We start from the raw sequence: 144,179 nt of genomic DNA on the forward strand, positions 1-144,179 counted from the left end.
CAATCTCCTCTCAGCAGTGCCTACAGCCCACTTCCTCCACCACGCATATTCCTAATGCAAATGGTGAAGGGGATGGGGGCAACTATCCCAATCTATTGTACAGCTTAATACAATACAATTAAATGCTGAACTACATGTATTAGACTCTGAGTAGTCAATCAGCAGAGGGAAAAATCTATAGGGATTGGATTAAGTGGTCAGTGAAAATTTCTTGCAGGAGAACGACTTGGGTTGGACCTTGGAAGACAAATAGGATTTGGTCAATGAAGGGAAAGGGGCACAATAATTCGAGTAGGGAGACATGAAGAATTAAGGAGAACTAAAGTAAAATATCCCCTTAAAGAAATTTGTGAGCAAAAAAGACCTGCTAGTCACAGAGTAAGAACAAGGGATGGACAGCCTGCTCCCACCACAAGTAGTCTCTCAATATCAAGAGAACTCAAGAAAAGCTTCCAGAACACTGGGTGGGACTCTGGGGCAAATTTATGGGAGAACATGGACAAGGGTTACAGGGAATGGAATGGCATGGGTGGATCACAAGTATTTTGTTGGAAAAAACACTCACATTGATGAGATTACCGTTCCCTTTGAGTAGCTGACTAACTTGGGAGCCAAATGGAACATGGATTAAAGAGGGGCAGATATTAGAATCAGAGAAGCCAACAAAGAGACTACCCCTCTAATATGGGTATGAGATGATGTCACCCTGACAAGAGGTACTAAAAATGGCAAAGGAGAGGGAGGCAAGTCTTTGAGGTCAGGTCCCTTGCCCTAGAGAGGGGAGAGTGTGTGACTGCAGACAGAGAAAGCTAGAGTGTCCTGTGAAACTGTTGCATTCAAGCAAGTCCCTGACTAGAGCAAAATTCGACCAACTCCTGGGTTTAGCCTCATTTGACCAATTCAGGATGGGTCTCTTAGTAGAAGAATCTGGCTCCCTTTGTTTCTCCCTCAATATGCTCCTAACATCTGTTGGCCATTGGATTGCCAGGCTTTGTCTGGATAAAGTCAGCTTCCTGGTAGCAGTTAGCCTGATTTTCCCAAATCAGACAGAGGCAGAATGTGGGAATTAAATGGAATGTCTTCTTACCTTTTCTGTATGTATTTATATTAGCCAATAAACTACATAGGCAGATAAACTAAATGTGAAAATTTGTCTGCTTCTTGAAACCCTACAGACGACTAGTCCAGAGAAGTATAGATAAGCAAGACATTTTGAAGGAAAAGCTGACCAAAATTGGTGACTGATTGGACACAAGGGATGGAAGACAAGGGCATATAAAAGAGGAGGTTGAAGTTTTAATCTTCGGTGACTAGGAGAATGGGTGTCCTTGAAAAGAGATAAGGAATGGAGTATGCTAAAGCATAGGAGGTTCTTAATAAACACCCACTGGCTATAACGAAAGGGAATGAGTTTGTGGGGATAAGATAATGAACTTGTTTTACACACATTGGATTTGAATTTATGGCAAGATGTTAACATGAAAATATCTAGCAGAGTCTTACAAATGGCAGACTGGAATTTAGGGGAGAGGGCATAACTGAAGAGATAGATTTGGGAGTCAATGGAAGAGAGGTTATAGCTAAAGGCAGGAGAGTTGAGCACTGTCCCTAGAGAATAGAAAAATAGTAGAGTAGACAGTAGAAGACTGAACCTTGAAGAATGTTCACAGTAGGGGATGGCTTCACTGAAGCCAATAAAAGAAACTGAAAAGAAGCTTGTTTCTGGGTATTAGAAAAAATGTCAAACTCATCGAACTTGTTTTTTCCCCCTACAAATAAGTATCCATGTATTTTTCAAAATGGTCAGATCTGGTAAATCTGGTTGCTAGGAGAGACTGCTACTCTTTACAAAAAGAATGACTATTTTTGTACTAATCTTGGGTAGAATCAAACCTATGCTTTTGGTTGGGTTTCAGGTTCCTGCCATCATGACTGAAGTTGTTCCAGACTGGTCTCACTTCAAGCCAGCAACAATAATTCAGACTGGTTCAATCATTTAATGTTGGAAAATGTCCTCAAATATCCCTCCCAACCTCTCCTCCTCCCATCTTTGAACAGAGAAATGCTCAAGTTTCCCCAAACGTTCCAAGTTCACATTCTTGTGAACTTGAGGGGGAGGGGGTTCAGAAGTAAAGGCCCCTCCAGACTGAGGTTCTTCTCTGGATCTCAGTGGAGGACTCTCATTTGGAAGATCATGTCCCTCTCCTCCCCTCCCCCCCAATTAAATTATTTCAAATAAATACTTCATATCCCAGGGCTCATTTTCCATAAGAAAATAGATTCTGTCTTCAAGAACTCACAAAAAAAAGAAAAAGATAAAATACCCAGTTCTGTCAAAAGAAAAGGTGAATTCAGTGTCAACTTGTGCAAATGGAGGATTAGCCAGCACACTAATGAGGATAAATTGAAAGAACCGAGTAAGAGTGCAAAACAGAGGCATGATTAAAGGAAGAGAAAGACAAATTGTGGCCGTTAATCTCCTCTGTTTCCCTTTAGGACCCTTTCCAGGACACGGGATAGTCTCTTACTTGTATCCGTAGAAAATACTTCATTCTGCACTTTCTTTAACCTCAGGATCGTCTAATTCCTCATGGAAAGAAAATAGAATTCTGGGGAAAAAAAGTAGAAGACAGATCTGAAACCCAAGACAAGGTCGGATTTTTCCCTCTCTTGAACGTAGCCAAATAAAAATTGATTTAATGTACTTCAATAATAGCCAGTGTCTTCTTTATATATAAACAAAAGCCTGTTTGTTTCTGATCACTTTCCAGCCTGCCTTTCTAGGCCATCTAGCCCAGGCCTAGAGTTAGAGTTGGGGCAGATGAAATGATTTTTGTGACCAGTGTAGAAAAAAAAAACCCAAAGGATGATGACGGTGATTTTAGCTGAACAGCTAGGTTCCTGTCATTTAAATAATCTGACACTCAAAAATCATATTTTGTGGTAAATATACAGGTCCCTAAAGAATAGTCTTTGACTCAGGAACCAATATGTTACCCTTCTCCCCTCCCCACTCTGTTCACTCATACAAATGGAACCTGATTTTAGGCATAGTCACCATAAAGTTAGTTACTCAGCAAGGATAGATTTTTTTTTTTCCTGAATCTCATTCCTGCCTTTGAAGTCACAGTCATGGTTCTACTGGAGCCGTAGCAAAATGAAGTCATTCTTAGAGGAAGCTGGAAAACTCCTAAAATCCATCCATCTATCCATGAACAAGTATTTCTTGAGTGTCTGTTGTGTGCCAGGCACTGGGGATTTAAAGACAAAAATGAAGGAGCCTGCCCTCAAGCAGATTCTGTTCTATAGGAGATATAATGTATGCACATATAAGTGTCTAGGAAATAGAGGTATTAAGGACTAGATTTGTGATTTTATTGATATAGGGGCTCCCCAGTGAGGAAACTCCCTCTGACAATGGTCTTCAAGAATGGCCTAAAGCAGCAAGAAGTTAAGAGGTAGGTAGGTAGGTATCAAAATGGAGAGAATATTGGGCCTGGGGTCAAGAACACCTGAGTTCAAGTTCAGTCACAAATATGGCAATTGCTAACTGTTATTAGTTATGCTAATAGCTAGCCATATTCATCATAGCTAGCTATGGGTGACCATGGGCATTACTTAACCCTTGTCTGCCTCACTTTCCTCAGTGTAAAAAAAGATATCTCTTCCCTCCCAGGGTGGTTGTGAGGATCAAATGAGATAGATATAGATATAGTTACATTTATGTAGCCCTCTCTCTCTCTGTCTGTCTATCTATCTGTCTGTCTATCTGTCATCTATCTATCTGTCTATCTGTCTGTCTATTTGTCTGTCTATCTATTATCTATCTCTGTGTCTATCTGCCTGTCCATCCATACATCTCTCTAGCTGTCTGTCTGTCTTTCTAGTTATCTGTGTATCTATTCATCTGTCTGTATCTATATCTATCTATGTGTCTATTTATGTCTACATCTATAGGCATATCCCTATACACATATTACATGTATATATACATATATAAACTGAGGCATATGTATGTATATGTACACATACATGGGGAGAGACTGTATTTAGTAGAGAAAGGTTACTACCTTTAGATAGGAATCAGGAAAGGTTTTCTATAGGAGAGGGCATCATAGCTGAGCTTTGAAGGAAACTAGGGATTTGAAGATGCCGAGGTGTGGAGGGAGTACCTTCTGAGCATGGTGTGCAAATGGGTGACACTGTCTTTTGTTAAAAAGAGCAAGAAGGCCGGATTGCTTGAACCAGAGAATTCACAAAGGAGAGTGATGTGTAATAAGCCTGAAAAGGAAGGCTAGAGTCAAGTTTTGAAGGGCTTTAAATGTCAAATGGAGAAATTTATATCTGATTCTAAAAGTAATAGGGAGTTATTGGAGTTTGTTGAGTAAGTGAGTGATATGGTCAGACCTGTGTTTCAGGACTGTCTATTACTTCAGTATCTGTGTGGAAGATAGGCTAGAAGAGAGAAAAACTTGAGGAAAAGAGACCAATGAAGAGACTATTGTAATCATCTCAGTGAAAGGAGAGGAGGGTTAGCTATAGACTGGGGCTCGATAGGGTTAGAATTAGGATTACACAAAGGGAAGAAGGGGTCGGAAGAAAGCATTGTGGAGACAGAGTCAACAAAACTTGGCAGCTAATTAGATCCACAGAGTGAGAGAGAATGAGGATAATTTGAAAGTTGTGATCCTAGAAGATTGGGAGGATGGTGATGTCATCAATAGAAATGGAGCAAACATAAAGACAAATGATAATACTTTTAATATTATAAAACAATAAGGATAGTTTAATTAATTCATCCCCACGGAAGAAAACAATAACATAAAAGACCCAACAAAGGAAATCAAACCCACTAATCATAACAGCAGCACAACTCCTCCAAGTCATGTGAAATGGCTGTGATAAGTATGATGGAGCTCAAGGCAAACTTCCCACTGAGCTGCTCATGTGGGCAGCTGTGGGACAAAAATACCTCTGCCTTCTCGCATAGCTTCTCTTTGTTCATGCATAGCTGAAGACAAACAGGGCAGCTTGTTGGCAAAATTGTGAAGGAGGGGAAGTCTGTCTTCAGCATTCCCATACTCCCTCTTCTGTGCCTTCCTCTCCATGTCCCTCAGAGGTAACCTCTTCCCTTCTCCCTGTAGACATCCCACTTTCAAGCCTCTCCTCCTCTTAGAAAAGTATCAGGATGAAGCATCTTAGAACAGTCACCTCTCTTTTCCATTGTTCTTACCCTAGTAGAGCTGAAGGGTCTTATCCTCCGTAATATAAATACATGATGGGAGAGTTCCTGGCTGCCATTTTGTCTTCCCTCTTCTTCCTTCTGAGAAAGGCCAGAGAGAGGACTTTCCTGGCTCCCAAAATGACAACAGTTCTGGCTGTGGTAAAGTGTCTCGGAGTAACACATTGGAGCTTTACTTGCTCATCTATGTGACCTGAATGGGGAGGTCATTGGTAGTCTTATTTCTGAGCCCCTGCCTAGTAGGTGGGGGATTAGGGGGGAGGATGAGATTTTCTAGCTAACATGATACTGGAATCTAGTTCTCTAGCTAGAGACTGGAGATTGGGATAGGGCAATGCTTGCCTACAGAGCTATCTTATAGTTAATCTCAAGAGAGTGGGGATTCCTTTAGAGAAGTTCTTGGGTTACAAGCTTCTTGGATGGAGAAAATCACATATGTGGCCTCTGGGACTTAGAGGAACAGCAGCAAGGGGCCAAACCTATGAATGGAGGATTAAGATTTTGCTACCCTCATCCTCCCATTTTGATATTACGGTAAATTGTTTACCCAGTATAGGCTTGATGGAAAGAGGGTTGTTTGTCTAGCAACTTCAAAATATATTTTCCATCAGGAGTATGTAGGTAGGGATGTGTGTGTGTGTGTGTGTGTGTGTGTGCACGTGTGTGTGTGCATGTGAGAGAGAGAGAGAGAGAGAGAGAGAGAGAGAGAGAGAAAGAGACAGACAGACAGAGAGAGAGAGAGAGAGAGAGAGAGAGAGAGAGAGAGAGAGAGAGAGAATTATTGGAAAGTTGTACTGTTATCCTGATGGTAACCTTGAGTTCGGTTTTTTTCTGGAGGGAATCCAAACCAGAGTGGCACTTAGTCGGAAGGATTCTAGGACCTCAGTGGAAAAACAGAATTCAATGGAGAGGGAGGGAAGTTCTACAGATTCCTTGTGAATTATGCTGAGGTTTTTATATATATATATATTTTGGTATTTGTTTAAGAAGTCTGATGAATCATTGGTGACTTGAGTGTTTTCTGTGGGGTTAAATAAAGTTACCTGATATCTGAGGTATTCATTCATCACCTTGAGTACTTTTCTGGAGGGGCAGGGAGGGACTCCTATGGTCCTACCTTGGGAGAGAAAGCACAGAAGGCAAGTATCAGAGGCAAGAGACATCATTGTTTTCCACTGTTCTGCAAACTGTAGAATCAGAAAGAGTAGTTGCTAACTTTTTCTGGAGTTATGACACCTTGTTTCATTTCATAACAATCCCTCAAAATACTGCATGAAACCAACACTTTCAATGGAAGTGAATTAAAATTAATTTTGTGGTGTCACAAAACATCTGAGGACCATACATATATATGCATGGATATATGCAGCATGCATATGGTGAGTTTCTATCCATCTCAAGCAGTTCCTGTCCTCACAGAATTTCTGCTGAGGAACATGATATATACAGATAGCGCATGTTTTCCGGCATCAGCCCAGTGCCTGTTCTCTCTAAGTCTTCAGAACAAGAATGTCTCAGTATCAGCAATGTGCCGGAGCCAGCTTGTAATTGAGGAGAGTCGATTTTAACATGTTCAGCATGAGCATGTATACCTTGAAGCCTGACAAGTTAAAAATCAGGGCTTGATTTATTATTTTATTGATTGTCTAGACTTGAACTGATGAAGAAAATGTTAATAATGCTGATTAAACTGGAAAGTGCGTCATACTTTTTCAGAGAGCTAATTGTAACACTTATCAGCACATTATGATTTTCTCCTGTACTTAGGTGTAGTTGAGAGGAGTTTAGGTCATTATTTAATGGCATAGCTCACAAGCCCCCACTGGTGTGCTTCATTTTTGGAGCCATCGACACTGTCAGTGACCCTTTTCTCCTTGATATTCTTTTCTCTCCAGGCTTTTGTGACACCACACTGTCCTGGTTCTCCTGCCTATCTGACCTCTCCTTAGTCTCTTTTGCTGGTTTTTCATCCAAGTTATACCTATTAACCCTGGGTGTCCCATAGGACTCTCTCCTTGCTCCTCTCCTTTCCATATACTGTTTCATTTGGTGATCTTATCAGCTCCCATGGATTCAGCTGTCATCTCTGTGCTGATGACTCTCAAATGTACTTATCTCAACCTCTTAGCTGATCTCTAGTCTTTCATCTTGAATTGCTTGTCAGACCTCTCAAAATGGATACTCTATAGATATCTCAAGCTCAACACATCCTAAACTAAATTTGTTATCTCTTCTTCCAAATCTTCCCCTATTCCTAACTTCCCTATTACTATTGAGGATACTACCATCTTCCCAGTCACCCAGGTTCAAACCCTAGGTGTCATCCTGAACTCCATCCCTCATATTCGATCTGTTGCCAAGGCCTATAGAATTTACTACTGTAACATATTCACATAAGCCCCCTCCTTCCCTCTGACGCTGCTACTATCCTAGTACAGGTCCTCATACCTGCACTATTGCAACAGCCTTTTGGTGGGTCTGCCTGCCACAAGTCTCTCCCCACTCCAGTCAATCCCCAACTCAGCTATTAAAGTGATCTTCCTAAAGCCCAGGTCTGACTATGTTACTTCTCCTACTTAATTAATTCCAGTGACTTCCTATCATCTCTAGCATCAAATATAAAGTTATCTTTTTTGTGTTCAAAATTCTTCATAATCTCATCCCTTCCTACATCTTATACCTGCTCCCCCCATTACTCTTTGATCCAGTGATACTTGCTGCCTTGTTCCTCAAACAACTCTGAGCATTTTTACTGATTAAGTCCCTTGCCTGAAATGCTTTTTCTCCTTATCTCCTCCTAGCTTTCCTGGCTTGTTTCAAGTTCCAGCTAAACTCTGCCTTTTACAAGAAGCCTTTTCTGATCCCCTTTAATTCTAGTGCCTTTTCCTCTGTGGATTATTTCCAACTCACCCTGTACACAGTTTATTTGTGCATAATCATTTGTGTGTTGTCTTCCTCTTTAGACTGTGAATTTCTAGTTCAGACACTAACTTTTGCCCTTGTTTTTTTTTTTTTTTGTATCCCCAACACTTAGCACAATGCCTGGCATATAGTAGCTGTTCAATAAAAGTCTTTTGACTGCTTTCCACCATGATTGTTAGTTGATAATCAGTCATTCAGACTTAGCATTTAGAAAGGCTTTTTACAATTACAGTGTAGCTGGTATAGTTGGTACAAATATTCTTCCTAAAAAACAGTGGCAGCCTTTCCCACAAACACACACAGAATTCAGAAAAAAAATGGACTTGGGATTAGAGCATGTGTGGCAAAGCCACACATGGAAAAACAGCTCCTGGCTCCCAGAAATCCTCTTTCTAGAGGCTGCCTGATGTTTCCCTTAGGCATGGTGAAGCTTCTCTGCTGGACTCTCCCTAGATCTGGGAATCTGCATCTGGTCTTTCTTTGGCTCCCAAGGCTGACTCTCCTCTTGGCTGATCTAAGGCTGCTGATAAAATGGGGATTAGAAGATGACAAGACCCCTGTACTTTTGAAGTTCATGGAAACCTCCAGTCAAGCTTGGGGAGGGGGAGAAACTGAGCCTGAGCTTGAAGCTCTGGGCTCTGCTGCTACCTCAGCCCCCACAGAATTCTTCTCAGGGGCTAAGCTAGAACGCTCTCCACTTCACTTGCTTGAATTTATTGTCCTGAACTAACTCCCTGGTTTTCTAGTCTCCCATAGGCTGTTAACAAATATTCACAGTCAATCCCAACACACCTCCTGTGCAATGTCACTTCAGTTGATCAAGAATCCCTTCTTCTCCCATCCGCCCCCTACTCCCACATGCATACACACTCTGATGGATTGAGTGACTTAGACTGTTTTTACATGGTCAAGGTATCAGGATGTAGCATATTATCACTTATTTTAAATAGGGTGGAATGATTTGATTTACTCAATCAACCCCAACTCTTACGCACAGAAAAATAAATGTAAATTGTGTACATGTGTATACTATATACATAAACATACATACACACATAAACACACATATACATGTGTATTTGTATGTATATATGTAAACACACATATATATTACAAAGTAATTTCAATGGAGAGATGGTGACGGTGGAAGGAGAAAAACGCTAATAATTAGAGGGATCCCAAAACCTTTCCAAATGAGGCAGGCCTTGATCTGGGCCTTGGAGAGACCTCCAAGAGGTACAAGTGAGGAGGCCCAAGGAACAATTTCTGCAAAGGCAGAGGAGGGAGATAGAATGTCCAGTATGGGAAGGGCAAGAAGGTCACCTTGGCTAAAACTTAAAATACAAAGTAATGTTTAATCAGCCTTGAAAAATGCAAGTGGAAGCCACTGTGAAGGGCTTTGAATGCCAATAAAGGAATTTATGTTTTATTCTAGAGTTCAAGAGGCAGCTATAGAAGTTTCTTGAGCAGGGGAGTGACAAACTACAAAAAATGTTTTGGAATATAAAATAGTTTGTACATCCACTGAACTTTCAGTATGCTTTTATGTCTAGAATCTAGTCAGTTGCCTTTTAAATAGCAAACACTTACTGAATAGTTAATAAAAATGAAATGAATTATAAGGCAGGAAATAATATTTATTTTGATAGAAGCAGAGAGATGATTACTTATCAATTGCATATACAGTTGGTCGATCCAAATTTCAGTCTTTCTGAGGAACTTGAAACAAAGAATTGAGTCCTCTATGGCAGCAACCCCAGATTTTTTGTTAGGAAGAGCTACTTTTGATTTCTTCAAACCTTAAATTAAATGGATTATATGTTGAGGGCAAAGTCCCTGAGCCAGAGAGGATGGGATATTCTTGACTAATATCCTAGAATAGATGGAATTGGGGCTGTTCCCCCCAACCCCAAACTGTAAACTTCTTGAGGCTGGGATTGTCTCATTTTTGTCTGTATACATTTAGTGCCTATTAGCATGCCTGGCACCAAGTAAGCACTTAATAGATGCTTGTTGATTTGGGGAGGGGGGAGGCATGATTAGCAGCTTCTCTCTCCTTACTTCTAGAAATCCTGGCAAACACTCAAGTCCAAGAAGTTGGGAAAAGAGATGATATTGACAACCAGCCTAGAGATCTACCAAACAAAGTTTTTTCGATTGACTGGAAGATCCTGAACTGCTGATTGGAGGCCCCTACTTTAGGCAATTCAAGCAAAACCTTCCATTTTAGCCTCAGTTATCTGAATACTTCTAGTAAACAAATGTATGGCTTTCTCTTTTCTCCCACTTGGTGCCCCCTGGGGCAGGACATTATATAAAAGGTGTACTGGGTGGTATAACAAGGCCAAGAGGGCAATTATTACTAAGCAGTAGGCAGGAAATAAGACCAGGGGCAGAAGGCAAAAGCAGAGACAGGAGAAAGGACCAGAGACACAAGAGAGGACCAGAGAGAGGAGACAGGACCAGAGAGAGGAGGCAGGACCAGAGACAGGGGTGCATCCAAAGTCCAGACCCCAGAAGGGGTGATGAAGAACCATGGGTATCCAAAAGGTAGAATGTCAGAAATGATTAGGATCAGGAAGGGTTCAAGGAAGAAGGCATTCAAACAGTCTTGAGCTGATCCAAAAGGCAAACTTCCCCACTGACTTGCTCAGTGCCTCAGCTGTGCTGCTGCAGGCTTTCTCAGCCCCAGACTTTGGAACAAGTTGGGCCATCTTCCTTCTCTGTCTGGCCTCCAGCTAGCCACAGCTTCCTGCTCTCTGCTGTTAACGCTTCCAGTATTGAAAGCACCTGAGTTCATGGGGCTGTTGCCTGGCAGGGCTGGGTATGTGGTTGTGTTTTGGCCTTGTGTTACCTGGTGTAAGTCATCAGGACACAGGATAAAGGTTTGGCTGGGGGGCAGAGGAAAGCAGGAAGTGATAGCCTCAGGCTGACTGACTCACTAGATGCTGACTGACCAAGCTAGGGCCCTGGGGGCTATCACAGCTGTCCTCCTGCTTTATGGAACTAGTCTCAAATATGAGACAAGGCAGCCAAATACAGGACAATCCCAGAAATGGGGGATGTCTGGCAACCCTAAGATAATTGCTTTCAATCTCTGCTACACTTTGCCAGCTGGAGTTGATCCTAACAGTCAGTCATGGTAATAGGCTTTCCTGCTCTAGTCCATTGAATCACCCCATTCAAGTAGAAGTGGGGGGGTAGTACCACTGATGGAGGCTGAAGGAGGGAGGATCCTCTGTGCATATCATTATTTAAAGGGATAGATGCATCTACATATTTTGGAGAAAGATGTCAGAACCACAATGCTTGATTAGATCAATGGCACCCTAGCCCCTAAAGGTTTCAAAGATGGCATAGGGGATATGGTGTAGAGGAAGGATTGCTGAATTTGGAAACAGGGACCTGAATTTGAATCCTGCTTTTGACACTTGCTACTTGGTATCTGATTTTGAGAAATTGCTTCATCTCTGAGCCTCAGTTTCCACATCTATACAATGAGGGGTTTGAACTAGATGACTCCTAAGTTCCTTTTCACTCTAGAGCTTTGAGCCTATAACCATGTTCATTTAACCTCTCAAGCTTAAAAAGAAAATTATAGAATGCCTACTATGTGCCAGGCATCCTACTAAGTGCTTTACAAATAGTATCTCATTTGATTCTCATAACTATCCTTCGGATACTTCTTAGCTGTGCAATGATGAGGAAATCAGTGAACCTCTCTGAACATCAGCTCCTCTAAATGTCTGTAGCACCTAACTCTCAAGGCTGTTACAAGGATTAGAGGAGATAATGCATGTAAAATATTTTATTGTGAGTCATTTTTCAGTCTTATCCAACCCTTCATGACTCCATTTAGGATTTTCTTGGCCAAGATCCTGGAGTGGCTTGACATTTTCTTCTCCAATTCATTTTAATGATGAGGAAACTGAGGCAAACAGGATTAAGTGACTTGCCTAGGGTCCCACAGCTGTGAGTGTCTCAAGATGACAAGTCTGCCTGACTCCAGTTCCAGTGCTCTATCCACTACACCATCTAGCTACCCTAAAATTACTATTAATGATAATTAATAGGGCAAATCTGGGGAGGGAGCATGATATAGAAGAGAGTGTCAGAATCAGGGGACTTGATTTTGATGACTGTGTAACCACTTCCTGGCTGTGTGATGTGACCTTGGGCAAGTCTTAGCTTTCCTACCCCTCAGCCTCCTTTATCTGTCCAGTGAAAGAGCTGACCTAGATGCCCTCCAAACTCCCTTTCAATTGTCGAGCTCTGAGGTCAGCACAGCTCAGTGTCAACTGAATGCTTAAAAGGCACTCAGTTATTTTTGTAAAGCACTAAATAAACTCAACTTTATTCCTCTGAAAGTACCATCTCAGCAGTTGGAGTAAGAAATGTTTTAGCCATGTAAAACACGACCCAATTTTCATCATCCTGTCCATGCCGCTCATCCTGGTTGTAGCTGGCACATGTTTAAAGTGAGACTTAATCCTTGATGAGCCAGCTTTTCCTCCCCAGCCTCCTTTTGTATGGTCACAATGAGCTGCACATGAAGAGCTGTATTCATATCTAATTGCTCCCACAAGTGAGTAATTGCACCCAAAAGTGGTGAGTTGCACCCATGGCAGACTCAATTAGGAACAAAAATGCAAATCATTACAGCACTACCAATGTAGTCTCTTGAAAAAAAGACCAAAATGTGACCAATGCTCTTCCCCTACTGGATGGAAAGCATTTATTATTGGGGAAAAATATCACTGTCTTTGAGCTTCTGCTGTTTGGATGTTGAGGATGCTCTTTGAAATGTTGACTGTAATAGGGTGAAAGGAAAAAAAAACCCAGCCAGCTGATATTAACTACGGGATAATTTAAGAGCGAAAGAATGGAATGAATGACAGTCAAAAGTAGAGTCTGCATAATTCCAGCAATGTCCTGAAAGCATTATCGTCATAATTATATTGATCAGCACTGAAAGATGTCCTGAAGAAAAGAGAGGGAGAGAAGCCAGTGTTTTCCAGCAAAGAAGCAGGAACTCCCATCGAGGCTGACATATTGGGGTGGGTGTCCCAAGCAGAAGGAAGAAATGAACTCTGGAAGTGTGCGTGGTTTAATATCATTCTATTAGCAAAGCCATTTGGGGGAGATGTGGACTCTTGTGCACACATCAGGGGTGATCTAGTTCAAAACCAAAGTCAAATCACAGAAGGAAAAAAATACAGTTCTTGTTAGGAAAAACAAAACTGCTTTTTTCAGAGGTAGGGTGGAATGGAGGGGGGCGTTGTGGGGGTCCCTTGCTTAATAGAAACGGACTATATACAGAATGGCAGAACCTTTGGGAGCAAACAGGGAGAGATCATGTACTCATGTGCTACAATTTGGAGAAAACACTTGGGAAAGTGTGATACATTGTATCTAAAAATTCCAACAACTGCCCTGGCCATGAGCTTTTAGTGAATTTAATAATAGCTACTTCTCTCTGAGTGCTGAGGGGGGGGAGGAGGGGGGAAGGGGGGCGGTGAAAAGTAATGCAGCATTTCATTTCCTGCCACTGTTTGCAGCACCCAGGACACCTCTCCATCATCATGTCAATATAATTGCGTGTCTTTTTATTGCTCCAGGCAGAACTCACTACACACCAAAAGATTTACTTTGTAGATTTTAAAAAGACATAAAGTGGTCATTAAAAATGAGGGGTAAGGATTATAAAGCTGTTTCATTACAAGATTGATGGGAGGGGATAGAAGAAGAGGATTAATGTTCAAGAATATTATTTAAAAGGCTATTTAGAGTCAGCGTAAGGGATATTGAATGTAGCCTCTGTGGACTCGACTATCTGAGCTTTGTCAACTGAGGGAATTCAGAACTGCTTGAGAGGTCTAGTAAATCAACATGAAAATAACCACCTGCCCACACAGCCAGGAACTAAAGGAAATCGTGCGAAAGTTGCGGTTTTGAGGATTCACTGAATTCTGCACTTTAATGGTATGGTGAGGGGTAAATGAGAGGTCTGGAGGGAGGACGTGGTGTTGATGGATACGTGTAGGAACTTATGAATGGGATGATTTCAGGAGTGCTCGAAAGGTCTCCTGACCCCTGAAATACCTTTACTACCTCACTGCAGATGCTTGGAATTCCTTTTTAAAAGAAGAAACAAAGCATTTCATCCTACAATTTGAGAGAGCTTTAAAATGCAAATACCCCCCTGAATAAACAATACTTTACCTTGAATTCACACTAAAGTATAAATCGTTGATGGGCAGTTAGGTAGTGCAACATATAGAGAGTAGGACCTGGAGACAGGAGGACCTGAGTTCAAATGTGACCTCAGACACTTACCAGTTGTGTGACCCTGGGCAAATCACTTAATGCTGTTTGCCTCAGTTCCCTCATCTGTAGGATGAATTAGAAAAGGAAATAGCAAACCACTCTAGTATATTTGCCAAGAAACTCCAAAAAGGACTCATGAAGAGTCAACACAACTGGAAAAAAAATGACAAAACAACAATGAAATAAATGATTGGTGTGTAAGTAAATGTTCACAGCCCCCTTTAGAGAAAGTAAGTTTTGATGGGCATAAGGGCAATGGACTATTATTATCAATAGAAGGGCATTTGGTTGGATCATGATGAATGTTTTATTCCATTTCTACAGATGTTAATTACCTCTTAAATATTCCTCCTTTATTCAACCTGCTTCCTAAGTTTTCTTAGTTTCTTCCAGTCTAAGCCTCTCCCCTCTCTAAACCTTAATGACTCCTGGTTTTCCTTTGCTACAAAACTCCTCAAAAAAAATTTTATTGGGGCCTTTTGTTTCATCGTGCAGTCACTTCTGGAAATATCCCGCTTTCCTCTTTCCCTTTTAAAATGGAATCATCCTTTGTAACAAAGACCATAAAGCCAAGCCACCCAGTATAGCATCTTCAGAGAAGAGCAAACAATGTTCCATTATTTGTTCTCCAAGCCCCTTATTGGTTTCTCAATTACTCAGAGCTCATCTTCGCTTGAGTGATCTTTCCATCTCTGTTGTCTAAACTGCCTTTTAAAGTGGAGCTGGAGACAACTCATAGTCTGCCCCCACCTGTTGCTAATTTACTCACTTGCTTAAAGGGCACTCACAACAAAGATTTGGGAGAGTATGACTGAAATCACTTCATAAACAATAAAACACAGTGAAAGGAAAAACCAAAAGCATGAAGAAAAATCTTGGAAAGGTTATATTTGTAGATTACCAAATGTCAATAGATACTGACTAGCCATGTGGCCCTGGGCAAGTCACTTTTCAAAGGCTAAATTGAACCCAGCATCATCTTCCTTACCTGGAAAGTAAGGCCCTTGGACCTGATAATCTCTATACTTCCAGCTCTAAATCTATGATCTTTTTCTGACCATTTCCTGGATAAAATCTTTTATATTACTTCTTAAGGACAAATCAGCATGGTTATGTGGCAGCCTCTTTACATCCACCAAGTGTCTGCCCTTGTGCCCTTTGGGCAACAAGCAGTATTGCTGTTTTAGAGATCGCTTTGTTCAATTATTTCAGTCCCATCCAACTTTTCATGACCCCATTTGGGGTTTTCTTGGCAAATGTACTGGAGTGGCTTGCCTTTTCCTTCTCCAGCTCATTTTACAGTTGAGGAAACTGAGGCAAGCAGGATTAAGTGACTTGCCCAGGATCACACAGCTAGTAAATATCTGAGGCTGAATTTGAACTCAGGAAGATAAGTCTTCCTGATTTCAGGCCTGGCATTTTATATACTATGCCACCTAGCTGCCCTCATTTAGAGATTGTGGTCTTCCAAAATTCACAGCCATATAACAGGTAGAACACTGGCGTTAAAACTAAAGGTGATGCTTGGGGTCATTGAAGACATTGTGCAATTTCCTTTCAAACAATTCAACCCTCTCCCTTTCTCTTCCTTAGTTCTGGCCCTAGCTCATTAGCCATCTGCATTATCTGTCCAAGATATATGTACTGATGGACCAAAGAACGGAATATCCACATGACCGAATATTACATTTTGGAAAATATGCATTCTTTTTGTTGTTAAGTTTTTTTCCGTCATGTCTGATTTTTTTGTCACCCCATTTGGGGTTTTCTTGGCAGAGATATTAGAGAGGTTTGCCATTTTCTTCTCCAGCTCATTTTACAGATGAGGAAATTAAGGTCAATAGGTTTAAGTGACTTGCCCAGGGTCACATAGCTAGTGAGCGTCTGAGGTCAGATTGGAACTCAGGAAGAGGAGTCTTCCTGACTCCAGGTCTGGCACTTTATTAACTGTGCCTTCTAGCTGCCCAACACCCAATGCATTCTTTATCCATTTGTTTATTCCAGTGTGTCAAGTTAGGCCAAACTGTTTTTTGGAATGGTTGTGAATTGAATTAGGGAGACTCTGCAGATGACAGCGTGATCTTTCTGCCAACCCCCAGGATACTCCAAACAAGAGCGTCTGGAGGACTTCACTAGTGGTAACATTTCTGTGACAGAAATTCTTCATCAGTGACAGTGGAGCCACCACATTTAGGGTTTTGTATCTCGGGAATCCCTTTCGGATTTGGATTCCTCACCAGATGTCCTCCATGACAGTGGCAAACACCTTTGGGAAATGTTGAACTTGTTGTCTTTTGTCTCGCTTTTTTCCTCACATTTAGGACTTTTAAGTGATACCAACATATATATTTGTTAGAGAAAAAGGCTCTATTTTGCTCTCTTAGTCAAATTCTGTGTTTTAAAAATAATCAACAAACACAGTGGGATTTTTGAATCTTGCAGTCAGTTGAGTGACTGTAAAAATGTAGATAGGTGCATAAAATTGTTTGTGAAAACCTACCTATACCCGTCTGATATTTTCACTAAGGATAGCCTCAATATGCATATAAATCATCGTTATAAAGAGTTTTTAAGAATGAGAAATAACCATGGGAATTTGGTAGTTATTAATGTCCTCTTGAGTGGGCTTTTTTGATAGTGATTCATCATTTTCCCCAGTCATATCTTTCAGATAGTTTGAGAGTTGATCTGGCAATGCCTTTGAAATTATGTCTTTGCCACCATGGCTTTCCTCTGTGTATACTTGATCTACTCTAGCTGATTTTCCTACATAAATCTTAGTCTTTTTTAGTGTCATCTCTACTTCTTCATATACCACATTGGGGACCAAGATATGAGAGCCCAAATGTGATTGGTTCTACTGATGATAAAAATAGTGTGTTACAGAAATGCTGCCAGATCTAATCCATCTTTTATCCATTTGTTTTCTGCTTTCCAGTGGGACATTAAAATGCTCTGGGTATATTCTGGCTTAATTTCATCTCATGCCAAACTTTGTGTAAATGCATTTTTCCTTCTACTTGTTATTTCTGTTTTATGAAGTATTACTGTTTCTAACCTGCCATCATTCCCCTACGTAAGATTTTGCACATGAGTTTATATTTGAAACCTGGGTTGGTCTTACTCCCGAACAAGAAGACCAAGTATTTACTGGCAGAGGCAATTTCTGTGATTTGGGAGTGTCTATTGTAATAATTTCATATGAAGTGTAGAAAACAGGCCTATTCCTTATCATATCTTTTTCTTTATACATATTCCATCTTTTTCAGCAATATCTTATTTGGTTAGGTCAAGTTGCAGTTGTAATTGCCAGCCATGCCTTATCAGCATGATCCTTTGAAATTTGCTGTTGATTTTTACCTTTGCCCTAGCCTAGCAGGTCAATGGGCTGACCACACACAGATAGTTTATTTTGGAAATGACCCCTACATTGGCAGCTAGTCATTTTATTTCTGTTAAGATATAGCCAATTTCATATATATATTTATGTATGTGTATGTGTGTATATATGTGTCATATAATTTATCTTATATATGTGAGTGTATGTATGTATCATATATGTGTATGTATGTATATATATATGTAATATCACTCACCCAAATTCACACACACATTTTTTTCGACGTTTGCCATGTCTGATACTTTAGATATCTCTTAAATATTCATGACCTATATAGTCATGAGGCTTCTGTGTTGTCTACAGACTTTTGGCTTCTATTTCTCACTCCCGAGCCATGATGTAACAGATTTAGAACTCAGAAGAAAGTTAGAGGTCATCAAGATTCACTCCCTCAATTTACAAATAAGGAAACTGAGTCTCAAAGAGGTTAAGTTACTTGAACAGGTTCAGAGTTAGTAAATGTCCAAGGCAGGATTCAAATTCAGATCTTCCTGGGGTTTCAGGAAATCCAAGGAAGTCTTGAAGATCCAAGACTTCAAGACTTAGACTCTTGAATCCAAATGAAGAACTCTATTCCATCTTTTCCTTTTTCCTAAAAAATTGTTTTACCTGTAATCTATTACCAGATGTATTTGTAAATATGTAACTTATTATTGTAGACAAGAGTACACATCTGCCTCCTTACTGATTCTCTCCTCTCCTACTCCAAGTGAGACATTAGGTATCTTGAAGTACTATTTTCAGTTGTGAGAGACCCTGGATAAATCCCTAATCCCAGCTGTGCTTAGTCTCTGTCACTGAACAATGGGTAGGTGGTATTTAAAAAGCTCTCCAAGCTCATAGGCTGAATAATTCTCTGAGCTTGGACAGCTTCAGAAATACTGCTAAATCATTATTCATTTAATCTTCAGAAAAGTCCAGTGAGTAGGTACAGCAACTAAACTTCCTATTTTCCAAATGAGAAACCTGGGTAAAAAAGGAGTACTAACTTGCTTGAAGTCACACTTTTAGTTAGATTAGAGCATAGGGGTCCTAATTCTTTCCCTGGAGCATAGGGATATTACCTGCAGTATGCTGTAGAAAGCTGGAAGAACTTATTAAACCTTAGATTGAATTAGGATCATAGATTTAAAGCCAGAAGGGACCTAAAAGAAATCTTCATTCTACTATTTATTACTTGTGTGACTTTAGGCAAATTATGTAACTTCAGTGGGCCTCAGTTTCCTCATCTGTAAAATGAAAAGGTTGGACTACAACCCCCTTAAAGTCCCTCCCACCTCTAAATCTACAATCCTATAAATCTCCATCTAACATGAATGACTTTTCATTAATCAACTTAAGCACTTAACCGTGTACAAAACACCATGCTTGTTACTGGGGATAGGAAGACAAAAATGGGACAGTCCCATCTTCAAGGACCTTCAATTACTTTCTTTCCCTGAGGTTTCTTTCTGCCTCTTTCCCTAACCTGCTCCAGGCACTAGAATTGCTAGTTACAGCCATCATAGAATACTTCTCACCAGCCAATGTCAGATGAAACAGGGAGAAAGGAGGGAACCAGTGAAACTCCCCTTTATGCTGTGATGGATGACTTTCATCCCAGAAGATGGGCACATTTGTAACCAAAACCTTGGTTTCTGTGATGAGCTCAATCTTTTGGGCTCCTTCAAGAGCTCTTTCACTGTGATGGTGAGGAGGGTCACTGGGAATCCTGACTGGGTGCAAAGACCACTCAACATTGATCTTGACAGGAAAGAGTGGAAGGTTCTTTTTCTTAGACAATTGTATTCTCTCTCCCTCTCTCTCTCTCTGTCTCTCTGTCTCTGTCTCTCTCTGTCTCTCTCTGTCTCTCTCTCTCTCTGTCTCTCTCTCTCTCTCTCTCTCTCTCACACACACACACACACACACACACACACTCAGGATGTCTGTCTGCTCACCTTGCCAGATTGCAAGTATATCTTCTACATTTTTGAGGAAGAATCTCAGAGGTCTTTTCCAGTTCTGCATTTCCATGAAATAAGACTTAAGCTCTATCCCAGTCATTAGTTCAATAAGGTACAGAAAAAAACCACTGAGACTCTCCAAGGTCTCACTGTATATTACTGAATAAGGGCTTCCTTTGTGTGTGTTCAACTCATCTCAGAATGCCTTATGTGTTTTGATTCTGTTCCAAGTGTGTTTGATTCCAGCATGAAGGTATTTTTGCGCCAGGAAAAATATCCCCAGTCCAGGCATCTGGTGCAAGGACCAGGAGTTCTGTTTTATCTGATGAGTGTTATAAGATGATTTATTCATAAATGAATGAACAAGTCTGAACCATCAGCTCAATCAGCTTCGCAATTTCAAAGCTGTGCTCTTCTTGGGTTTGCCAACTATTCAATTGCCTTGATTACCCTTTCTTACTGAAGGGGGAAAAGAAAGCTGTTAAATGAGGCTAAAGGACTTATCTGGGAGTCACCCAGCAGCTTTGCTTAGTGGGAGTAGCATTCTGTGTTCCCTTCCCCTCCCCCACCCTCAGCCCAACCACATCTGGCATAGACTGGTTAGGAATATAGTCACTTGACTCTATGGCCACATAGATGTCCTCTCTCTTCATTTGTCTCCCAGAGGCCATTGTTGTTAGGTTGTTTCCGTTGTGTCTGACTCTTCATGACCACATTTGGGATTTTCTTGACAGAGATACTGTAATGGTTCCTTCACCAGCTCATTTTACAAATGAGGAAACTGAGGCAAACAGGGTTAAGTAACTTGCCCAGAGTCACACAGCTAGTAAGTGTCTGAGGCTGGATTTGAGCTCATGATGATGAATCTTCCTGATTCCAAGTCCAGTGCTCTGTGCACTATGGCATCACCTGGCTCCCCCTGTGAAAGGGATAGCTTCCAGCAAAGAATAACTCTGGTGGCATCTTCTACCTCAGGCCATCTGAATCCTCTAGATGTTAATTCTCTCTCCCTCTTGAAATTGCTTTGCATAATAGCTGGCATTTCTAAAGTCCTTTAAGGTTTACAAAACACTTTACAGCTAGTAACTCATTTGATCCTCCCAACAGCCCTAGGAAGTAGTTACTACTTCTCAGAAGTATGTTAGAGCCAGCATCAGGGGATCTGGGCCCAGGTGCTGAGGGATCTACCACTCACTAGCTGTTATAAGACTGGATAACACTTTTCAATCTTCTAAAGCTTAGTTTTCTCATCTGCAAAGTGGGGATAGTAATATTTGCTTTCTACTTACTTCGCAGGGTTACTGTGAGGAAAGAACTTTGTAAATCTTCAAGCACTGTAGAAAAATGAATTAGTAAGTGCTTAAAAATGCTTATTTATTGATTGATGGGACCACTCCACTCCTTTCACACACAATACCACCCCTGAGTCAGCAAGGTCCCATTATTCATTCTCAGGGAAGGAGATAAAAATTATACTTGCTTATTATCTATGGTTATCCAATTCCTCAATGCCAAATACCCCAGAAATGCAGTTTTGTTGTGGTGGCATTGGGTCATGACTTCCTTAAAAAGAGATTTATGCACCTATCCAAAACATAAGTATGTAAGTCATGCATACTTCCTCACTTATATTGCTAGTATGTGAGTGGGAGGATCCTGGGAGTAAGAGGGCAGAAAGGGGCCCCCTGTGAAAGGAAGCCTCTCATTCCTCTCTGTGGAGAAAGCTGGAGATCCTGGATGGTAAGATAATTTTCTCCTCACTGGGAGAAGAGTAAGAATGAATCACTTGTAGAGGTACATGTTTATATGTTGAATTTTAATTTTCCTTCTTTAACACTGCATGGATATCTTAATTCTACAGAGATTAAAGAAAAATACAAATAGACCCATAAGCTAGAAGAACATTTCTCATGAGTTTTACTTTCTCCCTCATCCATCTCAGTGTCTGCAGTTAACCTGTCAGTCTCATGCTTTCATGATCAGAGAAAACCTACTCTCTGGGTACATACAGTGTAGGGTCAAGTTCTCTGAAAGAGCTCAGCTTGGTAAACTAAGAGATGCTGGCTCACTTCACAGGAAAGGCTTGGGTTGGAGAGTCACATGACAATTCAGGACTCTTTTTGAAAGGTTTGCAATAAGAACAGATCTGGGCTTTCCATCTGTAAGAAGGGTAAGACAGCTGAGTGTTTGTACTGACTTCTAAAACACCAGGAGAAATGTTAAAAACAAGTAAATGAAGTTTTCCATTTGTTCCTTCCTCTTCCTTTGTGGTTTAGGCTGGAGAAGAGGAAGGTGAGGGAAGATGATCCAGCGATGATTTTCAGTTATATTCAGTTGTATTACTTGATACAATGTATTAAGAGTTATTTGCTGCTACTCATTGGGGCAGGCGATAGAATGCTGGACCCAGAGTTTGAAAGAACTAGATTCAAATCTCATCCCAAACACTTAAGAACTGTGTGACTCTGAGAAAGTCATGTGTCCTCCTTCTGCTTCAGTTTCCTCAATTGCCTCTGAGGTCCCTTACAGTTCTGGATCTATGATCCAAAGTCCTATGTAACTTTATCCTCATTTCATTGTTTGGGAGTGGTGATGAGAGAAGGGAAAAGAGGAGAGAATGAACCATAGCATATCTTGTCCTTAAAAATTCTAAAGTTAGATGTGTTGACCCACCTTCTGCCTGAGAAGATCCCAGAAGAGAAGAAGGACTGGGTTGGAAATTATTGGGAGAAGAGGCAAGGAGAGGGAGGTTGCTCTTTCTTTTGAGCACAAGCAGGCTCCAGAGGGGAGCCAAGAAAAGCCAAGCACCCAGACAAGGAGCTCCTGGGAGGAGGAATCACCATCAAAAGATTGATAGTCACTGCCCTTGAGGAATAGACAAAGACCAGTCCCAATGCCCCAGGTTCTGAGTTCCATAGTGAACCAGATACTGTTAAGTGGAAAAGCAACTGGAAGACATTTGCCAGCTCTTGGTAAAGACAGTTGATGGGAAGGTCTGAATCTAAGTAAGTATATGAACTTAGAACTTAGATCTGAGCTTGGGATGTGAATATAGAACAGTTAAGGCAACTGGGTAGTATAGTAGCTGGATTTGGAATCAGGAGGGTTTGAGTTCAAAACCTGACTCGGACCCATAAAAGGTGACAGCACATCATTTAACTTCTCAGCCTTTGTTTCCTCATCTATAAAATGGAATCAGTAATTGCACCTTCACCAAAGGGTTGTTGTAAGGAAAAAATGAGTCCTTTGCAAAATTTAAAGTGTTATATAAATGCATAATAATAATAATAATAATAAATCAGATGTTATATTACATTTTTTCCCCTTGGTAATTATTAAAGAATACATTTAATCAAGTCAAGCTTGTGTGGTTGACTTTATTTTTCCATGATGATGCCGTTAGAGTCTCTTGAAGTGCAACAGGGAAGGGACGGTGGGGGTTGAGTCATGAAACTAACTGGTTAAGTCCACAAAAAACACACCAGTACTCTAATGAGATGTGTACTGAACTGACGATAGACAGCTGATTACAAAACATAAAGAGTTTGTTGTTTCCTTGGAGCTTTCCTTTGTGTTGGGTAGAGCACATAGTTGTCAGGGTTAGCATTGGATTGCCAACCTTGGCCCTCATCAATAGGTGGGGTCATGTAACTGGGCAGCAATGCTCCCTGGTGCTCACACCCATTGTTCTTCTCTTGTGTGAGAACCAGAGAGGATGGACTTAAGAGTCTGGTATGACAGGTTTAGATTAGCTATCAGAAAGAACCTACAAAGTTTGTTTATTTGTTTTAACTGTACAAAGTTACCAAGGAATGAGTTACCAAGGAAGCTATATTTCATTTTGACAAACATTTATCATTACTGACCATACGCAAGGTACTGTGTTGGGTGCTGGGGATGGCAAAGATAGATGAGGCACAGATCCTGATTTTTAAAATCTAATGGGGAGTGGGGGCAGTTAGGAAATCTCTAAAAACAGAGATCTCACCAAAGAGTCCAGGCACTTATTTACTAGAGTAATTTCAGTGTAATTCTATTGCAAATAAGATCAAAGACTAAAAGATACCTCAAGGCCTGACTCAACCATTTAAATCTGATTATCCTGGAATTTCATTTACCTATAGCTATTTCTTCCATTGGATTTTTTTTTCTTTTTCTTTTTAGCATCAGCAGTAATAATGGTAGGCTCATTTCTGATTCCCCAAGTATATACTTGACATTGGCTATTGGCACATTTAAACAGCCAGAATATGCCTTCCCTAGAGTGAAAACTCACTGAGGAATTTGTAAAAATGCTTTGAATCTTCACAGTGAAGATGAAAATTTTTAGGCACCATCTGATATTTAATTTGTTTATATCTAGGTTAGATTTTCATGAGAGTTGTACTAGACAGGCTAATACCATGCATTTATTAAGTACCCATTACATGCCAGGCACTGAGGGCACAAAAGCAAATATTTAAAAAGCAAAGTAATCCCTGTCCTCAAGGAGCTTATGTTCTCTTGTGTCCATATAAGTATCTATGAAATCTAAACAAGGTAATAGGGAGGGGTGTTGGTCTTAACATTTCAGGGGTGGTTATGGGGGATCAGGAAAGTCTTCATGTAGGAGGTGTCACTTGAGTCAAGCTTTGAAGGTAACTCGGGATTCTAAGAGATGGAGGCATGAGGCAGTGCACTTCTGACATAGGGGAGGGGGAGAGCCTACGTAAAGACACAGAAGTGAGTGATGAAGCCTTATGTGTGAGGCAAAGGAAGAAGGTTGATCTGTAGATATTGAAGAATGTATGGGGGGGGGGGGGGCAGCGTGTGTAACAATCCTAGAAAGATAGGCTAGAATTAGATTGTGAAGGAATTTAAATGTTATCTATTTAGCCAAAGTTACAATCTTCTTGAAAGAGTTCAGTAATTTGCTTGTTGGGATCTCTCCCCAGTGGCATGACAGGGCCAAAATATCTTATTGCCAACCTAGTTCTTGGCTATTACTAATCTAAATTTGATGACACAGTACAGTAGAAAGAATTCCACATTTAGAGACAGAAGACCAGAATTCAAATACTGGCTTTTCTACTTACTGTTGATGAGAACTTGGGCAAGTCACTTGTCTAACTCCCTGGTTCTTGATTCTGTATCATGTGAAAGGATGGGATTGGACTTGATGACCTCTAAGAGTCTTTCCAGCTCTAGATATTTGGATTTAAGAGGAATGGAAGTTTCCAAATGTCTACTTATGGAGAGTGGTATCAATTACTTTATTTCCTAAAGGCAAGTGCACTCCAAAAAATAAAAGAAGCTGGTAAAAATAACATTGCACTCCATCCAAAGTACAACAGGATAGCAGAATGTTACAGATGGAAGTAGCCTTCTAGATAATCCAGGCAGTTGTAGGGACTGTAGGCATCACAACCAGGGTAGGAGGAACAAACTATAACCAAGGCTTAGGGGAACACTGGGAGTCATCATAGGAAGGTCAAACTGAGTTCAAGTGGATGCAGATGTTTGGGCAAAGTGAGGATGCAGACTATAGGAACAAATGGCAGTTAGTTAAAAAAGGCTCCAAGGGATCAACTTGAACCCAGAAAAATATAATACAGAAAAGGAAATGATCAAGGTATAAAGGAGAGCTCAATCAGAGACCTCTAAAATTACTTGAGGTAAGAATGAAAAAACCCATCACCACTAAGGAAACCAGGGGAAAGGGAGATAAAGAAAGTAGGTTCTAGGCCAGTGTGTCTAAGAGTATTCAGGAGTCCCTGAGATCCTTTTAGAGGCTCTGTGAGGCCAAAACTATTTTCAAAATAATATATAATAAGACTATACAATTTAATATTATGTATTAAATATAATTATAAAAGCAATATAATGATGTTAAAATGTCTCATATGGTAAATATCAATAGATATAAGCTCCATAAACAAAAACTCTTTGGAGGGGTCCTCAATAGTCAAGAGTATAAAAGGATGGTGAGGCCAAGTTTGAGAAGTTCTGTTCTAGGTAAATGCATAGAGGAGAGAGACAGAATGCAGAGTCTGGGGAACAGTTACTAGTACTGTTTGACTGGAGTATAGAATGTGTACGTGGAGGCAATAGGATGTAAGACTAGTGGGATAGGGTGGAGAAATTTTGGAGTGAGCCTTAAATAGTGGAACTTTCTTTTGGAACCATTGAAGAGGTTTTTTTTTTTAAACAAAGTAACCACATGGTCAGAACTGTGACTCAGGAAGATAGATGACTGGCAGCTGTGTGGAGGATGGATAAGATTCAGGAAGGACTGGAAATAGGGAGACCAATTAGGAGGCTACTTGAAGAGTCTAGGAATGAGAGGCAGAACTAGGGTGGTGGCCATATAATAGGAGAATATAATGGGTCTCATTGAAGTTAATCAAATGTATTAACTATATCATCTTGTTAGAATTCCACAACCCTGGGATCTACTGATCTATAGTTCCTGAGCTGGAAAATCCCATCTAACCCAAGCCCTGCATTTTATAGATAAGGAAGCTGAGGCCTCTTGAGGATTAAGGGACTTCCTAGAGTCACACAGGAAGTGCTTTATTCAAGATTCAAATCAAAGGCTTCCTGATTCCAAGTATACTTGACACCACAGGAAAAGGGGATTGGATGTGACAGGTATCTTGGATATTGCAGTGTTACAACTAATAAAGATAAGTATTCACATTTGGTTGGGGATAGTTTGGAAATGTAGATGCTGAGCCAACTTTTATCAGAGATATTTTCTGAATCCCCAAAGGTTCAGGAGACTGGAATAGAGAAGGAAATGGGGAAGTTGTGAGAGAGACACTTTAGAACTGTGCCAAGTTGAACAGCACATGACAGCAAACCAGTAACTCAGGTAATCCACATCATTCCTGAAGCCAGTGATTTTCTTCAACCTCAGTGTGCGTTTTAACCTTGTTGAGCATGTGCAAGGATGATTGTGGGAGAGGCAGAAGGAGGGGCCACTCTAGGACGTAAGGCAGAATGGAGGTGGAGCTGGTCAGGTGAGCACTTAGAATGGGAAGATGGGCAGCTCACTGGATACAGACTTGGAGTTGGAAGAGATTTTCATGGTCATGTACTATGACCATATCATTTTAGAGATGAGGAAACTGAGGCAAAGAGAAGCAAAATAACTTCCCCAAGGTCATATAGATAAGAAGTAAAGAATGGATTTTCTGACACTAGATCTCATGTTCATCCTTCATTGCCAAAGAAGACCATGCCATCAGAGAAATGATGACATGACTTGCACTTGACTTTGTTTTGAAGGAAGGAGGGCTGTGCAGGTCACCAGCCTCACTTCTCCTCCAGAGCCATCTGAATCCAGTGACCTGATATTCCTCAGGATGACTGGAGATGGCCCAGGATGCACTGGGAGACCTTGGGCCATTTAGGTCAAGGTCTTTGCAAGTACTCACTTAGGGTGAGGCAATGCCCATTCATTGAATAGGCCTGTTTAAGAAGTAGGCAGGGCATGGCCCCTTTAATGAGGTAAAGAAAAATAATGGTATCAGGATGGGTAGAACCAGCAATAGTTACTATTGATAATCACTCTAAAGCTAGGGGGGTCCAGGAGCCCTTAGCAGGGGCCCCTTGGAGTCCCAGTTTCAGAGTGTAGTAGGTTTAGGGTTTTGGGAGAGGACAGGGGACAGGTGAAAGGAAAGGAAGGGAAGAGAAGGGAAGGGAAGAGAAGAAAAGGAAAGGGAAGGGTAGGGGAAAGGAGAAAGGAGACAGTAAACCTAGGTCAATTGGACAACTTTGGCCATCCAAATTTACCTTTTGAGAGGCAGTCAGGAAAGGAGGAGGTGAGGTACCCAGCTAGCATTCACCTAGCTGCATCTACTCAGAGGATTGTGTTCATCCGTTGCCGAAGAAGACCAAGCCATCAGAGAAATGATGACTTGACTTACACTTGGCTTTGTTTTGAGTGAAGGAGGGCTGTGCAGGTCACCAGCCTCAATTCTCCTCCAGAGCCATCTGAATCCACTAGATCTGGAGCTCTTCTTATTGAATGATGTTTTCCTCCATGTTAGGATACAGACTAAAAGTCAAGGAGCCAAGACATCAATGTAAGGGTATAAGTGTAAGTATGAAAGGAAAGGAAATCATGAAAAGACTGATATATTTGGTATTAGAGAACCTGGGTTTGAATCCTGGCTATTCCACTTATTTATTTGTGTGACTGTGGTCAAGTCACTCCATATCCCTTGGCCTCAGATTCCTTATCTTCAAAATGAGAGAATTGATCTAGATGACCTTTTATCTCTAAATCTATCATCCCATAAGGCAATGATTTACTGTGGTTAATAACAAGTTGAAGACCTACCAGTCAGGAGTCTGATGACATGAGGTATAACCAAGTCTCTGAGGCCAGGGTTGAGATTTTCAGGGCAGAGAATGAACTAAATGCCTAGAGAAGAGCCTGAATGTGGGGAGGAGATAGTTGTTGGTCTTTTTAAAAATGCTGCTTCCCTAGGTGGCAAGGGGTTTGAGGTAGGGGAACATCCTGCAGATGTCAGGAGAATGTATGCACCTGTGTAATATTAATGTTTAACATCTATAAAGGTGTTTTTATCCCAGCCTCCCTCTCTTCCCATGTCAGGGAGGACATCTCAAAGCTAGTAGGCTGCTAGTTTAGACTTGCCCCAGAAGGAAAGTCAGCATCCCAGGGCAAGTCCAAAGAAAAACTTGAACCAGGGGTTCAGGAGAGCAATTTCATTAGATGAACAGACAGGACAATTGACTTGACACCCAGAGGGCACAGCATCAATGAACTAGAAAGTGTGAAGCAGGTAGGAGGTCATGACCTAACTTCTCCAGAAGACAATTTGTTCCTTGGCAACTTCTCCAGGGATGGTCACTCCTTCTCTCTTATTCCCCTGGCACACTGGGTTAAAAAGATGGGTCAACAGTCTTCTTGCTTCCAAGTGATGTTTCCAAACCTGTACCATTTTCATTCAGCAACTTCTCCACTGCATTATATCACCTTGTCTGGATGCTTGTTACAGTCATCTACTGGACCCCAGGCCATGCTTGATCCTTATTCATGAGTTACAACATCTGATTTAGTCTTCTTCACCCCACTCCTTGCTCACCTCTATGGTGACTTCAGTATTCTATCCCTTCAGACATCCTGGCATCCAGGTCCATCAATCTTCTCTGCTCCTGCGAGCTCTGCCTCCGCTTTGCTTCAGCCACCCTTATACATCGCAGTCATCTATATCTTGTCTCTCTCCATGATTCTTATCATGATTCCCTGCCCTCCATCTTTTCCATTGCCTTACTTCTGTTGTTGTTCAGTAGTTTTTCAGTTGAGTCCAAGTCGCCATGATCCCATTTGGGGTTATTTTGGAGAAGATATTAGAGTGGTTTGCCATTTCCTTCTCCATCTCAGTTTACAGATGAAGAACTGAGGCAAACAGGGTTAAGTGACCTGCCCAGGGTCACACAGCTACTCAGTGTCTGAGTCAAGATTTGAACTCAGAAAGATGAAATTTCTTGACTCCAGACACAGCACTCTGTGCCCTATGATGTCACCAAGATGCCTTCCTCTTATTTAACCTACTTATTATCCCACAACTTCCAGTCCTTTGATCCCTTAATGTTCTCCCAGTGCATCCCTGGTCCTAGCATCACTCTCTTCCCTTTATAGTCTTAATTATATAGTTAGTTGATCAGTTCAAGAAGGCCCTCTCATCTGCCTGTGCCCCTTTGTCCCTCCACTAGTAGGTGGCATAGAGGATAGAGTATTGGATTTGGATAGGGAGGAACTGAGATCAAAGCTAGCTTCAGACACTAACTGTTTGACTCTGAGTAAGTCACTTAAACTCCCGTAGCCCCAATTTTATCATCTGGACCTGGGTTTAAAAATAGCATCTAGTTGGAGAAGATGTGTGAAAATTGAGACACTAATGTATTGATGGTAGAATTGTGAACTGAGCCAGCCATTCTAGAGAGCAGTTTGGAACTATGCCCAAAGAGCAATCAAACTGTGCATACCCTTGGATCCAGTAATACCATTACTAGGTCTATATCCCAAAGACATCATAAAAAAAAGAGAAAGGGCCTACATATACAAAAATATTTATAGCAGCTTTTTTGTGGTGGCAAAGAATTAGAAATTTGAGGGGATGTCCATCAATTGTGAAATGGCTGAACATTGTTGGGACTGGAAGCTCAATTCCGTGTGGACAGTCTCGGGCAGGTAAAAGTGGGACTTCTAAATCTTAGAGTCTTACGAGGCCCTCCATGAACAGCGGGGGTTCGAGAAGGTCAGACCGAGCTAGCTCGGCTAGCTTCGGGTATTTCCGCCTCTCCCCCGGAGATACCTGATGGGTGGAGTCTCCCTGCCCTCGAGGTCGTCCCGGATTGGAGCACACCTAGTTACCTAACAGCATGGTATTGAGATGCAAACTGTGTGGCTGAAGATTAAGTAGGACTGAGGAAGCCTAAAAGCTCTTAGCACGTGTGGAGCCAAAGAGAAAAGTAGGGCTCCGCTTCTTTTCTTTCCTCTCTCCCCTCCCCCTCTCTCCCCGCTTGTACTTCTACTTCCATTCCCTTAAGCTTAGACTTCTTAGGAAATCTCCCCCTCTTCGTCCTAAGAAAGAAGAGCCCCTGCACTTGTAACCGAAACCCTGTAATAAAGCTCAACCCCTGTTTGACTCTGGAACGTCCTTTCTCTCATACGTGCATCCGGCGTGGCCAGCCGAAGACCTGGACAGGTAAGAAAGACTCGGGTAGCCCAATACAGGCCTCTAGGCTTGGCAGAACATGTTGTGGTATATGAATGTAATGGAATGCTATTGTGCTATAAGAAATGATAAGCAGGCAGGTTTCATAAAAACCTGGAAAGATTTACATGAACTGATACAAAGTGAAATGGACAGAACCAGGAAAACATTGTACACGGTAATGGTAACATTGTGCGATGATCAACTACGATTGACTTTGTTATTCTCAGTAATACAACGGTCCAAGGCAGTTCCAAAGGAATCATGATAACAAATGCAACGAATACAGATCGAAGCATATGATTTTCACTCTTTTCTCATGGTTTTTTCCTTTTGCTCTGTTTCTTCCTTCACAACAAGACTAATGTGGAAATAATTTTTACATTATTGCACATGTATAACTTAAGTCAGATTTCTTGCTATCTTGGGAAGGGGGGAGGGAAGAAAAGCAAGGAGAAAAATTTGTAACTCAAAATCTTTCAAAAAAAGAATGTCAGAATTGTCAGTAATTGGGAAAAATAAAATACTATGAAATGAAAAAATAATAAAATGATACCTTCCTTAAAAATGGCATCTACCTCATAGTGTTAGTGTGAGGATTAAGTGAAATAATATATGTAAAAATTTGCACACCTTAAGGCACTTTCTTATCCTGAACTCTGCATCACCTTTCCTACCTGTCTTCTTTGCAATATTAGCTATTGTTTTTATTAGCTATTATTTAACTCTTTCTTATCCTGAACCCTAGGTCATCTTTACTCATTATCTACTTTGCTCCTACCCCTGAGTCTCTAAATACTACTAGAAGTCACCACATGAAACAGATGAAGTCTGCTGCACATTCATGTTATCTATCATTTTCCCTCCTTCCCTCCTCTTACCACGTGGGAATCTTCTTATACATCTCTAATGTACTTTCTATCACATTCCCCGTAGGACTCTTCTAAAAGCACTATCTTCTTAAGACTTCAGTTGTTTTCCTCTTCCCCCAACCCCCAGTAGATGTTTTTTCCTATTGGAAATATGGAATATGGAAGCCATCCTCCATAAGTACTTCCATCTCTCCAGATCTCAACAGTTTTCTTCATTTTGAGCTGTCTCCTTTTTCTTCTCTCCTTTCTCAGAGAATTAGATAGCTCTCCTGGTCAAAACTATCCCTTCTATTTTCTCCTTGATCCCACCCCTTCCTTCTCTTTTGGAAAAGTCTCTCATTAACTGTTACCTCTCCTACATGTTCAGTCTCTCTCTAGAGGCTCAGGCCTTCCTTGCCCTCAGCAGCTTCTCCTTCCATTCAGGACACATGCTCCCAAGTGATTGACCTATACATCTCCTCAATAGCTTGGGAAAGGTGTCTACATTTTAGTTTCTATCATCCTTTCCAGACTTCTGCATGCCTCCCTACTCCTCATTTTATAGTTTATACAAACCAGATTTACTGCCTGTTCATTTATCATGCTTTCTCCTGCTTCCTTGCATTTTTTACAAAGTTTGTCTCCCCATACCTGGAATAGACTCCCTCCTCTTTGCCACCTTTCAGAATCGTTCTCTTCTTGGAAGGAACACCTTCACCATATAACCTTTTGTGAAGCTCTCAGTTACAAAGCATTCTCTCCCACCTTTTTGTCTGTATCCTTTCTTTCCCCCATCACTTCCCATAAAATTCAATGCAGTGTAGTGCAATTACACAAGCATTTATTAAGACCTGACTATGTGGGCAGTCACTGGATTAGATTTATTTATAAAGACAAAAATGAAAGAATACCTCCCTCAAGGAAGTGGGCAACGTATGCTTATCTGGATGTATAGCAAGGCATCTAGAGGGAGAGACAGCACCTGAAAGTTGCCAGGCAGGTCAAATTACTATCACCACTTCAATCACAACCTCCCCTTGGAGGCTGGGTCAACACAGTCAAGGATGTCTGCCAAGAGCCCAGGCAATGGTGGTACCGCTAGGATTACTAGCCTTGCTTCCCGACTACCTTGCCACTGTTGAGCAGCGTGTTATCTTCTCTGCTACCAACAACAATTGTTTTCCAACTGTCACCTATGGACTGGTAAGGACAAAAACTGCTCCACCCCAGCAGTGCCCAGGCTTGAGAGCCATTGTCCAGGAAAGTGACCTTTGTAGACATGTAGCCCAGCAACAGCCTCTGCCCAACCCCTCAGCCTCCTTTACTACTGCAGACCTGGAAAAGTCCTTGTGACTGTTAGATGACTCAACTTCAGAAGCAGATATAGCTTTGTTCTTAGAAATGGTGATGAAGAAGATGCATTACCGTCTGCCCTGATGCTGTCCTCTACTGTGTCTTTCTTTTAGACTTCAGCAGTTAAAATCTCTGATATAGATCATCTTTCCCGATTAGTATATGAAGTCCTTGATAGCAGGGATTGTCTTGCTTTTCTAGGTGTATCCCCAGCCCTTAACACAGTCTTTTACATGCCATAAGCACTTAATAAATGTGTTTTCACTCATTCCTTCCTTCCTGTTCCCTCCAATAGAATGTGGACTCCTTGAAGGCAGGGACATATTTTTTTTTGTATTCCTGTATCATTATACACAGTCTATGATGTACCTTGCACCTAGTAAGCACTTAATAAATGTTTGTTGAATGAATAATAATGTTGTTGTACATAGTAGGAATTTAATAGATATTTAATGTGGATAAGTACATGATCAGTTATCAAAGGTGACTTAAGTGAAGGAGCAGGACTAAAAATGGAACTCTGAGACACAAAGTCCAAGGTCAAAGAGAGAACTTGCAAACAGGATGAGGAACATCAATGGGGAGTCTACGGCCTTTGAGTCAAGTGGGCAGGTACTCTGACTCTGGTGGGATGCTTTTTCCCTCTGGAGGAGATAGGTGAGCCCTGCCTGGACCTCACTCCCAGTAGGTAATATTTTTGTTTTCCAGTGTGGGAAAACTGCATCAGAATGGGGAGCTTCCAGCTTGTAAATTTCCTCCCCAGATACCGACAGCAACTTGCCAGTAAAAGTTTGTTGCCTGCAGTCACATAGCTACTAAGTGTCAGAGGCAGAGCGTTCTGATTCCAAGGCTAGATACTGTCTTTAGTGGAAAGTTACCTAAGATAAGAGACATAGGAAATTTGAGTGGGAAGGATTCAATTTAGAAACTTGCCCCTTCCTCCCCCGAGGTGCCCTGTGCATCTCAAAGGCAGCTGCATGGCCTTGAAGAAAGCCCCTGGTTCTCATGCCCTGGCACTAACAATATAGAGCGATCTAGGAGAAGGAATGCGTAGCCTGGAGGGGAGGTAGTTTGGTAAGAAATTTCCGTGGGCTGGTAAATGTACTGTACTTATCAGGAGGCTGGGAAAGTACTGTTTAAAAAATTCACTGAATTGTCCCTTTCCAATTGGCAGTTTTGTTCTGTAGCTTCCGAGAAAGTAGGATTTGACCAAATATCACAAGCTGGCTTGGTGTGGGTGGGTCGGGTGAAAGCATGGAGGGTGTTCTGGGTGGGAGGTTCACCAGAGTCAGCTTTTAGGCTATTCCTGAGGAATTCTAAGAGAACAACAATGTCTTTTTGAGCTTCCATGCTGTGAGCTTGTATTATACTAACAGATCACTTTGGTACATTGCAATAGTAATGCTTTGGATGGGGTTGGACACAGACCCCCCGATACACACACACACACACACACAAACATACACACACACAAACACACATATATACACATACTAGGTTTATACCAACTGGAAAACATAGCGTTCAGAGATGGGAAGGATCTCAAAGGTCATCCATTCTTTCATGTGATAAATGAGGACCAAGTTCACACAAGTCTTACGTCAAAGAATAGTGATTCGAAATCAGGTCTTCTTACTCCAAAGTGAATACTTTTTTCTACCATAGGGGCTCTTAACCTGGTGACCACAAATCTTCATGGGTTCCTTAGGTCAATTTATGGGGGCCTGTGAACTTGAATGGGAAATCTTTATTTTCATTTTTCTTCCATTTCCTTTGTAATCTTATATATTCTAATAGGCATTTGAGCTCATTCTCAGGAGGTACCAGTAGGCTTACCTACTGGTAAGGGGTCCATGATCTCCCCAAAGAACTCATAGTCTACTACTGAGGGCTGTTTGGCCCCTGCTTTGTGATGGTTTTAGGAGCACTGATTCCCCCACAAATATCTCTATCACTGACAGATTTCTGGAATTTGTCACTTTTTTGTTCCTAAGCAAATTTTTCTAGGAAGAGGTTAGCCACACTAGCCAAGCATTACCTTAGTAGGAGTGAACTTTTTATTATCTCCTGAGAACATGGATTACTAGTTCAAATAAAAGGAAAGTGTCACAACATTGACTAGTTTAAGGGGAAGAGTGGATAAAAGAAGGCTATGGATGTGGAAGACCCAGTTTGGCTACTTTACTGGTAATGATGGATCCAGGGTATAATAGCCATCACTCCCCCAGCTCCTGACATGAACACTCAGACAGACCTGCCAGCATATTTACCTGAACTCTGTTCTCTTAGATAGCAAATGTGATGCTATCAGTACACTGTTTTGTGTGTGTGTGTGTGTGTGTGTGTGTGTGTTTTAAATGAGCAATCAATACAGATTTCAAAACCTGAAGAAGGAAAAAAAATCCCCCCACAGTCCTTATTTACAAAGTACAAAGAGAACAGAACATCTAGTCGATGTGCTCTAACCTTTCACTATAAATGAACAAGTCAGAAGGTCTGGGAACCATTGTGTGCACCAAGTTCTTTCTTTTTTCTTTTAATAGATTAGGTCTCAAGTCAACAGCTCCTGAGATTATTGTTATTAATTAAAATGGTTATTTTAGTTCTGAAAACCTTGAAATGCTCAAGAATATTTATAAGTCATAGCCTGTGGCCAATTTAAAGGTATTCAGCAGGATAAGGTACTCTCTAGTGGCCTACCTTGGCTTCAGTCCAGGCTGTTACATGTGACTGTGTCCTTGGGAGGGCTTGACTCAGTCCATTCTTAAATGGAAGCTTCCAAAAGAGTCGTCAGAATCAAATGATGGTCATATACTTTGGAGTTGTAATACCTTTTGGTTTAGTCTCAAACCAATAACCTGGTAATAGGAAGTGTCAGGGCAGATATTGTTTAAATGAAACATTTATACAATGATCAACTATGATAGGCTTAACTTTTTTTTTAGCAATACAATGATGTAAGACAATTCCAAAAAACGCATGATGGAAAATGCCATCCATATCCAGAGGAAGAACTGATGGGGTCTGAATGCAGGGTGAAGCAGACTATTTTTACTTTCTTTGTTGTTTTTTCGGTTTTTTTCCTTTGTTCTATTTCTTCTTTCACAACATAACTAATATGGAAATATGTTTAACATGATTGCACATGAATAACATATCAGATTGCTTGGGGAGGGGGGAGGGGGAGGAGGGAGAGAGAAAAATTTGGAATTCAAAATATTATAAAGATGAATGTTTAAAACTATATTTACATGCAATTGGAAAAAATAAAATACCATTTATTTTTTATATTAATTTTATTTTTTTTCAGTGTTCTACAATTCCTACTATATAACTTAGTTTATTTTTATTTCTCTCTCTCCCCCCTCCCTTCCCCCTCCCTCCCCCTGACAGCATACAATTTTATATAGATTTTATACATACATTCCTATTAAATACATTTTCACTATAGTCATGTTGTGTAGAAGAATTAAAATGAATGGGAGAAACCATATAACAAACCAAAACATAAAACAAAGGAAAATGATCTGTTACGTTTTGTGATTGAATTCCAAAGTTCTTTCTCTGGGTATGGAAGGCATTTTGCCTTAAAAGACCATTGGGAATTTTTTTAAGTCCTTGCATTTCAATGAAGTTTCAGGTCTACCAGAAAAAAACTCTCACACGCTGTGCTTGTTGCTGTGCACTAAGTTCTCTTGGTTCTGCTCCTTTTGCTCAGCATCAGATCATATAAGTCTTTCCAGGCCTCTCTGAAGTCTTCTTGTTCATCATTTCTTATGGCGCAGTAGAATTCCATTACATTCATATACCGTAATTTATTCAGCCATTCCCCAATTGATGGGCATCCCCTTGACTTCCAGTTTTTGGCCACCACAAAGAGGGCTGCTATAAGTATAAAATACTACATATAAGTAGTATAAAAATATAATTGGAAAATATTTGACAAAATAAATAAAGATACAATTGGACATAAAGAATGAAATGTTAAACTCTTTTCTTACCTCTGTCCTGTCTTTGCAGATTTCATCATCCTTTCCAAAACTTTTGTATTTCCAAGAAAGGAAAATTATTATTTTATTCTAAATTAGCAGGGAACATAGAAATGGTAACTTGCTCTTGACCTTAAATTATTTATATACCTCCTTTGCTTCTATCCTATTATTTGTTCCTCAAATTTTTCCAGGGTTAGACACTTAGGAGGATTAGAATAAAAATGGGACTAACTTCCTGTCTTCTTGAAACCTATATTTTAGGCCAAAAAAATAAATCATGTGTGTAAAGGGTCATAATAAAAATACAGAATCATAACAGTGTAATGAGGGTACAAAATGCTATCAATTCAGTCAGGATAGTTACTGCCTAACACTTTGCATTTAAAAAGCTTATAAAAATCATAGTCTCAAAAATTATGTAGGGGATACAGTAGGGGAGAATTATGAGCAAATCATGGATTGTTCTTCTATGCACATGTCTATTCACCAAGCTAATAGTTGGTTTTTTTTTTTTAAGTAAGCCTCTCAATTCACAAACGGAACTTCCTTTTACAGATGTATTTTGGGGTATTTCTTTGGAGAATCAGGGAGCCAGTTCTCCAGAAACTTTGTCATTCTAATCTATTTCACCTAGCACTTTGTATTACACTTTTCTAACTCACTTATCATGCAATGGTGCATACTGTGAGGATGTCTTAGCCCCCTAGTAACTTATAAGATATCCACTTATCTCACCTCTGTGTCTCCCCTTGCATCTAGCCAGTGCTTTCCATATGAAAAGCATGTAATTAATGTTTACTGTATCATTCTATATGTTCACTTATTTTCAGTCATGTCTGACCCTTCATGACCCCATTTGGGGTTTTCTTGGCAAAGATACTGGAGTGGCTTGCTCATTTTAAAGATGAGGAAACTGAGGCAAACAAGGTTAAATGACTTTCCCAGAGATCCAAATTAATCTGAGGCTAGATGATGAACTCAGGAAGATGAATCTTTCTGAATCCAGGCCCACCCCTCTATCTACTACACTATCTAGCTACCCTTATCATTACACCCCCCCACACACATATATGAGTGTGTGGTGTGTATCTATATATACATACATATATATTCTCTATATATTATTCTATACTTATGCTAATGATTAGTGCTGACAGCAGAAGGATGAATAGGAGTTTATTTGCAAAATGTGCTTTCCAGTTGTGAAAATGAGCCCATCCTTAAGAATGAGGGAGTTATTTGCCACACACTGAGTGGAATAGTGGAAACTAAAGGCTTCTGCTCATTGTTGACTAATGAAGCACTCTGTTACGCTGCTGCTATCACAGGTAGGATGAGGGATCCTCAGGGTTTGCTTCCTTCTCCCTGAAGTTCAAACCTTTCCAGTATTGAGCCCCAGGTTTTTCTGGAAGTGTCCAGGGATCAAGTTCAATGCTCTGGCAGAGTGTATCCAATCCCAATCTCTACTACATATGCTAAAGAACATATATTGCAATTCTCTGAGCCTGACATTTAAATTTATAACTGCTGGGTTGGAACCACAGTCTTTGAACTCACTGAAGACTAACAGCTAGTAACAATAGGAAATCAACCAATAGAGAAGTAAAACTATAAAAGAAAAGTTGAACAAAGAATGACATACCAAAGGCAGAAGAAGGTTTTCTTAAGGGCAGAGGAAAGAGGCTTAAACATCCTAGGAGGACAGACAGCCTTCTGATTGACTCTGTCCAGCCTCATGTGTCATTTTGCAGCAGCTGTGCTGCTCTTCCTGGTGAAGCTCATTTCTTGCCTGATTCTCAACTAAACATCCTCTTGTTTCAGAATCATTAATATCAACCTAAAGACTCAAGCAGAGCCTTTTACCTTTTTAGTATTCTTTTTTAGAAATTCCTTCTCTGACAACTTACAGGTATTAAATATAGAATGACAACATTTTAGAGAAAATACTCAGGTCAGGTTCTGACTGATGCTGTTTCCAAAATAGCAGCTGAGTCAGCCATCCCCAACCCTGGGCCCCAGAACTGTGTCCTTTATGCCCTTTCAGGTCCAATGAGCTCCTTTGAGAGACAACTTGGAGGTCACAGATGAAAGCTGCTCACAGCCAGGAACTTGGGGACCTTTGACAACTGTTAAAGCTTGAGCAAGTTGTTTCCAAGTCCTATCTGGCTGGGACCTTGACAGAAAACAGCAAGACTGTGGCTTATTTTACTCCTGAAACTTCCCTTCTTCTTTACTCCTCAGTCCCCAAGCTGCAACTTGACACCAGCATCTGGTTTGTTTCCTCCAAAGAGCAGAGCCCAGGGCAATCACATTCCAGTCAGAGGCAGCTTCATCATCTGGACCTTAGAAGGTGGCTCTTGGTTCTCAGGTTTTTGACAGTGTTCAATGCTTCTACCTCCATGACCTTAGGAAATTCATTTGACCTCTATGGGACTCAGTTATTCTCTCAGACATCTTTAATGGTGCTACCCTGGCTTCAGAAGGGAAGAGATTTTCTACATCACTTTTAAAAGGGAGGGTATCTTTTAGCTTATATTCTCTAGTTTAGCTAGCCCTTTCTAACCTGACTACACAAAAGACCATCAAGGACAACAGTGATTTAACCCAGTTATCCAAGCAAAACAGCAAACAGAAATCATAGTTCTGTAGATTAGAATATACCAAAAAATCCACATGAATAAAATCATCCATTAGCTGGGAATGAGATAAGGTCTCAGTCAGTCAATTAACAAATTTTTTTTAAAAATCAGTTTTATTTTCAATTCCAAATTCTCTTTCTGTCTCTTCCTCCCCCACCCATTGAGAAGGAAAGAGAAAAACAAAACCTATTACAAACATGTATGGTGATACAAACCAGCTCCCTAAAATAGTCATGCCAACAAGGGAAGGAAGGAAGAAAAAATGAAAAGAAGGAAGGAAGGATGAGAAGAGAGGAAGAAAGAATGAAAAGAAGGAAGAAAAAAGAAAGGAATAAAGGAAAGAAGGAAGAAAATAAACTCCAATTTGTATTGTCCATCAGTTCTTTATCTAGAGGTGGTTGATCAAACTTAGAATTGTGGTTGGTTATAGTTTGACTATTTATTGAGCACCTACTATGTGTCAGGCATTGCGCTAAGTACCAGAAATACAAAGAAAGGCCCAGGAGCTCACAGCTCAAACCAGCAGAGGGGGTGGTGTCCATGCTTAGGAGTCTCTAGAGGTTAAGGGACACTATAGGTCTGACTTAACATATGGGAGCTTCACCAACTTCTGCTTACCGTTTTGCTTGGATAAATGGGTTTACTCTCTATTCATTATGCTCTTTTGTGAAACCGGCATTTGGTGGGAGGGAACTAAGTCGGCAAAACTAAATTATTAGTAACTCTCCTCTTGAAAGTTATCATGGATAGTGCTTTTTGTTCTGAATCCCTAGACCACTAATACTTGAGGTAGACAGACGCAATTGTAGCCCAGTACCACTCGTGTAGATAAGCAAGGGAAGGAGCCAGTGCCCTTTTCAAATGACGTTTAGTCACTAGGAAAAGAGTGACAAGAGTGGACCAGATCCCGGATCAGATATCAACGCATGACACCCACAAGCTGAACTGTCATTCTGTTTGGCACACGTGCTCTCTCTCTCTCTTCCTCCCTCATCCCCACCCCCCCCCCCAGCCCTTTCTCTCTCTCTGCCTCTGTCTCTCTCTGTTTCTCTCTGTCTCTCTGTTTCTCTGTCTCTATCTGTCTGTCTGTTTTTCTCTGTCTGTCTGTGTCTGTTTCTCTCTCTCCACCTTAGGTTTATTGCCAGGGGAACCTAGGGAACTAGAGATGTAGTCAGAACAAACAATAATAAAATGGTAGGTTACATTAAAGAATTCAGTTCTAGATTTTACTGCTAAAAGGAAGGAATGGCACTCCATGGTATCATAGGGTGCCCTGACCCCCATGGCACCATGAATAAGCTCAAGGATAAGAACTTTATGATCAGCAAATAATTGACCAGCATAGGTAGAACAGAGATGCCCTAAAGTCTAAGAATTCTTAAAACCTTCATTCTCTGGAATAAGCTAGGTCTATAGAGGTTACTTCAAAGGGGGCTAGATTGGAAACCAGGTCAGATTTTGTTTAGCTAGTACTAGTTAGAAAGGCTGCACTGTTGGTAAAGCCCACCGAATTTGGTATCAAGAGAACCCTGAATTTAAATTCTGCATCCAGTACATACTAGGAGCAAGTCACAACCTCAGAATGTCAGTTACCTCATCTACAAAATGAGAATGACGATACCTGCAGTACCTTTCTCACAGGCTGGTGTGAAGAATCAAGTCTAGGAAAGCTCAAATCTGGGCAATTTATTGCTGGTCAGAAATAACACAATAAAGGCAGGAATGTGAGTCCTGAAGGAAGAAAGACAATCACCTCTCCCTCTTAGCTTAGCTTAGTGATTGTGCACGGTCGTTATGTATGTCCATTCTGTTCAGTGATGGTACGCATATTTGTGGGATACTCCATCCCAGCTTTACTAGGAAAATGTTCCATTGTGGCTTTTTTTTTTTACCATGCTACTTCATTCGTTCCTTTGAATGAATTTTTTCCTTTGGGTGATTTGTAGAGACAAACCCAGTGGCTGGGGAAAGTGAGCTATGACTGAATCTGGAGTTCTGTGAGCATTGCATGGGAGAGAGCTGGACTGGGCAGTTCATTTGTGTAAAGGGCTATGTAAGTATCAGCAGTTATTAACGGGACTATACTGGAGCACCACAGATTCCAGGGTAAATACCTCCTAGGGAAAACAAACTTTCTATTTCAAAAATAAATGTGACTAAATGAGTTCCCAGCAAACTCCTTTCTATTTTCTTTCAGTCCAATTCATTTCCAAAGACAAGCAGCCGGATGAGAGGAGCAAAGCCCGTGTGACCTTAACCAGCTGTTTTGTAGTATTTCTTCTCTCAGATGTCTCCAGGCATTGAAAAAAACTTATTTTGTCAAACATGGTCACACAAAGCCTGCTGTTCAACCCTTTTGTCCCTTCCCCCAAAGAGAAGTTCCAGTGAGTGGATCTTACTTCTTCGTTTTGTTTTGTTTGTTTGGAGCTTGGGAGTATATTTTGAAAGAGCTCTGGCCAAAGAATAAGTCACTAATTAGTCATGACGGCTGACAGTTCATTCTTTGAGAGCTGCTCACTTTTAAGAAAACAGAAGTTGTAGAAAATGCAAGTATCTCTTTATGACCTTTCTGGTTTCCTCTTTTGGCTTGTTCAACATTTCCTTCCTCCCTCTCCTAAGACCTTCTGCAGTGCTGGGAGTAGTGACAGCTTCTATGAGAAATGAATACCCCAGAGATTTAACCTTATGTATCAAAACAGACCTGAGATAGGGAGCTATCAGTAATTATGAAACTATGAGACTATGTAGTTCCCTAAGTGGGCTGAGGTCTTTATCCTTTTAGGTAAGGTATGTTGGATGCTATCTGACCAGTAGAGACTTGTTTTATACACTTATCAATTCAATTCAACAAATATACCTTAAAGGTGAACTGTGTAGCAGGCACTGGTGATTCAGAGATGAAAAGAAAACATTCTCTACCCTTAAGGAGCTTATATTCTACTGGAAATAATTGTGTAAAAAATCCATGACCCAGATCACTTCATTTCTCTTGGCCTGCATTTTCTTCCTTAACTGTTTCATAGCACTAAGAATACTGGTGAACTATTCTTTGTGTGTAGCAAAATCTGCTGGAGACTCAGACAAGTGAGTTCTCACCAGCATCTCTGACTTGGCAAAATGGTTCGACATCAGAAACCGTAGAGTTTTTATGTATTGAAATGACACTAAAGAAGATTTGTCACCATCTGCCTTGCCACTACACTATAAAGACCACCATGTTCTTCTCTCTGACTTGCAGCTGAAACTCCATAGATATGTTATCTCCTCAATTAGAATATGAACCGCTTAAGAGCAGGGACCTTCTCATTTTTCTGTTTGTATCCCACTGTTAAGCACAAAGTAAGCATTTAATAAATGCAGTCTTGTTCCTTCCTTCCTGGTTATGACACAAAGTGGTGATCAATGTCATGAGGGTCAAAGTACTAGGGAGAGATGAAGGAGACATTCTATCTAATTGTGAGGGGGCTGCCACAGAATTGAAGAGTAAATGTTATAATTTTTTAAAGCCAGAAGAAAAATGGTGTCTGAAAACAATAGACCAAAGAACAAGATTTCAATTGCTGACAAATTCTAGAATGTATTATTAAAGTGATGGTTAGTGAGAATCCTGAAAAAGATATGACGATCAAGGTGTTTTTGTTGTTTTTCAGTCATGTCTGATTCTTTGTGACCCTACCTGGGGTTTTCTTGTCAAAAATACTGGATTGTTTTGTCATTTCTTTCTCCAGTTTATTTTACAGATGGGGAAACTGAGGCAAGCAGAGTAAAGTGACTTGCTTAGGGTCACAGAGCTAGTAAATGTCTAAGGCCAAATTTGAACTCTGGAAGAGGAGTCTTCCTGACTCCAGGCTGGGTGCTCTATCCAAGGCACCACCCAACTGTCCTGATAAAGGCATAGCTGGGATGTTTATTAAATGTGTAGATGGGATAAAGTTGAGAGGAAGATGGATACTTGAGGAGTTGGCTCTAGCAATTTGTTAAATTTTCAATGGAGGGTGGAGCCAAGATGGCGGAGTAGAAAGACGCACATACACATAGCTCCGAACCCACAACCCATAGAACATCTGTAAATAGCAACTCACTGCGAATTCTGCAGGACCAGAGGCCACAGAATATTGGAGTGAAGGAGATTTCTGTTCCAGAGGGACCTGCAAACCTCTCACAAAAGGGGCTTTGCGCCACAGACTGGGAGCCAAGTACAGCCCTGCCGCGCCCGCAGCACCAAGAGGAGCAGATCCGAGCAGGCTTCAGGGACGGGGATCTCCAGCAGCCACGCGGGTCCCTCCACCCACAGGTGATGGGGGTTGGTGAGAGGGTCTCTTTGGCGGGTCGAGAGGGGAGTGGGGTGCCCCCATAACTCAGGCCCCCTTGGGAGGCAGAAGCGGAGGTGGGAGCAGACAGGGGCTCCCAAAGCAGGCAGGAGCCTGGATCCATTGTTGAAAGTCTCTGCATAAACCCCCTGAGGGAACGGAGCCTGTGAGGCAGCCCTGCCCTGACCTGAGCACCTGAACTTAATCTCACACTGAATAGCAGCTCTGCCCCCGCCAAAAGCCCTGAGGCTGGAAGCAGCACTTGAATCTCAGACCCCAGGCACTGGCTGGGAGGATCAGGAGGTGAGGTGGGTGTGAGGAGAATATTCAGAGGTCAAGTCACTGGCTGGGAAAATGCCCAGAAAAGGGAAAAGAAATAAGACTATAGAAGGTTACTTTCTTGGTGAACAGGCATTTCCTCCCTTCCTTTCTGATGAGGAAGAACAATGCTTACCATCAGGCAAAGACACAGAAGTCAAGGCTTCTATATCCCAGCCCACTCAATGGGCTCAGGCCATGGAAGAGCTCAAAAAGGATTTTGAAAATCAAGTTAGAGAGGTGGAGGAAAAACTGGGAAGAGAAATGAGAGACATGCAGTCAAAGCATGAACAGCAGGTCAGCACCCTGCTAAAGAAGACCCAAAAAAATGCTGAAGAAAATAACACCTTGGAAAATAGGCTAACTCAATTGGCAAAAGAGGTTCAAAAAGCCAATGAGGAGAAGAATGCTTTCAAAAGCAGAATTAGCCAAATGGAAAAGAAGATTCAAAAGCTCACTGAAGAAAATAGTTCTTTCAAAATTAGAATGGAACAGATGGAGGCTAATGATTCTATGAGAAACCAAAAAATCACAAAACAAAACCAAAAGAATGAAAAAATGGAAGATAATGTGAAATATCTCCTTGGAAAAACAACTGACCTGGAAAATAGATCCAGGAGAGACAATTTTAAAATTATGGGACTACCTGAAAGCCATGATCAAAAAAAGAGCCTAGACATCATCTTTTATGAAATTATCAAGGAAAACTGCCCTGAGATTCTAGAACCAGAGGGCAAAATAAATATTCAAGGAATCCACAGAACACCGCATGAAAGAGATCCAAAAAGAGAAACTCCTAGGAACATTGTGGCTAAATTCCAGAGTTCCCAGGTCAAGGAGAAAATATTGCAAGCAGCTAGAAAGAAACAATTCAAGTATTGTGGAAATACAATCAGGATAACACAAGATCTAGCAGCTTCTACATTAAGGGATCGAAGGGTATGGAATAGGACATTCCAGAAGTCAAAGGAACTAGGAATCACCTACCCAGCAAAACTGAGTGTAGTACTTCAGGGGAAAAATTGGTCTTTCAATGAAATTGAGGACTTTCAAGCATTCTTGATGAAAAGACCAGAGGTGAAAAGAAAATTTGACTTTCAAACACAAGAATGAAGAGAAGCATGAAAAGGTAAACAGCAAAGAGAAGTCATAAGGGACTTACTAAAGTTGAACTGTTTACATTCCTACATGGAAAGACAATATTTGTAACTTTTGAAACTTTTCAGTATCTGGGTACTGGGTGGAATTATACACACACACATGCACACACACACACACACACACACACACACACACACACACACACACACACATAGAGACAGAGTGCACAGAGGGAACTGAAGAGGATGGGCTCATATCTTAAAAAAATGAAATCAAGCAGTGAGAGAGAAATATATTGGGAGGAGAAAGGGAGAAATGGAATGGGGCAAATTATCTCTCATAAAAGAGGCAGGCAAAAGACTTATTAGTGGAGGGATAAAGAGAGGAGGTGAGAGAAAAACATGAAGCTTACTCTCATCACATTCCACTAAAGGAAGGAACAAAATGCACACTCATTTTGGTATGAAAACCTATCTTACAATACAGGAAAGTGGGGGATAAGGGGATAAGCAGGGTGGTGGGGATGATGGATGGGGGGATATGGGGAGGAGGGAGCAATTTGAGGTCGACACTCATGGGGAGGGACAGGATCAAAAGAGAATAGAAGTAATGGGGGACAGGATAGGATGGAGGGAAATATAGTTAGTCTTATACAACACAACTATTATGGAAGTCATTTGCAAAACTACACAGATTTGGCCTCTATTGAATTGCTTGCTTTCCAAAGGGAAGGGGTGGGGAGGGAGGGAGGTAAAGAAGTTGGAACTCAAAGTGTTAGGAACAACTGTTGAGTAATGTTCTTGCCACTAGGAAATAAGAAATACAGGTAAAGGGGTATAGAAAGTTATCTGGCCCTACAGGACAAAAGAGAAGATGGAGACAAGGGCAGAGATGGATGATAGAAGAGAGAGCAGATTGGTCATAGGGGTAATTAGAATGCTTGGTGTTTGGGGGGGGAGGGGACAAAAGGGGAGAAAATTTGGAACCCAAAATTTTGTTAAAATGAATGTTAAAAGTTAAATAAATAAATTAATTAAAAAAAAAAATAAATAAATTTTCAATGGAGCACTTACCCCTCAGATAGGGACAAATGCTACAAATCAGGGTTTATATATAGTTTTGTTCGTTGTCTAGACTTAACTAAGTAATGAAGAAATGTTAGTAATTTTTGATTAAACCTTTAAGTGTGTTGTGAATACAATTGTTGTTGTCATTGGAGATCTCTCGGGAAATCTAATACAATGAGCAATGGTGGATTTCAGACAAGATCTTGAAAAGTTCGAACATTGGTGTGAATCTGTTTGTAAGGCGATATTTAATAGGGATGCATGTAAAGTCTTCACTTGCAGTAAAAAAATCAGATAAGATGGAGGAAGTGTGGTGAGACAGTAGTTTGTCTGGAAAAAAAAGGATTACCTATGCTTCCTTAGCTTACCTTTTGTTCTGGCTCAAATTCTTTGCCTCTAAGACAGGGAGGATTTTTGGCATGTGGAAGAGTACACAAAACTTTATGTTACTTTTTTGTCTGTAAGACTTTGATCTTCCCCTTACACATAAGGTTTGAAAAGGAAAGATCTACACTTGGCCCAAGGGCATCCTGCCTGGCATTTGTCAGGTGGGTGTGGGCTGTTAGCCTCTCCTTATCAGGGAAATATACCAGTCTGGGGTATTCTAATAGACTGAAGTTGAGATCGCTTGGCTGTCCTTATAGATGCAAGTCCAGAAAATTGCTGTAGAAAGACTGAGGCCAGCAGGGATTTTGTGGCAAGGACAGCAGAGCCCATTGGAGCAATAGAGCCCACAGAGACACCTTGCCTAACAAGAAGAAGCTCCCTATTAACCTATCAAAGCAATCTGTTCAGGAGAAACATCCTGAAAAGGGGGAGCAAGTCTAGTGACAGGAGTATGAGGATAACATTAAAAGACTTAAAGGATAAGGTAGCATTGGAAGTGTAGGTGGCACCTACACATTTATTCCCATGTGTAGGGTCCCTCACCTGGGGTCTTTATGCATGGCCACTCTCCCCATTGGTTATATATTTGTAGGAGAATGTACCCCCACATTTATGGGGGAATGCTCTACTATAAATCTTCTTGTTGTATACTATTTCATTAAATGTCTTTGCTTTGGACTAATCATGTCCTCTTGCTGACTAGAGGAAAAGTAAATACATCAGTGGGGGCTCAGGAGCTATAAAATTTAGTGGATGTAGACTCACTGAGTACCTTGAACCAAGAATAGCTATTTTGGGAAAGCCACCAATGACATTGGGTTGCACTTAGAACATCTTATTCATTTACTGCCTGGCTAAAATTTTATGTAGGATAGTAAACCTAAAGGGCTTATACAATGTTTGTGTCAGATTCCCTGAAAGACTTGGGTATCTTTGGAGTGACTTTCTTACTTCTCTTGGCTCTGCCCAGAAAGCCTGTGAATTTCTCTCTATTGTATCACCTGAAAGATTGACAATAACTTTCCATTTGTAAGCAGGAAGTTCACAGTATCATAGAAGAAAGTTTTGTGGAGAGAGGGAAGACAAACCCCTCAGAAATTCCAGAGTTGTGTGGTAGAAAGAGCACTTGATAGAAAGTAAGATTGAACTTAACCTGCCCTGACCTCATTTTCCTCATTTGTAAAGTGAGAGATTTGAACTCAGCGTCTTCTAAGATGTGAGTAGGATTCCACGAATGAGCCCTCAGCAAGTCCCAAGGTTCCCACAATAGAGATCCCAGAATCATTTCTCTAAACTTTAGCCTATTTGAAGCTCCCTATTGTAGCTCTACAGGAGGCTCTGAGTTATTGCTAGAGAGGACAGCTCTCACAAAGTTGCTTATTGCTCTATTGGCATGTCTGTCACAAGCTAGCTTGCATGGCATTCTTTTTGGCACAAAGCCACAGTTGGAAGAGACAATCCAGTCCAACCTATATGTGCAAGAATCTCATCTCTGTGATACCAGATTAAGTGGTCCTCTAGTCTTTACTTGAAGATATCTAGTGAGGGGAAATGCAGCACCAGCCAGGGAAGCTCATTCCAACTTTGGATAGCTCCAATTTGTCACAAATTGTTACATCAAATAGCAAAACATTGTTTTGCAATTTCCTTGCATTGGTCCTAATTCTACCCTAAGGGCCAAGCGTAAAAAATATGAATCCTCCCACAGAAAAGCTCTTCAGATACTTGAAGACAGGTATCATGTCCCTCCAAGTCTTCTGTTCTCTAGGGAAAGATCTTAGCTTCAAAAGGGCAAGTCTCCCACTTCATCCAGGGCCACTTCCAGTCGTCCTGACCTATGTCTTGCCACTGGACTCCGATGACTCTGGAGGAGAGTGTGAGGCTGATGATTTTGCACAGTCCTGCCTCACTTAAATCCAATTCATTTGCAAGTCAAGGCATCCTCCTCCTAAGGTCATTGATCCTCTTCTAGAATGAAAGACAAGGAATAACAATTCTCTAAGCTAAATAACCCCAGTTCAACAGATCCACCTATGACATGATCAAAACCCTATTCAATCTTAGTTGTCCACTACTAGAAATTCTTCAGCTTACCAGTGTCCTTCCTTAAATGGGATGCCCAGAATTGAATAGAATTCTCTGACCGTGAACTACCCCCTCTGCGTTAAGGCCTCTTCTGGCTCTCTCAGTTGCCAGTGGACTCATCTTCTAGACACAAAATACCCTAACATAGGAAATGCTGACCAAAAAGCCTAGAGAGAACGTTATCCTGTTTGCACGTAGAGCATTCTTTAGAGGCTGAAGAATGTCTCAGAAGAGCTAAAGGTAACATCAGAAATTCAGTCTATGAGAAGGAATCAAGGATACACAGGACAACTTTGATGCTGAGTTTATGATACATTTAAAAAATATGAAAGCATGCTCTACATAAAGGAGATTCACAGTTTCATGCACTATTATCCCCTACTCCATACTGTATATGGAAATGCTCATTTTATTTGGTGTTTAAGTTCAGAATAAAAAAAAAAATGAAAAAATTCTAAATGATATAAAAACAAAATACATCAATAAAAATTCTATTTACAAAATCCAGGCCGTGAGCAAACTTTGGCACATTTGTTCTCTGTGAGCTTATAACTACCTAGGCAGAGGGGTGGGTCCTTGTATTCTGGCATGTTGGCAGATTTCAAGCGAGACCACGAAGAGTGAGCCCTTATCTCTATGAGAACTGGCCCAAAGAGAGTCATAGAACATGTCTCTCCCCCTCCTTCCCTCTTCCTTCTTTTCCCTCACCCCCAACCAGCCACAATGCTCAGTGCTCCCATAGTGTAAATCTAGGAGCTGGAAATCTACATAGTGACACTTACTTTCCCCCCAATCCCTGCCCTATAGCCCCTGAGAAATAAAGAAAACTAACCAGCATGTGCAGAGATAGAACTTTTCCTACACCAAAGAAGGAAGTTGAGAGGTCATCTTTGGAAGCTGCTACCTCTTCCTTAGCACTCACCCCTCTCTCCAGATACCCAATGGTGCTGGACAGAGACCTAGAGACTTTCAGCCTCTGCTCCAGGTAATGTTCTAGGGAAACAAAAAGAATCAAAAGACAGTCCCTGCCCTCAAGGAGTTCAAAATCTGATGGAGGAAACAACACGCAAACAAATATAGACAAAACATGCTATATACAGGATAATTTGGAGTCAATTTGGAGAGATGGGAGAAAATGGCACAGAACCACCCAGCATGGCATGCCTACTGTGCTCAAAGAAGGCGCTGTGCTCTATGAGCAAAGCAGAATTACAGTAGCTCAAAAGAAATGTGAGATGTGCAAATTTAGATTCATCTCCACTCCAAATGTTCCTAGGGACTCTTTGTGGTCTTCCAACCTGGGGTAGGAGGAATCTCCAATTGGTCTCGTCAGTCACAGTTGGACACACTGTATCTTGACTCCAACATAATGATGTCATTTTGGTCCTCTTTGAGAATGAAGGACAACCACTAAGGAAATCATTGACAGAGGGAAGGCACTAGAATTAGGAGGGGTTGGAACAGGCTTCCCATAGAAGGTGAAAGTTTAGCTGGGACTTAAAGGAAGCCAGGGAGGTCAGTAGTCAGAGGGGAGGAAGGAGACCATTTCAGGCATGGGAGATAGCCTGACAAAATCTGCAGGTCAAGATACAGAGTGTCTTGCTCATGAGTCAGGAGGCCAGTGTCCCTGGATGGAGGAGTATGTATAGGGTAGTAAGGTAAAAGAAGACTGGAGAAGTAGGAGGGAGCAAGGTTAGAAAAGTCTTTGAATGCCAGCGTATTTTGCATTTGTTCCTGGAGGTAATAGGGAGTCACTGGAGTTTACTGAGTAGGGTGGACATTAGTGGCTGAGTGGAGGATGTATTGAGGGGCGGGAGGGAGGAGGGAGGGGACAATATTTTAGACACGCAGACCTACCAGCCCTTCTGAATCCTTGGTCAATTGTGATCAATTATTGATCCTCCAACAAATCCAACTTGGTTATGCAAGTTTTGTGTCACAGGCTCTCTCTCCTCCCCTCCCTGGTGTGAATGTTAATCTTCTTACAGAATTACTTATGTCAAGAGGCATTTGCCACTACATATAGGAATCTAACCAATTCTTCTTTTCATTTTAAAAGAAAATTCCATAAATGTGCAGAAATAGCACTAATTCAAATTGGTGTCAGGAGTGGGCATAACTCAGTACTTCCTTTCCCCAGTTATCAACCTTTTTTTAACCTCTCTTCAGACAGCTAGGTGGCACAGTGGATGGAATGCCGGACCTGGAGTCACAAGTCCTAAGTTCAAATTTGGGCCTCAGATACTTACTAATTGTGTGATCCTGGGCAAGTCATTTAACCCTGTTTGCCTCAGTTTCCTCATCTGTAAAATGAGTTGGAGAAGGAAATGGCAAACCCCTCCAGTATCTTTGCCAAGAAAACTCCAAATGGAGTCATGAAGAGTCAGACATGACTCAAAAATAACACAGCGCCATCTTATATTGGTCTGCCTTTAAAACGTGGTAATGATGCCTTTTGAATTTCACACCAATATCATTTCCCCCCAAAACCATCCTTATTCCAAAGAAAAAACATTCAAACACACCAACAAGGTGATTGTGACTGACCACAGAGATGAGTGACTGCTCGTCTGCTCTCTTGGTCCTTACCCGTAAAGAGAAGTGTGTCTGTCTCATGGCTTGTCTGGCACCAGGAAGACACTGAGAAGAATCAGAATTCAGATGCCTCAGTGTTGCTTTCATTTATATTGTCTCAGTTCTCCTGGTTCCAAGGTCTGAATTCTTTATGTTTGGGATCGATCTCTCCAGCAAAACAAGGAAAAGCTTTCTTTCCAAACTTTCAGAGGAAGCCTGGATTCATGGAAATTACGAGGGGCCTGGAGTCAGGAGACCTGGGCTGGAAACTGGCCTCAGCTACTGGCTAGCTGTGTGAGCCCAGATGAGTCATCCTCTCAGCCTGAGCTTTCTCTATTGTGAAAAGGGGAATAATTATACTTGTGTTAGCTGCCCCAGAGGCTCCTGGTGAAGAAAGCTCTTTACAGTGAACTTTAGAGTGCTATATAAATATGTGTTATTATTAAAGCCTCTCTGTCTTTTATTGCAGTTTTTAGCCACAAAGGTGAAAAAAAAAAACCCCTTGAGCTCTCAGAGCTATGACATACTGCAAAGGGGAAGATTTTGTTTTATCACCAGACAAGGATAATAAAAATAATAATAATACAAAACAACAATAACAATTGCCAACATTTATGTCGCACTTCAAGATTTGCAAAGTGATTTACAGGGCTTTGGAAACATTTAAGTATAAATATATGTTAGCTATTATTATTTTTCTCCTTGTCTCGTTGGTAGCAACCATTCCCCGAGCAGGGTTGTCCGGGCTCATAGGAATTCCTCTTACCCAGCCCTTTTGACCTATTTCTCTTCTCTCACCCCCAGTTTATCTTTAAGAGCCTCTTTTTAAATAATTCCTAAAGTATGCATGTCCTTCAGTCACTGCCCTGCTTCTAAATTAGCTATGGGGAATGAGGGGGTGGGAGAGAGAAAGAAAAATTCCAAGGCCAGATGCACTTATTTACAGTTTCTCATGTGATTTGTGTTGATAGAAGACAGGAGATAGGGAAATTTCATTGCTATTCCCTGATGCATCATCAAATAGCTGTGGATCCTGGTACAAATCAGAAGATCTTCCAATCCCCCTTCTTTTACGATAAGGAAACTGAGACCCAGAGATTTCAAGCGACTTGTACTAAAAATTAGTGATACAGTTGGTACTAGAACCTAGGTCTTCTGACTCCTGATCCAAGGCTCTTAGGGCCATTAAAGACATTGACTTGAATGAGGTCAGTTAGGGCAAAGTGAGAGGGAAGAACACAGAGGAACATCATTCATTGCTCTCAAAGTAATTCTCTTTCCTTACAAATCCACACCACTTCCTAATTTCCCTGTTACTGTGTAGGGTACCACCCCCTTCCATTCACTCAGGTTTGTAACCCAGCCTTGACTCCTTATTCTCTTTAATCCCCCGTAATCAATCTGTTGCCATGTCCTGTCAATTCTACCCTTGTAAGATCTCTTGTATAAGCCCCCTTCTGTCCTCTGACACTGCCACCACCCTGATGCAGCCCCTCATGCCTTAACTATTACAGTACCCTGATGGTTGGTCTCCCTGCCTCAGATCTCTCCTCATTTCAGTCCCATCCTCTCCTTGGCTGTCAAATTTATTTTCCTAAAGCCAAGTCTGACAATGTCAATTAGAAGTGACATTCAATTCTATCAATTTAATAAATTCCCATGTATTCAAAAACAAATTCAATTCAATAAATTCCACTGGCTCCCTATTATCTCCAGGGCCAAATGTAAAACCCTTTGGTTGGATCTGAAAGTTCTTAACCTGACCCCTTCCCACCTTTCCAGTCTTCTTGCACAAACCCCTCCATCTACTCTATAATCCAGTGACACCGGCCTCCTTGTTCTTCCAAGATACTCCATCTCCCAGCCTTTTTACAAGCATGGGAGGCTCTTCTTGCTTATCTTGTCTCCTGGCTTCCTTCAGGTCCCAGCTAAAATCCCCCCTTTTGCAAGAAGTCTTTCCTGATTCCCCTTAATCTTATGGAATTCCCACTGAGATTATTTCCAATTCAACCTGCATATATCTTGTTACTGTAAGTGGTGGAATGCCGTCTCCTCCATTAGGCTGGGGACTCTTTGGGAGACAAGGACTATTTTTGCCTTTCTTTGTGTCCCAAGCACTTAACACAGGACCTGGCCCGTAGCAGGTATTTAATTAAAATACTCGTTGATTACTGTTGCCTCGAAGTCATTTGACTTCTCTGGTGCCAAGTTTTGTACAACGAATGGGATAGCTGGCTCAGATCACCTCAACTGATTATTAAATTTTCACAGGAGCATTTACACCTCAGAAATTTGAAAATGCCACAAATCATGGCTTGAATTTTTTTTTGTTTTGTTGATTGTCTAAAGTTAAGAAATCGGTGGAGAAAAGGTTTATAATTCAGATTAAATTTAAAGAGGTTTTTTTCCTCAATAGGCATTTATTAAGCACCTACTATGTTTCAGACACTGTTCTTTTTTCTTTATTTTAAATTTATTTTATTCTGAAATTAAGAAATTAAACAAACATTTCCATAACATAGCAGAATAGAATAAAAGACTATTGTACATGAAACTGTAAATCTATTATGTACAACTTGCTCTTCCTTTTAAATATGTAATAAAATTATCATGTAACTATCTTTCCCCCTTTTCTTCTTCCCTCTCTCCCACCTAGAGATGGCTACCATTAGACACAAATTTGTCTATATATGTAAAACCATTTTATACATGCTTCTGCTTATCAATTTTTAAGAGAACTGGTTGTTAAACATTTACCAGCACACTCCCAAAGGTACTTCCAATTCTAACATCCCATGAATACGAACTGCAGATAATGGCTTCCTGCCCCCACTAAAGTGCAAGTTAGGTTTGCTTTCCTCCTGTCCCCAGAGTACTTTTAGGGTGGTGAATGGCGGGAGATAACCCTGAAACGGTGAAATGCTGAAAGACTTTGAACACCAACTTGAAGAGTTCAGACCTTACTCCCTAGATAGAAAATAAAGAACTCCTGAAGATTTCTGAGTAGAGAAATAACATAATCAAATCAATATTGCAGAAAGACTAGTCTGGTGCTGCTGCCTAGAAAGGACTAATGTACCCCAGCCTGAAGTTGGGAGGACTGAGTATTTTAGTAATCCAACTGTGAGGAGAGAATGGCCTGGACTAGAATGTCAGGTATAGAACTTTACAGATACAAGAGAGACATTTCAAAGGAAGAATGAAGAAGAGTTGAGGGCTGGTTTAAGGTAAAGACTAAAACAGAGAGGGAGTCCCAGGATCTTCTCTTGTTTAAAGTGACTACAAGAAGGATGGAGCCATTGAGAGAAACAGACAAGTCAGGAAAGAGTTGGACACTTTGGAATGTCTAGGGACATTTTGTGTGTCTCTTTTAAGCACATAATAAATGCTTGTTGAAGGATTGACTGACTCTTTTCTAAATATACATTCCACCCCAATGAAAGAAGAACTATTGCACTGGAATAATTCCCCAAACCCTAGGACTTTGGTAGACTGTTAAGCATCAACCCTAATCTGTCTGCACCATTAGTAATGGTTTAAGAATATTAATCTCCATCCTGGACATGGCACATGGCTGACAAAACACTTGCTGTACTATTTCGATGCTTTCCCATTTTTTCCCTGTTGGCAGGAGTGACTGTGATGACACCTGGCCATTCCTTTAATTAAACACAAGGGGGTCTTCATATTTCAAATATTATTAAATATTTTTTCAGGGATAAAAATGCTTAATGTCTTTTGGCATATTGGGTCTTGTAATGTTAAACAACTCCAAGGCAGTGCCTTTTAAATATTAGAGGCAAAAAACACATCTCTCTAATTTTTGTGCCCTATCATCTGTGTCTTTTAAACTGTTTTCAAGCTTCAGGCCCATGATATGCCTGAGCTACATGTGCAGCAACCAGAGTGAGTCATGTTCTTTCATCTGCATCAGAGACCTTCCTCCTGGGGATTATTGTGTTAAGAACAATTCTAAAACTTACATTGTTATCCTTTTGGGGATGGGGAATGCATTGCTATTCAAAATTCAATTTCTTCCTCCTCTCCTCTTCCCCTTCCCTTCCCTTCCCAATTCTCCCTCTCTTTTCCTCTCTCTGCCCCTTCCTTTTCCCCTCCCTTTCTCCTTTCCTTTTCTCCTCTCTCTACCTCTCTCTCTCCCTCTTTCCTTCCCTCTCCTCCTCTCTCTCACTTTCTCCCTCCCTCTCATCCTCTCTCTTCCTCTCCCTCTCCTTCTCCTCCTATCTCTCCCACTCTCCATCCCTCTCTCTTTCTTCAGCATAAGATTCTAGATTTAGGGCTAGAAGGAGCCTCGATGTTACATAGTACAACCTCCTCATTTACAGCTAAGTACCCTAATGCCTAGAGGAGTGACATTACTCATTCAAGGCCATACAAGCAGTAGAGAGTCACAGACTTTCTTCCTTATTTCCTTTCTTGCTTCCTCCACAACTTCTCCTTATCTCCTTAATGAATCTCGGGGATCTGGTAGTGAGGAGGCATGTTGTATTTTTTTAAACTAAGAGCACTGAAGTGAAATTTCAGGGGGACTTTTTCCCCTGCCCCAACACTGACTGGGCAGGACTCTTGAGAAAGAACTCAAATAGTTGAAGTTTTTGTTCATCTTATTATTAGATTTTGTAGGAAGTTACTGCTTGGTGTGATTTGAGATACCAATTCCTCAAAGACTTCATCTTTGGTTGATGGTTATGGCTGTTCTTAAAATCCTACTATTAGGAGTTAGTCCTTTGACTCTTCAGAGAATATCATATCATAGAGTCCCCAAGATAGAAGGGCTCCTCTCCTCCTCCATTGGACTGTTTAGTCCAACAAGCATCTTAATAGGAATGCTCTCTATAACATCTTCAACAGAGAACTGTCTGGCCTCTGTGTGAAGATTTAGAATACTTCAGATACTCCTAGGAGGAATAATGCCTTAAACTGTTCACAAGCTGTTCAGGGGATTAGACCACAGGTGCCTGGATTTGTAGGTGGAAGAGATGGCCAAAAGAATTAGCTAAAGATAAAGGAGTTCAGAGAGAAATGGGAGGACACTGAAGACACAGTCTTTTGGTAAGTCTCTTGACTTCTCTGGGTCTGGTTGTAAAATGGGCTGACAATGGATTGTACTATTGTAGTCACTATAGAAATGTCAATTATTAATTATCTCCTTCCATCAATCTTCCCTCCCCCCCCCCACAGCTGGTCCTAAAAACTCCTTTCACACAAAATGATCAAATTATATATGTTGTTTTGGAAGGATAATATGAGTGACTAGGATTCTGGGTCTTATTTTGGACTTATCCAGAGAGGGATCAGCCCTGTATAGTTCAGCCTTTTAAAATTTATGTTACAAAAACAATGTAAAAATAATTTAAGAAAGAAACATCAAGTGTTGTTAAATCCAAGTGGTCAGGGGTGGGTCCAGATGGAAAGATGAATTGGGGAATTTCATTTGCTATGGTATAGAATGACAGGTACACTAATATACTGTTGGTAGACTTCTGAATTGGTCTGGCTATCCTGGAAAACAATTGGAATTAGGTTAAGAAACTCATGGAAATTTCTATGCCCTTTGACTCAGAGTTCCTAGTGCTAGGTATATAACCTAAGAAGGTCAAAGATAGAAAGAAAGGTCCTAGCTACACCAAAATACTTATAGCAGCACTTTCTATAATAGCAAAGTAGATATTAATTTATTTGGAGATAGTTGGACAAACTGTGGCACATGAATATAAAGGTATGTTATTGTGTAGAGGAAGTAATGCATATGAAGAATTCAGAGAAACGTGAACAATTATGTGAAATGTTGCAAAGTGAAATAAGAAGAACCAGGAACACACACACACACACACACACACACACACACACACACACACACACACACACACACCAATGATGTAAATGAAAAGAACAAAAATAAAATATCTAAACTGAAAGTAAAAAGGAAGCCTCTTGATGAAAATGAAAGAGGAGACTAAAAGCTGGGTTGAAGCTTAGTATCAAAAATCCTGAGACTCAGTCATTGGTGCCATCACCTTCAGACACATAGAGGGAGAAGAAATGGAAGCAGTGTCAGATTTTATATTTCTGGGCTCAGATCACTGGAGATAGTAACTGCAGACACGAAATTAAAAGACACTTGCTCCTTGGTAAATTGGGACGGGATACTAAAACGCAGAGACAACACCTTGCTGACAAAGATCTGTATAATCAAAGCTACGCTTTTTCCAGTAGCGATGTATGGCTGTGGGAGGTAGACCGTAAGGAAAGCTGAGTGCTGCAGAATTGACACTTTCAAATTGTGCTGGAAAAGACTTTTGAGAGTCCCTTGGACAGTAAGGAGATCAAATCAGTCAATGCTTAAAGAAATTAATTCAGGCTATTCACTGGAAGGTCAAATTCTGAAGCTGAAGTTGAAATACTTTGGCCACATAATGAGAAGATGGAACTCATTGAAAAGAGCCTGATGTTGGGAAAGATTGAAGACAAAGAAAAAGGGGAAGGCAGAGAATGAAACAGTGTCATGGAAACAATGAATCCGAACTTGGACAGACTTCAAGAGATAGTGTAGTATGGAAGGGCCTGGCATGCTGTGTTCCATAGGGTCAGAAAGAATCAGACACGATGGAACAATGAACAAAACAAATAATTATAATTACTAAGTTTATCCCCACATAAGAGTCACGAGAATGTATCTCTCTTGAGGTTTGTGAATGTGTCCTATTGGTCTTGGCTTATGTGTTAGTTTCACTGAACTTTTTTCCTTCTTTCTTTTCTCTTCTTTGTTACAATGTATGCTCTTTGGGTGAGAAGAAGATGAGAGGTATATTGTAAAATGTTGAAACCGACAGACTATGTTAATTTTAAAAAGAACTTGCTATGCCTATGTTCTATGTGTTATTATAGGTCTATAGGCTCCCCCGGCCAAAAGCCTCAAGAGAGAGTGAAAAGTTGGAAAAAAACCCACCAACCATTCCTACCTTGGCCAAGTCACTGTTTTCTCCTCTGTATCTAGGTAATGATTATATGTGGAATGAGAGAGTTGTACTCTATGGCCTCTAAAGTCTCTTCCAGCTCTGACTAGTGGAGACAAAGTGGTGCAGTGATACTGAGTGAGAAGACCTGGATTCATATCCTGTCACCTAAAGGTGACCTTGGGCACCTCTCTCAATTTCATTTTCCTCATCTGTAAACTAGCTGAGCTCTGAGCTCCCTTCCGGCACAAAATCCACCAAATTTCAAACGTTCCTTCTCCATAGACTATAAAGCCCGGGATATACAGGAGTGTCTCCTTGCCTCTTCCCTCTGTCACCTTTCACTCTTCTATCCCTCCACACTACTGCAATGAAGTGAGTGGGAGTTTGGTCTGAAAAAGAAGAATGTAATTATTGTCACAGAGTGAGCCATGGTCACAAAAGCCAAAAGAATCTGGGGAAGAGATTCTTTCTGGGAGACAGAGAACCTGTTTTTTCTTCACTGGCTTAGAGTTCTGCATTATTTTCTATTTAAAGGAACAAAACTTGGCTTTATTGTCTGTGAGGTTTTTTTTTAAAATCATTATAATTCATGACCTCCGAGCCCAGACAGGATTATAAGGGAATGTTTTTATTTGAGAATATACCTTGAATAGAAAGGACATAAAAATGTCCCACACAAAAGCCTCTTTTGTCTGGACTGGTGCTTACTTAATCACTTCTCTGTTCACTGTGCCTGCCTTGGATCTTGACAATCCCAACAACTTCAATGCATCATTCTCAAGGAGGGCCTGGACACCTACAGACCTGTTTCCTCTTACCTTGTCACTCTCCTATTCAGCAAGCTCCAGTGGCTTCCTGTTTCCTGAAGGATTAAATGACACAATTAAGGAATTGTTGAATATGAGTTTGACTTGTTATTTAGTTTTGGGAAATTTGACAATTTAGTAAATCAATTTATTAAATATCTACTACACTCTGGTTGTTCAGTCATCTCAGTGGCATCCAACTCTTCATGACCCATTCCAAGGTTTTCTTGGCCAAGGTACTTCAGTGGTTTGCCATTTCGGACTCATTTTACAGAATAAATGGAAACAAATAATGTTAGGTGACTTGCCTAGGGTCATACAACTAGTAAGCATCCGAGGTCAGATATCAGATTCTCCTGATTCTAATCCTGACCCTCTATCTGTTGCCCCACCTAGCTGCCCAAAAATCTGATTTAGAATCAAATGATCTGGCTTCAAATCCAAGTTTTGGAATACTTTTTGTTGTTGTTCAGTCACCTGCTCCTCTATACTAGACACTGAACTAGGCACTGTGGACATGAAACCAAAACTGTAGTAGTCCTTTCCCTAAAGCAGCTTACATTCTCCTAGGAAATACAGCAGGCACTCAGATCAGGATTTTACTGTTGTTGTGTTTGTGATTTCATTGTAGTAGGGGACTCCCAGGAAGGAAACCATTAAGGCTGATCTGCCCCAACTATGATCTTTAGAGAGTTGCCTGAGGCCATTGAGAGTGGAAGTGATGGGCTTAAAGTCATGCGGCAGGGATAAGTAAGAGGTGGTCATTGAACCTCTAGGTCAGGTCTTTATCCACTTCCCCTGCTGCCTCTTTTTACAGATAAAGCGATTTGAGGAAGGAGTGACAAAAAGCCTAGAATAAGGTTAAACTGAAGAGTCTTTACTGAAAACCAAGTTTCATTGAAAAATCTATTAAACGAAAGACCTTAGATTGAGCAGTACAGTCATCCCTTCACATCACAGGATTAGGGGCATGGCACTCCCACAATCAAGAAAATCCAGGTAAAAATGTTTGGCACTCCCTTTGTGCCAGAAAAGAAGTTGTGTATAGTTATGGCATCAAAAGACAAAATATGTTGTTATTATACAATACTATACATGCATTTTATGCATTTCTGAGTTTCTAAACTTTTTTTGTGTTGTCTGCTGGCCTTCACATGTCATCCGCAGCTTCCCCAAAGCTCCCCCCAAATTCCCATTTAATTTCTTATGCTGACCCATGATATAGCAAAATCATGATGGGGAAAGTTGAGATGTGGAAGGGTTAACTGTACACAATTTCAAGGTGATCTGCTTACAAGCGGAAGACTGATTAGAAGGAAACAATGGCCACCCCAGATGGGCATCATAGAGACCAGAACCCTTGTTCACTGTACTTGAACTTACATTTCTTTCAATTCCAGACTCACATCTTAATAGATCTGCCTTGCAACACTCCATAGCCCCTCCCATGTCTTTAAATGAGTTGAGGCAGTCATTTGCCCAGAGAGCTCATACCATTTTACCTTGTACTCAAATATATATATTAAATATCTACTATGTTCCAGGGACTGTGTTAGGTTCTGGGGAGACAAAAAAAGGTGAAAGATATTCCCTACTCTTGGGTTTCCCTCTTACAGTAGTGTGACCTTACACAAATCATTTATCATCTGAAAGTTTTAGTTTCTTCTTTAGTAAAATATGAACAAAAATATCTCTTCTGCGTATACTGTACAGGGTTTTGGCAATGACCAAATGAGGATAATGCAATTGTTCCATGATCTAACTGATTCGGGTACTTCTCATGGTACAGGGAATTACCTGATCACATTTTCCTACATCTTCTTCTGTAATTCTTGTCCATGTCCTTCCAAAGATACTTCATTAAGATTCTACATGCCAAAGTCCATCTGAAAATAAGCTTTTATTAAGCACCTACTATATGTCGATCATTGTGCTAAGTGCTGGGGATACAAAGAAAGGAAAAAGACAGTCCCAGCTCCCAAGAAGCTCACAGTTAATGGGGCAGACAATGTGGAAACAACTCTATACAACCAAACTACATACAAGCTAAACTGGAAATGATCAACAGAGAGGAAGCTCTAGAATTAACGGGGATTGAACAAGGCTTCCTCTAGAAGGTGCAGTTGTAGCTGGGATCTGCCTTGGATGATGGCACAACTTCATTGGATTCAGAGAAATCTGAACAGCTGGACAAACCCCAGGCCTCTACACAATGGGTGACACATTGAAGTCCAGAGCTTCCTCACTCAGCTGTTGTGATAAATTATGGAAAGTGCTTTATCATTGGTCATAGATTGAAAGCTGGAGGAAATCTCAGAGGCCATTTAGTTTCAACTCCTCATTTCATAAAAGATGAGGAACAAGCCTAAAGTGGTTAAATACTTGCCCAATGTGTCACAGGAGGTGAGACTGGAAATTGAGCTCTGGCTCTTTGCATTCCAAATTCTAGGCTCTTTCCACCAAACCAGGCTGTAAGCCCAATTATATCCAGGAAAGGATGTTTCTGGGAGGGTCTTTGCTTGACTCTGACTTGGAAATATATCAGTAGAGACAAAAGCAGAGGGGGCCGTTCTCCCAAAGGGTTCTTTCTCCATGCCCATTCTTAAAACTCTTAATTTGCTTCTCAGCTTGCCAGTGAGGCAATTGACAGCGCTGTCTCCTACAGCCCAGGAAAGAGAGTTTTTGGTGGGTTTTTGTTTTGTTTTTAATATAGTAATGTACTTGCATTTGATAGTATTTCTGCAAAGCCATCTGCCTTTACTGACCCAAGCAGGTCAGTAAAGTCTCTTCCATTTTATTTTATTGGTCTTGTGAGAGAACTTCCCTCCCCCCACTCAGAAAGAGAAGCTATTGAGGAATTTATCTTTTTGTCCCTAATTTTATTGCTGTAGTTTAAAGCTGCGGTAACTCATGTGTACGTGCCCGTGCTATGTTAGAGTAACTCATCCTGGATTCAGCAAAAAATGCTGTGTCCATGTTTTTTGGTTATAAATTGTTCATGGCTACTGAGGACAGCTGTTGGCATGTATAGACAATGAAAACTAAAGTTTAGGGAAAGCATATAAGCATGCCCTTCATTTCCTTCCTTCCTTCCTCCTTTCCTTCCTTCCTTTCTTCCTTCCTCCCTCCTTCCTTCTTTCCCTCCTTCCTTCCTTTCTTCCTTCCCTTCTTCCTTCCTTTCCTTCTTTCTTTTCTTCTCTTTCTTTTTTCTTTCTCTTTTCATATTTTTCTCTCTCTTTTTCTCTCTCTCCCTCCTCTTTCCTTCCTCCCACTCTCTCCCCTCACTCCTATCCCCTCTTTTCTTTCATCTCCTTCTCTCTCTCCTCTTTTCTCTGTGACTATCACTGCCTCTCTCTGTATCTGTCTCTGTCTACCCCCCCAACCTATTTCCAAATCCATGCTAGAGGCAAAATAGATTTTTATGATGGAAAATAAATGTGATTAGGAAGGTAAATTACAAGTAAGTCCATTGGCATAGATAGTATATGAGTGTCTAGGTTTTGGAATACAAGTAAATAATTTTTAAAATAATACTTAAAAATGTTATTTGGTTTCCTGTTAACAGAAGTGACAAATTTCCATTATGTTGTCCATAACAGAAGTTCTACCCAATAAGATGTAATTGGTATCTTAAAGGCTGGATAGAAATCTCAGATAGAAACCTAGATGACATAGGTACTATGGATATTATGAGCACCATATTTTACAGGCAAGTACACTAAGGCCCAGAAAGATATAGTGGGCCTTTCATACAGCTGGAAAGTATCATTTAGTCAGTAAATAAATACTTATTAAGCACCTACTGTATTCCAGGCATTGTGTGCTGACATTCCAACAAAGGTAAAAGGTAGTCCCTCTTCTCAAGGAGCTCACAGCCCAGTGGGGGAAACAATATGAAAATAACTACGTGCAAACATATATCCAGGATAAATGGGAGGTAATGAACAGGGGCAAGGCACTAGAATTAAGGGGGACCATAGAAGGTTTCCTGTAGAAAGCAGGATTTTAGTTGAGACTTGAAGGAAGTCAGAACATAGTGATGAGAAGGGAGAGGATTAATGTAGAGTAATTTGGAACTATGGCCAAATATTTATAGCAACTCTTTTCTGGTGTCAAAGAATTGGAAATGGAGGGAATGTCTATCAATTGAGGAATGGCTGAACAATTTGTGGTGTAAGATTGTGATGGAATACTATTGTGCTATAAGAAATGATGAGCAGGATGCTCTCAGAAAAACCTGGAGCCTTACATGAACTGAAACAAAGTGAAATGAGTAGAACTGGAGAACATTCTACACAGTAACACTAATACTGTAAAATGATCAACTGTGGATGACTTAGCTATTCTCAGCGATACAATAATCCAAGACAGCTCTGAAGGACTTCTGATGAAAAATTGCTGTCCATCCTCAGAGAAAGAACTGATGGTGTCTGAATACCATACTTTTTCAAAGCATGCTTTTTTCTACTTTATTTTTTTGGGTTTTTATTTGGTCTGTGTTTCCTTTTACAACATGACTATGTTGTAATATGTTTTCATGACTACACATGTATCACCTCTACCAAATTGCTTGCCTTCTGAATGAGGGGAATGGGGAGGGAGGGAGAGAATTTGGAACTCAATTTTAAAAATGAATGTAGAAAATCGCTTTTCCATGTAATTGGGGAGAAATAAAATACTACATATTTTTTTGAAAAAGCTATCAATGTCTAAGAGGGAAGGAAGGGTAGCATGGAGGAAAGAGACCCAGACCAGGAGTTAGACTTGAGTTCCAGTACTTGTCCAACCACAAACTTACAGTGTGACCTCAGATAAATCACTTCCCTTCTTTGGGCCTTAGTTTCTTCATGTATAAAATGGAGGTTGGGATGATTTTGATGATTTCTAAGATTTCTTCCAGCTCTAGTGTTTCAGAAATCAGTTCTTAAGATCATACAAACTAAGAGGAATAAAGTGTTTCTGATAGGGATATATTTATTCATACATCAACCACACATATATATAAAATTATTTATATATTTCTATTGATTTATATAATCCATGCCCCTATAACATTTCCTATTATCAGATAGTATAAAGGAAGATAGGAATTTTCCTCAAGAATGTACTGACAACCATCTCACATTTCAAGATCTGAGATGCTGACAAATTCATATTTCCGGTGACGTTTAGGTTACTGGTTATTGAATGAATATAAAAGCACCTAACTCTTCTTCCAGTCTTTTCACAATACCATACCCAGGAAATTATTGCATAAGAGAACCTTGCTTTTCACATGACTTCACCAGCTCTGCTTCCTGGCAACTGGAAAAAAATACCTGAGACTACATGAAAACCTCAGAGTCATAAAGATAAAAGGGTCTTTGAAAGGTCAGCCAGCCTTCCTCCTGCTTGAGGCAGGCTTTCATCTAAACGTTCTAGAGAGATTAGCATGCCTCCTATTTTTAAACACCTACAGCCAGGATTCCTTTGGCTATGACCTCAGATACTTTCATGCCTACTTTTTATTTGTCCCTGTACAGTTTAGGGTAAACAGGGCAAGCTCCAGGCAAAATTGTGACGTGGCAGAAGTTTGCTTTGCCACCTAACTCCCCTTTCTTCTTGCCTCAAACTCTTTACCCTCTCCTAGCAGATCAAAGACTCCTCTGACATCTTTCTCCACTTATACATTCAGAGAGTCGTGGACTGTGAGCCTTGTCAGGCAGCTCCAATGCTCTATGATCCTCCCCACTCTCTTCTTCCAGCTTTACAATACCAGAAAACTATACACTTGAATGTGAGTGAAGCTCAGTAGCAGGCTTTGTCTTGTAGATATTCATACTTGAAATTTTATTTTGAATTATAGAATTAAAGATGGTGTCTTGAGTTTAATGTAATTTCAGGAACTGAAAGGGTTTTGTTTTCTTTTTTGAGTGGGGCAAAGAGTCTTTCCAGTTGTACCACTGACATAATTATAACTAGTCCTTTAAATTTTACAAAGTAAACCCAACAATCCTATAAGGTATAGCAAGTCTAAATGGTCATGTTGGGAGCATTGACTTGGTATTATTCTCTCTCGCTCTCCACTCAGGACCCATGCACTTATGTGAACCAAGTTCAGTCCTAGAAAAGTCCAGCCACCTACAAGAAGGGTCAGGTTACCCCCCTTCCCCCCATGTTCTTTTGTTTTTTGTGTCCCTATCATGGAGCCCAGGAGAAAATTATTTAAAATTGATGTTTTGACTCATATTTATCATCTTCTCTAAAAGGGGAGGGGCATAGAAAGATACTCAGTATACAGTGCTGATCAGGTATAGGACAGCTATTTAATTTCTCTGTACAGAAGAAATGCTTAACATACACAAGACACATAAACCCGACTGACAGAAAAACCTTAAACAAGCAGAAGCACCTAAAAACTGTTATGCTCTCCAATAAAGTTAATACTTAAAGATACAGGACATGGCACAGTTTATGGGATGACTGAATAGGTATTTTACATTTCACCTCAACTCTGCACTATTCAAACAATTCCCTCCAGGTCTATGTTAAGGTTTATGTTAAGCCAAGGCTCACCCTCCTGTTTTCTTCGAGTAGCCTAGTAGCTAATATAGAAAGGGTATCTCTTGAAGTTCAGCCATTACCATCAGAGTTTACAAGCGCTCTCACAAGTCTAGGAATCTCTATCTTGGGACACAGTGAGGTGACCCACCATCAGACGACGAAACACAAAGCAGAAGAGGCAGTGAGAATTCAAGGCTCTGCCCTTAGCTGAGTCCCTGCTCTAGTTTGCCACAGGGGAACAAATATGGCACCGGGGTGGGGGGAGGGGGGGAGAAGGTCACTCCTTTCTACTTCTCACAGGAAATCCTGGAGTTACATAATGCTACTTGGAGAGTCATAATAGCACAGATTTTAAGTTGGAAGTGACCTTAGAGATCATCTAATCCAATCCCCTCATTTTTCAGATCAGAACCCAGAGACATTAAGTGACTTGCCTAGGATTAGTTGTATAGGTGGTAATTTTCTGAGGTGGGATTTAAACCTATGTCTTCCAGACATGCAATAAGCACAGCATTATATATACGCTATATATAATACACATATATCATGTATACATATACATACATGTATACATATACATACATGTATACATATATATACATACATATATATATTAAGTATACAGAGTGTACACTCTATACACTCTGAATGCCAGAGAACAAAGTCATTCCTTTTTTAAGGCTCATTGAAGGGGCCACCTCTTCTGGCTTAATGGCTAATCCTGCCTAATACAACTTGGATAGACTCTCACCTACTCTCCATCCCTATTTTCAACCTGTCATGAAGTAAAGAACCAAAGAAACACCCCAGATTTTCTGAGTCATTCCAAATTGACTTGCCCATAGCTGAACATGTTTTCTCATACGAGGCCAAGATAACATAGCACACGGTCCATGTGATGGCCTATGTAGGCTCATCTTCACTCCTCTGTATACATCATAGGATTCAATTACTGTCACTTGGGTTTGTTTGTTTTCAGCTGGACCTGTGATTTCTTGAATCTAAAGAAATCTTGGTAAGACACACTCATCCATTGTAGCTATACCCTTCCTCTTCAACTTCCAGTCTAAAAGCTATCTAGGGCATTAGGAAGTAACTTGGTCAGCCATTGTGGTGTGTGTTCCAAAGGCAGGGCTTGAACATCAGTCCTTCTGTCTCCAAGACTGACTTTCAATCTACTTCACCCCACTGCCTCTCAATGCAAGTATTAGTGTCTTCATTTTATTGGACAACTGAAGTTTTGAAACATTAAATGTCTAGTCCAGAATCATACATTTTAAAAACATTATTTTTTTATTTTTAATTTATAGAATAATATAAACATTTCTAAAATTACACATGAATCTTCAAATCTCTTATGTACAACTTGCTATTCTTTTTAAATATATAATAGTTGTCATATAAATTTCTTTCCTCCCTCCATTTAATAAGTCTTTGATCTGAACCAAAGTCTCCTTGGTGCAAATCTAGCATTCTTTTTGTTATATTGCATCAATCAATCATTGTGCCTCTCTAATCATACCTGCTCCTAAAGTAAATTCGCTATTTTGAGAGAACTGTGTATAGGGAGTATATGTATGAAGGTTGAGTGGATCAGAAGGATGGTCAATAATTCAATTCCAAAAGTATTTATTAACTCCCTACTGTATATAAAGCTCTGTGCTAGGCTCTGTGTATACGTGTGACTTAGAACCAATCCTTTTCAGTGCTGGGTAGCTGAAACCTAGCTCAAAAAGTTCTCATATGGAGAAAACTGGAAGGGCAGAGTTGGGGCAGGTCCTTAGAGGAGTCTTGCTTGGCATTGAGTTGGAGGATTCCTGTGGGGATGGGGACCATTGTCTTTGAGTAAACATGTCAGGGAGCTGTGCCTTTGGGATATGAGGATTCAGCGATTCAGCCAGAGCTGATGTTGTCATTGTTTCTGGATACTAGGAAACTAAGAGCAGAAATCTGGTAAAAGCATGAAAGTAATATGAATTCTAGTCATTTGGGCACTAATCGCCACTCCACACCAAGACCATTATGCAGAATGTTAAGTATGTTTCTGATGAACTTTGTTGTGGGTTTTATTAAAAACCCTAAAATCTGTTCAACGTCCTCCTTGTCTTTCTCTCCATCATCATCAACAACAGTCCTGCTTGGAGCTGTCTGTTCTAAGGGAACTGAACTTAAATATTGAATGCACAAATATTCAGAGAATGTTAATACCAGAGAAGACCTCAGAAATTACATAGTCTAATCGCTTCATTTTGCAGATGAGGAAACAGATCCACAGATGGGAAGGTACTTGATTAAAGTTATACATCAAGCTAGTGGCAAAGCAACAATTAAACCCAGATCTTCTTCTTCCCTTCCTTCCTCTGTCCCTTCCTTAAAAATTGTATTTTGTGGCTTTTCTGTTTTAAAAAAGTTGCCACTTCCCAATGAGTCCCCCTTCAATAGAATGCTCCCAGAGAACAAAGAAGCAAGTTTAAGCAAAATGAATGGACACATTTGCCATGTGTGCTAATCTGTACCTCAGTCCATACTTGTCCCACCTCTTTTTTAATCTTCTTTGGCTCTGAGTGATGTGAGAAGGAAGCTCAGAATTGCTTTCGTTTGTACTTCAGTCCTCTATAGTCAAGAATGGCTGCTGTATTGGTCATAATCGTGTTGTCATTCAGTGTTTACATGATAACATTTTTGGAAATAACTCACATCATTTACATTCTTGGTATAATTGTGTAAGTTGTTATCTTGTTTTTATGGACTCAGCCTCAATGCACTTGTCTTCCCAAATTTCTTTGAATTCTTTATAGATATATTTTTATATAGATAGATGTGTGTGTATACATAGATGGATGTGTGTGTATATATATACATATATACATATGTATTTACATGTATATATGCTTTTTATTTATATGTATATATACGCTATTTTAGTAATATCCATTATATTCCTATACCGCAATTTGTTCAGCCATTTCCCTAGTTAGGAACATCCAGTTTGCATCTAGTTGGGTTTTTTTGGTACCACAAAAATTGCCATGAATATTTTTCTCTAAATGAGACTTTTCTCTGTCTTTGACCTACTTAGGTTCTGTGCTTAGCCATGGTATTGCTGGGTCAAAGGGTGTGAACATTTTTGTGTCCAGCATTCATTGCACTCACCCTAGGCTGTGTCTCCTTTTTCATAGTTTGCTCATTATATACCATAGCAAATTTCTCACAATATAAAAAAGTTAAGAGACAAGTTTCCTACAGGAAGACTTGACAATCTCCCTTGGTGATAAGTTGCTAAAACTGCAAAGCTTTATCTTATATCTTCCTTATATTCCTCCTGATATGACTTAAACCCATTTCATATCACATCTTTGTGAACGCTGTATAGATACTATCTACTTGTCAATCCTTTGTCCTCAGCAACGTTTTCATCACAGCATTAATTCTTCCCAGTTACCTTTGTAAATTTCTTAACCTGTCCTGAGTTTTATACCTCTCTCTGACTTCAGAGCACAGAACTGATCACAATAGCAAAGGCTAGATTAAAACCCATCTAATGGCAAGAAAGCAGCACGATTCTTGGATATGTGTCCCTGAGTTAATATGTTTTAGCATCACACTTGCCAATTTAACTGGGACCAAAAACAATTTATCATTATTTTCCTTTATCATCCAGATGGATTTGATTTATTTATTTTTTAGCAGTGCCTTTCTCTCAGAAAATTACATGCATATAAATTTACTTATATATGAGTTGACCAACATAACATGACAAGTCGGTGGCAGGGCAGAAAATCAAAACCAGATTTGTGTACATAATGTTTTCTCCCAATACAAGTTCCTTGAGGGCAGGGAATAACTTTGCATTTGTATTTGTATTTCTAGTGTCTACCATAGTGCTTGGCACATTGTAGGCAGGTCAGGCAGCTAAGAGCCACCCTGAATGTCATAGACTGAACTCACAATCAGGAAGACCTGAGTTTGAATCCTGCTTCTGATCTCAACCATGTGACTTTGGACAAGACCCTTTACATCTTTCAATCTCAATTTCTTCATCTGTGAAATGGAGATAATAATACAACCTGCACTCACAGGGTTGTTGGGAGGATGAAATGTGAGAACATGTATGTCAAGCACATTTTAATCCTTAATGTGCTATATAAATGCTAGCCATTGTTATTATTAATAATAAATGTTTGTTGAATTGAACTGATTAAATTTGTTCCTAGTTCCATAACTGACCACAGTGTGTGAAACCACTGTGATGAGATAACTTGCTTTATTGGTTTTAAACTTAAATAAGTTAAAGAAGCAATTTTTATATACACTACTCTCTGACAGCCCTTCAGTGGACATGAAGAGATTCTTCCATAGATTTTACGAAAATAGAACAGCACCAGCACTGGAAGTATCAGCACTGTGCAATGCTGTGTGATCCCCACTGAGGCCACTTTTTTTTTAAAGGATGTGACCCATCGGTTGGCTCACTCCTAGGAAAGCTTGTGGGGTCAAGTGCAGTGAAACTGGGCTCTACCTCCACCTGGCCCAACACAGGAATGTTTGGCTTATGGCTAAATTTATCAAGACAAGTGAGCCATGAAAACTCATAAACACCACAATTTGGCAGCTCTGAGACATCTGCAGGCACTGAGGCCTTGCATTTTCTTCCACTTCTCTTCTAATTTTCTGTGGGGATAACAAAATGAAACCATGCTGCTTCCCCCAGAAACCAGAGCATGCCCGTGAATAACTTGTGGGCTACATATGGTTTTCCCAGTGAATTTTCAAAGCTAAATGTGGGCTTGCTTTTGTATATAAATTCCCAGGATGCCTTTTTCCTTCCAGTGGGATCTCTGTGAAGGGAACATTGCAACTGTGATGAATAGCAGTGCCTCTAAAAGAACCTGGCAAGAGGCATACATTACATACTGCTGAGCAGAACCCCACACCTGTTACCAAATGTGACAGCATCTTCAAAGGAAAAAAATGGATAATAGAGATTTGCTTTTTCCCTTAGTCCTCCAGCTATACATTATAGAAACACAGTGGTTATTATTAGTATTATTGCTACTACAGATCAAAAGAATTGTGCTCTAAGATATCTTGTTGGTCTTTTTTTCTTTATTATCTTTCTTTTCCTTACAAACCTTTCTTGATACCTTATTTACTGCACTAAAATATAAAGATCATTGACCCCAACACAAGTGGGAACTACAAGGTCAATTTTTCATAAGAATAATTTATCTTTGTTATCTGGACCATTTACTACTGATGCCACTGTTACCCCTTCTGCTTGCACAGGATTTTTGAGAGCAGTTATTAGGTATCCATAAATGTGTGTAACAAAGAGTCGTGTAGGACAAGTGGCATAAAAGATGTCATCAGAGAGATGCATTACTAGAAAAATGATGGAAGATGGGTCATTTTTGCAGCAAGCACTGGGGATAACTGATATATAGATCTCCTTTGGAATCTTATGTGGTCCATTGGTATTCATGCCATATCTAAAGATCTAAAGCAAGCACGTTGTGTGGACCCTCATTGGTGGGTTTTCAGGAGAACATGGACAAAAGTCATGCAGGATCAGATAGACAGCCAAGGATATATGGTAATATGTATCACTGAAGAAAAATACTCCTGTTGGTGAGATCCTAGACCCATCAAAGCATTATGGCTTTAAAAGCATTATTATAGACTTTAATGGTCTTTTCCTGTTCTTGAAATATCACTTCACAAACAATCACCACCATAAAAAGAAACTTTCATTTTAGTCTGAATCAAACAAGAAATGAACCCTCATATATCTTCTTTAAACAATTTTTACTGGTAAAATTCTTTAGATCCCCAGTGCTGGACATCTAGTCTCCCCCTAAAAGGACAGAAGGAAGGAGGATTGAAAAGGCACTCAGTGTACAACATGAATCAGGTGTGGAACAAGTGATTTATTCCTATACACACACATTCACATAAACACACATGTTAAATGTAAAAGGCTCATAGGCATGAATGAGCAGAACAGAATTCAGTAATTTAACTTAAAGCTACCAGTTCAGTCTGCCGGGAGGATGATACTTACAACTCCATCAGCACTTAACACAGCTTTGTGGGATTGCTGATTAGACAATTTACATTTCATCTTAATTTTTCACTGTCATTCAACTCCATATCCAAACCTTCTTCGAACTTCCAGTTTCGTCCTAAGTCAGCTGTTTGGGCATCTGGAATGACCACTGGCTCCTCTCCTTGGAACCAGGGCCTGTGGGCCTGTCTAACTCTGAAGGTTGCCTTGAAAAGAAATGATTATTAATAACCAATGATTTGTGGAGATCTAGAGTCTCTCCTTTTTCTATAGCCCTCTGGGTAACTCTCTTCAATCTTGGTCAGACCAGCCTTATGAAGAATTTAGTTCCATTGTCTTCTGACTTGAGTAGGGGATATAGATTCTGTGTTTAGATTGCCCAAGACTGGGAGGAATTTAGAAAGAAATGACATAATCAAAGTTCGTTAGAATAGGTCCAGCCCCTCATCGCAATTTGTTCTCTCTCGTTACTTGCTAACCAATCAGAGTCTGGAACTTTTCCAAGGCCACATAACCCTGGAGCCCACCACCTTGAGGGGCTTTGGCATTAGAAAGTACCACTGATCTTTTTTTATTAAAATGATAGCATAATTAATTAAATGACTAATTATCCAGAAATTATGTCTCTCGAACTTTTTAAATGCCACCCCTTCAAGGTGGGCAACATCTTCCTCAAGAACCATGTTCAGACACCTAATTACCCAGGAAAGGAAGCATAAGGTTACAGAGGCCATCAGGGGCCCTGCTTACCTCGTTGAGTCCACAGGGTTCAAAGGATCAGTCCATCTCTTCCTAGGAGTCTAAATCACACAAGGAGGAGTGACAAATCAGAGAGGAGTCTGACTTTTCTACTCCCACCTAGTCATCAGCTAATAAAGGAATCCCCCAGTAATATCACAGTGAAATCCCATGTAGCTGAAACCAGAGCTTGCTTATGGTCCACTGGACCCCAGAGGAAAACTGAATGTGAACAGGGACAATGGCGTCCCTGGTCAGATCAGGCAAATGAATTCATAGGCATTACTAGTGAAATTAATTTGACAAAATATTTTAAAATGCATTGATTCCTCAGGGAAAGCTCTGAAAAAAAATGTCTCTAATTTGGAGACAGTTCTGCTAATACTGTATAGATTTCCTTGCAATTTTTCCTTTAAAAAAATGATCATGAAGGCATTTGAATTACAAAGAAAACTTGGCTGTTTCCTAGTTCTGAGGGCTTCTGTTCTTTCCCCCTCTTCACCTCTGGGTTTTCTTTTACCAGCAATTAAAACAGCAGCACACCAGGAGGAAAAACAAATTCTTCAGCATTGTTTTTCTCTGTGTTGTCAACAGGATGTCTTAAAAAAATCAAATTTTCTTTTTCCTTTTAAAGATTTCTAAGACGTGAAAATCACTGAATTCTTGGGGGAGGGAAGGAGAGTCAAGCCAGAGTACTTTCCATCAAGGACTCATTAATTCACTTCCTCCTATTTGCCATTAAATCATTTCCCCAGAGAGGCCTCATTAATATATCCTGTCTGTTTTTCTTTTCCCTCCCTTGTAACTAGTTTTATTGGCAACCCCAAAGCATAAAAGCCGCTTTCCAGTTGTCTTCATTCGTCTGTCCTTGAAGTGTGAGTTATTTAGGGGAGGTGGAACTTCACCAACATTGGTCTCATTGCAATGAATTTGGAAGAAAGGGAGATGATTAAGAAGCCTCATTTTTATGGGGATTCTAGGGCTTAGATTTTCTCCATTGGAGCACCTGCCCAGTGAGGTCATGGCTGACTTTTCTAGGGGTGTGTGGGAAATGAGCTGAGTGATGCAATCTGGTCTTGTGAGATCTAATTTGAAATATTAAATTGGAGAATAGTGAAGCCAATGGATAATGTGGAATGGGATGGGGAATTGGGTAAAGCCAAGGACAAAGTCATCCCTGCTGGTGCAGCAGCATTAAGATTGGTTATACAGTGAGCAAACATTTATAAAACCCAATTCATTTACCCAGCACTATGGAGATGCAATGGAAAGAGTCTGGCACATGGAGTGATAGACTGTTGAGTTGTTTCAGGTAGGTCCAACCCTTCCTGACTTCATTTGGGGTTTTCTGTCATCGATAGTGGTTTGCCACTTTCTCCTCCAGCTCATTTTACAGATGAGGAAACAGAGGCATAATAGGGTGAAATAACTTACCCAGGGTGACATAGCTAGTAAGTGTCCAAGGCCACATTTGAACCCAGGTTTTCCTGACTCCAGGCTCAAAGTTCTAGCTACTGCACTACCTACAGTCATAGGACTTCAGTTCAAATCTTGACCACTTACTGTGTGACCCTGGTGAAGTCACTTAATCTTCTTAGGTCTCAGTTTTGTCATTTATAAAGTAAAGGATTTTCACTCTCTGATCTTGAGGGTTCCTTCCTCCTCTCAGTCTATGCTCTGCTTCTGTGTTTCTAGGAACAGGAGGTCTGTGTTCATCCTTAATAATGCTAGGGGGCCCAGTTCTCCTGATGTGTATCTTGCTATTGAACCCAGATGACTCTGGGGGAGAAGGTGAGGCTGGTGACTTTGCACAACCCTGCCTCACTTAAATCCAGTTCCCTTGTCAGGCATGGCATCGCCTCCCTGATGTCATGGTCCTTTTCAAGTACAAAGGACAAACAACAACTACTGCTTTCATTTGTGTTGTCCTTTAAAGTTTGCAGAACACTTTCCATAAGTTATCTCATTTGGTCTTTAAGGAATTTAAATTGAAATCATGTATGGAGAGATTAGATACACATACAAGTAAATAACCATTGGCAATACGAAGCAGACCTGCACAACTTGGGGTCAGAATGAAAACAGGCTAAACTTCTTCAGGCTGCAGAATCGTTTTTAGGTCCAAGTAAAGGTAACTGAAGACAGACGAATGATGACTGATTGCTGCAGGTCATGTGACAGGGGACAGTGCCAGCTGCTGGGTAAATGCAAGTCTGAAAGCAAGAAGGTGGTAGGGATGGCTATCGGTTCTGGGAGATTAGAGCCTCCATGAAGCCAGTGTTTTTAAGAAGGGGTAATGTACCATACTGAGTAGTTAGAACTGAGGGCAGATTCATGGGAATGTGAAGGAGTGTGGCAAGAAGCCATCTGCTATCCTGAAAGGTGAAAAATCTCTCCAGACTGACTGGTAATCTTGGTAATAAACAGAAGTACATCACAGACATCAGAGACCCCCTAGATCAACCCATGTGCCAACAGGAGTCCTCTCTACATCACCAAAAGGCCTCTGCTTGAAGAGACCTAATTGCTATCTAAGTGCTCCATTCTACTTTAAGATAGCTTTAACTATTGGGAAAACAAAGAAAAAATATTTATTCACTTTGAACTTTAATTAAAAAAGACCAAAAAAAGGAGAGAACATTTCCATGTACACAGCATAACAATAAAAAGAGGATTCAATGTAAAACCACAAATTTCCATTTCAGACTTTTCACTTAAAAAAACTAATCAATACTAAACATTATTTTCAAAACTACCCTGCTTTTCTGGGCTCCCTTCTAAATTTTCTTTGGTTCTCTTCTGCGTACTTTTCATTTTTTTCTCCCTCCCTTCCCACCCCACCATAGAGAAAGCCACCATTAACACTAAAATGTATGTGTAAGTGTGTATATATATCTATACGTATGTGTATATATATGTAAAACTATATGTGTGTATACATGCACACATATATATGTAAAACTATACTATACATACTTCTATTGATCAGTTCTTTCTCTGGATGTGGATAGCATTTTTCTTCATAGGTTCTTTGTAGTTAAGTCCAAATGACTTCATCTTCTAAAGTTGTTCTTAGAACAATATTGCAGTTACTATGTATAACATTCTTTTGATTCTGTTCATTTCACTCTGCAATTATTGGGAAATTTTCCCTTTCATTCGGGCTACATCTAACTGCAAATTTCTCCCAGTGATCCCACTTCTACACTCTGGAGCCAAATAGGGCAATTTGACTCCATCTTCTATATGAGAACCCTTCAAATGATTGAATATAATAATTATATCTCTCTCCAATATCCACTCTTTTTACCCTTCCAAGCTGTCTCTTCTCAGACTAAACATCTCCAGTTCCTTTAATTGGTTCACATGTAGTGTCATCTCAAGGGCCTTTAGCAAACTGGTTTCCTCTGGAAGTGTTCCAAGTTTGCCAGTGTCCCTCCTAAAATGTGGCAACCAGAACTGAATACAATCTATGTTCTGATTAGTTCAGATTGGAACAAGCCATTTGCCTTGTGCTCTGGACAATTTGCCTTTCTTAACAGAGTCTAAGACAGTGTTAGCTCTCTTGGCTACTTTATATCATAGGACTGATTCATATTGAGCTTGGAGTCCACTAACCCTCCCTGCTCCCAATATTTTTTACATGAATTGTCACTCAACTAAGCATGTTCTGTCTTGTCCTTCTGAAGCTGATTTTTTGAGCCCTGATATAGAACTTTACATTTGCACCCATTAGATGTCATCCTATTAGATATAGCCTTGCATCTAACCTGTTGAAATACTTTTGGATCCCAACTCCACCATCCATTGTGAGGCAATTCCTCTCAGTTTCTTGTCATCTGTAATGGTGAAAAGTATGTCTTTTATTTTTTCATACAAGTCATTGATAAAAAATATCAATTAATATGAACTAAACAAAAACAACTAATATTTACATGCTGCTTTAAAACTGCAAAATTCTTTTCATGTACTTGAAGGCTTGGAAATTAGATGCTACAAGCATTATTACCCCCATTTTACGGATAAGGAAACTAAAGCTCAGGGAACTTAAGTGATTTATCAATGACTTGTTGTTCAGTTATTTCCAACTGTTTGTGACCCTATTTGGTGTCTCACTCCTCATGATCCCATTTAGAGTTTTCTTGGCCAAGATACTGAAGTAGTTGACCATTTTCTTCTGTAGCTCATTTTACTGATGAGGAAACTGAGGCAAACAGGATTAAGTGATTTTTCCAGGGTCATGAGGCTAGTAAGTGTCTGAGATTGGATTTGAACTCAGGGAAGATGAGTCTTCCTGACTCCAAACCCAACATTCTATTCACTGTACCACCTGGCTTGCCAGTGCTCCATGGTCATACTGCTACTAAGTGTCAAAGGTAGGAATTGAACCCAGGTATTCCTGTCCCCTCATCCACCACGTCATTCACTATTGTTACATTGTCTCATAGATCCTTGGAGTGCTCTAGACTCCCACCCCACTCTCACACCCACACCCCCTCCTAGTCATGGTAATGGTGGTATTAAGACTGTAGTGGTTAAAGTAGCAATACCTTCTAGTTAATAGGCACCACTTGGTGAAGCAGTAGACAGAGTGATGGACCTGAGTTCAAATCCAGTCTCCAACACTACCTGTGTGACCTTGGACATGCCACTTAAACTTCAATCTGCTTCAGTTTCCTCATTTGCCAAATGGGCATAACAATAGTATCTCCCTCCTAGAATTGTTGTGAGACTCAATTGAGATAATATTTGTAAAGTGCTTTCTGAATTTTAAAGCACCATATAAATGCTAGCTATCATAATTATTAATTATTATTAATGATTATTATTTTTATGTTCAGATCTTCTCTATACGTTCCTTATCCCCTCCACCAGAATCCATCATAGTGTGGTCATCTCAGAGGGAGACTGAGGAAAGGGTGGGGTGCTTTTTCATTTTCTTATCTAACCAGCTCATTCTCATTGTTGAGCATGATTGTCCAAGAGCTCTTTATTAGTGAGGAATTTGCCCATTTTGGAAAGTTTCTTTAAACTTAGCTCCCAGTTCACTTTGGGAAGCCCAAGGCAGAAACATTTCAGAAGCATGTAAAGAACCTGGCTTGGCAGGATCCTTAATACATGAGGGAAATTGAAGCTGCTTTTGGAGGGGGCAGCTTTTGGCTCCTCTAGGAACTCTCCCTGGAAAGGAATCAGAAAGGAAAAACAAAGGAAAGAAAAGAAACAGTTCCCTAATTAGTCCAACAAAGTGCTGGGCAAATATTTGAGGTACAGATTGGGGAAATGGCATTTGTGGAACCAAAGCCATGAATCGCAGGTATCAGGAGCTTTGCCCATACATGATTTCTACCTTGGCATGCCAAAGGAAACATTTATAGAGCAGGAAGCAGGATACAAGGGGATAACGACCCACTGCAAAGACTGGCAAAGGGACAGGACATTCATGCCCCTTGTGCTAGGGGTCGAAGGTCACCATGGGTGCAATAAGCTACTCTGGCTGCTCCAACTCTACCTCGAAGGAAGGAAGGGTGAGCATGGGAGGAACAAGGTCCTTAGAAAGAGAAGTGGGGAAGGTGGTACATAACTGCAGAGATGGGAATACCAGGGATAATACCCTGACCTTTCTCCCCCTTCATTGACCCCTCCACAACAGGCAAGGCAATGATACTAAAATATTAATGAGGTGCTAGTTCTTGATAAGTTAGATGCCAAAGACAAGTCTGAAACCATTCTTTTTTCTTTAGGGTTTGTCTATTTTGAGAGTCAGGCTACCCTGATAGAAGTCAGGAAATAATATTGCCTGTATATGTCATTAGAATATAAGTTCTTTGAGAGGAGGGGCTGCTTCTATTTCTTTTTCTTTGAGTCCCTAGAGCTTAGCACATGCCTGGCACATGGGAGGTACGCCAATACCTAGAATACTCAATTCTCTCTCTTTGCCTCAGCCTCTTGGAAATCTGAGCTCACTTTAAGGCTCAGTGGAAAGGCCATTTTTGGAAATGCAAGATGAATTTCTTGATTACTCAATTCTTAGTTACCCCCATCCCCAGAATTCAATTGATATTTGTTTTGTATGTATCCTTTATTTACTTAACTGTGAATATATTGTATCTCCCTAGAAAAATGCAATATATAAATCAATAATTATTTATTCATTATCTGTCATATGCCAGAAACACAAATGAAATAATCTCTCCCATCAGGGGGCTTATGACCTATCGAGGAGATAACATATCAACATGTAAGTATATAAATACACGTAAACATGTCCCATTTGAGGACAGGTACTATCTCACTTTTGTATTTGTACATCCAGTGCCTCACATAGCACCTCACATTTGGAGGTGCTTAACAAATGCTTGGTAATTTAATGCATGATTGATTAGTTAATAAATGCTTACTGGATAGTTAATATGACTGGAATGTTGGGTTTATGCTGAAATCAATCAGGTAGCAAGAATTCATCACATGCTTACTATTTGCAAAGACTGGACTGAGTGTTGGGAATACAAAGAAAAAGCAAAAAATAGTTTTCCCCATTAAAGAGTGACTCAAAAGTTTTCAGCAAAATCCTGTCAGACAGAGTACAGTGACTTATCCAAGAAATTATTCATTATGAATATTCATTATGAATTATTCATTATGAAGTGGGGTGTATACAATGGATACAACATGATCATCTCAATAAAAGCTGAAAAAGCCTTTGAGAAAGTATAATACCCTATTATGCTAAAAACTCTACAAAGTATAGTTTCAGAGTGCGACCTTTTTTAATTTCATAAAAAGCATCTATCTAAAGCTGAAAGCAAGTGTCCTAGGGGATATATATGTGTATACACATATGTATGTAATACTAGACATATAGCCATAGAGATAGGTACATATATAATTACATTTGTATATCTGTATGTATGTATATATATACACATACATGTGTATATGTATATGTGTCTATATACATCTATGTATGCGCTAGAAGCTTTTCCAATACATGCAGCAACAAAGAAAGGATGACTAGTTTCCCCACAAGTATTTTGTATAGGTCTGGAAATGCTAGTAATAGCAATAAGACAAGTCAAAAAAATTAAATAAAGGTAGGTAAAGAGGAGGCAAAATGATCACCATCTGCTGATGATATAAGATGGTTTACTTGGAAAACCCCAGGGAATCAGCAAAGATACTGAAACAACTCAATAGCTTCAGCAAAGTTGCAGGGTGCAAAATAAATTCTTAAGAAGCAACAGCATTTTTATATAATAATAACAAAACTTAAGAAACAATAGGAAGGGAAATTGTATTCCAAATGACTACAAAGTGTATAACATATCTGAGAATCAACCTATTAAAGTTCTCAAAAAGACTTATAGAGATTAAATTACGAAGTGCTCATTAAAGAAACAAACAACCACTTAAATAGCTGGAAGAACATGTGGTGCCCATGTCTCGGTTATATTCAACATAATAAAAACAGTGCTACCAAAATTAATTTACACTTTTAATGCTCTATCAATCAAAATGCCAAGGGGATACTTTGTAGAACTTGATAAAGTCATAAGAAAATTCACTGGAAAAACAAGAGATCCAGAACAGCTATGGAAGTGATGAAAAGAAGTAGATTCAGAGAGGGAAACAGCATTTCCAGACTTCAAACTATGTTATAAAGAGGAAGTCGTCAAAACCATCTGGTAGTGGTTGAAAAATATGTATCGATGGAGTAGATCAGACAAGAGAGATCTAGAAACAATAGAATTCAATAAATATGACAGTGAAACAAGAATGCCCGGTGTTTGATAAAGTGAAAACATAAATTGGCTAGGAAAAATTTCCTTATTTAATAAAAACTACTGGGAAAATTGGAAAGCAGTCTGGCAGAAATTAGGCTTAGTGCAACCCCTCACCCCATATTTCACAATCCTTTCTAAATGGACATGTGACCTTAAAATGAAAGGTCATTTATAAAAAATTTAAAAGAGAAAATCATATTCCTCTCAAAGCTATGGGTAAGAGGTGTATTCTTAACTAGACAAGAGATAGAGGTAATTACAAAAGGTTAAAAAGATACTTTTGATTACTTGAGACTGAAAAGCTTCTGTACATTCTAGAAAAAGTGGCCAAATGGGAAAAAAACCCTTTGTATCCATAATAATAATAATAATACCAAATAATAATGATAATGAGGGTTTGGTATCTAACATATATAGACATGTAGATATCGATATATCTAGGGCAGCTAGGCACAGTGGATAGAGTGCCAGGCTTGGAGTCTCTCCCTGAGTTTAAATCCGTCCTCAAACACTTACTAGCTCTGTGACCCTGGACAAGGAACTTAACTTTGCCTCAGTTTTCTCATCTATAACATGAGCTATAGAAGGAAATGGCACACCACTTCAATGTCTTTGCCGAGAAAACCCCAAATGGGATCATGAAGAGTTGGACGCTACTGAAAAGTGGCAGAACAGCAGCAGATATCTATGGAGAGGGAGGGAACAATCCACGTGCTTGAGGTTGGCGTATCATTTCTACATGCAACTGCAAGGCACACTAGCACCTCAGCTTCCCTGAATTACTGACTCTGCCAGGGTACCGCTTTCCACTACTATCCATTGACATCAACGTCTATATCTGCATCTATATATACATATGCACATACATGTATATATTTGCTACATATATATTCAAATAATTCTCAGAAAAATTGCAAAGAATTAAAACCAATGAAAGAGTGCTACAAATCATGAATAATAAGAGAAATAAAAACAAACAACTTGAGGTTTTCATACATACCCTGCAAACTGGCAAAAAGGACAAAGAATGGCAATAATAATTGTTGGAGGGGTAGTAGAATGATCAGCACACAAATAAATTGTGGAGCTTTGGAATAGTACATTTTGAAAAACAATTTGGCACTCTGTAAGTAAAGTCACTGAAATGTCTATTTGTTTTGAAGCACAGATTTCAATACTGGGCTTCTTAGATACCAAGGCAGCTATCAATACAAAGAAGGTCTCCATATACTCCAAAATATTTATAGGAGCAGTTTTTGTGATAACAAAGAATTATAAACTAAGTCAATACCCATCCGTTGGAGACTGGCTAAACAAATTGTGGTACATGAATGTAATGGAATATTACAGTGCTGTTAAAAACTCTGAATGTGACAAATACTGAGAAACAGAAAGATCTACATGAACTGATGAAGAATGAAGTCATCGGAGCCAAGAAACAATTTAACTATAACAATGAAAATGGAAAGAACACATGAAAAAAAATCAAAAGCAAATGGAAGAAAATTATAAAGATCAAGTAAGATTCAAATGAAAAAATATATGTGGACATCCCAAGCCCTGCCCCCTTCTCTTTGTGGAGGGGGGAGGTCCACAAGTGTTACGCAGCACCCACATTTGCAGACTTTTCAATGTATTGATTAGTTGTTCTTACTTTTTTTCCTCTCTTGAAAAATACTATCTTTTATATGGGATGGCTCTCTGAGAGGGAGAGAGGGATAGAGGAGAGAGGATACAGGGTAATGAAAAAACAGAAGATCTAAACCGAGGGTATTAAAATATATTTGTTAAATGGGAGTGACCACTGGGTCCTGGGACAGTTGGGGAGGCTTTCCTGGAACAGGTGAAACTTGCTAGATGTTGAAGAAAGGATAGAATTTAGAAAAGTAGAATGGTCGGCAGTCTGTGGAGGTGGTAGTAGGTGGAGGTAGATGAGGAAGATGGGAAGTAAGAATTCCAAGCATTTCATATTCCTGTACTAAACAAACATAGGGTTATAGGCTTAAAATTGGAAAGGACCTTAGAATCTAATTCTCTCATTTTATATATGGGACATCTGAGGCAAAGAGAATTTAAGTGACTTGCCCAAGGTCATCTAGTTTAGGATTTCAGACAAAATTCTTCTCTTTCCAAGTCTAATTCCCTAAACCACAACCTCTTTTCCCTTGAAGGGAAAATGAAAGACAATAGATCAATGAAGTCTTGTCCATAATAACTCTCCTTTATATTGGGCTTTGAGTTTCAGCAAAAATGATCCTATGAGATGAGTAGCAACCTTATTTATTAGTATTGTTATTATTATTTTGGTCTAATCCTGTGATCTCATCTGCATGAGGAAATCCCAGCATGGAGAGTCCCACCCCTGATGCAGATAGCCAACTTTTCTGAAACTTACAGATTTAAGAAAATTGCCTGGGTCACTGAGAGTTTTAAGTGTCTTGCTGGGGGTTACCCACTCACATTCATCAGAGGCAATACTTGAACCTAGTTTTTCCTGCCTCCAAAGCCATCCCTGGATCCACCACACCATATTCCCTCTCAGGAAGAATATCACTTCCCCCATTTCATAGATAAGAAAACTGAATCTGAGCAGCCAGTAAGCCATTGGCAGAGCCAGGATTATTATACTTTCTACTCTGTCCTACTGCCTTCTATACATCACCTAAGGTAGTTGTTTAGTTGATTGACTGTGTCTGACTCGTTGTGACCCCATTTGGAGTTTTCTTGGCAAAGATACTGGAGCAGTTTGCCATTTCCTTCTCCAGCTCATTTTACTGGTGAGGAAAGTGAGGCAAATAGGGTTAAGTGATTTGTCCAGGGTCACACAGCTAGTAAGTGTCTGAGCCGAGATTTGAACTCAGGTCCTCCTGACTCTAGCCTAGTAGTACTCTATCCACTGTGCCACCTAGCTATCCCTATCATCTAAGGTACTACCAAATTGAAAACATCTCAACAAAGGCTGGAGATTATAAATAGGTTGATAATTCAATGGCCAGATCCCTGTCCATGGGGAAGGAACACTTATTTTTGCTGTACCTGATACATGAAAAAAGTGGCAAAGCTCTGTATCTGAAGTCACCAGGAAATGAATGTTCAAGAATTCCCCCACCCCTAAAAAAAAGGTTAAGAACAAAGAACATAACCCCCTCTTCCAGGTCTCTGTGTGGAGTCAGGATGTTAGCTCCTTGGGAGCAGGCTGTATGCCTTTAATAGGCTTGGTCCAGTGCCTGGCACTAGTGGAACTGAATTTAATCATGAAAATAGACAACAGTCCACATGCTTGAGGTTGGCATATCCTTCCTACCCACAGCTACCAGGCAGGCTGCCATCCCAGCTCCCCTGGGTCTTTGGTTCTCCCAGGGCACTACTTCACACTACTCTGCAGGGACCTGGGGAGGGTCTCCAGGTCTCTCTTAAGGGTTGTTTGATGTTTAGAGAGCATCGACAGTGTACTAGGTCTCAATAGACACTGGACAGAAACTGTTCCTTCTAGTTTACCAAAGAAATCTTAAAGCTTGTTGTAAAGGCCCAGAGAGACCCCTGAGGTGACTCAGACAGACTCCATACTGGTGCATGGGTGTCTTCCCATGGAAACAGACCATCTTCAACATAAAAGGAAGCCTGGGAAACCACTTGCTTTTCAAAATGAGTGATATTTCTTGGTGAAATGGCAAACACATTCCTTGGGAGTGTCATGTTTTTCCATCCCTGTTTCTAGCCAAGAAAATTGAATTTCTTGGTAAGAGTTGCCAACTTCCAAACCAAAGCAAACCCTCACATACTTTAAAATGTCAGGGGTTTGCATTACAAAGAAGAGGCTTGGACCTGAAGAAGAGATGTGCGGACACACCTCCCAGACTCCTTTGCTGTGTGCAACCATGACCCATGGTTCCATGAGTGTGGAACACTGTATCTACTGTCAGATTTGTATTTTTATAGACTGATTGGTTTTGCTGATTCTCTCTCTGTCTTAAACTTTTTTGTTTTAATTGATGGTTCTCTATTAGAAAGGAAGGGAAGCTATAGAGGGGGAAATTTAGGTGATTTAAAAACAGAAGTTAGCAACAAAAAATATTTGCAAGTGAAAGATTGTGTCAGAGGCAAATTGTCTACTTCATACCACTGTAAATGCTGATGTGGACAGAAGCTGTTTTGTTTCTTGACCTCAAAGCTGGTTTTTACACTTTTAAGTGTGACTTTTTTTAAGTCTATACAGAAAATGGTGCCAAAGTTTTAACAGTGGCAAATCCAAACCTTTCACCTGTTTGTAGAAATATTCTTAGACTTTGCCGTGTGGTGAGTAAAATTGCAACAAATGCAAAGTTTTCTCCAGGGCAAGATATAATTTTTAAAACAGTAACATATAAACTGTTAGTAACATGGGTCCTGCTGTCACCTCAGCAAATGGCAGGGATCTGAGTATGACCAATATATTTTTTATGTTAATTAATTTATTTTTAGTTTTTAACATTCATTTCCACAAAATTTTGAGTTCCAAATTTTGTCCCCATATCTCCCCTCTCCCCACCCCAAGATACCATGCATTCTGATTACCCCTTCCCTCAATCTGCCCTCCCTTCTATCACACTCCTCCCTTCCCTTATCCCCATCTTCTCTCTCATCTTGCAGGGCAGGATAAGTTTCTATACCCCATTACCTGTATTTCTTATTTCCTAGTTGTATGAAAAACAATTCTCAACATTTGCTCCTAAAACCTTGAATTCCAACTTCTCTCCCTTTCTCCCTCCCCACCCATCCCCACTCAACTCAATGTAGGCTGCATTTTAGTTTTGCAAACAACTTCCATAATAGTCATGTTGTGTAAGACTAACTATATTTCCCTCCATTCTACCCTGCCCCCCATTTATTCTACTCTCTTTTGACCTTGTCCCTCCCCACAAAGTGTTTGCTTCTAGTTGCTCCCTCCTCCCATTTACCCTCCCTTATATCATCCCCCTACCCCATTTATCTCCTCTCCTACTTTCTTATAGTGTAAGATAGATTTTCATACCAAATTGAGTGAGCGTGTTATTCCCTCCTTAAGCCAAATATGATGAGAATAAGCTTCACTTTTTCCTTCTCACTACCCCCCTTTTCCCCTCCATTGAAAGAGTTTTTATCTCTCATAAAAGGGACAAGAAAAAGCTTTGTCAATGGAGGGGAAATTCTTGCCTCTTTTATGAGAGATAATCTGCCCCATTCCATTTCTCCCTTTCTTCTCCCAATATATTCCTCTCTCATCCCTTAATTTTATTTTTTAGATATCATCCCTTCTTATTCAGCTCACCCTGTGCTCTGTGTGTGTTTGTGTGTGTGTGTGTGTGTGTGTGTGTGTGTGTGTGTGTGTACAGAAAGGTTCGGAGTGAGCAAACAGGACATCTTTGTCGCCTTTTGTACTCAGGTGACTAGGAAATTATGCCTGTGTCCTGAGCTTTCATTTCCTGAGCCATTTAAATCTCCAGGGTAGTTTCAAAGTCTTTTATGGAAAAAACTAGTTGATATTTTAGGATGTTACTTTCACTGTACTCCATCCATAGTTGGTAAGGTTAGAAAGGTCTTCTAGAGATTTTTCTACCTCTTTATCACCTTTCGTTGATTTGAATCTTTAAAAATGACCAATTTCCTCCATATCTTTTATATATGTGCCATAGTCTTCCATGAGTATCATTGAAGAAATGGAAACAAATGCCAAAATATCTCTTGATCCCAGAAGCAAAGTAAAATTTCACAAGGCTCACACTTTAAAAATAGTAAGAGAAAAATTGGGAAGGGAGGAAATACTAGCTCACTTTTGCCAGGGGAAATCTTCCCAGGGGTATCTTGCTCTTTTTCTTTCAGGGCATTCATAAAAAAACAAACCTCATAATAAACTCTAATCTCTTTTTAAATGTATAGCACTGAGCCCCCACTCAATTTGTATTGGCAAACTCCAAATTGAGTTTACAAAACCTCATTAATTAAGATCTCTATCCTTTCTGGGTTAGGAATTATAAACAGAATTAAAATCACTTCCCAGTATATTTTGTGATAGGTAAATTTAAAAAATATATAAATTAAAAGTAACAGGGAAGAAATAAGCAAGTTGGTTATCGTATACTCTACAACATATTGCAAGAAAAGGACTTTCTCTGAGAGGCGAAGGTTTACTAGCTCCTAGTAGAACTACTTGGGAATGGGGATGACAAAGAAAGGTAAATAGCCAGATGCCTTTAGCCTGAGCCAGTGACTCTCTCTCACTGCCCCAGGGCCTGCAGGTTCCTGTCTCCACTTTTCTCACTGGTACCTGGCTGAAATACATGATCAGTCCTATCCCCACTGTCTGCAATAGGTATACCTTCTCCTCTTGGCAAGTCCTCAAACTTCCTGATGGCCACTTTTAAGTGTCTACCAGCTTGCATTGGCATCCTCTTTAATCAGCCAACTTGCAATAGCCTCCTGCTTTTCCCTACCAGCCTTCCTGCAAGACCAGCATTGGGATGGAACATGGTATTCTGAGTAATTGTCCATCTCTTAGGTCAGTTCTTGCCTAAACTGTGTCTCTGCCTGTCAAGAGTGGCCAAAACCAGACCTACAGAAGTAAGAGAGGGAGTATTTGAATCTGGTCATGTCTTCTGACTACATTTTCCATTCTGCCTCATTGTCTGGGAATATGACCTCTGAATGGAATAAAAGTGCTAATGGGTGTAGAGATGGGAGGGAAAGGGAGTACAGTACGTAGGCAGCAGATATGTGTTTCTGCACTTCTGGGTTTGTCAGCACAAATAGTATACAATTGTAAAGTCTTCTAAAATACGCAAGCTGCATTGTGGTGTCTCCCAGAGAGACAAGATAATGAATATTTTCCTTAGTTCATCCGATGAAGTTCACATACTCTATACTCTTAACATTTTAATTATATTTGGGGGCATTTATTCAACCAAATGTAACTAGTAATTTCAGAAAATGCCCAAAAAATCTGATTTCCTAGCACTCATGGAGCATTTAAAAGTTCAAAGTGATTTTTTTTCTGTTTTGCTTTGCTTAGAAAGGTATTTTAGGAAAAATCCCTTTAATTTTCTCTATATTCTAAGGTCTAGTCTTCCCCTTACTTTAATAATTAGAAAGTGAGTCAATTATTTCCTTTTAAATACCACCTGTGAAATATATTATTTTTACCTGGTAAATGGTTGATGGATGATTGAAAAAACGATTGAATGAATATTGTCAATTTTCAACCTGCTTCTTCAGTCTTCCAAAGAATCATTTTAAAAAATATATATTAGGTAGAAACTTCTATTTCCACAGTGAGGAAAAGTAGAATGATTTATTTCCCTGGTTCTGCTTACTTCACTTTGCATCAGTTCACATGTCTTCCTATATTTCTCTGTATTTCTCATGTCCATATTTTTGAGAGTACAGTAATATTCCTATTCATTCACTTGTAGCTTGTTTAGCTATTCTCAACTTGATGAGCATTCATTTTGTTTTTAGTTCTTTGCTACTGTGAAAAAAATGCTACTCCAAATATATTAGTGTAGATACAGCCCTTTTTACAGTTGACCTTCTAGGAATATTAGATCTAGCTATTAGATCTTTACATCAAAAGGTATGGGAAATTTAAATCCCTCTCTTTTTTAAATCTTTTTTTAAAAATTATTTATTTATTTTGAGTTGTCAACATTCATTTCCACAAGATTTTGAGTTCCAAATTTTCTCCCAATCTCTTCCCTCCTCCCACCCCAAGACACCATGCATTCTGATTACCCCTTCCTCAAATCTGCACTCCCCTCCATCACACTTCTCTCTCCCCTTATCCCCATCTTCTCTCTTTTCTTATAGGGTGGGATAGATTTCTATAACCCATTTCCTGTATTTCTTATTTCCCAGTTGCATGTAAAAACAATTCTCAACATTTGTTCCTAAAACTTTGAGTTCTAACTTCTTTCCCTCCCTCCTTCCCTCCCACCCATCCCCACTGAGAAGGCAAGCAATTCAATATAGGCTATACATGTGTATTTATGCAAAAGACTTCTATAATAGTTATGTTGTGAAAGACTAACTATATTTCCCACCATCCTATTCTGTCCCCCATTTATTCTATTCTCTCTTTTGACCTTGTCCTTCCCCCAAAATGTTTACTTCTAATTACTCCCTCCTCCCATTTACCCTCCCTTCTATCATCCCCCCCACTCCATTTATCTTCTTCTCCCCTACTTTCCTATAGTGTAAGATAGATTTTCATACCAAATTGAGTGTGCATGTTATTCCCTCCTTAAGCCACATGTGATGAGAGTAAGCTTCATTTTTTCCTTCTCACCTCCCCCCTTTTTCCCTCCATTGAAAAAGCTTTTTCTTGCCTCTTTTATGAGAGATAATCTGCCCCATTACATTTCTCCCTTTCTCCTCCCAATATATTCCTCTCTCACCCCTTAATTTTATTTTTTTAGATGCCTTCCTATTCAACTCACCCTGTGCCCTCTGTCTATATGTATATAACCCCTCCAACTACCCAAATATTGAGAAAAGCCTCAAGAGTTACAAATATTATTTTTCCATGTAGGAATGTACACAGTTCAACTTTAGCAAGTCCCTTGTGATTTTCTCTTTCCTGTTTACCTTTTCATGTTTCTCTTGATTCTTGTGTTTGAAAGTCAAATTTTCTATTCAGCTCTGGTCTTTTCATCAAAAATATTTGAAAGTCCTCTATTTCATTGAATGACCATTTTTCCCCCTGAAGTATTATACTCAGTTTTTCCTGGTTGGTGTTTCTTGGTTTTAATCCTAGTTGCTTTGACTTCTGGAATATCATATTCCAGGCCCTTTGATCCCTTAATGTAGAAGCTGCTAGATCTTGTGTTCTCCTGATTATATTTTCTCAATACTCAAATTGTTTCTTTCTAGCTGCTTGCAATATTTTCTCCTTGACCTGGGAACTCTGGATTTTGGCTACAATAATCCTAGGAGTTTTTCTTTTCAGATCTCTTTCAGGAGGTGATCAGTGGATTCTTTCAATATTTATTTTGCCCTCTGGTTGTAGAATATCAGGGCAATTTTCCTTGACAATTTCATGAAAGATGTTGTCTAGGCTCTTTTTTGATTGTGGCTCTCAGGTAGCCCCATAATTTTTAAATTGTCTCTCCTGGATCTATTTTCCAGGTCAGTTGTTTTTCCAATGAGATATTTCACATCATCTTCCATTTTTTCATCCTTTTGATTTTGTTTTGTAATTTCTTAGTTTCTTTTAAAGTCATTAGCTTTTATCTGCTCCATTCTAATTTTTAAAGAACTATTTTCTTCAATGAGCTTTTGAACCTCCTTTTCCATTTGACTAATTCTGCTTTTGAAAGCATTCTTCTCCTCATTGGTTTTTTGGAACTCTTTTTCCAATTGAGTTAGCCTCTTCTTAAAGGTGTTATTTTCTTCAGCATTTTCTTGGGTCTCCTTTAGCAAGCTGTTGGCTCACTTTTCATGATTTTCTTGCATCACTTTTATTTCTCTTCCTAATTTTTGCTCTGCTTCTCTTACTTGATTTTCAAAATCCTTTTTGAGTTTTTCCATGGCTTGAGACCATTGCATATTTTGGGGGGAGGTTTTGGTTGTAAAAGCCTAGACTTTTATGTTTTCTTCTGATGGTATGCTTTCTTCTTTCTCATCTGAAAGGATGGAAGAAAATACGTGTTCACCAAGAAAGTAACCTTCTATAGTCTTATTTTTTCCCTTTTTTGAGCATTTTCCCAGCCAGTTACTTGACTTTTGAGTCCTTTGTCAAGTGGAGGGTATACTTTAGGGATCTGTAAGTTCTCAGTTCCTCCAAGGTGGCACAATCAAGCAAGAGGAGTTTACTCCTATCCTGATCTGTGCTCTTGTCTGGGAGCAACCACAATCTTTTTCTGCTCAGGATCTGTGAGTAGGGTTCCTTCTCCACAACTGCCTCCAGCTTTACTAGGCCCGCACTCTTCCTCACCTGAGTGCTGCCACTCAGGGCTGAGATCCAGATCAGTGACTTGATTCCCCCAGGTCTTTAGATGTTGCTGCAATGACTTTCGCTGCCCTGAGGCTGGGTCTAGGGCCAGACCCTGCTCCCTTCTCACCCAGGTAAAAGAGCTTTCTCACTGACCTTTGAAACTGTCTTTGTGTTTGTGAGTTGAGTAATCTGGGAACCACAACCACCATGATTCTGCTCCCTGAAGCCTGCTCCAGACCTATCTCTGCTGCCCTGTATGACCAAGGCTAGGCTGTGCTCCACTCTGAGCCTGGTCTGATAGACCTTTTCTCTTGGACTTCCAGGCTGTCTTGGGCTGGAAATCTCTTTCACTCTATTGTTTTGTGGCTTCTGTTGCTCTAGAATTTGTTTAGAGTAATTTTTACAGGTATTTTATGGGTTATGGGGGTAGAGCTAGAGTAGGTCTGTTCCTCTACTTCCACATCTGGCTGTGCCTACCTTAAATCTCTTTCTTAGCATAATTCCAAATTGCTTTCCAGAATGATTATACCAAACCACCAGTCCATTGCCCATGAATTTGTGTGCTTCCTTTTGTATAACTCTCCCAAATTAATTTTTCCCATCTTTTTTCATTTTGGACAATTTGCTTTTCCATAAAGTGAAATATCAAAGTTGTTTTGATGTGCATTTATCTTATTAGTAATTTGGGGCAGCTAGGCAATGCAGTGGATAGAGCACCACTGCAGGAGTCAGGAGGACCTGAGTTCAAATCTCACCTCAGCCACTTGACACTCACTAGCTGTGTGACCTTGGGCAAGTCACAACCCCAATTGCTCATCCTGGGTGATCTCTAGTCATCCTGATCAATATCTGGTCACTGAATTCAGATGACTCTGGAGAAGTGAGGCTGGTGACCTGCATAGCTCTCCCTCACTCAAAACAAAGTCAAGTGTAAGTCATGTCATTATTTCTCTGATGTCATGGTCTTCTTTGGGAACGAAGGATGAACACACACACACCATTAGTGATTTAAAACAATGGAAAAGGGATTGAAAACTTGTAGTTTCTTTTAAGAGAGCAACCTGGCAGTGTGAAGTCAAAATTCTGCAGTTTGACCCAAGAACTCTACTGTTTAGAATATATCTTGAAAGTGTGATTAATGAAACTATTATACATATGTGTGTGTGTGTGTCTATATCATGTGTCATAGCATATCATTTCAATCTATCTTTCTATCTAAATGGGATTATAGGTATGTACCACTGTGCCTGACAAAACTTTATTTTAAAAATCAAGTTAGAAATATGATTTTGTTGATGTTGTGACTCTAAGGTGCAACCAGGTCTGCTGCTGTAACAGTTAAGAAGACATTGTCATGAGCACTGGCCATCCCATCCCTCTCAGAGCCCTGCATGGCTCTAATCCTCAGATGAGCTCTGAAACCACTAGTAATTTAAGGAAACATATGCTGAGTAAGCATAGGAGAAAAGTAGACATGGATGTAAAGCGAGGAAGACTAGGACATACTATTCTTTCTTCATTCTCCAAAGCGATCGTTAAGTTTTCAAGCTGCCAGACTCAGAAGCTGGCTCTAGATAGGGGATGACCTAGCTTCCCATTTCATTGAGAAATTGAGACCAATTGCTGTGAGCTACCTCCTTTGTTCTCTGGTCCTTGAAACCTTGTAGTAGCATGTCTCGCTTTTTTCTTTTTCTTTTCTGTCTCAGAGGAATTAATCAATAAGCATTTATTAATATGAAAGCATCATACACACACACACACACACACACACACACACATACACACACCCCTTCGTAATAAGTACCTACTATGGTAGGTCAAGCATTGCATTAAGCACAGGGACACAAAGACAAAATTGAAATAGTCCCTGCCCTGAAGGAGTTCTGAGTGTACTGGCAGAGATAGGGCGTGTATACATAAGTAAATACAGAAGTGTAAAAATAAATACAAGATAATTCAGTGAGGAGGCACTAGCAGCTGGGGGGATAAGGAAAGGCTTCATGGAGGTGGTATTTGATATGAACTTTGAGGAAATCCAGGAGTTCCAAGAGACAGAGATGAAGAGAACATATTACCAGTATGAGGCACAGCCTGTGCAAAGGTTCAGAGAGAGGACATGAAAGATTATATGTGAGAAGCAGGAAATAGGTTGCTTAACTGGACTGAAGAGTAAAAAAGAAAAAAGGGAAGCCATCTATAATAAAGTTATAAAGGGCTGGCTGAAGACAGATTGTGAAAGGTTTTAAATGTCAAAGAGTTTGAACTGAGATCATAGGAGCTGCTTTATTAGAGAAAAACAAAGGCATTCCTGCTTCTTGTAAAGGCAGCTCTATCTGTATCATTTCATTTCATTCATCCTCCCACAGTACCTGGCACATAATATTATTTTTCAGTCACGTCTGACTCTTCATGACCCCCTTTGGGGTTTTCAAGGTAAAGATGCTGGAATGGTTTGCCTCTTCCTTTTCCAGCTTATTTTACGGATGAGGGGACTAAGGCAATATGGTGAAGTGACTTTTCCAGGGTCACACAACTACTAAGATGAATTTGAACTCAGGTTATCTTGACTCCAGGCCAGGTGCTCTATCTATTATGCTACCTAGATGGCATATCATAAGGACTTAATAACTGATGGTTGCCTTGCCTGAAGCTTCCAGGACTTTGTTCCAGTAATCACTGCCTCCCCCCTTTCCCCAGGATCTTCAGTATTTCCCTATTTGATTCTTCCTTTTCTCCTACCAATATGACCAGATCCCTCCAAGCTGGAGGAGGAGAAGGAGGAGGAGGAGGAGGAGGAGGAGGAAGAAACTAATCATGTTTCTTCTGCATAGATTTGGTCATGTTAATCCTGAACTCCATAATATTCAGTGACTCCCTATTACCTCCTAAGTAAAGTTCAAACTCTTTAATATGACATTCAGACTTTCTACAGTCTTTTGACCATGATCTCCTTATTCCTCTCCTCCCTGTAAATTTCTTTTACCTCTTTGGGCTGCAACAGGCAGCTGAGCCCAGGATGTATTCACAACTGAAAATTCCAAACCCAAAAACCCCCTTTTTACAAAACAAAATATTTTTCTGGTTTTTTTTAATTGAATTGTTTGATATCTTCAAAAACACTGAATTCATCAAGTTAGTTGGTGGTTTGATAATTCTTTACATAGAATGTCACTTAGATGAGGTCCAGGGATCTGAATAAGACTTTGAAATAGCACAGGAAACTTCTCTTACTCCAAATGGTTGGGAGATGGAGTGTTCTGGCTAGCAGGCTATATAGTCTTTAGCTAAGTGTTATCATGTGTACCTTTAGTGACCCCACATTCCAGATTTTCCAGGGCAGTAAACAGATCATCAAGCATGGACTGCAGACTTAGGGCTTGGAGAGACTTTCACAATCATCCAGCCCAAATCCTTCACTTGCCACTGGAGAAAAAGAGGCCTACCAGCTGAAGTGACTTACCTCAAGTTGTATAAATAATGAATGACAGACCCAAATCTGGCTTTCTTTTCACTGTGCCACACTGGTGAGTTTAAGGGAAAAAAAACATGTTTAATAGGACTTCGTGAAAAATAATATTTATTACCTAGGAGTGCTGAAGCCCCGGACAAGTATTGTGCCGGGGAAGATTTAGAGGCTGGGAAGGACCATGAGACACTGGCCAGAACTCACTTGGAAGAGGAGAGAGAAAGATACAAAATCTGATTCTTGGAGGATTTCAGTTTCACCTGAATTTTGTGAGTCACCATGGTCAGGTACAGTCAAGCCAAGAACGGGTGGCCTGACCCAGATAGTTTGGCCCAGAGGTGGGGAACCTGCACTTTGAGGTCACATGTGGCCTTCTAGGTCTTTGAGTGTGGTCTTTTGACTGAGTCCAAGTTTTATAGAACAAATCCTTTTATTAAGGGGATTTGTTCTGTGAAGTTTGGATTCAGTCAAAAGGTCACATGTGGCCTTGGTTCTCCACCCTGGTCTGGCACATATCCCCAAAGCTCAGGCAACAATCCTCCTGTTGGGAGCATCCATTAGTCAGTGGGGGTTGCTCCCTGTACCACAGGATGCAGCAAAAACTATATCATCTAGTAGGGTTGGAGTTGGTGGAGGACTGCAGTTTTGGGAAGGGTGGAAGGAAGCATGCTCTTCTAAATTTCAGATCCCAGGGCACAGTTCTAGTTTCATTTCTGCTTTTATCAGAGATCTGCCTTAATTTGGGCTTTGGAAAATATGGCCATCATCTATATGGCCACCCTCCCTTTCAAAGACTTAGGAAGCAACAAGGCAATGAAAATACTTTCATATTTCTTTGGTGATTCAGAGGGCAATTTAAAGATCACTGGGACACATATAGCTAGCATACATATAGCAATATTCCCACAGTCATACTAAGTATCAGTCAAGATTAACTTCAATGGGAGATGTAGGAAGTGGATTTTCTAACCGTTTTGTTCAGTCATGTCCAACTCTTCATGTTTCCATTTGGGGTTTTCTTGGTAAAGATACTAGAGTGGTTTGCCATTTCCTTCTCCAGCTCATTTTACAGAGGAGGAAACTGAGGCAAATAGGATTAAATGACTTGCCCAAGATCACACAGCTAGTGAGGTCTTCCTGACTCCAGACCTGGCACTCTCTCCACTGTACCACCCAGCTGCTCCTTCTAACCATTAGAAGTCTTTAGAGGTACAATGGATTGCCTGGAGGGGCTCACCACAGAGAGATTGGTTGAGTGCTTGGGAATGTTGTAAAAAAAAGGACTTGTTATTTAGATATGGCTTGGATTTGATGGTTTTGGACATTCCTTCTCATTCTGGTTCTGGGATTCTCAGATTTCAAGGTAAGACTTCTCTTGGTTTTTTTTAGGGATACCAGTAATTATCTAAAGGTTGGAGCGAAATTCTACCAATCCAAGAATTAATCCTCCTTATCTCTTGTTGGCATTATTTGGCGCAAAAAGGAGGTGGGAGTCATAGAATGTGGTAATAATAGCTAGCATTTAAGGTTTTCAAAATATTTTGTTTATCTCATTTGATTCTCACAACAACCTTGGGAGGTAGGTGCTATTATTATTCCCATTTTACAGATGAAAAAACTGAGGCAGACAGAGTTTGTGAAGTGACTTGCCCAGGGTCACACAGCTAGTAAGTATCTGAGGTTGGATTTGAATTCAGACCTTCCTGACTCCAATTCCAGTGCTCTCTGCACTACCTTACCTAGTGAAGTTTTATTGACCAAGTTTTGCTGGTATCAGAACCACAGATGGCAGGGTTTCCTAAATCCTCATTCTAGTACAGTTACAATGTCAGACTTAAATACTCATGTATTTCTCTACAGAAATTCCCTCTTTTATCTTTATCTAAAGTAAATGGAAACTCTAATTTTTAGCTCATTGAGTAGAGTCTCCTAGGTCAGACTGATAGCAAATAATGGTCCATAAAATTATATCACTGCAGCAGGAACATCAAGCCTGCAATCAGGAGACTTGGGTTCAAATATCAGCTCTAGTATTTTTTTCAACTGTAGACAGCTTCTCAGAGCCTCAATTCTTCTACCTGGAAAATGGGTATAGTAGGGGAAATTTCCTAATTGAGAGTTCCTATACTAATGAAATTGTATTGAAAAAGAACCTTAAAAAAAAGAATTCTTAATACAATTTTATGTGGGTCCAAAGGCAGTGAGACGGTCTAGTAGAGAGAGCCTTGAAGGTGGGGTAAAGAATACCTGTCTCAGTCACTTACTATCTTTGTGACTCCAAGCAAATGGTTAATTTCTCTTTTATTTTCCTCATTTATAAAGTGAAGTTAAAAATCACGCCTACATGATAGGGTTGTAGTAAGGAACAAATGAGATAGTACATGAGTTTTGTAAATAGTAAAGTACTCTGCAGGGTGTCCTAAAAGTCTTGGGTCAATTTTAAGCTTTAAAAGCTTAAATATGTCACTTTAAGAATGTAAAACTTGGGGGTGGAGCCAAGATGGCAGAGTAACAGAATGGACTTTCTAGAGCACGGTAGCCAAGCCCAGCCAAATAAATACCTGTAAAAAATGACTCTAAACAAATTCTGGAAGTGCAGAACCCACAGAATGATGGAGTGAAGCAAATCTCCAGCCCAAGACAGCCTCGAAGGTCACTGGGAAGTGTCTATCGTGTCACACTGGGAGGAGAGCTCAGTCTAGTGTGGACCTTACTGGCACAGCCAGGACTTGAGCAGGCCTTGGTGGGGACTGAATCTCTCACACCTGTGGTAGTTTCCAGACTTCATGACCCCAAAATGCTGAGGATAAATTGGAAGGTCAGTGGGAGAAGCCTGTGGGACAAGTGCAGGAGAGTGGAGGGGTCCCGGACTAGCCCCAGGGTGGCAGAAGAAGAGGGGCAGAGGAACCTGAGGAAGCCACAGCAGCAGCAGGGGCAGCTGCAGTCACTGTTTCTGGAGTTCTAGGCCCACAGATTGTGGGGGGATCAAGCAGCCGAGAGTATACACCCCACCCCCACTGGAAGCAGAGAACTACCTTGATGAAGATGGCTGGGGAAATGAGCAAAACTGGAAAAAGAAAAAGAGTCTTACTTTGGTGACAAGAAAGAACAAAACATGCAAATAGAAGAAAACAAAGTCAAAGCTCCTCCATCCAAAGCCTCTAAGAAAAGTGGGAATTGGTCTCAGGCCATGGAAGAGTTCAAAAACGATTTTGAAAATCAAGTAAGAGAAGTAGAGCAAAAATTGGGAAGAGAAATGACAGTGATGCAAGAAAATCATGAAAAACAAGTCAACTGCTTGCTAAAGGAGACTCATAAAAATGCTGAAGAAAATAACACTTTAAAAAATAGACTAACCCAAATTGCAAAAGAGATCCAAAAAGCCAATGAGGAGAAGAATGCTTTAAAAAGCAGAATTGACCAGATGGAAAAGGAGATCCAAAAGCTCATTGAAGAAAATGATTCCTTAAAGATTAGAATGGAGCAGATGGCAGCTAATGACTTTATGAAAAATCAAGAAATTATAAAACAAAACCAAAAGAATGAAAAAATAGACAACGTGAAACAACGTGAAACATCTCATTGGCAAAACAACTGACCTAGAAAATAGATCCAGGAGAGACAATTTAAAAATTATGGGACTATCTGAAAGTCATGATCAAAAAAGAGGCTAGACATCATCTTTCATGAAATTATCAAGGAAAATTGCCCTGATATTCTACAACCAGAGGGCAAAATAAATATTGAAAGAATCCACTGATCACCTCCTGAAAGAAATCTGAAAAGAAAAACTCCTAGGAATATTGTAGCCAAAATCCAGAGTTCCCAGGTCAAGGAGAAAATATTACAAGCAGCTAGAAAGAAACAATTTGAGTATTGAGGAAATACAATCAGGAGAACACAAGATCTAGCCGCTACTATATTAAGGGATCAAACGGCTTGGAATATGATATTCCAGAAGTCAAAGCCACCAGGATTAAAACCAAGAATCACCTACCCAGCAAAACTGAGTATAATACTTCAGGGGAAATGAAAAGACCAGAGCTGAATAGAAAATTTGACTTTCAAACACAAGAATCAAGAGAAACATGAAAAGATAAACAGGAAAGCGAAATCGTAAGGGACTTACTAAAGTTGAACTGTGTACATTCCTACATGGAAAAATAATATTTGTAACTCTTGAGACTTTTCTCAATATTTGGGTAGTTGGAGGGGTTATATACATATAGACAGAGGGCACAGGGTGAATTGAATAGGAAGGCATGATATCTAAAAAAATAAAATTAAGGGGTGAGAGAGGAATATATTGGGAGGAGAAAGGGAGAAATGGAATGGGGCAAATTCTCTATCATAAAAGAGGCAAGAAAAAGCTTTTTCAATGGAGAGGAAAAGGGGGGAGGTATGCAGGAAAAAGTGAAACTTACTCTCATCATATTTGGCTTAAGGAGAGAATAATATGCACACTCAATTTGGTATGAGAATCTATCTTAGATTACATTAAAGTAGTGGAGAAGGGGATAAATGGGGTGTGGGGAGAATGATAGAAGGGAGGGCAAATGGGAGGAGGGAGTAATTAAAAGTAAACACTTTTGGGAAGGGACAAGGTCAAATGAGAGAACAGAATAAATGGACAACAGAATAGAATGGTGGAAATATAGTTAGTCTTTCACAACATGACTTTTATGGAACTCTTTTGCATAACTACACATGTAAAACCTATATTGAGTTGCTTGCCTTCTCAGTGGGGGTAGGTAGGTAGGGAGGACGGGAGAGAAGTTAGAACTCAAAGTTTTAAAAACAAATGTTAAAAATTGTTTTTACATGCATCTGGGAAATAAGAAATATAGATATGGGGTATAGAAATCTATCTTGCCCTACAAGAAAATAGAGGAGATGGGGATAACGGAATGGAGGAGTATGATGGAGGAGAGTACAGATTTGAAGAAGATGTAATCAGAATGCATAGTGTCTTGGGGTGGGAGGAGGAGAGAGATGGGGAGAAATTTTGGAGCTCAAAATCTTGTGGAAATGAATGTTGAAAACTAAAAATAAATAAATTTGAAAAAGAATTTTAAGAAATTATCCAACACACACACACACACACACACACACACACAATGTAAAACACTTTCCCCCCTTTGGTTTGGATTCTTCTTTCACAGCATGACTAATGTGGAAATATGTTTAATATAATTGTACATGAAAACCTATGTCAGATTGCTTGCCATCTTGGGGAGGGAGGGAAAAAAATTTGGAACTCAAAATCTTATAACAGTGAATGTTGAAAACTAAACACAAAAACAAAAACCAAAACAAAAAAACCAACCACCTTTAAATTGCACTAAGATTTCTGGGATACCCTCTGTAAATGAACTATTATTATCACCATCAGTGAGGGACTGATTGCTGAAATCTCAAGGGAAGGGAATAAGTATTTATATGGAGTTTACTATGTGCCAGAGATATAAAAAATATCTAATAACAACTCTATGATGTATGTGGAGGAGGTAGGTTCAATTGAGAAAACTGAGACAGAGGTTGAGTGACTAGCCCAGGGTCACACATCCAGGAAAGTGAGGCTGCATGTGAATGTAGATTTTCCTGATTCCAGACTCAGTATTCTATCCACTGTGACACACAGCCTATGAGTCCCCTGCACAGTATTTATGGGAGGACACTGATGGACACTAGAAAGGCCAGGCCTCAGAGGCAGTGAAGATCCACATCAATGGGAGTGCCGAGCCACAGAAGCATCAAATCGTTAAGAATTACAGAGATTTCATTTCTAGTTTCCACCACCAAGCCTTGATGCATCTTATTCTTTAGGGCGAATGTATTTGTTTTGCTAAGAGGTAAAGTGACATGTTGCAGGGAGGGTTTTTCCAAGTAAACAACCTGCTGGGGAGTTTTCCTAGTTCCCCTCGTGTTCATTCATCATTGTTGGCGCAGTGGTGTGCCCAGGACCAGTTGGCAGCCTGGCATGAAGAGACACCTCAATGGGTAGAGTAAATCCATCACCTCTCCTCAAACTTAATGAGATCCCAGGTGACCAGTGCAGACCCAGGATCCTCCTGGCTTCTGAAAGGCAGCAGCACGTGAGCTTATTGAGGAGATATGTGGTCCGCTGATTTCATTGCAACCCTGTGGGCTGGCTGAAGCCTTGATGACCCAGAGAGCAAGCCCTCCACGTGAGATTCTCCAGCAAGGACTCCAGAATATTGGCTGGATCCTTCGTGGAGGGTCATCAGAAGGGCCCAGACAAAAATCCCCCAGAATGGGATGTAGATGGTGGTGATTTGTGCCTTAACGTGACTCTCCCTCCATCTCTGCCTCTTGGAATACCTATTCAAGGCTCAGCTCAGGCCCCATCTCCTACAAATGGCTTTTTTTTCTGTGTGCCTCTAATTGTTGGGACTTCTCTCTCCCCCATGACTTTGACTTTTCTCTATTTACTTATGTGTGCTTGTTCATTTTCCCCAATAGAAAATAAGGTCCTTGTGGAGAGGAAAAATGTCCTTTTTGCTTTTGTATCTCCAGTGATTAGCTTAGTCCCTCAGCATGTTCCCTACTTAATAAATATTTGCTTCTTGAATGAATGAATGAATGAATGAGTGAATGTATGAATGGGATGTTTTAGGTTGGAGAGATCACTGCTGGCTGGGAAAGGGAAGGCTTCATGGAAGATATGGCACCTGAGCAGGGCCTTGAAGGAAAAAGAATTCCAGCTGGCAGAGATTTTAGGCTGGTATATAAAAGCAAGAAGAAATGCCCAGAGGCAGGAGAGGGCATAACAAGGTGACAGGCTGGCCAGGAGTTAAGTTTGGCCAGCATGCCAAGTACATAAAGGGGAATAGTGAGAGAGGGGGCCAAAAAGTTAGGACAGAACCAAATTGTTGGGAATCGTTGAGGGACAGTTTAAGAAATGTGTGTTTTATTCAGCAGACAGTGGAGTATGGCAATGATATGACTGTAACTGTGCATTGGGAAGATTACTTAAGAAACATGTAAAACATTGGAGAAGGAGGAGAGACCAGAGGCTGGGAGGTCAGTTAGGAGGCTATTGCAATAGTCCAGGTGAGAGATGATGAGAGGCTGAATCAGAGTGCAGGCATTATGAGCAGAAAGGAATGGAATGAGAGCTAAGGGCAGGACTTAGAACTCCTTGGATGCAGAGAGTGAAGAGGAAACCAAAAATGATATGAAGATGTTGAGGTGGAATGACTGCAAAAATGTGAACTATGAATAGAAATAGAGAAATAATAGGAAAGGGACCTTGCTACCAGATCCTACTCCAGCAGATTGGTTCAATTCAATTAAATTCAACACGCATTTGTTAAGGGTTGATTATGAATTCCCAACCTATGTCAGAACCTTATTCAGTTGTGTGACTCTGGGCAAATCATGTAACCTTCTCAGCCTCAGTTTCCTCATCTATAAAATGGTATAATAATAATACTTAAGTCCCAGGCTTGTTGCAAGGACCAAATAATGTAAAAGTGCTTAGCAAATCTTAAATTTCTATATATTAGTATTTTACAAAAGAGCAAATGGAGCAGGCTCTTGGGGCTTGTCCAATGGCAGCCAGAGCTAGGATTTGGGCTTGGGTCATCAAATCCTGTGTTTAGTTGTATTACTCATATTACTAGGTAAGTTATTTAGTTCTCCAAGGCTCAATTACCTCATCAGTAAAATGGGAGAAAATAAAGATTTATACTACCTACCTTAGAAGATTGGCATGAGTATCAAACACCCTTTGTGACGCAAGAAGAGCTTTTTGAATGAAAGCTTGATCACAACCAAGGGCCCAGGGAGTCACTGCAGAGCAGCATCCATCAAGGAGGAAACTTGCTGGCCTGTCAGAGCTTTCTCAAGATTTATTATCTTCTTTTCTGTCTCATACTTTAAATGAAATGGATGTCCTGTATAGCTAGCATGTTCTTTTGGCCGTTTTCAATTCCTTCCCCTCCCTGTAAGTGTTCTACGCTTGTGCCCTGTTCAGTAAATGCCAGGGGACCAGGTTATTCTAATTTATTTAAGCAAGGACAGCTCCTTGGGTAATACTGATAAATGCTAGGTCTCAGGTGCACAGATCAAGGTGAGGGGACACGTGTCAAGGAATGACCATCCATCAGGATTGTTGTCATCTGATGTGAATGGCTGCAAATCAAACCAGCCTGATGGAAAATGGAAAAGGTTAATAATTTAAAATATGTTTACTGAAACATTCAGGTAGCAGAAGAGATGAACTCATCACCTTGAATTGGCATTGATAACAAAGGTCATCACTGTACCCCAGCCATATTCTGTTAGGAAATGTTCAGGGATCTCATTAGATCTTGTTTTCCATTCCTCATTTATTCTTCCCTTCCTCCTTTTCCTCTCAACATCTCTCCCTAACTTCTATATTCAATTTAACAAATATTTACTAAATAGCTACTGTATGTGGGGTCATTGTAAGGGATATGAGAAGCGCAGAGACACACACACACATATATGTTCTTTCCACATATATTTATATCATATATGTGTACATATATGATTGAGTTGAATAGGATATATATAGAATATGTGTGTGTATACACATATACATATTCGCAGTTAAGTGGTAGAGTGGATAGAGCATTGGACTTGAAAGGAAATTCTGAATTCAAATCTTGCTTCAGACACTTACAAGCTGTGTGACTCTGGGCAACTCACTTAACCCTCTCAACCTCAGTTTTCTCATCTGTAAAATGGGATAATAATAGCACCCATTTTGAGGATGGTTGTGATACTCAAATGAAATATTTGTAAAATGCTTTATAAACTTTGATGTGTTATCTAAATGCTAACTATTATTATTACAACAACTAAAAATATTAAGTCCTGTTTTAATAATAAAGGTCCTTGCCTGAAGGCATTTATTATGCAATATAATACAAAAAACTTTTAGTAATTATTTGTTATGTGTAGGGTACTGTGCTAGACTCTGAGGTTACAAAGTCAAAATGAAAAAGGCCAAGCCCTCAAGCAACTTATATTATGCTGGGAGAATACAATACATAAACAGAACAACACATGTATGACAGTTTGAGATAGGAGAGGGCCCTAACACCTGGGGGGATCAGAAAGCATTCCCCTAGGTGGTAGCTCCTGAGCTGAGCTTTGAAGAGATTCTAAGAGATAGAGAGAGGGAATGCTGAGTTTGGGGGACCCCATGTGGACCACTTGGGTTAGAATTTGAAACACATGAAGGGAAGTCATGTGAAATAAACCAGGAAAGGTAGATTGAAGTCAGAGTATGAAGGACTTTATTTATATGAAGGACGAATTTCCATTACCCCATACTTTTTTGTAGATTTCATGCCATTTATGCTTTATTCAAGGTGGGGAACTGAGTGAGAAACATTGCATATAGCATCAAATTTTTTTGATATATGAACTGATTTTGCTGTACTTTTCTCTCCCTCTTTTCACAGAAGCAGTGAATTTGAGATTTGGAAGGTTCCTCATTGTCCATCTAGTCCAAAATGAATCACCAATATAATATACTTGACAAGTACTCATCTAGCCTCTGCTTAAAGACTTCCAAGGTAGGAAAGCCCTCCTACTTCTCCAGGTTGCCCATTATACTCTTGAATGACTCTAAGTAAAGTTTAATTGTTGGGGACTTTAATTTACCCCTTTCAGACTTAGAAAGATCTAAGAAAAAGACAAACAAGAAAATTAAGTACCTAAATATAATTTCAGAAAAGTTGGATATGAGAGATCTTTGGTGACTTCTAAATGAAAATTATAAAGAGTATGGTATTTGAATTTATAGGTTCTTTCAAGAAAAGATGTCAACTCTTTACTGTCTCTATCACTGTACATTATTTTATCCAACATGGTACAGGATATAGAGCACTGGTCTTAGAATCAGGAAGAGCTGGGTTCTCAATTCAAACACTTATTATCTGTCCCTGGGAAAGTCACCTCAGCTTTTTTAACCTCAGTTTTACTTGTTAATTAAAGTATATAGAAACACAATTTTTACTTAAAGACTACTTTAGCTGTGTCCAAAAATTTGAATATGTTGTTTCATTGTTGCCATTTCAGTTGATGAAATTATTTATTGTGTCTATGATTTGTCTCTAACCTATACATTCTTTAGAATTATATTAATCTCCATTTAAATCTAAATTCTTCAAATACTCATTGATTATAACTCTTATTGTCAGGAAATGATGTGTTTGATATCTATGCCTTTTTCCATTTGCTTAAAGATTTTTATACCCTAGTCCATAATTATCTTTAAGATATCATGCAAAACTAAACAAAATGTATACATCTGTGTACTTATATATGTCCAACATTATGGTTTTGTTTTGAAATAGATTATTTTTTACATTTGACATATCCAATTTCATCTGAACTTGAGTTCAGAATATATACAATATATACACATATATGTGAAAATATATATTTGTGTCTGTATGCATGTATGTATGTACCATATATGCCTTGAGGATCCTTTTCTTAATTCCTACTCTCACTGAAAAGAGGAGTTCCCTGAGCTAGGCTGGTGACTTCTCCCCATCTTGAGTTCCAGGGAATACGTCTGATGGCTCAGGAGTGATTCCCTAATGCCATTGTCTCAAGACCATATCACTGTACTTCTACCCAAAATTATTAATTGAGAATCATCTAGTCAGCCAGCTTTAAGTAGCTTCTAGAAAGGAGTGTTTACTAAGGTCATGCAGAAAGGCAATTGGTACAAAATATGTTTTCCAAAGGACATACAGGGTTTGGAGGTGAATGGATTCAAATTAAATGAACACATGGTAAAAGGCTAACTCATAGTTGCTGGCTGCTGGAAATCTTTTTCTCCTATTCATAGGATGCTCAAAAAGTTACCCTTAGACATGATGTAATCTCTTTGTTGGGCTCCTTATAGAGCCTTAAGTACAGTTTGTTCTTGGTTCTGATGATGCATATATTGCCATCAACTGACTTGGGAATATCTAAGGACACTGATGAGAAGATAGGAGTCATGACTGTCCTAGGGCAAGATGCTGGCCCATCAATGGGAAAATTAAGTGTTCTCCATTCCCTTTGAAGAAGCAAAGTGTTCTCTGGTCAAAGAGGGGTGGTAGGGAAATAAGACCTTGCCTTCCTCTCAAATGGTTCCTTCTCAGTGATGTTTGATGGAATCAGACATTCCAATTTCTGGAAAATAGATCCCCTCTAGATTTGATTGATAATGTCTAGATGTTCCTTGGAGGTACGACCAAATTTTCTGGCCATCAGAAATGACTTGTCTGTAATTACTTCAATTCAACTAATTGTGTTCAAAGACTTTTCACATTTAGTCTAAGTTCTTTTAATTGATTGAGATATGTTCTCACCTAGTTATGGTACTGGAGTTAAGATAGCGTGGTCCCACCTCTACCCTTACACAGAGAGTAAAAATATATGTGTATATATATATATATATATATGTATATATATGTACACTGTGTATATATACATATAGATAGATATAAAACACAATATCTATGTAATAGATTGTAAGGTATTTGTTATGGATCACTGAAGACAGAAGCCAGGAGATATAATTGCTGGTGAGGGATTCAGGGCAACACAATTTGTGTAAATTAAATCTAGACTATTTCTGGGAACATAATTTCATGAATAAAGATGATCCTGCATCTCTGAACTATGTATTTTAAAATTAATATTTCTCAATAGTCCTTGTCAGAATGAGTGGCAGTACAATGCATACTAAACATTTTATTGAATTACATTTGGTTTAATTCTAAGAGTTTTTTTAAAGCATCATAGATTTTAATTTCAAGTCATGTCCAAAAAATATTAATTAGTTGGATCATGATGAAAAAATGAAATTGACAATTTGATCTTATTTGGTTAAAGGGTATTTTGTATTTGTAATTATTCAATGGAATCTATTTTAGAGTTTTTAAGAAACTGGGCTTCTGTGATTAGAAGTTCTGTTTTGCTGAACTTCTTAATTTCTATTTCTTACATTGCAAAGTAGTGTGGCATAGTGGAGAGAGCACTGGTCTATCACCTGGAAGATCTGTCTCATCCTGACTGTGGGACCCATGGCCAAATGTTCCAGGCAGCTCTCTAAGACCGTAATTGTTAAGAACTCATTGAGCTACTTGGGTGGAGGGGGCTTTCCTTTACCAGAAATGACCTATACCAGTTGAAGCCTGGTTCTAGTCCCTTTCCCTGTGTGTTCTAGAACATACTGGTAGTTCTGAGCCCATCCTTCCCTTTCTGAGCCTTCTTTTTATAATTTCTTCTGTATTTAATTCTTATCAGATTGGGGGAAAGGGAAGCCATTTGCTACTTTGATTCCTTGATTTCTGAATCTTTTTAGTCCCACCAAAAGGTCATTGCTCTGATGAAGGAGGTAAGGGAGGGATCAAATCATATTAACTACCTACTTTGTGCCAGACCCTGCGTTAAATATCTTGCAACTATTATCTCATTTGATACTTGTAACAAGCCTGGGGGTGTGGGTGGAGGGAGTGCTATTATGATCTCCTTTTACAGTTGAGGAAACTGAGGAAGACAGAGGTCAAGTAACTTGCTTCAAGTCACATGGCTACTATATGTCTGAGGTCAGATTTAAACTCTGTCTTCCTGACCCCAGGGCTGAAAGAACATCAGATTCAGGTTGGGTTTCAAAATCAAATTTATCCCTTTCTGTTATGCAGCATTCACGTCTAGACCAATTGACCTAACGGATCACTCCTTACAGAGAATGCCATCAAAATACTACTTCTTGCAAAATCAGTTCTGAAGCTTTTTCTCCATGCTAGGCACTGTGCTATATACTGGGGATGAAACAAAAGGCAAAACCATTTCCTGGCCCTAAGGTCTAATGGTGGAAACAAAACACAGATAGATAAAACTTCATTTTATTGTGCTTTGCTTTATTGCGTTTCATAGATGTGCGTTTTTAAATTTTTTTTTTTTTACAAATTGAGGCAACCCTGTATGGAACAAGTCTATCGTTTTCCCATCATCATGGGCTCACATCATGTCTCTGTGTCACATGTTAGTAATTCTTGCAATATTTCAAACTTTTTTATTATTTTATTATTATTATTATTATTATTATTATTATTATTATTATGTGTTACGGTGATCTGTGATCAGTGATCTTTGATGTTATTATTGTTTTGGGTCACCACAAACCACATCTGTATACGATGGCAAACTTGATCCATGTTGCGTGTATTCTGACAGTTCCACTGACCAGCTGCTCCCCATCTCTTTCCCTCTCCTCTGCACAAGAACATGGAAGAATATCACATAAACCTAGTTGATAAAGTAGCAGTAGGGTTTGAGAGGATTAATGCCAATTCTGAAAGTTCTACTGTGGGTAAAATACTATTGGACAGTATCCCATGCCACAGAGAAATCTTTTGTGAAAGGAAGAGTCAATGAGGCAAACTTCATTATTGTCTTATTTTAAGAAATTGTCATAGCCACCCCAGACTTGAGCAAACACCACCCTGCTCAGTCAACAGCCATCGACCTTGAGGGAAGACCCTCTACCAGCAAAAAGACATGACTCAGTGAAGGCTCAGAGCATGGTTAGCATTTTTAGCAATAAAGTATTTTTCAGTTAAGGTATATACATTGTATTCTTAGAAATTATACTACTACACACTTAATAGACTCCAGTATTAGTGGACACATAACTTTTATATGCACTGGGTAAGCAAAACCGTTTGCGTGGCTTACTTTATGGTGATATTTGTTCTATTGAGGCGCTCTGGAACCAAACCTGTAATATCTTCAAGGTGTGTCTGTGCAGCTCTAAATCAATACTTTGCTAACACTTGTTAACCCTTTTTGAATTTCCTAAGGGACTCCTCCAATGCCTCATTGTGGCAGGGAGACATTGACTTCTTTGCAGCCACGTCAGTGGAATGTAACCCTGGCAGGTCCAGACTGGGAAAGACGGGCCCCTTTGGTGGATTGTATGTATGCCTGTGGTCTGAGGACCAGTCTAGCTATGGACAGAAGAGGCTCATTGCTAGACTGGTTGTAGGGTAAATGGAACTCCAGGTGAAAAACTCATTGGGCTACTTAATAGGAATCAGAATATTGAGCCACTAATAGGAATCAGCATGTCTGCAATTTAGAGTCTCAGAGACTGTCCTAGGCAGGGCTTCTTAAACTTTTTCCACTCAGGACCTGGCATTGCATGGCCTGAGGGCTGTGTGTTCAGAACCAAGGCTGCCTATACAACACGGGCAAGCTCTGCCAGAAATACCTCAGATTCATCACACATTTGATTTTTAATTAATTTTTGGTCATTGTGGGTTCAGGAAACTTTTACTGTTGTCAAATTTTTCTTGATCCTCAGATGGGGTTTAAGAAGTTTAAGAAGCACTATACCTAGAACATTGAAGGTTAAGTGGTTTGCCCAGGGTCACCAAGCCAGGATGTGTCGGGCTGTAATTCAAAGTCTTCCAGGCTTCTTTACCTACTAGGTTACATTGCTTCTGCTACGACTTTAAAAAACAAACAAACTGTGTTTAAAGATTTGTATACTAACGTAATTTGTAATTGCAAAAATGAAACAAACAAAAAACTTGAAGCAACCCAAATGTCTGGTTATCTAAACTGTACTATGTTAGGGTGATCCCTCCAACCACTCCAGTGTCTTTGCCATGCACACCCCAAAGAGAGTCAAGAAGAGTGAGACCCAACTGAAATAACTGAACTGCAAAAGTGTGATTGAGTACAATAATAGAATTAAGACCAGACAAAACAAGTGGGAAAAGTCTTTATGAACGTAATCAAAGAAAAAAAGCAAACTAGTACAGTGAATAGATAGATGTAAGAGGATAATTGGATGAAGAATCCTAATCAAGACTTTGGGGAGACACCGAACAATGGTTCAATATTGGAATGGTTTGGCTATTTCTCTTCCCATTTCACTTTTATAGATAATGAAATGAAGAAAAACAGGGCTAAGTGACTTGCCCAGAGTTCCATAGCTTGTAAGTATCTGAGGCTGGATTTGAACTAAGGTCTTCCTGACTCCAGTCTCAGCACTCTATCCACTGAGCAACCTACCTTCCCTGTAACAACAAACCCCTCAATGCACTGCGGCAGATGGTAGCTCTTTTCTGCTTTAATAGATGATAGGATTATCAACTTGGAAGGAAGGAAAGAAATGAGCATTCAGTAAGTGCCTAACACTTAACAGGAATTGTGATAAGCACTTTACAAATATTATTTCCTTTGATCCTGACAACAAACCTGAAAGGTAAAAATCATCATTCTACAGTTGAGAAGCCCCTTCATTTTACAGGTGAGGAGACTCGGGCTCAGAGGTAAAACAGGCAGCCCAGAGACACATGGGTAGTAAGTGTCTGAGCAGCTATTTGAAGTCAGGTCATAGGAATGGCCTGAGGCACATAAAAGCCAAACTACTGACCACACAGCAGCCAGGGTCCTAGAGACAGTACTGGCTATGCAGTACGACAGTCAGTCAGTTCATAAGCGACTTTCGCACAGCCCAGTCTCACTTAAATCCAATTCACTTGCAAGTCGTGACATTACCTTCTAGATGTTTTGGTCCTCTTTCAGAAGGAAGGGCCACCACCACCACCACCACCAACCTCAGCGATTAAGCCCTTACGGAGTGCTAGGTACTCTGCTAATAAGACCTGGAAATACAGAGGAAGAAATGGTGAGATATTCACCTTTTTGTTGGGAGATCCACACACTGAAATACAAATGTCTGTGCAACCAATTTAAAAAAAAACAAACCAGCCAGTACCACAGTCACCCTGGAACAAGAACAAGCCAGCAGAGGCAGCCTTTGGCTGAATCCAATGCACCATGTAACACACCTGTTGTTTGCCTTTCTCTCAACTTGAACTTTCTCTAGGCTTGCCAGTGTGCCCCTAATGTGAAACTCTAAGTTACTGCCAAGTCATTTCTTTAAAAGTTTCCTAAAAAATAAATCATTTGGCATGCTGGCCTTCTAATTTTTTGATGAGTCAGGTTATGGGATGTAATCATTGATACTGACTATGAGCATATGACTTCCCTTGCCCAAAGATTCAAGGCATTTTACCAAAGTTAGTTATTCCTCTTGACCTGACTAAAATCAAGGATACACTTTTATGGGCAGAGGCAGTAGAGGCTTACAGAGTATGATTTGGGAGGGCTCTGAAAGTCCCTCTTCAGCCTCCAAATAGCCCTTGAATTTGACAAAGTTCCCCAAATTCCTACTGTTTGGATGCAAGAGGCAGCTAGATATAGTGGACAGCATGTCCCACTTGGATTCAGAAAGACATGGAATCACCCTTGACATGTAATAAGTTGCAGATTGCAAAAAACCTTAGAGATTACCCATTCTAAATTCCTTAATTTATAGATAAGGAAACTGAGAGCCAGAAAGAAAGACTTCCCCCCAAAATTACTTCAGTAAATAGGAGAGCTGGGATTTGAACTGAGGACTTCAGGCTTCAACTCCAGTGTTGTTTAATTTCACTACATTGAAAAGAGAGGTTCTTTGGAACTCAAAATATTTTGAAAACAAATGTTTAAAAATATTTGTACATGTAACTGGGATAAAAGAAAATATTAAATTACAAAAAAAAGAAAAAATTCATCCCAAATCTCTAAAATAGATGGGACTTGTGTGGTAAATATTAAACAAGTATTTATAGAGAGATTGGTTCCTTTGGGATTAGTTAGTTATCTCCTCAAAATACAGATGACCCTGCGTAGGGCCAAGGTAAGACTATGCCAGTCATTGATATCTTAGTGTGGATTAGTTCTTTGGATCACTTTCCCAAAGGGAATTCTGTTAGGAGTCAAACAGTTTGGGAGTGATATTCAAGAGGGGAAAGTTTTTATGGAAAGGAAAGGGAAGATCAAGCTCCAGATTATGGGATTCTGCTAAGAAGAATCTGATATTGTCCTGGGGTCGGAGGGAGTGATGGGGTTAGCCTTGTCTACCTAAAAGGGAGAGGCAAGGGTATTGAAGGGGAAGAGTTTGGCTAGTTGGCCAGCTCTACAGGTAAAAGGCAAGCAATTATCTATTACAAATGGAGAAATTGAAATACATAGGCTCTTTCTCATGATTGCAAAATCACAATGAAGTCATAGAATCAGAAAATACAGAATTTAAGAGTTGGAAGGGACTTCAGTGGCCATTTATCCCAACTCATGCCAAATAAGGAATTCTCAGTATAACATTCCTGACAAATGACCATCTAGCCTCAGTTTGAAGATTTGCAATGAGGAGAAACCCATTTCTTTCAGAAGCAGCTGATTTTACCTTTAGACAGCTCTAATGACTGTTGTTTTAAAATCAAGCTGAAAATTATTTCTTTCCAACTTATATCCACTATTTCTGGTTTTACCTTCTGGGGTCAAAAAGAATAAGTCAAAATCAATGAATAAAATATGCATTGTGCTTACCTGTCAGTCCACAGTTCCATCTTCTGACATTGGTCATAGGTACTCTTGTGGATTTTGTGTATAAGTATCTCAAATCCTCACACCATCATCACAACTCACATTTACAAAGGACTTGACTAGTTACAAAGCACTTTCTTCACAACAACCCTGTGAGATAGAGAAAGCCCCTTTCAGCTGACGATTACAAGGTTCATTAAAGCTAAACTTTGTACAAATTCACACAGATAGCAATTATCTGAACTACGGTTGCTTCTCACGTTGATAGGGTGCTTTAAAACAGACAAAGGATATCCTCCCTTTGATGTCTTTTATCTATATAACCTTGGGAAAATGACTTCTCTTCCCTGAGGCTACTGCATCTATAAGAGGTTGGGGTCAGACTAGATGATCTTTGTGGTACCTTCTGGCTCGAAGGCTATGACATTTGATCCTCACAGTAACCCAGTGAGTTGGAGGTAGGGGTATTGTCCCTATGGTAAAAAAGGTCTAACTGGGACTCAGACTTCCTGGTGCATTATGAAATAGACCTGAGTGAGGACAGCCCTCTGTAGTTCAGGTTTGATAATACCCTAAAATGAGACACTCATTGGTCATGTAACAGTTAAAAAAAGGAGATTTATGTAGGAGAAGACTATTTAATAAAGAGAGGCATTAAGTACAATGTGAGATTCATCTGAAGGAGGCTCCCTTGCCTCTGAGTTGTTCATTGTGGTGTATCAGCCCAACCTCAGCGCCAGACTGAGGCCCTTGTGGCTATTTTTACTACAGCAACCCAGAAGTCACATCAGCTCCTAAGCCCTTGGTACCCTGAGCCAACTGTCTGGAGTTCATTCTTAATAACTTTTACAGAAAAATCAACTGAACATGCATGGAGAAGGGGCAGAGGGGAGAGGAAAGGAGGGGTTAGGTTGGATGTTTCTTAACTAATATTATGGTTACAGAACTAGTAACTATCAAGGCCAGCTTCAGCCTTCTCCCATTTGTAGTCTTAATATTTAAAAAATCGTATTATTCAGTCAAAATAATATGATTGCAGCTGTCTGCCACGAAATTCACTTTATTTGGTCACAAATAGTTCTGTGTGTGTATTTGGATAGATAGATATAGATGTACACACACGTATACATATATAGTGAGGGGGATAGAGAGAGGGGGAGAGAGAGAGAGAGACAGACAGATAGACAGACAGAGAGAGAGACAGAGACAAAAAGAGAGAGAAAGAAAGAAAAGGAGAGCACCCCAGTTTATTCTCTTCCATCATGCCTCGGAAATCAGTTCTCCTGTAATGAAATGTTCCATCAATTCATTCAGTCTCCAGGACTGAGTCAATTAAGCCTTTTGGCCTGATCAAGGACAGCTAAATTGGCTGTAAACCCAGAATGGGGCTTAGAACCAATGAATAGAGAGACAGCAGGGGGAAGGGGGGAAGGATCACTTGGCTATTTTCCCAGTACAGCAAAGCCAGCTTGAAGAAGCCCAGAATGGTTGTTTCTGGAACACAGCTAGAACACTGTAAAATAAGGAGGACATTAAATAAGTTTCTAAGCCTTGTTGAAAGAGTTCCCTGGGAGAACACTGCTCATTTCAGCTCTGAGTGAAGTTTGCGTCATTATGCCTTGGGGCCCCTCTACTTAGCCTCAGAGAAAGTCTCCAACAGTAATGGCTAAATAGAGATCTAGGAAATGAAAAATAGCAGTATTTCAGTGTGGGGTACAGAACACCTACCAAACTACCAGGCAGCTTACAACTGTTGTAGCTGGAGGGAGCCTTGGTAACTCTTTGCCCAGGAATTTCAACAATGACTTGTCATAAATAACCACCAACCTTCCATGGAAGGGGTATAATCAGAAATCATATGCAACTAGCCTAGGGGTGGTATGCAGGGGCTAGATGATGTGGGTGGAAAGCAATGTGACATAAATCAGGGGCTATTTTTACATCTGGTCATATCTTGAGATACCCTTAAGACTTTTACCCTCACATTAAAGAATCAATATCACGGTCAAAGACTTTAAAGGTAACTTAACTCACTCATTGGAAGTGCCTGAAGGGGAAACATGAAATCTTTCCCCCCTAATTGCCTTTATTATGTCCCACTTTGAATTATACGTCTCTGTGTTCGTGACAAACCTACTCCCATTGCAGTGCTTCCTGAAAGCATGGACAGTGTCATTTTTTTGGTCTTTGTCCTCCCAATACCTAACTCAGTCATTAGTATATTGCTAGCATCTAATCAATGTTTCATGGCAGTCTTAGCTAAGAGGATGATATGGGATTCAAGGACTGACGTTGACACATACTGGCTGTGTGACTTTGAACAAGTCATGCATGCATCCTCTCAGGGCCCCAGGCAATGCTCTAAGACTACAAGCTGAAGAACAGGTACAAATATTCTTTGGCAGAAGGAGACTTTCAATACTGATGAAATCATGAACCTGGTCTAAAGGAATAAATGAACAATTGCAATATTTGTTGAATAAATAAATGTCCTTGGTGGCTCAGATGAGAAATGCCTTTGCTGAGCTGACATGTCTTTTGGTGCAACTCATCCACATTATGATGCCTAGATGGTCATACTTTACGAAGAGAGACCCTAGTTATGGAAGGGCTGAAAACTGGCCAGTCATATGTGCGATGGATCAAGAGGATGGGAAGACCCATATTTGCTAATAAATACCAAGTGAAATAGTCTCGCCTTTGAATTTCAATGCACTGATGCCACTGTCTTCTCACCAATGTGGGTACTCCTTCCCAACCCATCCATACCTTCTTATGCTGTGGAACTCTTTCCCATGTCCTATTGCAAATTCTCTAGAGAAGGCCAAATCTAACATGCTAAGACATTTCTTTTAGATCTTTTGATCTTAAGAGTACACAGTTCTGACTGAGCGCTTGGGCTTTACTATCACCCTGTGATGGCTCCCCTTTTCTATTCATATGACTTCAATAATCACTTCTGTGCAAATCTCCATTGGTAGTGTGCTTATCAATGAACTGTGTTGCTGTTTAGTTGTTTTTCAGTCATGTCCAACTCTTCAGGAGCCATTTGGGGTTTTCTTGGCAAAGATCTTGGAGTGGTTTGCCATTGCCTTCTCCAACTCATTTTAGAGATAAGGAAACAGGCAAACAAGGTTAAGTGACTTGCATAGGGTCACATAGTTCATGTCAGTGGCCAGTTTGGAACTCAAGAAGATGAATCTTCTTGACTCCAGGCCTAGCACTGTATCCACTGTGACCTAGCTGCCCCTCCATTGGCCTATCCATACCCATTATGTCTTTCTACAGCTACACTCTTTTTGATCTGTGAACATTTTTTTTAATCAAACCAGTACCTACTCTTGCTGCTCAATGGGGTAACACCTAGTGCCCTACTGTTTTATTCACAATCACCATCATTATGAAGATAAAAACTCTTTTTCCTAGACATTTGTCCCCTATATGTTTCGTTCCTATTGGGGTGAATGGGATCTTCAAGGAGGACTAGCACTTCTGGTTTTAGGACTTACTGAGCCCCTTTCTGGCCTACTTATCTACCTTTGGTGTCTACCTGGCACTCAACTTTCACTTGTGGCTCCAAGAAGGTATAGAATGCCCAGCACCACACCCTGTTAAACAAACCAGGCAACTCACTGGTGACTTAAGGGAGTATCTACCCCAAGCATGTGAAGACTCCCTCTGGTGGAATGAGCAAATGAGAACAGTTTGTTCTGATGGCCATGTAAGCAACTGAAGCAGGTGCTGTGGAAAGCTTAGAACTTGATCAGATATGGAAGATGCCACAGTAATCCCCTGCATCCTGGGCCATCACCAGTTGTCTTGACTTTTGTCTAGACTTTGTCTTGCCACTGGATGTCAATGACCAGAAGAGTGAGTAAGGCTGACAACTTGTGCAACTTTGCTGATTCACCAATGAGTCAAGACATCACCCTGTGATGTCACTGGTCCTCTTTAAAAACAAAGGACAAACAACGACATTGTTCCTATTATGATGTATGTTCCTTGAAGGTAGGAATTATCTCATCTCCAGTGCTTAGCCCAGTGCCTGGCCCATAGCGGCGTTCAATAGGTGCTTGTTGAGCAATCCATTAACTGATTCCAAATCTGGGATTTAGTGATACTATGACTTACCCTTGAGCAGTAGTAGAAAAGACAGGAAATGTAAGATCAGAAAAGCTAGGAAGGTAGGAAGAGCAAGGCACAAAAATGAACAGCCTGATTGCTAGTTGGGTATCCATAAAAAAAATTTAAGAATTTATAGAGGTCAATTTCAATCTCCTTCCTTTGACTATTTTCAATTTATCCTGTATATACTTTATCCATCCCTAGTTGTTTCACATTATCCCCCCCATTAGACTGTGAGTATCTCAAGGGCAGAGACAGCCTTTTGTCTTTATTTATATCCCCAACACTTAGCACAATGGCTGGAATATACTGAACGTTTAATAAAAGTTTATTTTCTGATGGACTTTTGGCATGTAGACCCTTTATGAAATATCTATGGGAGGGCATGGACAAAAATGACACAAGAAGACATGGGAAGCCAGGTAATTCTCTGTACCATGAGAAGAAATCCCCACCTTACGTGGATCAATTGCACTATCCTCATTTTGTCTGTGCCAGTCCTGTGTGGTATAGACAGAAGAGGGATTGTTGCTTCCATTTTGTCAAAGAAGAAACTGACACTCGAGATGACAAATGATTTGTGCAAGGTCACACTACTATTAAAAGGGAAACCCAAGATCCAAGATTCCTGTTTCGGAGCCCAGTCATAATGCCGCACATCACAGACAATTTTAAATAATCTTTTTAGGCTAAATAAACATCATTATGATGTTCTCAGTCCCCTTAATAAAGATAGGAGTCATCAGTTAAATACATAATGAGGTTGTAAACTGAAGGATCACTTCAGTATTCTATCAAATTACTGATCGCTAATGGGTTTTACCTTTTAATAGAATTTACCCAAATATATAAAAGGACAGGGAGCAAATAAAGGGAAAGTTTTTAGAATTTTAAGTTTAGAAAGATTGGTAATTAGGGGAATAACCAACTCCTGATGAGTACAGGATACTTAATACAGTTCCAATGTTGCTAATGAGATAGAGAATTAAGCTTGAGGCTCCTCCTTATGTTCTTTCCTGTTAGGTATCTTTCTCTAATACTTACTTTTCATTAGAAAAAAGATTGATGCATTAAGTAAACTGATCATCATTCAAACAAATCATTGACTCACCAAACTGACAAAGGCTTGGAGGTTTGGGATCTTCATACACTCAGATCATTTCAAAAGCTATCAAAAATTTAAATCATATAACTCTGTAGCTTTTTTCCTCCACATTCTAAATCCATACATTTTAATGGAATTCTTGAATTTTAATGTCTTCTTAGTTCAATATTTTATGTACCATATTTTCTTTCAATATTCTTTCCCACATCAGTTTTGAAAATAAAATCAAGAAAAAGTTTTCTTCTCATAATTGCACTTGGTTCACTGAGTTATTTTGTTTTCTTATTGCCACAAGAAGATACTCATTAAGGGGAAGATATTCTCACTCCAAGGATGAACAAAGTTTAAATTAAAAGGTGATCTAGTTGCCAAGAAAGCAGTACATATGAAGTGCCTATTATATGCCAACACCTTACACATTGTTATCTCATTTCATTCTTACAACAACCCTGAGAGGTAGGTGCTATTACTGTCCCGATTTTATAGTTGAGGAAAGTGAGGAAGACAAAACTTATCTGAGAATAGATCTGGACTCAGGTTTTCTTGACTGTAAGCCCAGTACTCTATCCACTGTATCACCCAGCTCCCTAGAAATGAGAGATCTTGTGAGTATTCATTTCTATTTTCTTACCCAGTTCTTCTATCTTCTATTTTTCTCTTACCTAGTCTGGACTCTGATGATAAGAGGTATCATTCCTTCATTTCACCTCCAGCTCTAGAAGAAGAAGCTTGAAGTAAGAGTTTGGGCTACAGCAATGGCTGGTCCTTCTTCCCTGGGACCAAAGGGAGTTAACCTCTGAAGTTAACTCAGTCAGAACCTTGAAAACAACTGAGTGGAATAGATTCAGTGAAGACATCTCAGAATGTGAATTCCTCTCCCAGGGGGTAAAGGAGACCGAGAGGCTCAGGTTACAATGCCTTCAGAGTGGAGTAATTCCCATATAAGGATATAGGCTATGTAGTGTATTAGGATCTCAACGATTGGATAAAACTCGCTAACTTTTCAATGCCTAATTTGCATGTGCCTGAGCAATCTGTGGTCCTCAAACAGGTCCACCTCATTTGCATGTACTCTCAATGCTTCCTTTGCATATGCTGATGTGTATTTTCAGGGGCTTTGTAACAGACAGGGGGGAGGGAATTTGGACCAGATTTCAAAGGGATTGGCTAGATTTCGTGTCTAGAATGTAAGACCATATTTCTCAGCCAATGAGAATAATGGTCAGTGGTGGGAGGGGTTTTTGCATTAGGGTCTATATGTATCACTGCTCTGCCTTTGTCTTCAGCTGCCCTGCTCCAGACTACCTGGTGAAAGGATTGCCCCAATTCTCCAGAATCGAATAAAGGAACTTTCTGTTAACACTTTGAGATGCCTCTGAATAATCAATTTGAGTAGGGGGTCTTGCCATCCCAATATAATATTCAAAGAACACTTTTCAATCCCTATGCAAATTATCTCACTCTCTCCTGTGGTTTGTTTCTCTATCATGTAAAACTGAAAATTTATTTTCATTCTATTTTTAAGACTTAAGCTGGCATAGGTTTAATATTCTCCCACTCTATGTGGGTCTAAACTCTTTAGCCTTGTAACTTCACCCTTCACCTATGTAACTTGCCTAAAACTTTAGGCAAACTTTTGTCTTGTAATTGTATTGGTGTAGTTGTTTAGTGGATTAGTCATGAATGTCCAACTCTTCAGACCTGATTTAGGGTTTTCTTGGAAAATATACTGGAGTGGTTTGTCATTTCCCGCTCCAGCTCATTTTACAGGGGAGGAAACTGAGACAAACAGGATTAAGTGACTTGCCCAGGGTCACATAAGGTATTAAGAATCTGAGGTTGGTTTTGAACTCCTAACTCCAGGGCCTGTCCATCCACTGTGCCACCCAGCTTCCATCTTGTAATTACCTCTACCCTTTACTCAGATGGCCTCTGATCATTGGAGTCTCAATTCTATTATTTTAATTTGTATCTCCACCTCGTGGAGGCATTCATGACGGCATGTTTGCCTGAGTTTTGGATAGTAGGCAATGCTCTCTTGCCTTCCTTGTTACCCACTGAGTGAAACAGGGCTGTGTGCTTGCTCCCATGCTTTTTAGGATGATATTTTCAGCCATGTTCTCAAATGCTTTCATTGAGGATGAACACAGCATCAAGTTCTTCAATTTGAAAAGGCTACAAGCCAAGACCAAAGTGGAGGGAGTGTTGGTGCATGACTTTTTGTTTGCAGATGATTGTGCACTCAATGCAGCCTCTGAAGTTGAGATGCAACAAAGTATATGAATCAGTTCTCTGCTGCTTGTTCTAATTAACACCAAGAAAACACAGATGCTCGATCATTCACCACCAAACCATCCACATGTGGAACCATCGATTATAACAAATAGAGATATTTTGAATGCTGTGGATAAGTTTACCATGGTAGTATACTTTCCAGGGATGTGCACATTGACAATGAGGTTGATGCATGCATTGCCAGAGCTAGCTCAGTGTTTGGGAGACTCTGAAGAAAAGTTTGGGAGAAAAGAGGTATTAGATTGACTACCGAATTGAAGGTCTACAGAGCTCTTGTGCTGACCTCATTGTTGAATGCCTGTGAAACATGGACAGTCTACCAGCATCGTGCCAGGGAACTGAATTGCTTCCATTTGAACTGTCTTAGGAAGATTCTGAAGATCACCTGGCAGGATAAGGTACCAGACACTGAAGTCCTTTCTTCAGCTGAACTGCCAAGTGTTCAAACTCTGCTTCAGAGAGCACAACTCCAGTGGGCTGGCCATGTTGTTCAAATGCAAAATGTGTACTTGCCCAAAGGACTATTTTATGGACAACTTACATGTGGCAGGCGATCGCATGGTGGTCAGAAGAAGCTATACAAGGATGCGCTCAAGGTCTCTCTCAAGAACTTTGGATCTGACAGTGACTGTGCAACATGGGAGACATTGGCACAGGACTGCTCAGCATGGCATGCCCATGTAAGAAAAGGTACTGTGCTCTATGAGCAAAGAAAAATTGAGATAACACAAAGTAAACATAGGATGTGCAAATTTGGGATATTCAACCCAAAAATTCATACGGATTATCTGTGCTCAACTTGTGTTAGAGCATTAGGAGTTCATATTGGTCTGATCAGCCAGTCAGACACACTGAAACTTCACTTTATCATAGTGATGTCATTTTGGTCCTCTTGGAAAAGGAAAGACAACAACCATCTCCACTGGTGTAGTCCGCCTTTGTAAATCTCACCCACCATCCATTTAACTCAAATACAAATTCCTTTGTAATCTCAGCCACCACCCACTCAATCCAAATTCTAGTAGATTCAACCAAAGCAGTTACAGAGTGCTCTCAATTGTCTGCAGCCTAATCCTATTATTTGAGATGACTCTCATCCCACCTCCTCATCAAAATGCCTACCAATCAGGAATGTCTTACCTTTGCCAGGGGTGTTCCAAATGATGCTCCGTCAGGTCAATCAGAAGGAAGACACATCTCTGTGTGTGTGTTCATCCTTCATTGCTAAAGAAGACCATGACATCAGAGAAATGATGACATGACTTGCACTTGACTTTGTTTTGAGTGAGGGAGGGCTGTGCAGATGACCAACCTCACTTCTCCTCCAGAGCCATCTCAATCCAGTGACCAGATATTCATCAGGATGACTGGAGATGACCTAGGATGAGGCAGTTGGGATTAAGTGACTTGCCCAAGGTCACACAGCTAGTGAGTGTCAAGTGTTTGAGGTGAGATTTGAACTCAGGTCCTCCTGACTCCTATACTGGTGCTCTATCCACTGCACCACCTAGCTGCCCCTACTACTCAACATGATTCCATGTGTCTGCAAACTTCACGAGTGGAGTTGGGTGTGAGTGGAGAAGTGAAAGAAACTCTTTCTACAGGATGAAATAGGGAGCACAAGATAGTTTTCTTTGAATGGAGAGCAGTGTATCTTTGGTTTCCAACATGCCAGAGACTTCACATTTGTCACCGGAGAAATGTAACAGTCCAGCCAATGGTAATGATGAATATAATTCAGATGAAGTGTCAAACATGAAAGATCCCAACTTTAACTGGCATGAATATTTGGAAGAAACAGGAGCAGTTGCTGCTAAAAGTCAGTCAGCACTCCCTGGAACCATTTGGCTGAACAGAGACAGCTGTTTGGAGCTACTTTGTAACAGCTTTGCTGTTATTAAAGGCTCATAAATTTTGAGCCTTAGTCTACTTTTATTAATTTCTATTGCCACAATCATAAACACATGCAAGACAGTCCCTTTATTCAAAGCAATCACAGTTTTCAAGGACAATAGGAATTACTGAAGGGAAAATGAAATAGTAAGAGTTCTAGGTTCCAGTTGTCCTTATCTATTGATAGGTGAGGGCCTGGTGGGCAGTAGGTATGAAAATCTCAAAAACTAATAGAGGTAGTGGACCAGGATGCCTCCTTTTCTAAGTGAAATTGATGCAGTTTAGGGTTGCTGGGAACTCAAAATATCAGGGTACAGGGTGATGTCTGCCTGGAATGAATTCATGCACTCAAACCTTCCAGTCAAGTGACACCAATAGGAGTGAGCAGGGTGCAATTTAATAGGAGTGAGACTGATGTTATATATACAAAAGGACAGTGAAGGGTTTGGATGGCATTAAGGAATATTAAGTAGTCTGAGGTGGGTAAGGTGCAATGGTGAAAGGAATGTCAAGTAGGCTACTTAGGTGATATAGGTGGAATTAAGGAGTATATGTAGTTAAATAGTCGTGGGGTGGGCCCAGAACACTGAAAGGAATGTCGACTAAGCTCCTTAGGTGATCTACGTGGACTGGGGTGGGGCCGTTGCTTTGGGTACCAGTGACTTGAGCTGCTAAAACGTATTGAAAAATTCAGGGACTGGGTTGCTTTCAAAGACATGGTCCTTTGCTTTTAGGGGTCCAAATCCTATCATCCCATCAAAATATCTGGGGAAGAAAGAAAAGGTCACTATTATATAGTACAAAGAACATTGAACTGGAAGCTAGAAGACCTGGATTCTAGATCTGAGTCCCTCATATATTATCTAAGTAACCTTGAGAATAAAATTTTACCTTTTTAAGTCAATTCAACAAACATTTAAGTGTCTGCTATATGCTAGGAATATAAAGACAAAAATGAGACAGTCCTCCCTTAAGTAGATTAGATTCTACAAGGGTCTTAGATTTCCTCAAGATAGAATTGGATAAGATAGCCCATAAGGTTGGTACTAGTCTTGAATCTGAAGGCTGGATGGAAGATTGCATGGCTGAATATCATACTGTAATAGGTTACTCAATTTAGATAAGAGCCACAATTCTCAATGATTTTTATTGCTCCCAAGCAAAATATGCTTCTAAATGACACTTGGAATTTGGTACTTACCAAAGGTATTCCCCCACCTCTGCCCCTTGTTTGTTCCTTGACACACCTTCAGGATAGTTACCATTTGTGTGCTATGATTCATACTTATCTAAAGACATGACTAAGGAAAGAGGAAAAATTTAAACATTGAAAGTAAATCTGAGATAGCCTAGGCAAGTGCAAATAAATACTCCTTTCAACTAATCCATGAAAAAGATGTCAAGTCAAGCAAGTCCTTGGTGTGGTTGCCAAGACTTTCACTGACTAGTTAGTCAATGAACACTAACTATACCTTTGACATGGAGAAGCTTTGAATGCTGTGGATAAGTTCACTTATCTTGGTAGTGTACTTTCCAGGAATGTACACAATGACAACGAGGTTGATACACACATTGCCAGAGCTAGCTCAGTGTTTGGGAGGCACTGAAGAAATGTTTGGGAGAGAAGTATTAGACTGACTACCAAACTGAAGGCCTACAGAGCCGTTGTGCTGACCTCATTGTGTATGCCTGTGAAACATGGACAGTCTACTAGTGCCATGCCAGAAAACTGAATTGCTTCCATTTGAACTGTCTTAGGAAGATTCTGAGGATCACCTGGCAGGATAAGGTACCAGACACTGAAGTCCTTGCTTGAGCTGAACTGCCAAGCATTCAAACTATGCTTCAGAGAGCACAGTTCCAATGGGCTGCCCACGTTGTTCAAATGTAAAATGTATGCTTGCCAAAAAGACTATTTTATGGAGAACTCACATGGGGCAGGCAATCACATGGTGGTCAGAAGAAGTGATACAAGGATTCTCTCAAGGTTTCTCTCTCAAGGACTTTGGATTTGATTGTGGGAGATGGGAGACATTGGCACAGGACCCCTCAGCATGGCATGCCCTCATCAGAAAGGGTGCTGTGTTCTATGGGCAAAGCAGAATTAAGACAACACAAAGTAAATGCAGGATGCGCATCTTTGGAGTATCCACTCCAAATGTTCACATGGACTATCTATGCCCAATATGTGGTAGAGCATTCAGAACTCATATTGTTCTGATCAGCCACAGTTGGACACACTGAAACTTCACTTCATCATGGTAATGTCACTTTGATCCTCCTTGAGAATGAAGGACAACAACTAACCAACCTTTGACGGGATTGACTATCTCTTTGGCAAAACCCGTGTTAGTGAATAAACTGCCCTCTAGGGCCATAGTACAGAAAAGTTTCAATGAAAGCCGCTTGAATAAATTCAAACAGGACAGTTCCCTTCAGGTTAGATCTTTATTAAAGATCAGTAAGAGTATTGTGTTTAAGAAAGGGAGGAGAAAGGGGATCAGTTATTTGGAGCTTTTACTTGCTAATGTTAGCCATACAGCAGCAGAAGAAAATATTTAAGGCTGCACTTGTCTGCTTGTTCCAGCTTCTGCCTTTTCTCTGGATCCTTTGGCTCTTGGGCACACATTAATCACTAAAATCAACAGCATGATTGTCATGAAAGGGGTAGTCAGTTGCTACATGGGGAAAAGGGGAGAAGTGGCCAGAACTCATCGTTCTCCCCAGTACCCAGCCTCTATCCTGTCTTCAAAGGTGATCTGGGTTTTTGTGTGGAACAAGGAGATAGGAAATTGTTGGAAAGAGAGCTGGATTGGCAGTCAGAATGTAGGCTTGAATTTTAAGACTGCTCCTACTTGATTATTGGTATGACTGTAGGTAAATTACTTTAGCTAGAAAATCCATGTAGCTAGGACAAGAAATGAAACTTTAGAAAGAAAAAAAAACTTTCATTTCAAATATACTGATCAAAGTCTAATCTACAAGAATATGTAGAGAATTAATACCCATGTCCAAGATCAAGAGTCATTTCCTAATAAATGAGTGGTCAAAGCTTGTAAATAGTTTTCAGAAGAAGAAAGACAAGGAATCAACAGCTAAATGAAAAATTCTCTAAATTACTACTAAAAAGAAAAATGCAAATTTAAATACCTCTGAGGTTTCATCTCACGTCCTGGAAAATGGCAAGGGTAAAACATCAGTTTTAGAGAAGCTATGAGAAGAGAGTTATGCTAATGCATTTTTGATTTGGAGATGATTTCTATTTTTGTTATAAAAAATTATTTCTTTGCTTACACCCCTTGATGCAGAGGTCCCTTCACTAAGCATATACTTATATATGGACTTGTCTCCTCTGTTAGAATAGAAGCTCCTTATGATTAGGAATTGCTTCATTCATTGTTTTTACATCCCCAGTACTTGGCACATACTAGGAACTTAATAAATACTTGTTGATTGGTTGGCATATTCTGATGAAGTAAAAAACAGAGGGGACTAATAAATACAAAGACATTCATAGCAGTCTTTTTCTTTTTTGATAACAAGGAGCAAGAACATAGTGGGAGTCTGTCCATGAGAAAATGGTTAAATTCAGTTCACTTCAATTCATCAAGGATTTATTGAACAAATTTTGGTACATGAATGTAATGCATGGTGTTGGGCCTTAAGAAATGAGGGATATGACAATTGGGTGGGTGGAGCCAAAATGACTATGTAAAGGCAGAGACTTGCTAGAACTCCAAACTCAGCCAAATACCTATCAAAAATGACTCTAAACAAATTCTGGAGCTGTAGAATCCACAGAATGATGGAGTGAAGCAAATCTCCAGTCCAAGACAGCTTGGAAGGTCAAAGCGAAGCATCTATTGCGCCATGCTGGGAGCAAAACCCAGTCTAACGTGGCCTGTGCTAACTCAGATGGGACCTGAGCAGGCCTTGGGGGACTGAATCTTGGGCACCTGCGTCAGTTTCCAGGCTTCACAACCCCAAAATGCTGAGGACAAATTGGAAGGTCAGTGGAAAAAACCTGTGGGACCATGTGAGAGAGTAGAGTGGTCCCACCCCAGTTCCAGGGAGGCAAAGGGAGTGGAGGAGCCTGCAGCATCTGTAGCAGCAGCAGCAGTTGCTATTTCTGGAGCTCTAGGCCCACAGATTGTAGAGGGATCGAGAATTTGAGAGTAACCTCTCCATCCCTACTAGCAGCAAAGAACTACCTTGACAAAGAGCTCAAAAGTCAAGTAAATGGCTGGGGAAATGAACAAAAATTGGAAAAAGAATCAGACTATAGAATCTTACTTTGGTGACAAAGAAGACAAAAATATACAAACAGAAGAAGACAACAAAGCCAAAGTTCCTGCATCCAAAGCCTCCAAGAAAAATATGAATTGGTTTCAGGTCATGGAAGAGCTCAAAAAGGATTTTAAAAATCAAATAAGAGAAGTAGAGGAAAACCTGGGAAGAGAAATGAGAGTGATGCAAGAAAATCATGAAAACTGAGTCAACTGCTTGCTAAAGGGGACCCCCAAAAAGTGCTGAAGAAAATAGCATCTTAAAAAATGGGCTAACCCAAATGGCAAAAGAGATCCAAAAAGCCAATGAAGAGAAGAATTCCTTAAAAAGCAAAACTGGCCGGAAGGAATAGGAGGTACAAAAGCTCACTGAAGAAAATAATTCCTTAAAACTTAGAATGGAGCAGATGGAAGCTAATGACTTTATGAAAAATCAAGAAATTATAAAATAAAACCAAAGGAGTGAAAAAAAATAGCAGACAATGTGAAATATCTCATTGGAAAAACATTTGACCTGGAAAATAGATCCCAAAGAGATAATTTAAAAATTATTGGACTACCTGAAAGACACGATTAACGAAAGAGCATAGACATCATCATTCAAGAAATCAAGGAAAACTGCCCTGACATTCTAGAATCACAGGGTAAAGTAGATATTGAAAGAATCCATCGATCACCTCCCAAAAGAAAAACTCCTAGGACTATTGTAGGCAAATTCCAGAGCTCCCAGGTCAAGGAGAAAATACTGCAAGCAGCCAGAAAGAAACAACTCAAGTGTTATGGAAACACAATCAGGATAACACAAGATCTAGCAAGTTCTATACTAAAGAATAGGAGGACTTGGAATATGATATTCCAGAGGTCAAAGGAGTTAGGGTTAGACCAAAATCACCTACCCAGCAAAACTGAGTGTAATACTTGGGGGATGGAATGGTCATTCCATGAAATAGAGGACTTACAAACATTCTTGATGAAAAGAACAGAGCTAAATAGGAAATTTGACTTTCAAACACAAGAATCAAGAGAAGCATGAAAAGATAAACAGCAAAGAGAAATCCTAAGGGACTTACTAAAGTTGAACTGTTTACATTTCTACATGGAGAAATTATATTTGTAACTCGAGAGTTTTCTCAGTATTAGTGTGGTTGGAGGGATTATATATGTATAGACAAAGGTCACAGATGACTTGAATAGGAAGGGATGATATCTAAAAAAAATATATTGGGAGAAGGAGAAAGAGAGAAATATAACGGGGTAAATTATCTCTCACATAAAAGAGGCAAGAAAAAGCTTTTTCAGTGGAGGGGAATGGGGGGAGGTGAGAGGGAAAGAGTGAACCTTACTCTCATCACATTTGGCTTAAAGAGGGAATAATATGCACACTCAATCTATCTTACACCACAGGAAAGTAGAAGGAAAGGGAATAAGTTGAAGGATGAGGGGGATGAGACAAGGGTGGTAAAATAGGAGGAGGAATAACTAGAAGTAAACAATATTGAGGAGGGACAAGGTCAAAAGAAAGAATAGAATAAATGGGAGGCAGGATAGGATGGAGGGAAATATAGTTAGTCTTTCACAACATGACTGTTATGGAAGTGTTTTCATAGCTACACATGTATAACATATATTGAATTACTTCTCTTTTCAGTGGGGATGAGTGGGAAAGGAGGAAAGGAGAGAAGTTGGAACTCAAAGTTTAAAAAAAAAAATGTTAAAAATTGTTTTTTCATGCAACTGGGAAATGACATATACAGGCAATGGGGTATAGAAATCTATCTTGTCCTACAAGAAAATAGAGGGGAAGCAGATAAGAGAAAAGAGGGGTATGATAGAAGGGAAGGCAGACTGACGAAATGGTAATCAGAATGCATCCTGTCTTGGGCTGGGTGGAGGGTAGAGATGGGGAGAAAATTTGGAATTCAAAATCTTGTAGAAGTGAATGTTGAAAACTAAAAGTAAATGAACACATTTTTTAAAAATTTTAAAAAAAGAAATGAGGAATATGAGGAATCTAGAGAAAGGTAAAAGACTTGCATGAACTGATACAGAGTAAAATAAGCAGAAACAAGAATAATTTATATTGTGACCACAATCATGTAAATTAAAAGAATTCTAAATGGAAACTAAACTGAGAGTAATTATAATGACTTCCTGGCAGAAAGGTGGGTGACTCCAGGAATAGGATGCCATATACACCATCAGATATACATTCTGTGTCAGTATTCTTTGCTTTATTGTTTTTTTTTTTTATTGTTGCTATGATAGAGAGTATCTATGTACAGCATGGAAGTAATATTTAAAATGAATGTGATGTAAAAACAATGGACTTCCTCTACATTTTTTTTAATGATGTGGGTCTAGACAATTTCTATAGTTCATGTTTGCATAGTCTCAGATTCTAAGTAAATAGTTTTAAAATACATATGAAATGATAGCAAAGAATTACAACACACATAAAGAAACTTCTCAACTTGTTGACATCATTGTTTCTTAGAATGAACCTATTTAGAAGCATACTTTAATTAATGGTATCATTCAGATTTGTTCTAAAATTATAAATATTTCCTTTTGTTAACTCTTTAAAATGAAAGACATTAACTCTCTATGAATATAACATTCATTTATAATTACTATATGTATGTATAGATGCATGTAATTGTCAAAGACTAAACATCTGTAGTAGGAAAGAATAATTACCCAGCTCATGAATTGTTCTTCTCCTTAACCTTAAATTCTGAAAATTAATTGTTCAGGTAAACTACTATATCTTTCTCAAGGAGTTAGCCAATGAAAGTGCTAGCTGAGGTCAGCTTCCTATGTGAAGTGGAAAAGTGTGAATTCCAAGCATATTTATGGAAATCTCAATTCAGACTCCTTGATTACTGGCCTCTATCAAGGCATAAATGTTGGGGAATGTCTGGAGCTTTGGGTTGCTGACTTGAGACCTAGCTAAGACAGGCAACAGGTATGGGCAGTAGTTGAAATCTGGTAGTCAAGAGTGATAGGATCATAGATTTAGAGCTATAAGGAATCTTAGAAACCATCTAGATCAACCTCATTTGACAGATGAGTAAACAGTTTCATAGAGGTTAAGTAACTTGACTAAGGCTATAACTAGCAAATGTCAGAGTTGAGATTTAGTTCATCTTTCTGGCTCTAAGTACAGCACTGTACCCTCCTCCCCCTCCCCCATACTATCCCTATGTCAAAACAGGTGCAGAATATAGGTTAGTTGGGAACACAGTGGACATAAAATGAGGTCAGGCAGGCAAGTGGTAGGAGACATCATTTGAAATCAGGAGGGCAAAAGTAGGGACAGGAGAGGTTTGTGAAGCATTGTGTTAAAATGGCAGTACCCTGGATAGCTCCCTAGAAGAGATGTTACATTGACAGATTGAAATCAGCCTTAAAGTTTTTATCTCCAAGATGTAGGTTTATTAAGTCGACTCTGCCTTCTAACTGGAATTCTGCTTTTTAAAGGATTTTGTTCATTTTCTCTCCTTTCAAAGCATGAGAATCTTCCATAATCCCTCCAATGTGTCCATGTGTGGAGGTGTGTGGTTAGCAGACTCATAGGGGCTCATAGAGATCATAGGGTTAGCACTGAAAAGGACCTTCAAGGTCCTTAATTTTATAAATGAGAAAACTGAGGCCCCAGAGAGATTGTGACCCACCCGAAGTCATACAGAGAGTAAGGAGCAACCTAAGGATTTTAATTCAGGACTTTTGAGTTTAAATAAAGACCCTTTTCCACTGAACCACAAATCCTTGGGTTCTGCTTAATGGGATGGTTCATATTCTAGGAATCCTGTTATGACTCTTGATCTGGCAACCTTGACAAGAATCTCTTATGTAAGCAGGGAGCATTCTGGAATAAATTTGATTCAGTTCAACAAGCATTTATTAAGTACATTCTGTACACCAGGTGCCATTCTAGACACTGGGAATACAATTTAAAAAAAAACAAAATTCCAGTCCTTTCTCTGAAGAAGCTGCTCTTCAACTTTGATACTTCATTTCCATTTCCCTTTGGCTGACTGCCTCACCTCCTTTGCTCACCTCTACCTTTTAGTTTTCAGGCTTCCATTTGATCTTAGCTCAAGTCTCACCTTCTGCAGGAAGTCTTTCCCTAGTGTCCCACATTCTTCTGTCATGTCCTATTTATTCTATGCAAGTGTTGGATGTACCTAGTTATTTTCATGTTTGTCTTCCCCATTAGAATATAACTTGCTTCTTTTTTTAGAAGTTATCTTTTTAAAAAAATATGTATTTTTAGTTTTCAACATTCACTTCCATAAGATTTTGAGTTCTAAATTTTCTCCTCCTTCCTCCCCTTCTCCCTTCCAAGATGGCATCATGCAATCTGATATAGGCTCTACATATACATTCATATTAAATATATTTTCACATTAGTCATATTGTAAAGATGAATTAGAACCAAAGGGAGAAACCATGAGAAAGAAGAAGCAAAAAGAAATGCTTTTCTTTTTTTCTACTTAATACTATTTTATTTTTCCCAGTTATATGTAAAGATAGTTGTCTATGTTCCTTTTTGTAAGATTTTGAGTTCCAAGTTGTTCTCCCTCCCCTCCCTCTCTGCTCCCCAACAGTAAGCAATCTGAAGCATATTTCCACATTAGTCATGTTATGAAAGAAGAATCAGAACAAAAAGGAAAAACCACAAGAAAGGAAAAAAAGAGAGAAAATAGTATGCTTCAATCTGCAGTCCATAGTCCTTTTTCTGGACTCAGGGAGCATTTTATGTCCCAAGTCTTTTAGAATTGTCTTGGATCATTGTATTCTGAGAAGAACTAAGTCTATCAGAGTTGGCCATCAAACAGTGTTACTATTACTGTGTACAGTGTTCTGGTTCTGCTCACTTCACTCAGCATCAGTTCATGTAAATCTTTCCAGGTCTACAATAATAGAATATAAGCTTCTTGAAGACAGGGACTATTTTTGCCTTTCTTTGTATACTTAGTGCTTAACACTGTGCTTGACACATAGTAAATGTTTAACAAACACTTTTTGATTGATTATGCTTGAAAGACTTCATGAACTGCTAATGTTTCTTCACTATTGGAAACACTAATTTTCCTATGGGTTTTAGTTGGTCCAAGAGACTCAAAATGTTTACTTTCTTTTGGAGGCACAAGACTTGCCCAAGGTCACCCATCTAGGAAGTGTCTGAGGTCAAATTTGAATTCAGGTCCTCTTAACTCCAGGGCCCATGCCCTAACCACCATTCTATCTAGTTGCCACTCAAAACACTTTCTCAATGCCTCCTGATACCCTTGGTTTCCTTCAAGCCCCAGCTAGATCCTCACTTTCTACAGGAAGTTTTTCCCAATCTCTCCATTCTCTTCCCTGTATTGTATATAGTTTGTTTGTACATATCTGTTCACAGGTTTTCTCCCCCATTGGATTATGAGTTCCTCAAGAGCAGGAACTAGCTTTTGTCTTTCTTTGTATCCCCAAAACTTAACATGATACCTAACACATTGCTTTAAGGACTTAATAAATGCCTTTTGATTGACTAAATGGCCTTTGTCATGAATAATAATGATATTCTCCTTCTGTAGGAAGATAGAAGAAGCTATTTAACTGTAACAGGGCAGACGGGGGCAAGTACACCTGTGCAGCCTCCTCAGGGCTAGGAGAGTCATTGTTGTTGAGTAGAGAGGTCTTTCAGTGGAAAGGACTTGCAGCCAAGAGACTTGAGTCCAAATCCCTTACCAGCCACTTACTAAGAGTATGACCATGATAAGCCCAAGAGAGTCACACTCTCTGGACTCTTCTAAGCCCCACTCTCAGATTTGCTCTCCTCCGGACCCTGGCATGACCTCTCCTCCTGTGTCATACCCTTGAAACTCTGCCATTTTTGGAAAACTGCTACATGCTAGTGACTTCCCTTTTCCTTCTGCTTCCAATGACCATGGTTTGATCTACCTTGTCACCATGCACCCTCCTTGAAGTTTTGCTTTGGTCTTTGTATACTCAGCACATAGTAGAGACTTAATTAAAATGCTATTCGATTATGCTTGTGCTCTCTCTTTGGTTGGACTAATCCTTTCATATGAGATGACATTAGCATTTCCCTCATTTGACACTAACCTGCCTTAGTGAGAATTTCTTTTTTCCTATGCAATCCATCACCTCTTCAGGCCTTGGGGAACAGTCATGATGGGGAGTTGGTGCTAGAAGAAATCAGCAGAGGACTTGGGGGGCTTAGGATGCTGCTTCTCTGAAAGTACAATGTTGATCCCCTATTCCTCCTGCTGGCCTGGCCTAAGAGCCACACGCTTAGGTCCTGGCTGACCAAACTGATTGTACCCTCACATTGTTCCTACTTTCCCTCACTCTTAGGTCTTTTGCTTCATTCTGTTTCTTGTGAAAACTCCTCCCCAGAATAACCCTATAGGAGTATAAGAATTCACCCCATTTTTACGGTGAGGAAACTGAGACTGAGATTAAATGTCTTGTTTAAGGTCACTGGCTCAGTCCTTAATGCAGTTATGAGACAAAGAGAAAATTTCTCAAAAGAATTCAATAGATCAGTAGTCCAGAACACAATAGGATAATTCACATGGAGCATAAAGCTGGAGCATATACAAAATCAGCTGGGCCAATAGAGATAGAAAGTGCATTCATTTTTTTCCCTTGGAGGGTAAGTCATGGAGCAGGTAGTCTAATGCATTTTCTGTCAACAGAGAAGGCCGTGACAAAACAGACATTGATCTTTTGCAGCTGTTTCCGAATGTTCTACTATGCACTCACACACACACACACACACACACACACACACACACACACACACACACTTTTTAAGGCCTTGCTTTGAAAGTTATCTACTGTGATCTGCAGTGAACATTTTCTTTTCTTCTTGAGAATCTCTGTGAGAAAATTATACTGCAAGAACATTTAAAAAATAGTGTTGGATTCAAGTCTAAGATCTTTGCCACCTTCTCCTCCCCTTCCAATGCAAACATTCTTTGTTTTCTTCTTTATTCAAGTGTCTGGAGTGAAGACACAAGATGCTTTTTATGTGATGGAAACCACAAGCCAATGGATTCACCCCTTGAACTCGAATTTCCCGACAGACTGCTTCAAGGCCATGAGGCTGTGTGGGATTGGCCAGATGATCACTCAGGGACTGGCTGTCTTTATGCAGAAGACTCCAAGCTTCAGTGGGCTGTGGATTGACAACTGAGGGGGTGGCAGAGATGACAGACAGCTACTCAGGGGACACAAGGCAACAATCAAGTGTTGGGTTTGGATTTGTTCTCCTATAATTTCCCTTGGTAAAAAAGCCAAAATGTTTGTTACCATGTACTCTTCACCTAATCTCTGCTGAAGAAAAAGGAGGTTTGCCTGAAAGTGTCTTGCACTTCTGACATTCAAAAATTGTGATCTTTTCAAGTGTTAGAAAATAGGAAGTTACTTTGCACCACTTCAGTATATAGTACAGAAGAGGATAAAATGGATGACTTAGAATACAGAAGAGCCGGGTTAGAATCCTGCATACCAGTACCTATTACCTGTGTGACCATAGGCAGTTCACTTGAGCACTCAGGTTGTTTTCTCACCTGTGAAATGGGAACAGTACCCATAGTACCCACCTTATAAGAGGCAACAGGGAATAGTGGAGTCCAGAAGACCTGTATTCAAGTTGTGTTCACACATATTGGCTACATGACCTTGGACAAGTCACTTAATCTAAGCAACTCCATAAGACTATAAATTGCAAAAAGTTGCTGAGCTACATTGGCAGGAGTTTTCTCATTAGCACCAGTAAAACCAGAAAACAAATAATAAAAAACTCTCAAAAACTCCTTATGTCTACAAGATGGTTGAGAGGTTTAAGTGAGATTAATGCATATACAGTGCTTTGCAAACATTGAAGTGCTATATAAAAGTCAGCTACTCACATAACAAACAGCCAGGCATGAAGAACCAGTTTCTGGGAATACACCTTGGATGTGCAACTGAACGGCCATTTTGTCTGGGAGGTCTCTGCCTTCTCTTTACAAGAGATATTTTATCTCCACAAAATAATCCGTCTCTTGCACAAAGCAGACACTCAACGAAGACCATTTTTCCCTAATATCTTGCGGCTCCACTTAGTGTGTGTGTGTATCTTCCATCAACTCTTTTCTCCTGACACTGTGCTAGCATCACCTATGGTTTTGCAGAAGACTTTCTTCTTGAAGATCCTGGCCTCATGTTGATTACCTTCCATTCAAGGAAGACCAATGCAAGGGAAACCAAAGGACTGTGGACCAAGATATTTGTAATATTAATTCCCAATTTCTACAACATGATTATGGCTTAGGGAAGAGCTAAAGGCTTCCATAAAATGTGTATTACTGAAAAAGAGGATGACCTAGTCAGTGGCAAGACTGGGAATTACTAATGTCGTACACTGGTATCCTTGAAATGTCAGAGATAATGGGGTGGGAGAGTCTTCAAGTATACTGGGTGAACTTCCTGTGATGAACTTATTGGAGGACAAGGACCAGAGCTGAGATCATGGTGGCATTGGCAGTCATGGTTTACTATTTGCATGATTGGATGGAAAATTGTCATTGATCACTGAACACCTGGATAGCAGAGGCAAAATGGTTTAATTCTTGGAGTAGGAATCAGAAGAGCTGGGGTCTAGTCCTTCTTCTTTGCTAATTAATGGAGCCATCTTATCTTTTGGTACCTCAGTTTACTTGTTTGTAAATGAAGGGGGTTGAATTGAATCATTTTAAAGGGAAATTCCAGCTTTCACATTGTATGAGTCAAGTCAGGTCAACAAGAATTTATGAAGGACCTAGTATATGCCAGGCTCTGTGCTAAGCACTGAAGATTCACATTGGTCCCTGCCCTCAAGGATCTTGTAGTCTAATGGGGAGACAAGATACAAAAAACAATGTACAAATAGAACACATATACACATATATATGATATGTCAGATATATATGTCATATATATGTACATGCATATTGTAATATGATAAATTGGAGATAAATATTTTGAAGTAGAGAAGCATATGGTCTAAGAAAAAGTACTAAATGAGGAATCAGGAGTCCTGGGTTCAAATCCTGGTTCTTTCCTTATTAGCCATGAGAGGTTGAGGCAAGTTATTCAACCTCTCTGAGCCTCAGCTAGCTATTTCATTGAAGAAAGAGAATATATTTACATTATCTACATTGCAGGCTATTGTGAGGATGAAATAAGATAATGCACCCAAAGTGCTTTGTAAACCTGAGCATGCCAGATAGAGAATAGATATTATTGGAAGTCATAGAAATACTAAAAGGGACATGAAGACATCATTGAGTCTTCCTTATTCCAGGGAGAACTTTACTTACACTATCCTACATTACTGAGAAGCTAAGAGATTTTTTAAAAGAATCCTTCCCTGACCCACTCACCCACCCAAAGGAATTTCAACAGCTTCCTTCATTAGCCTCCAAAGTTAACAAAACTTCAGAGATTAGAGTGTATCCTTTATTGTAATTTTTCATCCCAGAAACCTAACTCTGATCTGGGGAGGTACTTTTCTCACATCACATTTTGGCTCATTCCCACACCAAAGTCTCTTCCTGAGAACCTCAGAACTTGGCTCATATCTAGGTTCCCACAGAAAAAAAGTAAAAGACGTTCAGCTCCCTCCTTTCCATGCAAGCACTCGGTCTAACCATATATATTGAATATGGGACAGCCTTTATTCAGCTCCATAGAAAGAATGCAACATGTAAGAGGATAAGAATGGTCTACAATCGATCCCACTCACCCTTTTTCTATTTCATTGGAGGCTGTGTGGTATAGTGGCAAGTATACTGGCTTTGGAGTCACAGAAGTTGGGTTCAGATCTGCTGCTTAACTATATGTATGATCTTGGGCAAGTCACCTTACCTTGGTGTGTCTCCATTTACTCTTCTACAAAATGAAAGTATTGAACTAGAGGACCCCTAAGGTATCTTTCAGATTTAAATCTATGTTTCTACTAAATCTTTTTTGACCGTCTGTTCTCAGTACTAACTCATCCTAGTTCTTTTGGTTTATCTAATCAGGTCACTTTATATTAAGGGATGAATTCTGGCTGCCCTTTCAGTTCCTACCAACATCCTGGGCCCTGCTCTGGCCAATACTACTTGTTGTGCCCCCAAATATAGAGTCCAACTATTTGGGGTTGGTGAGGAAGGCAGAAATGTAAAGCTGGTGGCAGCAGTTGTAGTAGATTGCCTGAGGCAGGCAAAAAAAACCCTCCTTGCACTTGTGCCTTGAGTTTCTATGATCTTTACAGATAGAAGTGGAGGCCTAGTACCAGAGTTACATCATCTTTCCCTGTGATATCTACATGCCAGCACCACTGTTGAGCCAATCTCGGTGAATTCCCTCTGCACCTATCTCTGTGGCCACAATCATTGGTCAGTCCCTCCAAGGAGAATCTTAACTGGTCACTGGTCTAGTCTTTCATCTCTCAGTATCTCTGGTTACCTCAGTGGTAGAGTTGAGAATCATACCTCCTACTCTCCTTCCCCTCCCCCAACATTCACCACACTGCTTCCCCCAATACACATATTGGGGTGGGGGGAAGGGCTGGATACGGAAAGATCCCTGAAACAGATGGTACAGAACAGAAACACTTAACTTGAGGCAGATTAGAAACCTGCTTATGGCTTCTGAGCACACCCAGCATGACTGCTAAAGTCACGGAAGGATCCAATTCATTTATTATGCAGCTGGCTGGGGTGACACATACAGCTTTGTCCTCTTAACAAGGTAGTTTTTTTCCCCTTCTGCTTAAAGTCAATTGCATTACAGAAATAAGATTTGCCATCTTGACCTCATTCATGTCATTAAATCAACAGAAATGTGAAGAGATCAAGAGAAGAAAGGATCTTTTGCAAAATGCTGCATAAAAAGTAGGATCTGATATCTGGTGAAGGTATGAATACAAAGCCAAGTGTTCCTTTTGAGGCCCTTTGAAAACAGTGGCATAAACATACACACACACACACACACACACACACACACACACACACACACACACACACACATACACATAGGAATATCCAACTCCTTTTCAGATTTTCTAGTGAACCCCGTTTCGCCAGTGTCCACCTCCTTCCAGTCTGCTGGTGGATGAGTCAACAGCTAAATTTAGTCTTGGGGAATTGGAAAGAAGAAAGCCAATCTGATTTGTGAAGCACTACAGGCAGCAAGGCATTGTGGTTGGCATGCTAAAGCTGGGTTCAAATTCCACCTCTGACACAGACTAGCTTTGTCACCTCTTTTTTCCTCACCCCTAAAATGGAGAGAATAACACCTGAAGACCCCCTCTTACAGCAGTACTATGAAGCTCAAATTACATGACCTAAAGCCAATTGTAAAGCGCTATGTAAAGGTCAGTTAGTATCTCTATTATTCAGGACCGGATATCAATTTTTGGTTTGATTTGACCCAAGTATTGAGCTGGCCTTGTGTGGTAACAAGGTCCTACACATATGTGAAAGACCTTTGCCTCTAGCCCAGTTCTAAGTATGAACATTGCAATAAGTAATTACTTGGGTCAGAGTCTTTTTTTTTTTTACAATATTCAGTCAGTTGTAAATTTGTGACCTGGAGTCCAATCTCCATTGGAAGGAAATAAGTTGATCTGTAGCCATTGTTCTCTATGCCAGCATTTTCTAGTTAATGAATAATGGTTTTGATGATGGCTTCTATCCCTCACATTGACTTCTGAGTCTGGTTCTTTCCCATAGAGGTGCAAAGAACTTGGCATGTAACACATGCAACAAGTCACGATAGAAAATGATACTCAGAAACTCAAGCACATTCTTTTCCAGCTACCGCTCCTTATTCACAACGGGTTTATCATTATCTTGTTGAAATAAGTGTCTGTTTGCTCACCAATCTTGGGCCACCTAGCCAAATTTTAATATCTCATCTGAGAAAAACAACTCCAGACTGGAGTCTTTTCGTGCCCTAACCTCTTGAACTGTCTTCTCTCATAGCAGATATTTTCTTCAGCACACTCTTTTAATCATTTCTTGGAAACTCTCACAGAGGGTTATGACTTGCATTTTCTAGCAACCCAAGCCTCCAGCCAATTTTTAAAAATGCAGTGTTGCTTCCCTCCTGTGGTCTCCATCAGAGTCCTCCTTTGATGTCTAATGACGTATATCATCAAAGTATCATAAATCTAAAGCTAAAAGGAAATATAGAGATTATTTCATGTAGCCTACCCAACATAATATGAGAAACTGAGGACGACAAAGGTGAGATCACTTACCCAAGTTTGCAAGGGCAGCACAAATCTGAGGTGGGATTTGAACCTAAATTGCCTGATGCCAGGGTCAGTGCCCCTTTGTTTGCCTGGATTCTACCAAGATGAAAAGGCTTTAAGGACATGTCTGCTAGTTTATGTCTGTCATCTGAGGACCATCTAAGGACCAGTCATGTGCAGAAGGTTTGGGCGTCAGGCAAAGCATGTTTTTGCCCAGGATTCTATACACAACATCCTCTTTACCAAAGTATCTGTAACAGCTAAGATGAAGTCTCCTCCATGGGGTTTGGAAGGGGTTCGAATTGTCTTTTTAATCCATTGTGTAAAGAATGCCTTGAAAAGAAGATATTACCTTCTTGCCCTGGAGAAGGCTCAGGATTGGCAAGATGTACACAGGCAGGAAGTTGAGATTGGACAGTCTTAAGTTTTGAGGGAAACTGGTTGGTTGTTGTCCTTCATTATCGAAGAGGACCAAAATGACATCACCATGATAAAGTGAAATGTCAGTGTGTCCAACTGCGGCTAATCAGACAAGTGCTCGGAATGCTCTACCACAGGTTGGGCACAGATAGTCCATGTGAACATTTGGGGTGCATACTCCAAATTTGTGCATCCTACATTTACTTTGTGTTGTCTCAGTTCAGCTTTTCTCATAGAGCACAGCACCCTTTCTGATGTGGGCACACCATGCTGATTGGTCTTGTGTCAGTGTCTCCCATGTTGCACAGTCAATTCCAAAGTTCTTGAGACAGACCTTGAGAGTGTCCTTGTATTGCTTCTTCTGACCACCATGTGATTGCCTGCCCCATGTGAGTTCTCTATAAAATAGTCTTTTTGGCAAGCATACATTTTGCATTTGAACAACATGGCCAGCCCATTGGAGCTGTGCTCTCTGAAGCATAGTTTGACAGTTCAAATGGTAGCAATTCAGTTTCCTGGCATGGCGCTGGTAGATTGTCCATATTTCACAGGCGTACAACAGCACAGCAGCTCTGTAGATCTTCAGTTTGGTAGTCAGTCTAATACCTCTTCTCTCCCAAACTTTTCTTCAGAGCCTCCCAGACATTGAGCTAGCTCTGGCAATGCGTGCATCAACCTCATTGTCAATGTGTACATCCCTGGAAAGTACACTACCAAGGTAAATGAACTTATCCACAGCATTCAAAACTGCTCCATTTGTTGTAACCGATGGTTCCATGTATGGATGGTACAGTGGTGGCTGATGGAGCAGTGTTTTCTTGGTGTTAATTATTAGACCAAAATCAGCACAGGCAGTAGAGAGTTGATCCATGCTTTGTGTTGCATCTCAGCTTCAGAGGCTGCATTGAGTGCACCATTATCTGCAAACAGAAAATCATGCACCAACACTCTCAAGCCTTTGAAAAGGCTCGTAGCCTTTTCAAATTGAAGAACTTACCATCAGTATGGTAGTTGACCTTGATGCCGTGTTCATCCTCACATTTGACAACATGGCTGAAAACATCATTCTAAAAAGCATAAGAGCAAGCACACAGTCCTGTTTCACTCCACTGGTGACTGGGAAGGCATAAGAGCATTTTCTATTATCCAGAACTCGAGCAAACATGCCATCATGAAATTGGTGTACAATATTAAGGAACTTCCCTGGGCAACCAGATTTTGACATTAATTTTCCATAAGCCCTCATGACTAACAGTCTCAAAGGCTTTGATCAGATCTACAAACGTTGGGGTATAGACCTCTGTTCTGCTCCTGGTGTTTCTCCTGGAGTTGTCTATTGGATATTGACTATTCCTCTGCCCTTTCTAATGTCACACTGGCTCTCAGGTAGATGACCATCTTCCAGGTAAAGGATCAGCCTCTTAAGGAGGGTTCTAGCAAGAATCTTACCAGCAATGACTAAGAGAGAGACCCGACTAGAGAGGGCATGGAGATAGGTAAGCCTATTCTTCTCCTGGACAGTGTGAGCATCGAACAACATCATAAAAATAAAAGTGACTATATCTCAACAGTCAGAAAATGACTAGGTATTGATGTGGAAGTGATTTCAGAATCAACTGTGTGTATAAGCAGATCATCAACTAGTTAGAAGAAAGATCAAAAGAAATGCCAAATTGGAAAAAAAAAAAAAAGGACAAAGATGAGAACATACTGTGTATGATCATAAGAGCTTAAATCTGACAACTCCAAAAAAAAAGTGAAATGGTCAAAAGTAAAGACATCTCTCAGCAATTGTTTTTATTTTTGTTCATATTATAAATTTAGATTTTTAAAGAAATAATTATAAAAACATCATCTGATATATTTAGAGTAGGACTTTTCCTAATAACTAAGAATGGGAAACAAAGTAGGTATCCATCAACTAAGAAATGGCTAGGTAGGTTGGAATATAGATATGTGGTGGACTATTACAGTGATTTAAGAAGTAATGAATATGATGAGTTAAGAGAAACATGAGAAGATTTATAACTGATACAGAGTGAGATGAACGAAACCAGGAAAACAATATGGGTAATGACTATGTCAATAGAAAAATAAGAACAAGAACACAATTAAAATGGGATGTTAGGAAATTATAATGACCAAAGTTGGACTGAAATAAGCAGTATGGGCAAACATGTCACTCCTTTCTTTGCAGTTGTGGGAAATTATGAGGTGCAACACTATGACTTCAGACTTTTTTTTAATGTGTTGGTTAGTTTTGCTGAGCTTTTCTTCTTTCTTTTCTACTTTTTGTTATAAGGAATGACTCTCTAGGAGAAAGGGGATGGGAGACACATTAGGAAACATAAATTATATAAAAAAGTCAACTTGTTTTTAAAATAAAAAATAATCCAATCAAATGAGAAATCATATGGTATAGTTCATGAAGAATTAGCTTTGGAGCAAGGAAGACCTCAGGTCAAGTCTTGTTTCTGATAAAAGTTGGCTATGTTACCTTGAGCAAAAGACCCAGGTCTCTCAGACTCTAGGTTACAGAATATCTGTAGCTCTCTATTGGCAGAGGGCATTTCCTTACCAGTAGTTCCCTATACCCATGAAATTACTCCTTTAATTTTAATTCCTTGGAGACCAGGATGTTCTATGACTTAGAGCCAGATGGCATCAGTGGGAGAATATTGGTGTTTAAAAAAAAAGATGGAGTTTTGTGTTAGGCAGCTGTTTCAAATCAATTGGCACAGTTTTCCAGATGCAATGCAGTATTATTCTAATCAAATTTCCAAACGAAACTCTAAAATTCAAACAATAAGCAACCTAATAATGAAAAATGTAAGGGACCCACCTTACTTAAGGTAACTGTCAGGAAGAGTAAATGAATCTGATTAATACATGTAGAAAAAACCTAGCCAGACAGAGTACAGTTTTTAAGGCCCTCAGGGACTCATCTATCAGCGAGAGAATAGAGGCCTGAAGGTGTATGATTGGCCCATGAATTGTCTCAAAAGGCCCAAACCTTAACTGATTAACCACATTACTCCTCCAGTCAAAAAGCTCGAGTGGCCACATATGGCATTTAGGATGAAAAAAGCAAATACCTCTATTTGATAATGAAATCCTTCACCAATATGGTGGCAACCTACTTTTACAGGCTCATTACCATTATTTTCCTTTATGTCTTTGCATTCCAGCTAGGTTGGGCTACTAGCTGCCCTTTGCATACAACGTCCCATCTGCTGTTTTCACATCTTCGCACCATGTCTGGATGAACTTCCTCCTCACCTCCAACTCTTTGAGTCTCTAGTTAAATTCAAGGCTTAGCTCAATGGTACCTTGTACAAGAGACACACAAATACACACTTGCCTGGTTAACTTGTACTGATTTTTTAGTCCCAACCTTTAGTGAATCTTCCAAATTACTTTGTGGATGTATATGTGTGTATGTATATATATATATGTATGTATGTGTGTGTATAAACAATGTGTCTCTCTCTATATACACATATATGTATATACACATATATGCATATGTATATACACACACATATAATATATAGGTAATTTCCTCAAATATAATGGAAAGAAACCTCAAGGTCAAGGACTGAATTTTTTCTCAGAATCGTCATTGTGTAGACCGTTGCCTGGCATATATTAGACATTGAGTCAATACTTGTTGATTGTGTGAACTACCACCTGTCCTAAGCTTTCCTTTATCACCTAGGTTTTGTAGTCCCTAAGAACCAGTCTCCCTTAGATCCTACTACAACTTGTTCAATTAAATTCATCAAGCATTCATTAAGCTCCTACTACGTGCTGGGCATCATATTAGGTACTAGGTGTACAAATACAAAACCAAAAATAGTTCCTGCTCTCAAGAAGCTTATAGTTTTCTGGGGGAAAACAATATGTGCACAAATTAGAAAATAAAAAATAGAAACAAAAGCATTAAATGTATATAATATATTATGCATATAATTTGTAATAAAATAATATATAACATATACTACAATATATAATGTTATATACATACATACACACACCTATATATAATCGTAGACAACTGTTAACTATATCTGATATATATTGATGGTTTTCAAAGAACTCAAACCTAAAGGCATATACAACTCTAAGATTATATTGAATACATTAGTCTTTCTTTGAGGATTCATAAGGACTGTTTCAATATCTTAGAATATCATCACAGCAAAGTAGAAAGAGTCCTGAATTTTGCATTAGAAGATTTTGGTTCAGCACCAGCTATGAAACCTCAGGTGAGAAATTTAAATTCTCTGAGACTCAGTTTCCCTCTTTGTCAAAATGAGGGGACTGAACCTGTTGATGTCTAACAACCCTCCTAACTTTGAGACTATAATACAGTTGTACACTCACTCAGAGGAGTCACTTCCTCTGAGACTCATTCTCCTTACCTGTAAAATGAGGGTACTGGATTCAATGATTCCTAAAGTCTATGATCCTGTGATTTTGTCTCTGCTACTTGCTACCTATATAACCAGGTAAGTTATTTCACTTGTCTGAGCCTCATCTGCAAAGAGGGATAAGGTAGGCATGGACCACTTCCAGTTCCTCTCTTGTCATTTTTCCTTAGAGATGCAAAGCTATCTCAGGAGGAACAAGTCCCTTCATCAAATAGTCAGTAAGTAAGCATTTATTAAGCGTTTGCTATGTGCTGAGCACTGAGGATAGACTTTGTCACATCCATGACAACAGATGGGACATGAAGGGCAGCTTGGTGGTGCAGTAGTTAGAAGTCCAACCCTGGAGTCAGGAGGACATGAATTGAAATCTACCTTCAGTCACTTCCTTTCTGTGTGACCCTGGGCAAGTCACTTAATTCTATTTGCCTTAGTTTTCTCATCTGTAAAATGAGCTGGAGAAGGAAGTGGCAAACCACTGAAGTATCTTTGCCAAGAAAAGCCCAAACACAGGCACAGGGAGTTGAATACCACTGACATGACAATGACAAAAATAACAGATTGGGCAAACGATCAATGAATCTTCATTTGAAATTATGCATAGTATTATTGTTCTTGATCCTGTGTCCTGTCTTGTAGCAACAGCTGGTTGTCACCAACAAGAATGTTTATGTATATACATATTCTATTCTGCAATTGGACTCTGTGTATGTATGTTTTTGTGTACATATATACATGTGTGTATATGTATATATGTATTGATCACACACATGAGATCTTTACCTCATATAGGATTACTTAGATGTCCTGTATGTAGTTTCTATATATGCTCTCTTTGCACACTCACACACACACGCACACACACACACACACTTATCCTATTGCTCTGCAGTGGAACAATGTATTGATTTATGCAACTACCTAAACATACAGAGCAGATAGGAGAAGATGGATCTCTCCTTCTGATCTAGGAATTGCTGAATGTGCCAACTACAGTATAATATCAGTTCATACATGGGCAGTGACTCAGGCTTGGGGGTTCCCTGCAGGCTGACCAAGAGCTGTTGTAATAGTAATGAATGCTTTCCTCTCACCTCCTCCAATTACTCTGTATGCATAATGTATCAATTTCTCTGTGTCTCCTCAGTAAAATGTAAGTTCCTTAAATCAGAAACTTTTGTCTTTGCATCCCCAGGACTTGGCACAATCCCTGATATGTAGTTGGCATTGAATAAATGCTTTTTGAAATGAGAATTGAAATGAACTGCAATAGCTCCGTCCTTGGACACTTACTAATTGTGTGATCCTGGAAAAGTCACTTAACTCTCTGGACCTCAATTGCCTCATCTGTAAAACAATGATGTTGGACTCTGTAGCTTCCAAGATCTTGTCCATCTCAAAATCTATAGTATCATAGTCCTAAAGGGAAAATAAATGGTCTGGATTGGTGGATGATTCTCTCATGTCCACTGCTGGCCCCAGAAAGGAGCCTCTCATCCCTGACCAGAAGATACTTTGTGACTTTTGGATAGTGATAGGACTTGACCTTTTGGATGGTTTCCTAACAGGGATTGGTAGTAGTGTCTCTATCAAAAGCTAAAGAAGAAGGAGGCATATTGAGGAAAAGTAGCTTGAGGACTCTAGAAGGACCTGAGTGGAATAGGTTTAGTGAAGACTTCTCAGGTTGCAATTTTTCTCCCAGGGGTGAGGTAAGACTGAGAGGCTCAAGGTTACTATATTTTTAGAACAGAATAATTCCATATAAGGATATAAAACTGTGTAGTACATTAGGGTCTCAATGATTGGATAAAGTTTACCTAATTCTTCAGTGTCTTCATTTCAAAAGGGATTGGTTAGATTTCACATCTAGAATGTAAGATCATATTCTCAGCTAATGAGAATAATGGTCAGTGGTGGGGGAGGGACTTGCGTTAGGGTCTACATAAATCACTGCCTTTTCTTTGTCTTTGTCTTTCCTACTCCAGGTGAAATAGTATAGGATTGTCCCTCCTCTCGAGAATCTAGTAAATAAATCTTTCTGTCATCACTTTGAGAGGCCTTTGAGTAATTAATTTAAGTAGGGATCTGAGCCATCCCACACAGAGCCCAGTAGAGAGCTATACCATAGCAGAGGGGAATATTTTGACCATTTCAACAAAAATATTTCTAGGAACTATGAATTATTCCCTTTGCCACACATACTCTAAGCTTATGCCCACTTTTCTTTCTACTCTCTATATACTTGTGGGGGAATATGTTACATAATTCTGGGGGAATCTTTGTGCTAACTCTCCTTACTATGCCAACTAAGTTAATACCCATTTCTGAAAGTCTAATT

At 39.9% G+C, this 144,179-nt stretch overlaps 1 long non-coding RNA gene across 4 annotated transcripts; it reads right to left on the reverse strand.

The window, feature by feature from the left end:
- Positions 1-6,253: 6,253 nt before the first annotated feature.
- LOC140510027 (uncharacterized) lies at positions 6,254-117,564 on the reverse strand. Of its 4 annotated transcripts, XR_011969056.1 has the most exons (9): positions 116,897-117,564; positions 111,008-111,154; positions 109,133-109,239; positions 76,140-76,208; positions 72,382-72,431; positions 59,037-71,837; positions 36,432-36,653; positions 35,469-35,626; positions 6,254-6,359 (listed from the first exon to the last, which is right to left on the reverse strand). It is a non-coding gene; the product is annotated as an uncharacterized lncRNA (long non-coding RNA). The 4 variants fall into 4 exon arrangements; XR_011969055.1 differs by having other exon boundaries at positions 35,469-36,653; XR_011969058.1 differs by lacking the exons at positions 6,254-6,359; positions 35,469-35,626; positions 36,432-36,653; ... (1 more) ...; positions 72,382-72,431; positions 76,140-76,208 and adding exons at positions 106,465-106,837; positions 107,960-108,075 and having other exon boundaries at positions 116,897-117,361.
- Between the last annotated feature and the right edge of the window lie 26,615 nt (positions 117,565-144,179).

This window comes from Notamacropus eugenii, chromosome 6, assembly GCF_028372415.1.
Source record: "Notamacropus eugenii isolate mMacEug1 chromosome 6, mMacEug1.pri_v2, whole genome shotgun sequence".
Classification (NCBI taxonomy): domain Eukaryota; kingdom Metazoa; phylum Chordata; class Mammalia; order Diprotodontia; family Macropodidae; genus Notamacropus; species Notamacropus eugenii.